The 115,644-nt window shown below is 50.6% G+C and overlaps 1 protein-coding gene across 1 annotated transcript; it reads right to left on the bottom strand.

Annotated features, from left to right (window-relative positions):
• Nucleotides 1-10,277: 10,277 nt before the first annotated feature.
• Nucleotides 10,278-70,224, bottom strand: TRAF3IP1 (TRAF3 interacting protein 1). The gene is made up of 17 exons (XM_068964678.1): nucleotides 70,102-70,224; nucleotides 66,192-66,260; nucleotides 65,654-65,815; nucleotides 63,888-64,031; nucleotides 63,406-63,792; nucleotides 61,066-61,137; nucleotides 59,960-60,035; nucleotides 55,231-55,326; nucleotides 51,324-51,425; nucleotides 48,811-48,831; nucleotides 47,701-47,785; nucleotides 47,213-47,296; nucleotides 45,257-45,380; nucleotides 45,010-45,046; nucleotides 42,506-42,582; nucleotides 12,787-13,010; nucleotides 10,278-12,177 (listed from the first exon to the last, which is right to left on the bottom strand). The coding sequence occupies exons 1-17, from the start codon at nucleotides 70,222-70,224 to the stop codon at nucleotides 12,012-12,014; spliced, it is 2,049 nt and encodes a 682-aa protein (XP_068820779.1). The 3' UTR covers nucleotides 10,278-12,011.
• Between the last annotated feature and the right edge of the window lie 45,420 nt (nucleotides 70,225-115,644).

Below are 115,644 nucleotides of genomic sequence, written 5' to 3'. Positions count from 1 at the left end.
CCCTGGGTTACAGTTAATAAAGGTCATTGTTCCGAGACGTGAACAAAGCCGGCCTTCATTTCTTTATTTGGTGGCCCATTTGGTGAAGCACTTAAGACGTGCCCAGGCCAACATACACATATAATGGTTTTAATTACATCCTGTGAGTTTTTTTTTCCAGAGAGAAATATTTCTCGGGGAAATGTCCATAAAAGCAACGTTCGCAGCAGTGTGATTGTGTGTGTTTCCTAGAGGAAGTCTGTTTAGTTTAAGTCCCACTTTGAGCACAACTTTTTGCAAAGACAGGGGTCCTGAGAAGGCGGCCAGCAGCCCCAGAGATGGCAACGTCATGGGCAAGGATGCTAGGGATGCTGGGGATGCTGGGTGAGCGGTCCACCCCCCATGGAGACGAGGCAAAGTGACGGAGGGCGGTGTGCTTCCCACTGACTCGCCAAGCTTTAGTGAGATGGCAGGGCTATTTCTACCCAGTTCTGCCTGCTGCATCACGGGTTCCTTAAAGGAAATTCTGAAGGACCAGTTTTTAAAAAGGACACTTACAGAAAGGAGGAGATGGTTCCAGAGGGAAGGTCTAAGATGCCAGAAGAAATGATAAGCAGATATTGGTAAATTTGTGAATGAATGTTGACAAACCTTGGTTGCCTAAACAACAACAAAATCCTTAATTTGTAAAACTACAACAAGGTGCCACCTCACACTGGTCAGAATGGCCATCATCAAAAGTCTGTAAATAAATGCTGGAGAGAGTGTGGAGAGAAGGGAACCCTCTTACTCTATTGGTAGGAATGTAAATTGGTGCAGCCAGGATGGAAAACAGTATGGGAGGCTCCTTAAGAAACTAAAAATAGAGCTACCACATGACCCTGCAGCCTCACTCCTGGGCATGTATCCAGAGAAAAATATGGTCTGAAAGGATACATGCATCCTGATGTTCATTGCAGCACTGTTTACAATAGTGAGGACGTGCAGTTAACCTGAATGTCCATCAACAGAATAATGGACAAAGAAGATGGGATACATCTATACAAGCGACTGTCACTCAGCCATAAGAAGGAATGAAATAATGCCATTTGCAACAGAGACGGACCCAGAGATTATCATACTAAGTGAACTCAGTCAGACAAAGACAAATACATGACGTCACATGTGTGGAATCTCAAACATGATAAAATGACCTTATTTACAAAACAGGAACAGGCTCACAGACTTCAAAAGCAAACTTAAGGTTAACAAAGGGGATAGGGAGGGGGAGCAATAAATTAGGGGTTTGAGGGTAACATATGCACTGCTGCTGCTGCTAAGTCGCTTCAGTCGTGTCCGACTCTGTGCGACCCCATAGACGGCAACCCACTAGGCTCCTCTGTCCCTGGGACTCTCCAGGCAAGAAAACTGGAGGGGGTTGCCATTTCCTTCTCCAGTGCATGAAAGTGAAAAGTGAAAGGGAGGTCGCTCAGTCGTGCCCAACTCTTAGCGACCCCATGGACCGCAGCCCACCAGGCTCCCCCGTCCCTGGGAGTCCCCACATGCACAATACCCGGTATAAAGTAGACAGTGAACTCATTGGATAGCACAGGGCACTCTAGCCAATATTCTACAATAACCTACATAGGAAAAGACTTTGAAAAAGATCAGACATAGCTATATATATAACTGAATCACTTCGCCGTGCACCTGGAACAAACACAGCATTGTAAATCGACGCTGCTGCTGCTGCTGCTGCTGCTGCTGAAACTTCAGTCGTGTCTGACTCTGTGCCGCCCCAGAGATGGCAGCCCACCAGGCTCCCCCGTCCCTGGGATTCTCCAGGCAAGAACACCAGTATAAAATAAAAAAACAAATTCAAAAAAAGAAAATCTATAAAATTTTAAAAATTAAAATTAAAAAACTTTAAAAACAATTTGTGAACAAAAAACAACATGATAAAGCTAAAAATCAGATGATACAGTATTTAAGTTGAGGTTGCCCTTGTATTCTTGGAAGAAAGTAAAGATATTGATCAAACTTAGTGGGATTAAAGTAGATTAAATATCAAATTAACAACCATATAGTGCATAACTCCCAAATTAGAGAGCTCTAGGAAAACTGAATATGAAAAAGAGGCTAAACACTTTCCGGTTTCCAAAACAAGGCCAGAAAAACAAAAATCAAAAGAGTAGGAAACGTAAAGTATTCTTAATAAGACAGAATAATAAATCCAAGTAGAGTAAATTATCCAGGTTAAAAACAAAGGCTACGCAGCTTAAATGTTTACAAGAGACACAGATAAAATATAAAAATTAAGAAAGATTTAAAAGCAAAGGATGAAAAAACATATCAAGGAGAAATCAATCATCATAGTGAGTTGTTGTTTAGTCACTAAGTCGTGTCCAGCTTTTTGCGACCCCATGGTTTATAGTCCACCAGGCTCCTCTGTCCATGAAATTTCCCAGGTAAGAACACTGGAGTGGGTTGCCATTCCCTTCTCCAAGGGATCTTCCTGACCTAGGCATCGAATCCGTGTCTCCTGCCTTGCAGACAGATTCTTTACTGTTGAGGCACCAGGAGGCCCCACGAATCGTACAATACCTTTTTATAAACTCCATGTAGGTCCACAGTCGAGGTGCTGCCCTTCATTGCTTCTCGTCGCAGCGGCTTCTCTTGTCGGGGAGCAGAGGCTCTGGACACGCGGGCTTTAGTATCTGCCGTGCATGGGCTCCCTCGCCCCACAGCATGTGGGATCTTCCTGGACCAAGGATCGAACCTGTGTCCCCTGCATTGGCAGGCAGGTTCTTTACCACTGAGCCACCAGGGAAGCCCCTGAACAAATAGTAACTAAGCGGAAAGCTAAAACAGTGAAGGCCGTTAAGAGAAAGCAGAGCAGCAGCTGTGTGAGCAGAGCCCAGGGAACCCCCAGGGCCACCTTCTGGTCCCCGGGACCAGCCACTCAAGCAGGGTCAGCGGAAGGGTGCTAGGCGGTCAGAGACCTGCACCTCCGCCCCCTGCCTTCCCAGGTGCAGGGTGCCACTGGCGGGCCTGGGTCCATGAGGCCAGATCCGCTCTGTCTGCAGTGCTCCCACCCCACCCCGCCCCCAAGTCCTCTGGTTCTTCTCTGATCCTGGAGACCCAGCTGACCCTGGGGAGGACCTCAGTACCTCTGAGCCCACCAAATCCAGGGGCAGGGGCCCACATCCAAAGCCCCTGAGTGTGTGTGTTTGAGAAAGCAGAGCCTGGAGGAGCTGTCAGCTCAAAGGCTGTTTTGTCGGAAGCGGGACAGGTGTGGTCACTTAGAAAGCAATCGGCACACCTCGCCTGCATCCCGTGCCGCTCCAGTGGACTGGCCCTTTACAAGGACCTGGGGACTCGGCAGAAATGCAGCCTGAAGACCCCACTGCGAAAGGTCAGGTCTGGGAGGGGGGACAGACACCCCCACCCTCGCCGTCACTGCTCCTGAGAAGAGTTTGCAGACCTGCCCAGGGCTGGGAGCCCCTGATCTTTCCCGGAGCCCAGACCCCCTGCCTCCCGCAGGGATGAGGCCCAGAACTTTGAGGAGGCCCCGTCAGAACCAGAGGCCACACAGAAGACCTCTCCTCCCCTGACCCGAGGGAGGGGAATGACAAATAGCATCAGTGAGGCCATAGGTAACAATATAGTCTCGAAATGGCAGTGGTGCAAATATGTGTAGCACATAATTTACAAATAATAAAACACACGTTGTTGTTTAGTCACTAAGTCATGTCTGACTCTTTCACGACCCCGTGGACTGTAGCCCGTCAGGCTTCTCAGTCCACAGGATTTCCCGGGCAAGAATACTGGAGTGGGATGCCGTTTCCTTCTCCAGGGGATCTTCCCGACCCAGGGATCAAACCAAGGTCTCCCGCATAGACAGGTGGGTTCTTCACCACTAAGCCACCTGGGAAACCCCATAAAATACACAATACTCTTTATCACAAATGCCATATAGGTCGATAATCAAGTCTCACAGAATGCTTTTGTGGATTTTTGCTGAACACTTGGGTTCACAGTCAACCTATGGTTGCAGTTGCCAAACATAGCCCTGGCCTAAATGTGGGTTAACAGTTCCACTTGTTTTCACAAGTAAGAGGAAAGATATTCAACCAATTTCCGCAGAGGAACCTGCTTGTTCAGCAATGACGTGAGTGATTACTCTGCTGAACGGAATGATCATTTTTGAATACTGAAATGAACTGCCTCAATTTCTTTTATGCTGTTCCGCTTGGAATGGCTGCAGATACAGACACTTTATTATCACGCTCACTGGGTCAGATCTTCCAGTTTCCCTGATGTAAATACTCCAGCCTTAGCCCAAAGTGACAACTGACTTTGGAGCGAGCAAAGTACACATAGTCTATACTCTACACACCCTACAGGTGGCCCCGGAGGTACAGACTAGAGCAGAAAGTGATCAAGTAATTAAGCTAAGCGGCGGTGAATTTTCAGCATCCACTTCCTTCGTTTTCAACACAACACCTCACAGAGTTCCGAAAGGTTTAGCAATCGCTTGTGCGAGCGGCTCCAGCCTACCCTGCACCCCCTGACCTGTGCTCAGGCCCTCACAATACCTGTGTCTGTGGCGGGGAACTTTGGAGGTCCAGAGGGGTCTCTCGGGCAGGGCCCCGCCAGGCTCCTCCTGGAGGGACAGTGAAGGGAACGCTCACCCTGGATACCCACACTGCTCTTTCCTTCTGTCGCTAAGGAGTCTAAGAATCTCACTTTAAAACCACAAATGGTGTTTTGGCAGGTGTCAAAATAGGGGGAACCCTGAGAGGGGCCTGCAGTTTTACAGGCGGTAGGGGACAGTCTTGTGGGGGGTGGAGGCTGGAGGCACACTGGCAGAGGGTCACAGAAGCCACCGCTAAGGGGACAGGCTCCTTCCCCGGTACCACGGGCTGCAAGGACCACGCCCATGCGAGGAGGAGTGATTTTGCCCCCAGCTGAACACACTTAATGCCTGCCTGAAAGCCATGGTTTCAGGGTTTCTATTTGCCAGTTCTATTTTTAAGTGCATCCTGGTGTTTGTGTTGAAACTGCCCCAAAGACGCTTTCCTTCAGAGCCCTAATCCCTGGAAATGGAAAACCCACCGGAAGAACGGGGCTCCGCTCTGCTCTGGGGCACGTCCGGGCTGCGTGGGGGTGAGGTCCCCTCCGCGGTGGGTCCAGCCACATGGGGCTGGGACAGCCTAAGAACCAGAGGCCGGGAGGCCTCAGGCTGCACGAGGGCCCATGGCAGCTGAGTCTCTTGAGGCCCTTCCTCCACACACACACAAAAAAAAAAAATTAAAAATTCTGTTTTACAACCACATTGCTATAAGGGCAGATGTATAACCATTACACACTTAAACATTTACTCCGACTTGAAAGTTAGTTATTATTAAAAAAAAGCACTTCCCTGGGCTGTAGAAGTGCCATGAGCCCTGGCACTGTGCCTAATCGGTCAGTGGATCCAGCCCACAAGCCCAGTGCCTGTGGCCCCCAGGCAGATGGGCCAAGTACCAAGGTCTGGGCTCTGGTGTCTGGTTTGAGGCCGGACAGGGGATGACCTGCGGCCCCTGCGGTTGGTCAGTGCACCATGCGCACACCGGCTGGGGCTGCCCTTGCCGTGGCACCAGCCAGAACACCCAGGGGTTTGTAGGAATCACCCACTCATCCTTTCTTAGCTGTGTGCTCACCCAGACGACAGAATAAGCAAGAGGAACCCACCCTGGGGACCCGGAGGCCACGTGTCCTCAGCCCAAAGGCCAGCAATACCCTCTGAGCTGCCTGCCCCCCTGGGATCTGGAGCCAGCCTCGTGCTCTGACACTCAGCCCGGGCCTGCTTACCCCAGAGGCCACCGGACAACACGCCTGGGACTCAGACCTGGCCAAGGCCTGTGCTCTCACAGCCTCCGTTTTCTCATCTGGAGAATGGGTAGCTAAGGCCTGACTCCCAGCCCCAGAGAGGCTCACAGGAGAAAGTGTGTTGGTTTTGTCTGACTCTTTGCGACCCCATGGACTGCAGGATGCCAGGCCTCCCTGGCCATCATCAGCATCACATGAATACTTTTTTTGTCTGGGGTCTGTGCAGAGGGGAATGCAGCGGGAGACTGTAGGGTGGGCTGCGTTCTGAGAGCCGAGTCCTCCCTTGTGGAGGCCGTGGCTGCCACGGACCCCGCTCACTGGCAGCTTCCTTCTCTTTCCAGAAGGAAAGAGTGCTTTTCAGTGCTTATAGAGAGCTACTACAAGCCAATTATTGATCTTTGTACTTTATAACCAGTCACACACTTATCCTCTGACAACATCCTATGAACCAGTAACCATGTGGATGAACCCAACCAAACACAGGGGAAAGTGAGGCAAAAACGTAGGCCATATGCCCAAAGTCCCCAGCTAACAAATGAGCCCTCCCTGGGCTGAAGGCTGGACACCCTGACCTGCCGGGGTCCCAACTCCGGTCGCCCTCTCCAGCCTGGATTCCCAAACTCTCTGCCCTGTTATTCCTAGAGAATAAGGCCAAGTGTTGGTTTCCAGATTCTTCCACAAATTGCTTATTTATATCTTCCTTCCATCATTCAACTGGGCTACAAGTATTTTTCTTATTAAAGAACATTATGGATATTAACTCTTTGTTAGAGATATTGCAAATATTTCTCCCAATGAGCCATTTTTTACTTCTGCTTGGTTACATAGAAGCTTTTATTTCTTACAGAGCCAAGTATCCATATAATTTTTTTCATTTATGGCTTCTGAAAAAGGAAGTTCTTTTTCACCCTAAAATATGTTTAGCACTTCGTATGCGCTCATCTTTTTTAAATGTCTATATTTATTTATTTGGCTGTGCCAGGTCTTGGTTGCAGCAGGCGGACTCGTTGCTGGGGCCTGTGGGATCTAGTTCCCTGACCAGGGATCCAACCCAGGCCCCTCGCACTGGGACCGTGGAGGCTAAGCCACTGGACCGCCAGCGGTGTCCCTGTGCTCTCCTCCAATGCGTTATTCCCATGTATCACACTGCCTCTCACAAAACAGAATTATCACAAATAAATTTATAAATAGTATAATGCACATATCAGTGTGTTACATAAACAGCTTTACACACGCTATACGTATTCTCCAATTACTCTCTTCTAGTATTCTCATATTTTTGGAACTCTTTAATTTTTTGGAATTTATTTTTGTATGTAATATTCTTTGCCATATGGAGAACCATATGTTCCAACGCCATTAATTTGGACAATGATCTGAATTATTTTTGCTTTGAAGTACCACATTTATTAGAAATTAAAATTCCTAGGATTTATGTACCTGGCTGGGGGTTCCTGTGCCCTTTCATTGATTAATTTATATTTTCCCATACCGGTTCCATTCTGCTCAATTACTATAGTGTTACAGTGTGTTACCAGCTGACATTTCTTCAGTAACATCACGGGGATTTTTGTTTTTACTCTCTAGTTTACAGGCTGGGGAGAAAGGTTGACGTGTGTCCCCGAGGGCTGCACCCGCCGTGGGCTCTGCACCCACCGAGCACGTGGACTCACCTTCTCGGGCACTGCCCTGTGGTGTGTCCTGGCACACCTTCACGGCCCCCTTCTCCACCTCCCGGGCAGAGGTAGCCAAGGGTCCCCGCGGCAGAGCTGGAGTCCAGTCCCGTGCCGGGGAGTCCTTCACTTGCTCAGCCTCCTGTTCTGGGGCACCCTTCCTTGTCTGGCCCCGTCGCTCTGCGCTCCCTGTGGCTAGGACCAGAAGGACAGCTGGGCCCTGGGGAGACCCGTGCCCACCCGGCCCCGTCTGTCTGTCCACCAGGCAGGGTGGTCGGCATCTGCTTGGGGTGCTGGCTGCTCACTGCCCAGGCCAGAGGGCTTGATGCACTTTATGGAGAACCCTCAGCCCCGAAGGGGACCACCTCCCTCCTCGGCACCAGCAGCTAGGAGGCCTGAGTCCCCCACAGTGGCCACAGGCCAAGGCAAAGACGTGTTTGTGGTGTCCAGCCATGTGTGTCCTCGGGCAGAGGCCTGGACAGGGCTTGCTTCAGCGCACACCACAGTTCTGGTCTCCCACAGGAAAACACTCGCGGCCGGCACTCCACACACGGGAGAGGGAGCAGTCTCGGGCTTAACGTGCGTCGGGGGCACATTCGCTCCACGGGGCGGGAAGGAGACACGGGGCCGCCTGCCAAGCTGACGGGGACCAGCTGCCCTGCAGGATGGAGGGGTGGGCAGGAGCCCCGTGTGAGCCAGAACTCTCGAGAAGCCCTTGGTAGAGGGGCTGGTGACCCTGTCCCAGCATCTGAGCTCAGGGGTGAGGTGGGAGGTGTCCAGGCCACACAGACCCAAAGTCCCGAGCTCTCCCCAGACCCCTGGCCTCCTTCCCAAGTTTCCTGCCTTAGTCTGAGGGGTTCAGGGGAAAGAAGAGCCTGTCAGCAGAGGAGACCACCTTGACGAGGGCAGAATTCACCTGGAGAGGTGGGGTCCGGGGAGTGGGACCTGTGCTCCCCCACGTGGCGCTCTCTGGTCCTTCTCTGCCCATCAGCGGGCTGAGGGGAAAGGCCCAGGAGTCACGGAGCGGGGGCACATCCCGGGCATAACCCCAGCGGCCAGTGAGATGCACCCCCGGCCGGCAGGCCACCCCCAGCTTCAACGACTGGCCCATCTGCCCTTTGCTGTCCACGACGAGCCTTGTCCGAGCTTTGAGACGCCAAGGTGCTACCCACGGACACGACAAAGGGCAGTGATGGGAGCAAGTCAGTGTCCAGGCCCAACCTTTGATCTTCAGATCTGTAGGGGGCCTTTCGGTCTATAGTTCAGAGCAAGACCCAGGGCCCTTGGCAGTGAGACCATGGAGTCCTAACCACTGGACCACCAGGCAAGTCTGTGAACCCCATTTTCTTACCAGAAAGACCAACGTCCTCGGTTTAAGAAGCTGATAATCAACCTGGAACTCAGCTCTAAATATGGACTTAAACACTAGTTTTTGTAGCTTCAGATGCCATTTAAATGTCATTTCTCTCAATTAATTTTTTAAAAAGTCCTCTTCAACTTCCCTCCATGGAAACACACATGATCAGAAGGGGGTTCTTTCAGGAGCTTCCTTCTGCCTGCCGGTAAAGCCTGTGTTAAACTGTGCTTGCCAGGACACTTTTTAGAAAAACACCCAGCATTTTTATTAATAAAGAGCATCATGGGACAGAGGGGAGCTCTCTCAGGGAGTGGACATGCTGGGGGCTTCCTCCTGTCCCAGCAGCCCTGGGACTCACACGCCTGCTTTCCTGGCTGGTGGGCTCCCGGCGGGGGTGGGGGCACAGGCGGCCATGAGGAATGAGGTGACCTGTCTCTGCCTCCCTGCGAGTGGGTGGAAGACCCCAGAGCTGGGAGGGGAGTCCAGTCTGTATGGAAACCCTTCAGGGTGGGCTACATGAGCACAGGGTCTTATGGGCAATGTCATTCTTCTTTTTTTAAGGAAAAAGGAGAAACCGAATAATTTTTATTCCTTTTTTGATTGTTTTTATAAACTTTTCAGGGAAGATACATCCAAAGGTAGTCTCATTCTGAACCTAGTTTTTGTGGGAGCTCAAGCTGGTTGGTCACCCTAAGCCTGTGACTGGGGACACCACGCTGTTTATTCAAAAGCCGGGAGAGGTCTGGCCGCCTCTCCTCTCACTCAAGTCCCCCCATGCTGCACACGTCAGTGGAAGACACATCCCGGTCAGGTCAGGGCGGCTTGGAGAAGTCCAGGAATATTTCAGGGGCACCTGTCGACCGGCTGAGGACTCCAGACCCCCCAAGCCCCCAACTCCACTTACACTGTCACTGAACACTACCAACCTCTCTTCCTAGAGTCCAGTTACTAGTTTTCAAGTTGCTTATTGAGAGGAAAAATAAGTATGAACATCAAAGTAGAAAGCGTGAATTTTAGTCTCCAAGTTATTTTTTCAACGGTTGATGTATTTCCTTTAAATATGAATGTGTCAGTCCAATCAGCTCAATTGTCTTTAATTAAAATGTCTAAAGTATGACTCCAGTACCTCCTGAAAACGTACATGCCACAGCAGAGGAAAACATTTAATGATCCTACTTGCATATTTTATCAAAATCATAAATAATAAGATTTATTCATCTGTGTTGAATACAGTCATAACCACATGCAGTGACTTCCTAGGACTTCATGAATGATCATAAAATTCCTGAAAAGTGTTTACCTGCCTTATGTAAGACTCCAATTTAAACAGAAAAGGGGTATTATGAGTGAAAATATAAATTTCCTTGAACTGTCTTCACAGAAAAATAAACTGCATACATGCTGAAGTTTTAAAAATCCATACGCTTTTTTCCAGGTGTGAACTGAACTGCACAACCCCATACACTGATAGAAAAAAACAGGTGATTATTTTTAATGATTTATGTATATAAAGATACAAATAAATTTTATGATACAATTTGAGAGACTATTCCATACAAAATTTGACTCACATACAATGTATGCGATTTTTTTGCAACACAAAAACTCTAGTCTTACATACAAATTCATAAACGGCAGACTTCTTAACCTGATGCAAAACAGGGTCCGTTTGGGGTGGTGGCTGTCACTTGAGTCAGTGGAAAAGAGACTGTGGACATAGGAAGGCCTGGGTAACTGGCACACCTCCCCTCCTCCAATGACGTGTTAATATCTAGTGTCATTTCAGCAAACAGAATTTTATGGTTCACTACAGAAAGGAGAAAAAGACCAGTGTTTCAGAATGGCACATCTTAATTATCCAATCTTGAACTTAGCTTCAAAAATCATAGAACGACCTTTGTAACAGATTTATTTTGGAAATTACACTAAGGAAAAACTTAACTGTGCCCTCTGTGCTAATCTTTTAAAGAAACAAAACTTTCTCAGGAAATTCTAACATTTAAAATGACACCGCTTGGGTTACATCATAAATACGGTATCTAGAATACAAGTGTCAGGACCCAGACTTTAAGACCCGTAAGCATGTCTCCAAACAGTGAAATCCTTTATACACAAATATAAGACGTTAGTATTTACAATATTATGTGTAGTGAAAAACTAAATATAAACCATGTTTAAAAAAAACACTTTCGCTTTAAAAAAACATTTCTAAAAAATGGTAACATCAAAAAATTCTGCAAATCTGTGCATCCTTTAAAGTCTTCCTTCCGTGGGTTTTTCCTAAGCCATCTGTCTCTGAGGTGCCCAGGTGTAAGCACCTGGGCAAAGGGACAGGCCTGGGCCAGTGGCCTGAAGAGCAAGCTTTGCTTCTAGAGAGGATGAGGATGAGGGATCCCGCAGCTGCACTGATGTGCTCATGGGGAAGCCCAGGGGCTCGATATTGAAGAAAGTGAGGATCCGGCCTATGATACTCTCAGGTCAGAAGAAGCCCGCAAAGGCCACAATCAAATCTCCTTTTTAAATATACGAACTTTTAAGGGCTGGAAGAATAAGCAAACTGTAATAGGGAGCAATAAGAAAATTGCGTTAAGGTACACGCAATGACAGAGGGGTTGAAAACTAGAGTTCATGGGCACCTTATAAAGACACGGGCTGAAATGAACCCTTTCCAAGTGGGAGTAAGCTAAAAATTTAAGTCTCTGCTTTTTGGGCCTCACTGCATTTATAAGGCTCCTGTCAAAACGCGCAGCCAGCCTCACTCGGGGCTCGAGCAGTCCTGTCAGCAGGCTTGGAGTCTGCCGTCTCGAACTCCCACGTCCCGGGTGGTCCCAGCACTGCTCGCCCGCTGGACGGACCGGCCCAGAACCGAACAGCTGATGGGAGAGACCAGGCTTGCAGAGAAACATCTCACATCAGTGGCATCCGCAAGAGCCGTTTGTAACTAGCAAGTGTTCCAGCAGAGGAATGCAGGGAAACACGGTCTCTCCTCTGGAATGTGCCTAAGGTAGTAAAGCTCTGAAAACCAGGAGGATGATGCTGTGAGCTGCTCACCGCCGCCTTCAGACTGAAACCTCACACCGGAAGCGAAATGCCAGCCTCCTCCTTACGCGCAGGCTGAGGGGCCCGCTGGAGTCTGCAGCTTTGAGCTCTCACCTCCTGGAACTCAGGTTGATGCTGTACACCATCTTCTGGATCTTCTCCTCGTTCTTCAGGATGTTGGCCTTCACGGCACAGATCTTGTCCTGCTGGTCCCTGACCAGCTGCTCCAGCTCTGCCAGCTCTGCCTTCAGGGGCTCCACGGCGCCGTCCGTGATGCTGCCGGGACACAAGCCGGGCCCGTGAGGACCTCCCTCCTTTTCCATCTGATGCTTTTCTTTTTGGCCACATCGTCGTCATGCGGCACGTGGGGATCTTAGTTCCCCGACTGGGGACTGAACCCAGGGCCCCTGTGTTGGGAGTGCAGCGTCTTAACCAGTGGGTCACCAGGGAAATCCCTACACTGGCTTCTTAATTAAAACAATGGAAGGTAACAAAAGCAAATTACTCATTATATCCAAAGGCAGGGAGGGAAGGATAAAAATATAAATGTGCTTTTTCCAAGTAAAAAATTTAAAATACTTTCAAGTTACAGTCACAGAACTTTGGGGATTTCGATAAGACACATGATAAACATGGTATCCAAACTGCAAAGTTTCCTGCCTTTCGTATGTCTAAATCTCGGGATTCCACACTGAATGTAGATCTTTCCTAGCTGCTACAGAGAAATGCATGTTAGGTTGCGAATGAAGAAGCAGTGTACTTTCCTTGCGGGAGGAGGTAAGAAAGAGGATTGAGAGGGGAGGTCTCCCCCCCTCCAGTCCCCCACCCCCTTACTCACCCTCCCCCACCCCTCCCCCGCCCCCCTCCACCGACCTCCCCCCCAACCTCTGCTCCTGCTGCAGGGCCTCGGCGTGCTGCTGGCTCTCAGCGCGCCACAGCTGCAGCTCATTCTGCATGGCATCCACGTCCTCCTGGATGTAGTCCATGATTTTGCCCAGGGGAAGGGCGCTCCGGCACAGGGTCTGGATGGACACCCGGAGCTTCTCTATCTCCTTGGAGACGATGTCCTTCTCCTTCTTCCAGGCCGACTCAAAGACGAGCAGCTTCTCCTGCGAGGAGTGTGAAGGGAGAGGAGCACCCTCACTCCTGAGGGCGGAGGGGCGCGGGCGCGGGGTCGGCGCGCATGCGGGGTAGGTGCGGGCGCGGGACCCCCTGGACTGCAGACAGGGCTTCACGCCCGTGACCCCAAGGCTCGATCAGCAGCGCCCCGCGAGGGCCTGTACAGTAAGATCTTATCTCCCAGGGGACCGGAGACCTACAGCTGTTCTCGTTACAAGAGCTCAGGCAGGGGCATAGAGGACAGTCCCCAAAGGAAAGGGTACCCGGGGTGCATGTCACTCCCTGAGGGCCCCACCTCCCCACTTCACAGGGCTGCAGCCCCGCCTGCCCGAGCGCCTGCCCGAGCGCAAGATAACCTGCCCAGCAGACGAGGGGAGGGGGGGGAGGACCACCGCAGAGGGAGGAGCCAGAGTGTGTGGACGGAGGGCGTGGCCGGGGCACCATGGGGCAGCAGGGGAGGCTGGGGCCGTGGGGCCTGGGGCCTGGGGCCCTGGAGCAGGGTCAGTGGCGGAGGGACTCACACGGCCACTGCTGAAGGAGGAGAGGAGGGAGGCAACCGGAGACCTTCACTCGGTTTTGGCCAGGGGTTCTTGGGCTCTTTGACACAAGCAATACCTAGAATTCCCTTTGTATGAGACTTTACCACTGACATCTCTGAATCTCAAGAACCAACAGGCATCTTGGCTTGGAGACCTTTCCTGGGGAAATTAACACTCTTCAGGAACCCCCCCTGCCCCGGTGCTCCCACTCCACACAGGCTGACTACATGCCCCTGCTTTTCCCACGGACAGCAGGAGTCAGATGCATTGAGTCATAACTGATCAGCTCCTTTTATTTCTAGACTAGTTTAACGAACCGACACATAATCGCTCGTGTCACTTCTAACCCGGTTTTAGACCAAGACCCCAGAGGGCAGGAACCTGCGTCTGGTCCACATCAGTGCTCCTTAAATACCTGCCACATGAACAAAGTGAGTAAGAGACTCACGTGTCAAGATTTGAGCCCCACTGTGTTCTGGCCTCTAGCAAATGCGTGGAAAGCCGTAACACAATGCCTGGCACACTGAAGCATTAAACAAACAGGACTACAAACAGAAGGCAGAGCTCACAGAACTAGTAAGTGAGCTCTGCAAGGTTGCGGGACACCAGATAAACATACAGAAATGAACTGTTTCCATTTGCTGGCAATGAACACACGGCTACCAAAGTTAAAAATACATCACCATCTATGCTGCTGCTGCTGCTAAGTCATTTCAGTCGTGTTCGACTCTGTGCGACCCCATAGACGGCAGCCCACCAGGCTCCCCCATCCCTGGGATTCTCCAGGCAAGAACACTGAAATGGGTTGCCATTTCCTTCTCCAATGCATGAAAGTGAAAAGCCAAAGTGAAGTCGCTCAGTCGTGTCCGACTCTTAGCGACCCCATGGACTGCAGCCCACCAGGCTCCTCCGTCCATGCGATTTTCCAGGCAAGAGTACTGGAGTGGGGTGCCATTGCCTTCTCCTCTCGCCATCTATAACTGCTCAGAAAAGAGAAGTACTATTCATAAATCTAACAAAATATGTATAGAACTTGTGTACTGAAAACTACACAACGTGGATAAAACAAATCAAAGGAGGTCTAAAAAGTGAGAGCCATACCCTGTCCATCAACGGCAAGATTAACACAGTACAGATGTCAGTTCTCCCCAAATTGATATACAGGTTTAATACAATTCCTATCACAGTCCCAAATGGTTTGTAGATGTGGACAAGATTGTCCTAAAACTTACACAGAAAGGCACAGGTCCTAGAGTGGCTGAAACATTTTGAAAAAGAAGAAATACGTGGGAAGCATCAGGCTCCTGGATCTCAGGACGTAACAGCAACAGCACTCAGGACGGTGTGGCCAGGGCAGGGTGGACACCCAGATCCAGGGGACAGAGCAGAGAACCCAGGTCCTCCTCACAAATACGCCCACCTGACTTCTGACAAAGGTGCTCTGTCCAGAAGGCTTTCACCACGTGGCACCACCGCTACTGGGCACGCAGGTAGAACAGGAGCCTGACTGGAGTCTCACACCTTACACAGCGCCTACACCGGAACAGGCCACGGACCGAGATGCAAAACACAAAACTACACAACCTCTGAGGAAAACCTAGCGGAAAGTCCTCGGGGTGTGGGGCCAGGTAAATAAACGGTTCTGACTTGACCCCAAAACATGATCAGCTGAAGGAAAACTGGTGCATGGGCGCTGTCACCACTGAACATGGTCCATGGGCAACAAGCCTGACAGCGTGGGAGGCATGCTAGACGGTGAGGGCGTGTGCTCAGGTCACAGGCCCAGCAAGGGGCAGGGCCCAGGGCGCACAGACTCCTGGACAGCAGCAGCAAGCAAGCAATCGAGCTGGAAAACGGACGAAAGAACAGACACTTCACCAAAGACGACACACGGATGCCGAAGCGCACGTGCAAAGACACACAAAGCCATTCCCCGCCAAGGAAACGCGGTTCGCAGCACGAGATGGGACCCACACCTATCAGAAACACAGAGACCACGGCAGACGCTGGGAAGGATACAGAGCCTGGACCCCTCATTCCCGGCTGGTGGGAATGCAAAACGCTACAGCTGCTCTGGAAACAGCTTCCCCAGGTCTTTAAAACTAACCGTGCAACCGCCATACAAGCCAGCAACTGTTCTCCTGTGCACTGAGCCCGGAGCAGTGAAGTCATGTGGACGCAAGAGCCTGTGTAGGGTGTTTATGGAAGAGGCTTCACTCAGAGCAGCAAGACACTGGGCACAGCCCAGATGCCCTTCAGGGAGCCAAGAGATAAACCGTGCCACACCCACATCACGGAATACTACTTGGCAAGAAAAAGGGAATGAGTTGCTGATTCACACAACAACCTGGATGGACCCGCTGAGAGCTGTGCTGAGTGAAAAAAAGCCAGTCTCAAAATTTACATGCTGCATGATTCCATCTCCATAACAGTCTCAACAGGATAACACTGTAAAATAGAGACCAGATCAGCAGTCGCCAGGGGTTTGGGACAGGGTGGGGTGGAAGGCAGAGGGTGGGTGTGGTTATAACAGGGCGACAAGCGGGATCCTCGGGATGCTGGAGATGTCCCGTATCCTGACAGCATCGAGGTCTGCACCCCGGGTGCAACACTGCACTCAGCTTCGTTGGATGTCATCCGCGGGGAGGGCTGAGTAAGCGGTCCCCGGGGTCTCTGCTGCCTCTCACAACTACATTTGAATCTACAGTTGTCTCAAAATGACTTCAATTTTTTTAAAAAAGGTAGTGGCTATAAAAGTGCTTTTGAATTAAAATGCTAAGTGACTAAAATGAATCAATACAATGATAAATTACTTCCCAGGAAAAAATGTGCTGTCCTTATTATACTGACTACTTTATTATGAACTATACAAAAAAGATCTTCATGACCCAGATAACCATGATGGTGTCATCACTCACCTAGAGCCAGACACCCTGAAGTCCAAAGTCAAGTGGGCCTTAGGAACCATCACTATGAACAACGTGAGTGGAGGTGATGGAATTCCAGCTGAGCTATTTCAAATCCTAAAAATGATGCTATGAACATGCTGTACTCAATATGCCAGTAAATCTGGGAAACTCAGCAGTGGCCACAGGACCGGAAAAAGTCAGTTTTCATTCCAATCCCAAAGAAAGGCAATGCCAAAGAATGCTCAAACTACCACATAACTGCATTCATCTCACATGCTAGCAAAATAATGCTCAAAATTCTCCAAGCCAGGCTTCAACAGTACATGAACCATGAACTTCCAGATGTTCAAGCTGGATTTAGAAAAGACTCAGAAAACAGAAATCAAACTGCCAACATCTGTTGAATTATCAAAAAAGCAAGAGAGTTCCAGAAAAACATCTACTTCAGCTTCATTGACTACACTAAAGCCTTTGACTGTGTGGATCACAATAAACTGTGGAAAATTCTTCGAGAGATGGGAATACCAGAGCACCTGACCCACCTCTTGAGAAATCTGTATGCAGGTCAGGAAGCAACAGTTAGAACTGGACATGGAACAACAGACTGGTTCCAAATAGGAAAAGGAGTACGTCAAGGCTGTATATTGTCACCCTGCTTATTTAATTTATATGCGGAATACATCACGTGAAGTGCCGGGCTAGATGAAGCACAAGCTGGAATCAAGATTGCCAGGAGAAATATCAATAACCTCAGATATGCAGATGACACCACCCTTATGGCAGAAAGCAAAGAAGAACTAAAGAGCCTCTTGATGAAAGTGAAAGAGGAGAGTGAAGAAGTTGGCTTAAAACTCAACATTCAAAACACCAAGATCATGGCTTCCAGTCCCATCACTTTATGGCAAATAGACGGGGAAACAATGGAAACAGTGGCAGAGTTTATTTTCTTGGTCTCCAAAATCACTGCAGATGGTGACTGCACCCATGAAATTAAAAGACGCTCGCTCCTTGGAAGAAAAGCTATGACCAACTTAGCATATTAAAAAGCAGAGACATTACTTTGTCAACAAAGGTCCATCTAATCAAGGCTATGGTTCTTCCAGTGGTCATGTATGGATGTGAGAGCTGGACCATAAAGAAGCCTGAGTGCCAAAGAACTGACGCATTTAAACTGTGGTGTTGGAGAAGACCCTTGAGAGTCCCTTGGGCTCCGAGAGATCCAACCAGTCCATCCTAAAGGAATTCAGTCCTGAATATTCATTGGAAGGACTGATGCTCCAATCGTTTGGCCACCAGATGCGAAGAGCTGATTCATTTGAAAAGACCCTGATGCTGGGAAAGATTGAAGGCGGGAGGAGAAGGGGACGACAGGATGAGATGGTTGCATGGCATCCCCGTCTCGATGGACATGAGTTTGAGCAAGCTCTGGGAGTTGGTGATGGACAGGGAGGCCTGGTGTGCTGCAGTCCATGGGGTTGCAAAGAGTCGGGCATGACTAAGCAACTGAACGGAACTTTATTATAGGGATGATATTGACGACTGACTTAATTGAGACATTTAAAGTTCTACTTAAAACCACTCATGATGATATGAAGTAATTCCTATGTATCTGGCATCATGCAGGGCAGAGAACTCAGGACGGGGACAAACGCGTACAGCACCTAAGCTCAGTGAGCACCGCCTGGGACAGCGCACCCAGCGGGGGTGCTGCCAGCCTCCGCCAGGATTCTGTGTCGGCACCAACTGCCACCGGGGACGCACATTGTGAAGGTCACAGTCGTACTGTTGAGAGGTTAAGGACTTTTAACACAAGACTGGGTGAGATTATGATAGCTGGGAGAGGCTTTTCCTATTGCTGCAAAATATCAAGATTCTGGCATTTTTCAAGCTCTCCGTAAGGCGGCGGCGGTGGGTAGAGCGGGCAAGTCAAGGCTGACTCTGCTTTTAAAAGCGCCCCCACTGACGACAGGCTCTGAGCTACAGGCAGCTTGTTCTGCTGTATCAGCAACTTTCCAAACAAGCGACCAATATAGACCCCGGTGTTACAGCCTTTTAATATGTACAGTAAAATCTGAGAATCCACCACTGTACTCACCACATAGGAATTAGTCATGTGAAATATGCTTAACTTTTGAAAATGGAAGAGAAAAAAAAACAAGAGAAACTGTATCATTAGCCCAAATAGTGCCTAAAAGCCGCTGGAACGTGGGCGGAATCGGGGGCGGGAGGTGGGCCTGTGAGCGCAGGGGACCCAGCCGGCCTCCCCGCCTCCAAGCTTTACGGCCTCCGCAGCGTGGCCTGACCTCGCCCTGCCTCGGTCTCCTCACAATAAAATGGAAATGCTAACATTTACCCTGCAGGAAAGGATTCGATGGGATAACAAAGCAAGCAGCTCGGTGCCTCGCACACAGTAAACCCTGGACTAATGGTCGCCGCTGTCATAAACGTCTCTGGCACGAAGGACGGGCGCCCGGAGTTGGGGGAGGCTGCAGGTGGTGCTCCTGCAGGCCACACTCGCCTGCTGTGTGGTCAGCGCCAACCCACGCGGCGTCACCTTCCTCCCTGACACGCCGCTTCCTGTCGTCACTTTCTAAAACACACACAGCCCACCCCACGAGCCGCGCTCTGGAAGCTCTTCACGGAAAGGCTGCGGCTCCGGGCTCGGAGCTGAGCTGAGGCCCGCGGGCGGCACCCCGGCCGTGGCGGGGGCGCTGCAGGTGACGTGGGGACACTCGCCCGCCCCCGGCGCCCTCCTGCCTGCTGCCGGGCGGCTCCCTCCTCGCATGGGCTGCAGACTGTTGACTCAGCTGGTGTCAGGCAGGGGGGACCTCTGGCAAAGCGTTTCCTCGTTTGGCTGGCCACTTCACACACACTTTGGAAGAAGTGACTTTCCAGGATCTTTCGGGGGAACAGGTGCCTCTGGGACTGAGTACTAATTGCATTTGCCACACACGTACTTGTCCCCAGAACTGTGGGCATTTAACTGTGTTTATAGTGACTTTTTAAGTTTATAATTATTTATTATAGTAAGTCATACACGTAAAAAGCACTAACCTGAGAGGTTCGTTTCTTTACATTACAACACAAGGCTTCAGGAGAAGGTACTGTCATTAAAATAATGCTGCAAACCCTGACCTGCAGGTCTCGCCAGAATCTCTCAGGAGCGGGGTCAGGCACAGCACTGCCCTCCACTCGGTCGCTGATCTGAGGGTTCCTGGGCCCTCCTGGAAGAGCTCTGCCCCACGTTAAGCAAACCCAATAAACAATGGCCTGATGAATCGAGGAGGGGGCAATAAATCAGAGCGTGTGGGCATCTACTTTAAATAGTATGCTCCCCCATGACCTCAGGAAGTGATTCATATACAGCCTGTCAGAAGTTCCTCTTCTACCTAAACCGAGGAATGCTTGCACCCAACCAACCGAGGAAAGCAGAGACCCCCCAGGAGGACTATTCCGAGGGTCCTGTCCACCCAGAGACACGTTCGTCATTAGACTTCTCTGCAAAGCACATGTTCATGTCTGGTGTGGGTCAAACGGAACACATGGGAAAACGGTCTGGAACCAAACACTTCAACGTTTAACATACAGGAAACCACCAGACAGAACTGCACAGTTTGAGAGAACAACACGGTGCCACCTGCAGCCACCGCCTGCGTCAGGAGTGCAAACCCTGCCAGGGCCCCCAGGGCCCCCAGGGCCCGAGGTGCTGCTGCCGGCTCGAGTCCCGGGTCTGCGTGACCGGCTCTGCTGTTCGCATACCCGCCTGCCTGTTCCACGTGTGCAGGACGGATGGACGGAATCTCACACACACACTCACACACACACACACACACACACACACACTCTCTCTCACGTTTCCGCGTGTCCGCTTCTGTCCCTCGGCATGGCTGAATGGCAACGTGACCGTATGAATACACGACATACCCATCCACTGCTGTGCTGGTGGACACGCGGTGGTTCCTGGCCTGGGGCACAACAGACCACACGGCTCTGAGCCGTCTCACAGGCGGATCCCAGCACACACGCGCACAGGACCTTCCAGCACACAGCGAGAAGCGGCACTGCTGGGTCAGCGGTCTTCAGCCGGGTGACGTCCCGGCACAGAGCTTTACGACGTGGTTGCACCAACGTACATCAAGTATTTTTCACCAGCCAGGACTGTATTTCTGTGCTCTGATGCCAGAGCTGGTACCTATGGGCCCAGATGCCCTGTTTCTTTGGCATGGTGCCCTAGCAAGGTGCTGTGACTATTCTAACTCACCCACATGTGGCACTGAAAAGCTGAAATCTGTAATTAATCTGTCAAGGAATAAAGAGAATAACAGGAAAAACAGCAACAACAACACTGATTCCAACGGTGCTACCACAACCTGACCAGCACCGGCAGCAGAGAGAAAGCCACTGCTCCAAGTCAGGGGCATGCTGTTAAAAAAACCTTCCAGGTGATTAGAAATCTGCTCACAGGGACTTCCCTTGTGGCCTTGTGGTCCAGTGGTTAAGAATCCGCCTGCCAATGCAAGGGACAGGGGTTCAATCCCTGGTATAGAAGATCCCACACACTGCAGAGCGCCTAAGCCCACTCGCCACAGAACTGTGGAGCCCACAAGCTGCAGCTGCTGAAGCCCACATAAACCTGTGGTCGGCAGCAAGAGAACTCACAGCAGTGAGCAGCCCCTGCACCAAACATGAAGAACAGCCCCCGCTCGCCACATCTAGAGAAAGCCCGGTGCGGCAACAAAGCCCCGGGTAGCCAAAAAAAAAAAAATCCTGCTCATTGTGGCCACTACAGATAAATAAAACACAAGCAGGAAGCCTTTAGAATGCACAGGCGGGAAGCTGTATAGCACGAGGCTAACTCCCAGACTGGATACAGGCAGACCCGGGGTGACATCCTCCCTTTGAGACCGTCTATGTAACCTCAGACACGCTAACTTTTGTGCCTGTTTCCAAACAGCAAATGGGGATGACACCTATCTCGTAAGTTCCCGTGAGGATTAAAGGAAGTGACAGATGAAACTCCTTAGGGACAGTAACTGCTGTACTGACGTCAGCTGTTGTTAGAATGATTGTATCGGCTACAGCTGAGAACAACTAATGGGTAAACTTCGACAAAGGAAATGCATATATGGAACCACCCAGCACCTGGTGCAGAGAGAAATCAAAAGATCATTAAACGTCAGCTACTTCCACAGACATTACTGTCCATGGAAAGGAACAAGGAATGCTCTCGGAAGGCTGTGTGAGTTCACTGCACCTGAAGCCCGAGGTTACTGCACAGAATAGAGAAGACGCAACTTCGGGCAGGTCTTTCTGACTGACCCCAAAATGGAAATAATTCACAAATCATCTTGTCACATGGAAAACAGATCAAAACGACACCAACAGAGCAGGCAACAGGGAAACGTGGAGCTCAGACTCCCAGCTAGAGAGATTCCTTCTCTACTTAAAGGAATGAAAATGAAGAATACATTACTGTCCTAAAACTGGTCCTTTCGAGCATTTTTATGAAAGGCTGCTGCTGCTGCTGCTGCTAAGTCGCTTCAGTCGTGTCCAACTCTGTGCGACCCCATAGACGGCAGCCTACCAGGCTCCCCCGTCCCTGGGATTCCCCAGGCAAGAACACTGGAGTGGGTTGCCATTTCCTTCTCCAATGCATGAACGTGAAAAGTGAAAGTGAAGTCGCTCAGTTGTGTCCGACTCTTAGCGACCCCATGGACCGTAGCCTACCAGGCTCCTCCGTCCATGCGACTTTCCAGGCAAGAGTACTGGCGTGGGGTGCCATTGCCTTCTCCTTATGAAAGGCTATGACCATGTATTTATTCTTTTAGATAAAACTTTTTTATTTTGGCTGCACTGTGCAGCAAGTGGGATCTTAGTTCCCCAGTCAGGGATCGAACTTACACCCCCTGCACTGGAAGGCAGAATCTTAACCAATGGACCACCAGGGAAGCTCCTCACAGAAACTTCAGAATACCCTTCGCCAAATTCCAAGACATCCGTTGAACATTTATTGGGACTGCATTACACTCATAAGTTAATTTGAGAGAAGTGCCATCTCTATAATATTGAGTTTCTGTGCAGAACACAACATCTCTCATGACTTCTTCCAAGCCTTTTATATTTCTTAGTAGAATTCTGTGGCTTCTCGACACAGTTACTATAAACTCTTACTAAACGCACCCGTGCTGCGGAAATTTACGTTTTTGCTTCCAGTTCTGGAGGAAGAGCTTGATCCACGTTGTTTCCAGCTGGCTATTGCTGACATATAAGAAAAATACTGACTTTTGTGTATTTATTGTGTCCCTGGCCACCTTACAAACTTTTTAAACATATTTAAAGTTTAAGGGGTTGACTGACTTGGTAGACTGCTGTCATCTTCAAATGATGACGACCCCGTCTCCTTTCCAGAATTCAGCCCCATTTCTCTTTGCAGCGGCTAGCCCTCCAGAGGGCCTCAGCCAGGTCTCACGTCACATCCTTGCTCCTGAATTCCATGGAGACACCCACAGCCCCGTCCTGCTGTGTAGGATGCTGACTGCTCCGTGCAGGACCTCTCCCTCTTGCGGCCAGAGGTACCTTCCTACCCCAGCTCACTGCGAGCTTCCAGTAATAGTGGACGCTGAATTTTACAGTGCCATTTGATCTCTCTCTTCTTTGTTGCTCTGGGTCTTTGTTGCTGCACGAGAGCTTTCTCTAGTTGCTCCCCGTGAGCGATCCCTACGGTGGTGACCATGAGCTTTGAGGGACGGCTAGTGAACTCGAGCAGAAAGCCATCCTGAGTCTGCAAAGGGAGGGACCACACCTTCGGCGTTGGCTCCACTCCTGGGAAGGCAGAGGGAGGCTGTGAGCACCCGGCGTGGAGCTGCAGCACACAGAGCAGGCAGCGAAGCGGAGGAGCTCTGCAAGGGGCGAGCAGGAAGCAGGAGAGAGTGTGTCCAAAGGAGGTGAGCAAGGCTCGGGCCCCCAGCAGTGCTGGTGGAGCATTTATCTCCCAAGTCGGTCAGTAAAGGCTGGAGGGGCTGCTGCTACTTCTGATGTGAGGACAGCAACATAAGACGCAAGGAACGTGAAAAATCAAGGAAATACAGCACCACCAGTGTGCTTCCAGTGTGACTGACTCCACAGACACGGGGACCTGCAAGACAGCCAACAGAGAACCCAAAACAGCTATTTTAAGGGAGTTTGATGAGCTGCATAAAAAGACAATTCAACAAATCAGGAAAACAACACAGGGAAAAATGTTTCCCAAGGAGAAACAGAAACTCCGGAGCTGAAAAACATAGTGACTGAAATGAAAAATGTGACCAGAGCGTCAACAAAAAAACAGCTCAAGTGGAAGAAGAATGTGAGAAGAAGAAGACAGGACCTTCAAAATTATCCAGTCCAGGGGGGGAAAGAGTGAAGAAAGCGTATGCAAGCAATGGAGGGAGAAAGGCAGAAAGCGTCCTTAAAGAGAGAGTGGCTGAGAACTTCCTAAGTCTGGAAGACATGTGGGCATCCAAGCTCACGAAGCTCGCAGGTCATCAGACAAACTTCACTTAAGGAGATCTTGGGCTTCCCAGGTGGCACGCGCGCCAAAGAACCTGCCTACAGGCTCTTTGCAGGAAACATGAGAGATGTGGGTTGGATCCCTGGGTCAGGAAGGTCCCATGGCGGAAGGCATGGCAACCCACTCCAGGATTCTTGCCTGGAGAATCCCCATGGATAGAGGAGCCTGGCGGGCTACAGTTCATAGGATCTCAAAGAGTCACACACGACTGAAGCAACTTATCACACAAGTAAGGAGATCTTCTCTAAGATGTATTGTAACAAAACTGTCAAAAATCAAAAACAAGGAGAGAGACTCTTAAAACAGCTGGTAACTTCCTGCTATAAAGCAATCCGAAGATTTTTCAGGAGAAACTTTACAGGCCAGAAAAGAGTAGGACAAAATATTCAAAGAGATGAAGGGGAAAAAAAGACCCATCGAGAATACTCTATCCAACAAAGCTCTGCTTCAGAAACGAAGGGGAGGTGAGACTTTCCCAGACAAACAAAAGGTGAGGGAGCCCATCACTGCCAGACCTGCTTTAGGAGAAGCCCTGAAAGCAGCGCTTCAGGCTGAAACGAAAGGCTACTAACTAGTAGCAGGAAAACATGCAACATAATGGTGAAGATAAGTATGCAGCGAAATTCAAAATATTCTAATGCTGGAATATGATGGAGGTATGAATCAGTTAACTCTAGCATGAAGGTTTGAGATAAAGTATTAAAAATAACTAAAGTCGCAATAATGTTGCTAATAAAGAATATAAAAAGAGGTAGACCATAACATCAAAAACATATGAAGGGGGGGGGATAAAATCATAGAGTTTTTGTATACAATTGATGTTAAGTTGCTATCAGTGCAAAACAGACTGCTATATCTGCAAGATGTTTTAGGTAAGTTTCAAAATAATCACAGAGCAAAAACCTACAGTAGATACACAAAGGATAAAGAGAAGAGAACCAAGGCATACCACTATGGAAAGACATGCATTCACAGAGGCAGCCAAAAAAGATAAGAAAAAGGAACACAGGAACCACAAAAAGTCACAACAGCAACAGGGCGGCGTAAGTAAGAACTTTGTTGTTGCTCCGTCGCTCAGTCGTGTCCGACTCTTTCAGACCCCATAGACCGCAGCACACCAGGCTTCCCTGTCCTTCACCATCTCCCTGAGCTTGCTCAAGCTCACGTCCATTGAATCCGTGATATCATCCAACCATCTCATCCTCTGTCGCCCCCTTCTCCTCCTGCCTTCAATCTTTCCCAGCAGCAGGGTCTTTTCCAATGAGTCAGCTCTTTGCATCAGGTGGCCAAAGTATTGGAGCTTCAGCATCAGTCCTTCCGAAGAATATCCAGGACTCATCTCCTTTAGGATTGACTGGTTTGATCTCCTTGCAGTCCAACGCACTCTCAGGAGTCTTCTCCAGCACCAAAGTTTGAAAGCATTATTCTTTGGCACTCAGCCTTCTTTATGGCCCAACTCTCACATCCGTACATGACTACTGGAAAAACCACAGCTTTGACTACACACATATTTGTTGGCCAAGTGATGTCTCTGCTTTTTAATATGCTTTCTAGGCTGGTCATAGCTTTTCTTCCAAGGAGCAAGCGTCTTTTAATTTAGTAACCGTGGTCTGCATCCACAGTGATTTTGGAGCCCAAGAAAATAAAGCTTGTCACTGTTTCCCTTGTTTCCCCTTCAACTTGTCATGAAGGGATGGGACCAGATGCCACGATCTTAGTTTTCTGAATTCTGAGTTTTAAGCCAACTTTTTCACTCTCCTCTTAGCTTCATCAAGAGGCTCTTCAGTTCCTCTTCACTTTCTGCCATAAAAGGTGGTGTCATCTGCATATCTGAGGTTATTGATATTTCTCCTGGCAATCTTGATTCCAGCTAGTGCTTCATCCAGCCCAGCATTTGGCATGATGTACTCTGCATATAAGTTAAATAAGCAGGATGATGATATACACCCTTGATGAACTCCTTTCTCAATTTGGAACCAGTCCATTGTTCCATGTCCGGTTCTAACTATTGCCTTCTTGACCTGCATACAGGTTTCTCAGGAGGCAGGTAAGGTGGGCTGCTGGTATTCCCATCTCTTGAAGAATTTTCCACAGTTTGTTGTGATCCACACAAAGGCTTTGGCATAATCAATAGATTCTCTTGCTTTCTGTATGATCCAGTGGATGTTGGTAATTTGATCCCTGGTTCCTGTGTCTTTTCTGAACCCAGCTTGTACATCTGCAAGTTCTCGGTTCATGTTCTGCTGAAGCCTGGCCTGAAGGGTTCTGAGTATTGCCTGGCCAGTACGTAAAATGCGCACAGTTGCGCAGCAATGTGAGCTTCATTTGGCATTGCCCTTCTTTTGGACTGACTTCCCCAGTGGCTCAGATGATAAAGCGTCTGCCTACAATGCAGGAGATCCGGGTTCGACCCCTGGTTCAGGAAGATCCTCTGGAGAAGGAAATGGCAACCCACTCCAGTACTCTTGCCTGGAAAATCCCATGGATGGAGGAGCCTGGTAGGCTACAGTCCATGGGGTCATAAACAGTTGGACACGACTGAGCGACTTCACTTTCTTTCTTTCTTTTCTTTGGGATCGGAATGAAAACTGGTATTTTCCAGTTCTGTGGCCACTGCTGAGTTTTCCAAATTTGCTGGCATATTGAGAGCTGTATTTTAACAGCATCATCTTTTAGGATTTGAAATACCACAATTATTCTACACGTAAATGGATTAAACTCTCCAATCTAAAAGACAAGAGAAAGACAAGCCCTGTATGGTAGGGGGTGAGGGGAGAGGGAACTGGAGGCACCAAATTCCAGCTATTAGGCAAATAAATACTGGGAACGTGCTGTTCAGTGATGACTACAGTGGACAGTGTACATCATATATGACAGCTGTTAGGAGAGTAGACCCTAGGAGTTCTCAACAACAAGGAGAGACTTCCTTCTTTTTTTCTGTCTGTATGAGATGATGGGTGTTAGCTAACCTGTTCTGGCAATTATTTCACCATATATTTAAGTCAAGTCATTATGCTGTATACCTTAAAAGTACACAGTGCTATATGTCAATTATATCTCAGTAAAACTGGGGGGCGGGGAAAGGCAGAGAGTGGGTGGGAGAGATAAAGCAAGACTCAAGTATCTGCTGCCTACAGGAGATTCACTTCATCTGTAAAGACATACAGAGGCTCAAGGTGAAGGGACAGGAAAAGATATTCCACAAAAATAGAAACCAAAGGAGAGCAGGGGTATCCATACTTTTGGCCGACCCAATAGACTTTAAGCCAATAACTGCAACAAGTGACCAAAATGGCCAGTATATAATGACATACTGTATATAAGTGGTCAGTTCATCAAGGGATTACAGCAACCACATACATATGCTCCCAATACTGGAGCACCTAGACAGAGTAAGTGCCGGGAGCCAGCATGAGGAATACCACCCGTGGCAAAGGTCATGAGGAGGGAAGCCTGACGCACGCAAAGGCATGATCTGGCTTCAGGGGTTCCCCCTGGATTTTCCTGAGCATCTACCCCCAAAAACCAGAGTCTGCCTGCTTTACTGTACTGTGCTTTCCACTCTTCTGACATTAACAGGGGCTGTCCCCCACCACCTTTCTCTGGAAAAAGTTAACTTAGAGCTCCAATTAATCTCCTGCTTTTAAAAAGAATATCTCGGCTTAAAACCCTCTGATAGCTTTCTAACTTAACCTGACCGGTCTGTCCGGACTTTTACAACTTGTGATTGTTTACAGCCCCCAACTGCGAGAGGCATGAAGCTTAAAACATCTTAAAGATACAGAGCCTTTTTTAAAGAGCTAAGAATTATATTGGTAGAGGGTTTTCACTGTTGAGTCAATGACTGCTGCCAGGCCTCCATATTCTTTTTTTTTTTTTTTTCATATTCTTTATCTTTTAGGCACCTGAAGGATATTAATCAATGTAATTGGGATATAGAAAAAGGAATATAGAAGTTTTTGATGTCAGCAACACTAGACTTTTGAGTTAATGAACTTTCTCTTTGTTATAAATCACTGTACTCCTCTTTGTTATAAATTGTTGTGTCCTTGCTATGTAGGAATGTAACTTTATTTAGTGCTTTCTGAGAGTGGCACCAGACTTTGGGAAGAACAACACTATTACCCTTATCAGAAAAGGGCTGTAAAATGTTAATTGGCCTTCTGGCCAGAAGATGATGTAAATCACCTAAGACTTGTGTATACATACAGCTAGGTATGCAGAGAGAAAGCCTGGTCTCGGTAAGAGTCAGGGCTGCTGACACTGCATAATTTTGTATTATCAATTGACCTCTATGTACAACCAAAAGTATAAAAAGCCTTTCCGGACAATAAAGGATGGGCCAGTCACTGGAAAGACTGGGTTCCCCCATGTCGAATCTCTCTCTCTCTCTCTCTCTCTCTCTCTTTCTCCCTCTCCCTCCCTCTCCTTTTCAGGCTGAATTTCCGTCTGGAGCGTGGAGGCTCACCACATCTACTTACTTGTCCTGGCTTCTAAGACCCACGCGAGAGGGAGCCCAAGGCGGGGCACCCTCCGCTATTCAAGTGGGCACCGGTGGCCTAACGTAGATGGTGCAAACTTCTTGTCTCGAGGTTTTATTAGTTTTCCGCGTAAAACAAGTTATTCAGCCTCTTTTCTCCACTCATTTTCCTACTATTCTTTCCTAATCTCTCTTATATTTCTAAATAAGTAAGTTTTTCCTCGCCAACTCCGTCTCCCCTTCGAATTACCCTGGATCCACCGGGGCTGGACCCCAGCAAGTAAGAAATCACTAATAGGAGGGGGGAAGGCAAACTCCTGGGCTCCAAGCTGCGTATCTGGCCTAGAAGTTCCGTGGAGACAGAATTCTGGAAAACTGCCAAGCATCCTACTGAGTCCTGCCATCGAGGCAAGAAAACCCGTGGCCCAAAATTTTATAAAGAGGACAGATGACTCCAGGAGTAACCTCAGAAAACCAGACCAGAGGTGCCAGGCGGAGAAAACTGGAATCGAGCACACAGAGGAATTTGAATCTAGAGAAGACATTCCCAGGAGGACTGTGCTTTCCATCCATGACATCTCCACAGCCACAGTGCCCACAGTTAAAGAGGCAACTGATAAATCCTCAAGGACAAAGTTACTAACATCCTTTTACTCCATTTTCATTACATCTCACGTTCCCTTAGCCTCTTTAAATCCTGTATTTGCTATTTAGATTTCTCAGGAGCTCAGAGATTAAAAAGGTATGTGCGGGTATTTCTTATTAAAAAAAAAAACACTGTTAGGATGCTGTCACCTTGGGCAAGCGGGGAGAACCCTGGGGTAAGCGTAGCAGGATAGAGGGACTGGGCTCATGCAAGCCACGGCCCACAGGACACAGCCCTTTCCCCTCCTGCCCCCGCAACACAGCAAGCTGGGCAGACACACCCCCTGCATGTCAACAGGAGGAAGGCGCCGTGCCTGGGACACCCAGCGCAGGCGGGGGGTGCGCACTGTTGGTTAGGATGAAGCTTTTAGGTCTGCCTCAAGTGCATAGCTCCCCAGCTCCCCACCCAAATGAGCCAGGTCCAGGAGGATGGGGGAGAGGACGGGCTCCTTCCTCCCCAAGCATGAAGGCCCCGGGCCTTCTGAGAGTTTAACGTGGCCAGCCCTTGTGTGCCTGTACCAGGAGCACAGGTCAAGCAGCTCCCACCGCACGCCCCCAGGGATGAGTGGCCACCTGAAGCAGAAGCTCAAAGGTATCCTTGTGTTCCTGGCTGTGCCTCTGAATCAGCTGAGAATGTTTCAAATGCATCCACCCCGGCATCCTGCCCAAAGACGGACCCGTGGGTCCAATATCCAACAAACTCTCTCTGGATGGGTCTCATAGACTGCTCTGAGCAGATGTACCTTAAGTGAATTTCAAAGGATGCAAGGTTCTAAAGTTTACTTGCTTTGTTTTACAATTGCCTCCCATGATATAGGCAGTGGCAGCGAATGAACCTAAGTTTTAAAATACACTTTAAAAGTATTTTTCTCTCTCCCCAATCATAGCTGGCAATGCCCATTAGGATTATTAAACTATTTTGCGTTTCCTTTCCATCCCTCTCTTAACTAGCAGAATCTGCCATTTTAAATTCTTCTAAAATATTTATCATTTTTCTATTGAGCCTATTGCTCCAATCTTTCCTTACAAGTTTGGCTCCAGTTTCATTTTTATATATTTGGACTTCTAAATTCAGACCACAGCTCCAAAGATACCAGATAAAACAATCACAGCCAAATTAACCATTAACCCCAAAAGGCTGTTACTGGGCGACGGGAACCCCAGTGGATTTCCTGGTTGGCGTGTGAGCTGGAGAAGAATTAAGACCTGTAACTGGAAGCAGCCAGAATGTCAGAGGTCTCAGCAGTAAACGAACTTCGCAGAATTAGCAATGAACATAAGGAGCGTGCCCAAGGACAGGAAGGGCAAAGACATTCAAATACAGGGAGTGGGGTCCCACAAACCCTTGAGGCAGGAGCGTGGATGCAGACGCCACCGTGAGGCTGGGCTCAAGCTGGGCCTCACCCAAAGATGAGTTAACCCAAAGATACACCCTGGAATTCGACAAATTTCACCCTACAGTTCCTGCATTCTTCATAGCGATTGACATCAGGAAGAGAACAGTCGGGCTGGAGACTGGCAGGCGATGGCCGCATGGAGGACCAGCGTAGCCAGCAGACGGGCAACGCCCCTCTGAAGAGGGGACGTGTGGGCAGGGACCCGATTGGGGGTTTTCTGCTGACAGGTCCTGACATGGCCCACCAGGCCCGAGAGGCCAGGATCGCCTTCAGATACCCGCAGCCAAGGCCACCTGCACAAATCCGGGGAGGAGGAGGCCCGTACAGTGTACTCCAGACAGCCGCCCCTCCCTGCCTCCCATGGACGAAACTGGAGCAAGCACAGAGGGACAGACCTCAGCTCTGGGAGGCCACTGAGACCCCTGGAGCAGCTGCCCCAGAGTCCCTCCTGGGGCCTCCCGGGGAGGGGGCGGTGAGCTGAGCCCCTGGCATGGGAGGAGAAGAGACACTCCGGGTTCATCTCACCAGAACCCAGATACAAACTTCCACTTGAAAATATCAGTGAAGTGAATATAGTTCTGCAGGGGACAAACAATTATCTACGAGCAAGCAAAGACATGACTGAGCAACAAAGCAAAGATCATTTCAGGAATGTAAGAACTGCTCAACATCAGGAGCTCTATTAATATGTGATCATCTCAACAGCTGCCAAAAGATATCTGATAACAGTTAGTATCCGTTTCTGCTGAGACACCTAGAGCAGTGGCCAGGATATGGCACCGGATGAACTAAGCGGCTGATGAATGAATGAACACTGACTTTTAAAACCAGATAACTTATCATCATAAAACAAGTTAACATTAAGGTTAAAAAGAGGCTAAGTAAAAACCCAGTAACCGTGGGAATCAAGGTCAAGGTCAAGAAGCTACAGTTAGAACCAGACATGGAACAACGGACTGATTCCAAATTGGGAAAGGAGTACGTCAAGGCTGTATAGTGTCAGCCTGCTATTTAACTTATATGCAGAGTACATCACGTGAAATGCCAGGCTGGGTGAAGCACAAGCTGGAATCAAGATTGTGGGGAGAAATATCAATAACGTCAGATACACAAATGACACCACTTTTATGGCAGAAAGCAAAGAGGAATTAAAGAGCCTCTTGATGAAGGTGAAAGAGGAGAGTGAAAAAGCTGACTTAAAACTCAACATTCAAAAAACTAAGATCAAGGCATCCAGTTCCATCACTTCATGGCAAAGAGATGGGGAAACAATGGAAACAGGGACAGACTTTATTTTCTTGGGCTCCAAAATCACTGTGTACAGAGACTGCAGTCATGAAATTAAAAGATGTCTGCTCCTTGGAAGAAAAGCAATGTCAAACCTAGACAGTGTATTAAAAAGCAGAGGCATCACTTTGCCTACAAAGGTCTGTATAGACAAAGCTATGGTTTTCCCACTAGTCATGTGTGAATGTGAGAGCTGGACAATAAAAAAAGGCTGAGCAGCAAAGAATTGATCCCTTCAAACTGTGGTGCTGGTGAAGACTCTTGAGAGTCCCTTGGAATGCAAGGAGATCAAACCAGTCAATCCTAAAAGAAATCAACCCTGAATATTCTTTGGAAGGAATACTTTGTCCACCTGATGTGAAGAGCCAACACATTGGAAAAGACCCTGATACTGGGAAAAATTGAAGGCAGGAGGAGAAGGGGACGACAGAGGATGAGATGTTTGGATGACATCACTGACTCGATGGACATGAGTTGAGCAAGCTCCGGGAGTTGGTGATGGACAGGGAGGCCTGGTGTGCTGCAGTCCATGGGGTCACAAAGAGTCAGACACAACTGAGCAACTGAACAACAACAAAAACAAGGGTAACAAGGGTCCACCTTAATTTAAAACAACAACAGAATAAACCCAAAGAACAGAAGGCAGGAAGTAAAACTGGAGAGCTCGGTGAAAAGGAGAACAAAGAAGCAAGCTGGTGTTTTAAGAGACTGACAGACAAGTTTCTGGAGAAACAGAAAAGCACAAGCAAACAGTATTATTAATTTTAAAAAGAGAACAAAACTAAACTACAAATAAAGCAGACATTTAAACGGATTCTACCGAAAGCTTCTTTGCAATAAGCTTGCTAATTTAAAAGAAATTAATAACCAGAACTGACTGTGCCGAGAAAGGCACCCACGCAGGGAGACAGTCTAGTCCAGGAGTGACCGGGAGCTCATCCGCAGGGAAGCGGCCACCCTGGTGCTCCAGTGACGGTCACTGGAGCCCAAGGTGGGTGAAGCCACATAGCCCAGGGGTAACAGCAGCAATGGGAGACGGGTTACATACAAGGGGGATTCATGTAACAGGTTCATCCATGAAGGACAATGAGAGCCACGTTCACATCGTTGGAGAGGGAAATTAAAATACAGAAGGGAAAAACTGGCGCGCACGCACGCACACACACACGAGGAATCAGCCCTGCTGTGTGTGCACACATTAGCACTCACACACACTTCTCATCTGTAGCTCTGACCAACCAGAGGGCCTAAGAGAAGAAACACATGAAAAGCAGTGAGCACCCCTAGGGAACAGACCATGGTTTCTAAACACCATCCTTCACTGAAAGGAACCAGGAGGAAACGGCTCACGCCAGGGCTGGGACGGCACAGGAAAAGCCTAGGGCGTCCTGGTGGGCCAGAGAGCAGGGAAGGGCTCTAGGAACGACACGGGCAGGACAAAGGGGCACAGGAGCCTGTCTGAAGGAGCCCCAAATCAGAGGCAGTTTGAGTGTAAAAATAATGATAGAATAAAGTTGGAAACCGTGGTGAGCCCACAGTGACATAAAGAATCAAACTGAAAATTAGTGAAGGATGGGATACCTACAGGGTTTGGAAGTACTTCCTCACATGCAGCATTAATTACAGAGAGTAACGGGACAGTGGAGAAGAGACCCACAGGCGCAGCAGCAGCCGTAACAGGACAAATGAGAACACGTGCCTCCCAACGGGACGCGGCGAGAAGAGCAGGCCTCCCTTCTGGGCGGTCCCCACCCAGGATGGCCACGATGCTGAGGAGGTGCCCGCCCTCACTTCCTGGGCAGGGTGGGGTGGTCCTGCCTCAGGGATGGAGAACGGCCCTGTTCTGAGAAACTGTTCAGGAACGTATCTGGGGGGGGGTACCTGCAACCTGTTCTCAGTGTACAGAATTTCTTTGTCCCTTACATGTAACTTCTCTCCAAGTGCAAGAGTCCTGTGACACTCACTGTGGCCCCACACAGGCACGTGTTTGGGGCCTGGCACATTAGCAGAAGCCCACCAGCTCTGGGACCTGGTGATCACGGCCACCAGTTCCGGGACGGGCTTCCCAGAAGGCCTTCCTTCCCTGGAACCTGAGCCGGCTTCACTTCTCTGGGGGCTAAAGGTGAAGCCAAAACTCACCAGAGGATGAGTGCGGGGGTGGGGCAGGGGTCCTGAGTGGGAGGACCACGACACACGCTCCTTTCTCACATGACACTCTCCCGTTGGGTCTCTAAAGCATCTGAAAGTTCTCAAAAGCGCCCCTCACAACCTTAAACGGTTGACCTGCTTCTAAATCTGCTTTTCTTCACAAGTAGCTTTTGAAATTATTTAAAAGCATTTGCTTTGCTTTGCTCAGCTGTTACTATTACAATATAATCATCCATCATTTTCCACTGCAAATGACCCTACTTGTAGCACAATCAAGCTTTTTAAAGCTACCGAGAAACCCAACCAGTTCCCAAACTATTAATATGTGGAAATTACTCCTGAGTACCAAAACCTAACAAATAAACCTTTTATAACACGTATGGACTATACTTGAAAGAGTATTAAGGCACAGTGTCTTTTATTTGTAAGCAATTTATAAATAGCAATGTCTAAGATAAACACATTGCTGCTCTAACATCTTTTCTCTCTGTAAGGGATTTAAGAATATTCTCTGAAATTTATAGCTGATGTGGAGTGAAACCCTGACAAAACACAAGCCTCGCACTAAGTGGTCATCCGTCCTGGCCTCTGTAACGACAGGAAGATGGAAAGGCTTTATCGGTCATCAGAGAGTTCCAACTGGTGGGGGGGGTCTTCGGCCAGAAGGAATGCGCTGGAGACTGATCACAGAACCTTGATAGTGCTGCAATATGAAAACCCGTATGCGCACTGCTGCTATGAAGTAAGAAATCGGAACATTTCAATGCCAAGCCTTAGTTTTCCTTGACTGTAAGATATCCCTGTGACAGAGCCCTGCACTTGGGCCATTCTCTATCTCAGTCCCTCCCAGACAGCCATTCCGCCGGATTACATTAAACACTCAAAAGAACCTCACTCGTGCATCCAGGTCTGGTTCCTCCAGCAACAGTGCTTCCCTGGGAGCTGCTTTGTTTTCAAGTCAGAAGGAACGATAAAGAGATGGGACCAGAAAAATAAAAGTGTTTCTCACCTAAAACAGTAAGCACATGTTTTAGGGGGGACAAAAATAACTAAGAATAAGAATAGCTGCCAGGAAATACACCTCTTTGTTTCAAGGGAAGATGAGTAACTGCAGGACCTCGGGATTCAAACGGCTCTGGAGGGAACGAGCAGCTCCGCCTCATGCACGCAGCACGGGCCCTGGCCCTGCAGGGAGGGCGGCTTCTGGCGAACCCGGGACGGGTCCCCAGGCCGCACAAGCTCTGCCGCCTCCGAACCCTCCGCCCAGGACGGGAGGGAGAGCTGGCACCCGGGCCTGGGGCAGGAGACCTCGGCCGAGGACGCAGTCGCCCAGACCCCAAGTCCCTCAGCAGTGTGGACTCCCCGGGCATTTGGGGATGGGTTCAGGGCCCCCGTGCACACCTCAAAGTCTTCAGACGTCTAGCACATCCCCTCATATACCTTAAATCACCTCTAGATTATTTATAATACCAAATTATAAATACAGTATTTATAATACCAAATACAGGCTATTCCCATGGTCCAGGCTTATCCTGTATTATATTATTTACTCCTAAATCCCATTCAGAGGAATAAAGGACTTAAATTTTACTGACCCAGGTCATTTATTTTCTTCAAAAAGCATGTCATGGTTTTGGCAGGAAGAGACATCATATTTCAGATGACCTTAGAAAGAAGGAAAGTGAAGTTGCTCGTTTGTGCCTGACTCTTTGCAACCCCATGGACTGTAGCCCACCAGCCTCCTCCATCCATGGGATTTCCCAGGCAAGACTACTAGAGTGGGTTGCCATTCCCTCCTCCAGGGGATCTTCCCGACCCGGGGATGGAACCCAGGTCTCCCCGATTGCAGGCAGATGCTTTACCGTCTGAGCCACCAGGGAAGCCCGAGAAGGCAGTGTAAATACGACATAAACAGCTGCCAGCACTGCAAATTTAAGTTTCGCTTTTTGGAACTTTCTGGAATCACTTTTCCCTCCAGATATCTTCTGTCTGAGGCTGGTTGGATCCCTGGGCTTGGAACCCACGGGGGCAGAGGGCCCAATGTACATTGTCAGTGGTACTGGGCGGGGCTCTGAGCGCAGTGCCGAGATTACAGGACATGCTGGCGGGACCACGGCTCTCTGCCTCTGTCAGCCCTGGACCCGCAGAGACTCCCGCCCGCAAGGCCGCCCTGTGCTGTGCCGCAGGGCCCAGCGGCCCGGCCAACGGAGGAGGAAAACTCCAGAGGATGGTGCAGGACGGGGAAGCCTGGCGTGCTGCAGCTCACGGGCTCGTAAAGAGTCGGACACGACCTAGCCACTGAACGGCAACAAATCATTTTTGTGGTCTATAATATAACCAGGGCATATATCTGTAAATATTCTGAAGCAATACTGCTGATGATTTTGTGGTGACAATTCAATTTTATATCCAAAACCCACAATCTCCAGCCTGCGTATTAGAAAACATAAAACTATCAGCTTATTTCTAAACAAATAAATACAAAAACCCTATAACTCTTCATGACTAAAACTAATTTCAGTGGTTTCCCAGTTCAGCTATTAAAAGTCTCATCAGCCTAGACATATTGCAGCACGTGTCCCTTTTATTTCCATCACAGCAGTTTAAATGGGGACAATATTCCTAGTATAAGAGCATCCAATAAGACTAGGGCCATAAACTTTCAAACGAAAACCACGTTCATCAGGTGCACGTTTATCAGTTACGCGAGGACGCAGAATAGCATTTTTCAGCGAGGGTGCAGAATAGCATTTTTCTAACAGGGGTCATGGAATTTGTAGTGAAATTGCGCCACCTAGCCACCAAAATAAGAAATAACTATTTCAGATCTATTCAGTTCACCAAAGTAAAAGAGAATATGACCCAAACCCCTGACTTTTGTATAAGAGTTTAGGTAATTTAGCTATATTCTGTTTATTAACGTTAAAATATAACATGTTTGTGATATGGTCATTTTATCCATCAAGAGCCATTTCATGATACAAGAGGTTCTCAAATTCCCAGACAAGGGCTTCTTCAAAGACAGGCACCCACAATCTCTACTGACGTGTGGGTGTTGCACGGGCCCTTATGACTGCTCTCCTTCAGAAGGGCAGCAAAACAGCATCCGGAGGTCCGATTCGGCACACACTCAGGTTCCGGTCTGTGGAGACGGACGGCTTCTAGCAGCCCCCGTACAACACGCAGTTCATGCGACCAAGAAGATGAAGAGAACAAACCCATCAAAACTTTAAATAAATGAAGAGGAGGAAATCTACAAAGAGGAGACTCTGAGCCTATTTCAAAGTAAAGAATTTACATGAAAAGAAAAAGCAGCTCAAGTGTACAGTCACAGAACAGATATAAAACAGAAAAAAATATATATATAGCACCCAAGAGAAGACTGTATAAAAGGAGACTGAGAAATCAGGAGTGAGAAATCTTTAAACAGTGCTTTAAAGTGAGTGAACCGTCTTTGACACCGCTGTTATTACTCCAAAGCATCTTCATTTATAAAGCCTGAAAAGCAAGCATTTTTAAAGCATTAGAAACACTGTAGTAAAACTGCTTTTCTGGTTGTTTTTTCAAAAACTTCATAAATCTGAAGGAAAAAAAATGCTCGGCATGAGCCAATATCTTCCTATTAACAAAGTTTATATTTCCTCTTGAAAAGAGAGCAAGTAAGTCCGGATGAGGAGAAAAATGCTCAAAGCAATCCGACTCACATATTTATTCCATAATGTATTCCTCAAGTCCATTAGCACAATAAGAAAGGGCTTTTCTTCCAACACAACTTCAAAGACAGGCTGGAGAGATGCCCAGATTACAAATATGTATTTCCTTAGCATTGGAAAAAAGTGCTCCCTCCAGAAAAGTACAAAGTACCGAAACTCAGGGCACACTACAAGCTATGTGAGAGCAGAGAAAACACTTCTTGGATTTCTGAATGAGCTAGAGAAGATAAACAATTAATGTTGCGATTAATGCATATAAGCCAAGAGTGACCACAGGTAGAGACGGCCTACAAATAGAGTCTTCCAGTCACTTCTCCGTGAAATCCAGTGTACACTGAAGTGTGGGCCGGCCCCAGAGAGAAAAAGGAGACACACTCAGCAGCCACGAAAGCAACATTCATAATAACTGACCACAAACTAGGCCACAAAGAAAGTCTCCACTCCAAATAATCAATATCACAGAGACCACGTCCTCTGAACATACGATCATACTAGATATTGGGGGGGAAAAAAAACTTAAAAAAACCTTCTATGTTTAAAAGCTAAAAACCAAACTCCCAAATAGCTCATGTGCTAAAGAAGAAATAACAACAACTAGTTCATACTAAAATTCAAGGAGTTTTTAGTTTTTAAAAATTTTAAATTTAAGGATAAAACATGCTTAAAGGGAGATGTATAGTCTTAAATATATTTGTTGAAAATGATGAAGACTAAAAACAAATGAGTTAAGTGTCTTTTACTCAAGAGGCTAGAAAAAGTAAACACCCTAAGAAATTAAGAGGAAGAAGAGAGTAGAAATCAATGAAAGGAAAACAGAAGTCAGTACCTACAGAACCAAAAGCTGATGCTTTGCTACACGGTGCCTCTTTCAATAGTTTTTTCAAAGTCTTATCAAAGGAAAAAAAATACAGAATTTTTGGAAAGAAAGAGAACTATAACTATAGACCTATTTTTTAAATCACAAAGTATCTTGAAGCATCTTTTTGCCATGACTTTGTAAAATGGGCATGAAATAAGCGATTTCCTAGAGAAACACTGTGGAAGGGACGGCTGGCTGGCTCCTGTGCCTGCTCGCCCTTCTTTTCTTTCTTTTTTTTTTTTTTTAGTGGGGTTTTTGGTTTATTTGTTGTTAATTGAGGTAGAGTTGTACTGATCTCTCTTCTTAACAGCAAAGCTTCCTGCCCTGTGAGCAGCCCACATGTGGTAGACGTGCCAGTTCCAAAACCCTCAGCCCTTAGCCAGGCAGGCGGCCTCCACCACTTAATCCAAGTGCCTTGCAAAACCGTCATTTTCTGCCCGTCCCAGGCAGTGAGAAAATCTGGCAAGTTTTGGTCTGTATGACAGAACCTCTGTATAACGGAACCTCTCATTGCTAGCTAAGCACATGGATGCGTGGAAGTAAGATGTCACTTCACAGACCCCTTAGCAACGAAGATCTGACCAATATAATGAAAGCTGAAGTGGTGTGCGTTATTCCATTAAATAGTCTAACGGATTAGTTTGAGAGAACAGAAAAGCCAGCGACTCAGTGGCTCCGAAACCAAGAAAACAGCGAGAAGAGAAGGAACTGGCAATGGAGTGACTGAACCAGCATCAGAGGGTTGCTGTGAGGACCACAGCAAGGAACCCAGTGTGCCCCTGGCACAGAGGAAGCAGCGGGAACGAGAATCCATGTTAATACCAAAGAAGCAAAAAGGTGCAACTGCACATCCCTCTGGTTGGCCAAGAAAAATTGCTAAGTATGACAATGTAACAAACGATGCTGGAACATCTGGTTACCATATGCAAAATAAATACGCTTCAGTCCATACCTTGCATCCTATACAAAAATCAACTCAGAATATAAAGCCTAAACTATAAAATCTCCAGAAAATGTAAGAAGAAACCTCCGTGACCGAGGGTTTGGCAAGACTTCTTGCATACAACACCAACGTTCGACTGCTTTAAAACTTTAAACTTCTGCTGTTTGAAAGACACTTTTAAGGGAAGGAAAAGACAAGCCCTGGACTAGAAGAAAACATTTATGCTCCGTATCTGATAAGAGTCTTATGTCCAGAATATATGAAGGATTCTCAGAACTCAACAGTAAGAATACAACCAGCCTAGCTTTCAAAGGGGCAAAAAAAAAAAATTGTGGACACTTTACCAAAGAAGATATAAGAATGGAAAATAAGCAAAGAAAAGATATTTAATATCGTTAGCAACTAAGAAAATGCAAATCAAAACCACAAGACATTTTAAAAAACTGACCGTATCAAGTGTTGATGAGGACGTGGAGGAACTGGAACTCAACTGCCGGTCGGAAGGTAAGGGGTGCAACCACTCTGGAAAACAGCCTGGCAGTTTTTTTAAAAAGCTGAACATACGACCCAGCAGTCCCCTCCTAAGTGTTTACCCAGATGGACAAAAGTACTTGTCCACACAGACTTGTTCACAGAAGCTTTATCTGGAATTATCCCAAACTAGAAGCAACCCAAATGCTCCCCAGTTGATAAAAGGGTAAACACGCTGCGGTACATCCACACGGCGGTAAAAGAAGTGAACTGTGGACACACACTGCGACGTGGATATGCTGCAAGATAATTATAGCCGGTAAAGAGTATATACCAGATGAGTCCATTCATGTACAACTCTGGGAAATCAAACTAAACTACAGCCACAGAAGGAAGGTGAACGGTTGCTGGGGATGGCGGGGTGCAGGGAGGAAACGGGTGACGGAGGACACAGGCCACCTCTGAGGGCCGTGGGCATGTTCATTATCGGCTCTGGCTGCAGAGGTGTGTGAAAACAGGGACTCTCATCCCGCAGAGAGAAGAAGTCAGCACAGCCTCAACGGAGCCTGGTGAAACTGAAGCCCTGCCCGTGTTCTGGCACCGCCTCGAGAGTGGGAGCAGGGGGCGCAAACCACAGGCCGAGGCCAGGTCCTGCTGTTGTGAGAAAGCTTTATCGGGATGCAGACACACCTTTCCGTACCAGTGTCTACACAACAGCTGCTTGTGGAGGCGTCGGCAGAGCTGAGAAGCTGCGGCAGACACCATGTGGCTCTCAAGCCTCAAGTATTTACTGTCTGGCCTTTTACAGAAAACATCTGCTGATCACTGATGGAGACCGACACTGGCTCTTGTGTGCCAGGACACACGCAAAGGAGCCTACGGAAGCGCCCTGCACAACAGCGAAAGGCTGGAGAACCCGAAGTGCCCATCAGTGAAGGAACCGATTACTAACAAACACTGGAATACCATTCATCAATTAAAATGAATACGCTAGACCTACAGCCATCAAAACGGGCAGGGTCTCGGAGACGCCATGCTGTCTGAAGAGAGCTGCAAACAACAAGATGAGGCTACAAACCCACAGGAAGGAGGCATCACGCCGAGCCCATCTTAGTGGCTGCCCTAGTGAGGACAGGACTGGAGCAAGCCCAGAAAGGACTTCAACTTTTCCTACCCATTTTCGTTTATTTTTATAAAATCTAATCAAGATATTTTAGAAGACCCACAAGTTAGATAAATTTAAATGTGACATCTATAACAGACCAAAGAAGAAAAAGCAGAGAAACTTGCTGGGTTTTCCACTCAACTAGAATACACATCACCCCCAACTTTAAAAACGCTAACTATACTTTTCACAGCAGCGAATGTTCACCGAACAAGGGAATTTTTCCCCTTTTATCTTCTGAAGGCAAGAGATCTACCCATCTGAAATTTACTTTCAGAGGAAACTGAAACACAGGCCTAGTGTGCTTTGCATAAAAACAAAGAGTTATAAAATTTAAACCGACTGAAGCTTCAAAGGTTACCTACAGTAACAGCCTGAGGCACACACACTGGAGGTTTCCGACAGGTCTGCACAAACACTGCCAGGGACAGCGGAGAGCTCTCCAGGCTCACGAGCAGGACGATGACACAGTGAAATTCCACAGCGACAGACCACAGAGGGCAGAGGGCTCTTTCCCTCTGAGAACAGCGGGCGGCCGCGCTCTCCTCCTGCTGCTGGTTGCGAGGGGCTCCCTCTAACGGGGGGTTTCAGCCCTACGGGTCTCCTTGCAGCTGCTTCAGGCCAGATCTTCGTGACAAACCAGGACATATTAAGCAGAATTATCTAAAATAAATAGCCATTAATCCAACTAGAAGGAAAGAGAAGCGGCCGCATGAGTGTCTGCATATAAACTTACTGGATTGTTGGCTCCTGACAAAGCTAAGAAACCCAGAAACTTATCTTAAAAACCAAGAAGTGAAGATTTATTCTTATTTTTTTAAGGCGCTAAGACGGAAAGCTCTTGGTGGCATCTGAGGCGCACCACCTGGTCTGCAGGTATTCACCCCGTGTCACGCGCCCCAGGGCAGGGGCTGGTGGGAGGGAGGTGGCGGTGCTAACAGAGCCAAGCCACACACCTGGAAGGGAGACAGCTGGGAGACCAGCCACAGACGGCACGCGCGCTCAAGTCAGATCTGAAAACTCCCCAGACTTCCACTCTGTCACCAGCTGGGGTCTCGCAGACGGGCAGCCTGCCCGCCCCCACGGCGCAGGGAGAAGGGGCGAGCCGGGCAGGAAGGGGTCGGCACGGGGTCAGCGCAGGCTGAAGGAGGGCTCCACGCCACCCAGGACGGGACGAGACGTGGGTGCAGAGGAGCAACGTCAGGCCCCCAGAGCCCCGCGCCGTCTATCCTGCCAACTGGGGGGCAGTGGGGGGAGGCTTGAAACCACGTCCAGGGACGTCGCTGATAATCACAGGATCTGAAGGCTGTGCCTAGTCTCTGAAAGCAAACGTGTGAAACAGAGGTTAAATGCCAGTGCTTACAGAAGTCATTTCGTTACCTTCTCCCCAGGTCTGGACGACGGCTGCAACTTCTCATAATCTTTCTTAGTCTCCAGAATTTTTTTGACAAGTCCTCCTGTTGGAAATCAGTGGTTTAATGTTAGAGCAGTTCTCTGCCCTAAGGAGCCAGCTTACTCTAAGTGCGGGTGGGGTGAGGAGGAATGCTAAGATTCTTTCTCTTTCTATACTGAAACAGCTTCAAATACCCTTTACAAGATAAAAGAGCAAAGCAACTCTTTCAGCCTGTTGTAGACCAAGTACTAATATTTCTTTATGTTGCAGAAAGAGTCATCAACTCCTTTTTTTATTATTATTTTAAAACAGGATTACTCATGAGATAAATACCATATGAAAAATCATTTGAATATACCTTGTTTGGCACGTTTGACCTTGGAAACATTGACTATTTTACATTAATAAAACTAAATTAAATCAAAAATTTTAAAGCCTAAAGATCGAAAGCAAAAGAAAACTATAAACGCAGCAGTGTCATATCAGCATGCATAACCTAACAGAGAAGAGTTATTTTACCACTGAAAAACAGAGCCATTGGCTGTGCGTCCCTAAGGGAGCGGCTACTAAGGCCCAGAAGGCACTCAGCTCTGCCAGGAGCGCCCTGACGTGCCCTCAGTGGGCACACGGGTGGCAACCACGGCTGCTGTGCTGCTCTTGGTTGCTCAGCCGTGTCCGGCTCTCAACGGCCCCAGGACTCTAGCCCGCCAGGCTCCTCTGTCCATGGGATTCTCCAGGCAAGGACACTGGAGGGGTTGCCATGCCTTCCTCCAGTTCACCACTGGTAGTGCTGTTTTAAGTTGCTGAGTGTGTGAAATGCAGGATAAAGAAACACGGCTGAAAGTGTTGGGAGCCAGAATTGCTGGCACGAGCAGAGATGTCCATGGACAAATCAAAGAACTTGGGGAAAACATAAATCATGAATCTAAAGTAAAAATACCAACATGAGCTCAGGATTTAACTTTCTTATGAAAAAGTTAGAAAACCCCTAGGTACGATGACCAACCCAGAAGTGACGTGCGACCAGGCTCCTTGGAGATACGGGGCGGGAAGAAGTACACAAAGGAGCCTAAAACCTTTGTCCCACCAGAAACCAGGAAGCCACAGAGTCTACTGGGCAAACGTGGGCAGAAGGACATGGAGAAAACTCAGGTGGACCGAGACAGAACACATCAAGCGTGTTAAGGCCGTGACTTCAGAACGACATCAAAACCACCATCACCACCAGCACAGCCCTCATCAGTCACCCCTCAAGGTGCCAGGACACAAATGCCCTGTGAGGAACACCCATCAATAAAGGGGGAGCATAGAGCAGCAAACGCCTGGGGAGGGAAAGCCCGACAACGTGGAGTCGCCAACCAAAATGTGCTGGGGGGCGGGGACGAGAAGGCCACCCCCCACGACCCCCACGGAGTAACAGAGCGCGACCCACGTCCGGGCACAGAGACAGCAGGCGTGACCAGAAGCCAACACCACCACCACCGCCTGCTCTCGTCCAAACAAACCGAATCTGACCAGGTCTCTAGAACCAACTCACAGGAACAGAAGAGCATGACAAAAACCACACGACATCGGTGGGTAAGCAGCAGCACCCAACTGTGAGGAACCCTAGAGGACAAGCAACCAGCCTCTTCAACAAATAAATCACAAGTGGGGTGGGGTGGGAGGGGGATTCTACAGAGAGAATTAAGAGTTAGATCAGTCAGCTGCAAACACAGGGACCTTACCTGGACTCTGACTCAAAAGAACTAGGAAAAAACACAAAACAATCGGGATAAAAAACAAGCACTAGACGATATAAAAAGCAGGGATGACTGCTTTTTATAGGCAATAATGGAAATATGGATATTATTCTTTAAAAATAAAAACCTGTTTACAACAGAAATGATGCTCTCCAGGACCTGAAAAATGTGGGGAGTGGGGGGTCACCTTGGGTGGAGACAGAGGTAAGACAAGACGACCGCTCACTGCAAAAGCTGCATGATAGCCCAGGGTTCGCCAGACTACTCTCTCGGCCTTTACACACGTTTGAACTAAGAGAAGACATTGTGGGGACCTCCCTCGTGGTTCAGGGGCAAAGACACCACATTCCCAACACAGGGAGCAGGGGTTCAATCCCCGATGGGGGCACTAAGATCCCATATGCCTCACGCTGTGGCCGGGAAAAAAAAAAAGACACTTCCTGGAAAGAAAACAGTATTACAGAACTGTCAACCTGGAGGGGACCTCAGGAGTCCTCCAATCCCATGGTCTAACCGTGTGGGTAAGAAGGGACGTCATCTCCACAGATGCCCACCGCTGACCTCCGGGTCCTGCCCCCATCCCCAATGGCTTCCATTGTCCCCAGGATGAACCACACACCGAGGAGGCATCGGTGCCACGGCATCCTCTCTACTGCTACTCAGACCCCTGGGCAAACCATGGCAGACCAAGCTCACTTCACCAGGCCCTTTCAGAGCACAGAGGGCACGCGCACCGGCCCACGACTCACCGTGCTTCTCGTCTTCCTCCAGGTCCACCGCCTGGGCCTGAGCGGGAAAGGAGGCAGAGAAAACAGAGGCTCAGGCTTGCTGAGATCCCAAGCCCACACCTGCATGGATCTCATCAGGGTAGGGACCAGGTTAAAGAGGGCGGAAAACTAACTGGAACTTCAGAGGAAAGCTCTGTGCACACAGATCTCAGAGCGGGAGGACTCAGCCCGGCGTGTGACGACCCAACGCGCGCCGCACTTCACCCACCATTTCGAGCTCCGACATCTCGGGGAGCTGTGGGGTGGCCTCCACCACAAACTGGTCGTCTTCCTCATTGTCAGAGTTCTGCGACTCGGTGATCACGTTGGACACGATTTTACCACTCCCCGTCCTAAACGAAGAGAAACTGGGTTCCATTGGAAAGTTTCCCCTGGCCATGCACCCCCATCAACCCCAGGCGCCTGGAACTGCGTGCTCAGTCCTGCCCAAGTCTCCCCGCCCACCACCCCTTCACCCCGTGCCCTGGGGAGGCCAGGCCTCCCGGAGCCCTCAAGCAGCCGCTGACCCCCTCCCAGGCCTCCACTCTCTAGGTGCAGGGGAGGGCATGGTTTCCCTGTGCTTACAGTAGCTTCTAGACTACGCTCCCTAAAATCTGCCAACTCCAAATTTCGTGTTGTCTGAGCTTCTCTGACAACAGATGAATGCTGTCTGCCATTTGACAGAGAATGAGATGGCTGGATGGCATCACTGATTCGATGGACATGAGTTTGAGCAAGCTCCAGGAGTTGGTGATGGACAGGGAAGCCTAGCGTGCTGCAGTCCATGGGACAGGACTGAGTGACTGAATGGAACTGACTGAGCTTCTCCGAGAACCAGCGCTCTCGCCCTCAACCCCAGCCCTGATCGCCCTCACCGGCCAGCCCCGGGGCCCACGCTGCACCCCCAGTGCTGGAGAGGCCCCACCCAGTCGCTGGGCTCGGGGGCCCCCAAATGCTCCCGCACCCCTCTCTCAGCCACAGGCCTATGGCGGGGCCTGGTCACCGCCACAGACAGCAGACGCTCAGCCCCGAATCTAAGCCCCTGCTCCGTGACCACCCCACCCCACCCGAGAGTTTTCCCATCTCTGGCTGGAGAAAAGTCCAGGTGATGCTGACTGGACCCTTCACCTCGTGCCCTGGGGGCGCCCGTGAGCACACCCTGCCTCTCCACGCTCTGCGGGCCTCTGGGGTGGGCGGCCTGTCCTCTGCAGGAGGTTCAGCAGCACCCTGGCCCCGAGCCAAGCTCTACCCCGGGCGCCTTGTCTCCGCGTCCTCCCCAGTCCCGATGCCACAAAATGTCCCTAGGGGTGGCCCCGAACGAGGACCTCGGCCCTGGTCCAGTCTGGGCACCAGGCCCTCCTCTCTTTCCTCTGAGCCCCAAGCCTCCACCCCCAGACTCACCGTCAGCTCAGGAGAAAGACAAAGAGCCAGGAGCTCACCGCCCAGGACCTCACCGCCCAGGACCTCACCCGCCCACCAGCCCTCTCTCCGTGAGGCCAGTCCCCCAACACGCCCGCTATTTCCCAACAGCCTGCCCCCAACCCACACCACCCGTGCCTCCCGTCTCCCCTCCCGACTGGACCATCCCCACCACCTTAAAAACAGGAACTCTCTAACTTCTCTCAGGCCTTCCCACCACCACCTGCTGCCTCATTCCTTCGATCCCCTGGGCAACAAGGCTTAAAAGACACACCGGCACTGCCTTGGCCCTGCCTCCCTCCCAGCTGAAGCCCGCTCCAACCAGCCCGCTCTCCTCCTCCTGTTCCTCACTCTGACACTTTGCAGCGTGTCCACACTGGATCCTCAGGGAGATCCGTAACATTCATGAAGCCCTGCGTGTGGCCTGTCTATACTGCTCACGACTTTCTGTCTTTTGTCTCTAATCTTTGTGCGATTAAGCCTCTACATTCTTTTATCCCATTTTCCCCGGACTGTCTTTATGCTCAGAAAATCCTCTTATCTAGAGATGGAAGGCATACATTTTCCCCATAGTGGCAAAGATGTGATTGCAGAGCACGGACCCCTGGGTGGAGGCGGTCTGGCCCGTGCTTAGAGGTCGGGGCCGCCCAAGGTGCTGCGCTCCCGCCTCAGCCTGTGCGCCACCCCTGCCAGCCCCACCCGCGCTGTGGAAGCCCCACCCCCGCTCCCAGTGCCCAGACACTGACATGGCTGCCCGGGGCCCCACCTGTCTGTGGTCAGCGCCTCCACACTCTCCTGCCGTCGAACCCGGGGAGGCGCGGGCCGTGCGCTCCCAGGCCGAGGTATCCTCCTGAAAAGAGACACAGGACACTTGTGCGTTTCCCAGTGGACAGAAGAACACCCAGGCTAGTGCTAACTTCCAGGCCACCTCCAACCTGCCAGTTAGGACACGGTCTGCAGAGTATTAGGGACGCCCCACTAACCTGACAAGTTCAAAAGCACCCACCTCTTAATCTCGTTAAGGTAAAAAGAGCGGTAAACATAACGACCAGGAATCAAACCCGTGACAAAATTTAGCCGAGAGGACGAATCTCCCTTAACCTCTGAAACGCTCACAGGAGGCAGGTGCCCCTCAGGTACGAGAAGATTAAGCGGGCTTTGCCTTCTCTGAGCAAACACTTGCTCACAGCTGAGCTCAAGCGGCGCACGAGCTGGGGCAGAAGGAGAGGCGGGAGCGGGGCCGGGCGCACAGACCTGACGGCCGCCGCGGGCTCGCCGGGCGCCCCGGGGCTCTCGGGCGCCTCGCTCTTCTCCTGGCCGGGAGCTCCGACGTCTCCTTCTGGACGGGCGGCCGGTCCACCAGCAAGTTCGAAAAGGAAAAAAAGAACAAAACAAGTAAACATGTGAAGAGACAGCCATCAAAACAATGACAAATATGAATGACAATTTTCTCATCATTTGGATGAAATTAAAACAGACTCTTGGTATCTAAATTCGGGGGAGGTGTGGGGACATGGGCAGACTCAAAGCACAAACTGGGTCCACTTCTCAAGAAAACAGAATTCAACAGGTAGGTCTGTCAGGTCAGCAACTTAACTGAAAGGAAAATACAGCCCAAGGACAGAAGCGGACACACACGTGTAAACACGCGTGTGTCGAGGTGCTCAGCCGCCGCTCACCGCAGGGACAGACACCAGCAAACTCGGGGAGCTGCGGTTTGGCCCCGTGTCACACGCTCGTGTGATATAGTCATCGTGTTAACACACGCGTAATCAACAGCATGCTGTCCTCGGTCGTGTCGGCTCCCTGTGACCCCATGGACGGTCGCCCGCCAGGCTCCTCTGTCCACGGGCTTCTCCAGGCAAGGACAGGGGAGTGGGTAATATATCTAACAATCACATAGCGTAGGTGGGGGTCTAAAAGGACACTCATCCAAGCTATGGGCACGGGATTACCAACGCTTTTCATTTTCTTCATATTTGAAGTTTCTTTATTTTGGCTCTGTGCCATATTGTTTTTATAATCTGAATAAAGTTTTGTTCATTTTGATAAAGACTTAATCAATAAACAATAAACCCAAACTATTAAGACAATTAAATTTACTCTGCTATTTAAACTGAAAGTGCTTTATATGTTAGAAAATAGTAAAACCAGAATTTGATTACTGGAAATATAACTTATACTCAAGAAAAAAATTCCTGAAATGCATTCTTTTAAAACATAAAAAGTTAAATTGGTGGCTATGTTTCCTTAAGCTACTTTCACTAACACAATGTATAAAACTTAAATCTGAGAGTGCATGTTAGTATCTGTACACATGGACACAATTTATACCAAACAGATTTATTTAAGGCCATTACTTACCTGCATCACTAGGACAGTCACCTAAAAAAAAAAAAAGTACATCAAAGAATCAATTTCTGTCAGGAAACTTCAGTACATTTAATGATCAGAACAGGATTTGAGAAAAATATATTAGCAATAACTTTGGATGTCCATTAGGGGAAAAATGGTCATTTCCTCATAGTCTCTTTTCCGGCTTCCTAATGCCACTGTTTTATTTTTAGAGAGAGACAGACAAACAAAACCATGAATCGTAATGTGTCGTTGCTTGAAAACAGGAGATAGGAATGCGGAGAAAGCGCGTCGGCCACAGAGCTGAGCGGCAGGCACAGAGGCAGGGGGTAGCAGAGCCAGGCGCAGGCAGGCGGGCCGTGCCACGCGAGTCAGCCGCGAGGGTCTGCTCGTCGGCTCCCAGGCGGGAGGGCGTCTGCCCTCAGCAGCCCGCCTCGGCACTCGTCACCCCGGACTTTGCCTCCAAGTGCCACGTGATAGGGACAAGCGTGACGGCCGAGGCCACGACCAAGGAGGGAAGCGCCGAGGGGCGGATGGACCCAGGACGGTCTCTGCGCTTGTCTCTTAAAGCACACGAACACGCGCGCACAAGAGCCAAAGTCCCCGGATGCAGGACGAGAACAGACGCCCCCAGGGACAGCCTAGTGACCCGGAGGACACACGCTTAAACGCGGGGAGGGCCAGACTGCAAAAGCGGCCTGTGGACACCAAGGTCAGGGCCACAGACAGGCCACCCAAAAGGGGCCGGCTCTGGGGGCGCAGGGGGCCAGCCTTGGGCCTCAGATACCTGCCTCCTAGAGGTCCAGCAGCGCAGAGGGCAGTCTGGAAGACGGGGCAGCCTGGGAGGACGCGCGGGGTGCGAAGGGACCGGTGCGAGAGCTGCCTTGCCCCCGAGGCCCCGACACCACGGCCCCGGGCCTTCTTCAGAGCCAGGAGGGGCTGTGGGCCATGAGGGGCTCCGAGGGCGGCCAAGTCCTGAGCTGACCCCAGGCGCTGCACACACTCGGCGGCCTGCCCCCAGCCCAGCACGGCACCCCACCTCACAGACGCCCCCGGCCGTGGGCTCTGCCTGCACCACCCAGCCTCCACCCGCAACGCCCGGGCCGAGGCCCTCTCTGCCTTCCTCCCTCGTCCCTGGCCAGCGCCCCACCGCCAGGCTCCCAGCCCCTGTCAAGGCCGCCAGCGGCCCCCCTGCCTTCGGGTGCATCCGCCCTCGGGTGTCCACACGCTTCCAGGCAACCCCACTGCTCCGTCTCTCCCCATCACCCCACAGCCCGGGCCAGTCTGGCCTCTGGACCACGCGCTACGCTTCCCACATGATCTGAGCATCATGAAGCCACTCACCCCTAAAAACAGCATCAGCATCCTGTCTCCAAGCTTGCAATACAGCCACTGGCCCCAACTTCCGCCCCTGCCCTGCCCCGAGGGCCTCCCTGACCCCAGTGTGAAGTCTCCCCGCAGATCACCCCCACACCATCTGCTGCAGTGCCTGCGGCTTCAGCTCACTCAGGCCCTCTCTGCCCGAGGGCTGGGCGCACCGCAGGCCTCCGACAGGCACTTTCTGCTGAACAGGCTGGCAAACACCAGCCCTCACCTGCCCACACCCCTGCAGCCTGGACACCTGTGCCGGGCCTGGCGCTGGGGCACGACATGGGAGCAGCGGTTAGGGCGCCCCTCCACGCCCGGCAGGACCTCCAGGGCCTGAAGAAGCGCACGCTGGTCCAGAAAACGGGGGATGTGTGTGCACGTACGCTGGTTCACTGTGCCGTATAGCAGAAACTAACACACTATTGCAAAGCAACTGTACTCCAATCAAAAGCCTTTTTTTTAAAAAAAGCAAATACTGAATGTATAACTTTACTACAATTATTTTTTTTTTAAATGCTGATGAAAAATATTCATGCTTGAAAGCAGAACCCTGGTGAGGGGGGGCTTGAGACAGAGAATAGTGAATAGTGAAGTCGCTTAGTCCTGTCCGACCCCATGGGCTGTAGCCGACCAGGCCCCTCTGTCCATGGGATTTTCCAGGCAATAGTCCTGGAGTGGCTTTCCATTTCCTTCTACAGGGGATCTTCCCAACCCAGGGATCAAATCCAGGTCTCCCGCATTGTAGACAGGCACTTTCCTGTCTGAGCCACCAGGGAGAACGTCACAGAGAGGTCAGAGTGGAGACGGCCTCTGAGCTGCTGGGAAGGCCTCTTTGGACGGGAAACCTGGGGCTGCGGCCCGGCCTCTGGGAGCCCCAGTAGCAACTGAGGCTTGTCCCTGGGTCACCCCGACACTTCTGGGCTCAGGAGGAACTCGGAACTCGGGAAGGTCTGCTGCCCTTGGCCTGGGACTAGGACGCTCTCCTCTAGTTTATCAAACAGGCAAGAGTGAGTCACCAGCCACGTTTGGTCCTGAGCGTGGACGACAAGGGGCTGGGCCTCGGCGGGGGTCAGAGGCCTGGGAGCCTGTGGCTGAGTCCATGACCCCGGGACACCCCGTGTGGGGGACGTGCGGGTGACCACCCTCCCTCTTACCTTTCTGCTTCGTGGCCAGCTCTGACTCAGCGCTGCGTCTCCACGGACTGGCTGCACTGTCATCTGAAACACTAGCTGAGTTAGTATTGGCTTCTTTCGCTCCTGACGTCAGATAGTTAAGGCGGGTGATTAAGAGGGGGACGTGCAGCGGGGTCACGGGCGGCACCTGACGCCTCTGTGCCTCCCCACCGCCAGTTCCCCAGGGATGACCCAGGGCGGCTTTCTAGAGGATGCACCTGGACCGCTCCCCCCAAGCCTGGCTCTGGGGTCAGGAGTGGGGAAGGGGCGCCCGGGAAGTGGGCAGGCCCCACCCACTCAGTCGAGGCAGAGGCCGGGGGCCTCCCCCACACCGTTTTCCAGGACGGCCTGACACTACCAGTCCCCCCTGGAGGCTGCAGCTTCAGGATGGCAGAGGCAAAGCTCTCCTGCCTCCGCACAGCCCTACACACGCCGGAAGCTCCAGCACACCTGCCTACTGTTTACGGACTGACAGATGTTGACCAAAATAGAAAAAAATATCAAGTACCCGAGAAATAAAATATTTCTATTAAAAACGAAAGCAGGGGGGCTGAGGGGACACACTGAATTGCGGCAAGAACCAGGGAGGAAACCTGATCCATTACCCAAGCACCGCCCCCCACATCTAAGAGGGATCCGGAGACAAGCATGATGCCGGGAAGATGTCCCCTTTCCTGGAGCACAGTCTCATGATCGCTCACAGGTGCTCAGAGAAGGAGCTCATGTCAGAATTACGCTGTCATTGTGAACCAAAGAACCTTTGTTCTTGTCGAATAAAGAGTGGCTTCATTTTATGCAGAACTACATAGGATAGACAGCATACAATTTTCTGAGGAAATTTTTTTTGATCTGTTAAGAATGATGTGGACCTAAACAGCCTGATTCAAGTAGTTAATTATTTATGATATCTCACAGACAGACAGCAACCAAAGAACCAACACGAAGTACTATTAAGCTCTAAAACAAACAAATCTAAAAATCAGGATAAGCTGGGCAGTAGATGACCAATTTTAGAAGAAAACACCCCAATTACTTTAAGTTGTCACATGCTATTCGGAAGCGTCAAATATTTTCTATACTGCGGCAAACGCCACCAACACAGTAAGTGAATTACAGATGCGTTCTGTCCGTAGCTCGAGGAGACCAAGGACACTTTGCACAATTTCATCTCCTCAAAGTTCTTTCTCTATTTTTCAAGAGGCTGACGATGGTTGTTTTAACATTTCTAGAAGTAGTGTTAAAGTGAGGTTTATTAAACCCCAAATTCACAGAAATAGAAAGTACATAAAAAAACAGACTATACCTTCACTGATAATACTACAACCAATCCTTATTCAGAGAGCGGAGGTTAGCCAGCTTGGCAAACAACAGCTTAAGAAAAAAATTAGAAATTAAAATCACTATGAATTGGCACAGAGAAAAACCGCAGCACATGAGCACCACCTGCTGATTGAAGTACTGGTAATTACCGAGTCCTGCAGGTGAGAACGAGGGCCAAACGCCACACCTGGAGGGGGCTCTCACCCCAGTGCGAGCACGCGCGCAAAGCTGGGGCGCCTGGTGGGGCCACCCCAGTTACTCCCCGGAAACACCTCAGCCAGCACTGGCCCGCAGCACAGCACAAGCCCGCGCTCTGCCAGGGCTCTGTGCAGCGTCTAGCCACACAGCGTCTGACCATGTCCCAGTGCAAACGCAAACATCCAGGCTTTACACGGGGGGAGCTGCCTGGCACAGGGATCAGCCCCAGCCTCGCATCCTGGGGTGCAGAGACGCTGAGTGCATCCTGACGGGACGTAGAGCAAAGGGCACAGCGGCACTGCGCAGGGTGAGGGCGAGCAGGCTCTTCGGCCCAAGTCTGACCAGGTCTTTAGATCCAAGGGAGATACGGGAGGTGGGAGGGGGCCGGGGGCTCTAAGCTAAATGACACCACGAGGAACAAGCAGACAGACAGGCTGCACCCGACCAGCAACCGCAGCACTCTGCAAAGTCAACGACCTGGGACAAAAGTCGGGGCGCGGGGATATTCCAGATTCAAAGCGGCTGAAGAGACAAAAAGAACAGGCTCGAGGGAGGAAGGGCCTGTGGGGAGGGGCCCCCAAGCCGAGGTGGCCAGGACCACACCCGGGCACAGCGAGCGCTTGGGACTCGGCGCGTGGCCACCAGGTGGCACCAGGCTCCCCCTCATCTCCACAAAGCACTGGTGGAGGCCCCAGTCAGGGCTCTGTGCTCCTTCAAGGCGCAGCTCCCATTATTTTCACAGCTGCAGATAAAGGTCTACAAAGATCCATACAGTGCGAAACAACTCTCTGACTGGACTTTAAACCCATCACGCCCTCTCCGCACAGCGCTGGCTCACCCCGACTGGGGGCTCTGCCAGCTGTGTAAGTGACCAGCCCTGGAGCCGTCGTGCACGGCACGCCTGCGCCTCGGCAGCCACTGCAGGGCCCCTCCAGGCGGGCCTTCTCACACCCGGCACCCACGAGGAGACGCCGGCTCAGCGAGCACACCCCGCAGCTCGCTCCAGGCCAGCGGGGACGCAGTCTGGCTCTGGAGGCGAGGTGAGTCCACGTGGGCCGCCCAGCTGCCCGTGCGCGGCAACCTCTCACTCCAGCTTCACCCCCGGCCCACTCCCCTTTCCCACGGCTCAGGGACCCCCGAGAGGCTGAGAAAATCTCCCGCAGAAGTGAAACAAATCATCACAAGATGTGGCTGAATGGCACAACCCGTGTGGTCACTGAGAATGGAGTGTCCATCCGTAAGAAAGTGCTCTGCCCCGATGTAGGTCATTCGTCCCCCACACTGCTCAAGACCCAGATAAACCACACAGGGCTGACCTACTTGGAACAGAAAAACCACGGATCGTCACTGCTGAACCGACAATGGAGCAGAAGGCCTGCACATACATCTCTTAGAAACGCAAAAAAAAAAATGAGGAAAGGCAGAATGCAAGCACAGAAAGATGGGCCTGCTGCTGTTCTAGCTACAATTACTGAATGTCTACAAACCAGCTAGATCCGAGGCAAGCTCAGCCCAGAAAAACGGTTACCTTTCCCTGAAGTCAAGATTTACACTATTTTCCCTCTTAAATGTCACTCAAGAATTCCCACACTTCTGAAGAACTGAGCTAAGCATCACAGAAGACGACATGCAGTTGTCATCTTAGATGATCCCACTGAAACTCTGAATCCGCACATCTAGCCTCACTGTACCAGCAGGGCGAGGACGTGTGCACACGTCCTACTGCCAGCCTCAGATGTAAAGGGTGCGCCATGGGGACACTGCCCCCAGGAGCTCCGAGCACCTTAAAATATTTCCTGCGGCAAGGCCATGCTCTCGCTCAGTCGCGTCCGACTCCGCCACCCCACGAGGCTCCTCTGTTCAAGTGGGTTTCCAGGCAACAAGACTGGAGCCAGCCGCCATTTCTGCCTCCGGAGGATCTCCCCAACCCAGGGATGGAACCCGCATTGCAGGCAGATTCTTTACCGCTGAGCATGGGGGAAGCCCACTTATGGTGGAGCGTTTTCTTAATAGAACACAGCAGAGTCGTCTGGAAAAATGAGATAACTCTCTATCTATCCACACCACCTCATAAAATCCTAGCAGCCAAGATAAAAGAAAGCACTTTCACTTAGATTCAGAAATGTCACACATAAAAAGGCAAGAAAAGGTTAACGTCAAGCTCAGTTACTCTTTTTCATTATAAAACTTAGCAGATTAAAGCAAACAGAATATCAAGTTATTTGGGGTCTTCAATACATTGTGAAAAGAATCAGATGAACATTAAAGTGGTGGGACTAAAAAAAAAAAAAGAAAAGAAAACCAAACTGAGATGTAAATATTTCTTATCAAAGCAGTGAGGAATCTAAACTAAAGAATATATTTTTCTCACCTATTTCTGAAGTTGTAGTTTCATGCTCTGGTTCATTATTTAATCTAGGCACTATGGGGTCTAAAATTTTAGCTGAAACAATATTCTCCTTTCTTCCTGACATGAATAGTTAACGACAGATTAAAATATTGCAAAGGCTTTGTATCCGGTTGCTTTGGTTTGTTGGGATTTACAGGGGTTTCTGCCAAGGTCACCAACTAGCTGTCCCGTCTACTCAGCGGCCAGTTCTCCAGTCTCCACGGGACACTGGTAAGACGCCCCCCTTCCTGGCTTCAGGATGCCCCTCTCCAAGCTTGCCTCCACCCTGCTGGCCTGTGTCTCCTCTGCCAGAGCCGCCCCTCCTCTCCGACCCTCGAATCCTGGGCGCCCTGCTCCTCAAGATGAGTCACTGCATGAAGGACCTACGCTACCCTGGGAATTCCCAGCTTCTTTCACATAACGCCGGCTTCTCCAGGTCTCTCCCTGAACCCCAGGCCACACGCCTGCCCGTGGTCCCAACACCTCTACCCGGCTGTCTCACCGGTGCCTTGAACGTAATGCCTCCAAAACAGAAATCCTGGCCCAGCCACCCGATCCACCAACCAGCTTCTCCCAAACCTTTCCCCCTGGCCATAAACGACACCACCCAGGGTCAGGCTCCGGCCCCCAGGACTGACCCTCCCTCCAACTCCTCTCCTCGGGAATAGGTGCCACCCACTGCATCAGCACGCCCGTCACCCCACCCCGAACTTCTCGGCAGGGACCCTTGAGCCCCATGGTCACGGCCTGTCACTTGCACACAGCCTCAGCCCCTGGCGGCTCTCCGCCTCACTCCTGCTCCCTGCAGTTTTAATGGGGGCGCTTCTCAAGCCTGGGCTGGTCTCCGTTCTGCTGGACACCCCCAGGGGCTGCGTTCACACTTAAACAGCCCGCCCGGCAGACACAGCCCCCGATGAACCCAGCCTACCACTCAGGAGCCCGGTCTCCGGTCACTTGGCCTCTCTCTGCTCCAGCCTCTCCACCTGGCTCCCAGGCTCACAAACAGGCAAGGCTGTCTCAGCGATGGGCCTCTGGCCAGTCCTGGACACCCACAGCTCATGCGCTCAGTGATCCGAGCTGACTCTGTGCAGACACCCCGGGCCCGGACCCCCACCTCTCTAGGCGTCCTTTCCCTTCAAAAGGCTCTTCGCTAAACTAATAGGAAAGTGTACACCCGGACCTCTCCTTATTATGCAATAGAGGGTATACACCCTGACCTCTGCTTGTTATCTGATAGAAGGTATACACCCTGACCTCTCCTTATTATCTGATAGAGGGTGTATACCCTGACCTCTCCTTATTATCTCACAGAATGTATACACCCTGAACTCTCCTTATTATAAAATAGAGGATATATACCATGACCTTTCCTTATTATAAAATAGAGGGTATATACCCTCACCTCTCCTTATTATCTAACAGAAGGTATACACCCTGACCTCTTCTTATTATCTCACAGAATGTATATACCCTGACCTCTCCTTATTATCTGATAGAAGGTATACACCCTGACCTCTCCTTATTATCTGATAGAAGGTATACATCCTGACCTCTCCTTATTATCTAATAGAAAGTGTACACCCTGACCTCTCCTTATTATCTAATACAGGGTATACACCCTGACCTCTCCTTATTATCTCACAGAAAAGCTATACTCCCTGACCTCTCCTTCTTGCCTGTCTTCTCCCTCTAGAGCAAACTCTGCATGAGGGCAGGGGCCCCACAGACATCTGCAGAACAATGGGAGCCTCCTGTGGACCACGGGCCAGGGCCTGATCTGTGGCAGGGAACCTTCGCATGGGGGTGGGGCGCCCTGTGGCTCAGACCCCGGGGTCGGCGGCCCCTCTGCCCTGCCCCACCCCGGCTGCCCGAGGACAGTGCTGCAGCGCCAGGGCCCCCTCCCAGAGCCGAGCAGGCGCATCTCCAGGGCAGCAGCTCGGTGGCCAAGCAGAGGATCCGGCAGCTAAAGGTCTCGACTCACCGGCGCGCGCTCTCAGCCTCCCCTGGGGCTCACTCAGTCTTACCGAACTGTTTCACGGCATGCTCCTTCTTAGCTTTACTGGAGGAAGAGTTACACTCTTTTTCAGGGAAGAGACTATTTTCACTGGTTCTAGAGTCCCTTCTTCCTGACGTGAAATTGCACAATAAAAATATGTATTAATTGGTAATGCTGCATATTATTGAACGAATGAAATTAAAATGCATTCCCTAGCTGAAAGTGCTTCACTTTGCTACAATTCACTAGTTAAGAATAAGCAAAAAAAAAAAAAAAACAACTCTCATATTCTTAAGCAGAATGCTTTTTCGATCCTCTAGAGATTCTGGAATGGCTTTCAGATTCTCAGTATGTTCAACCAATGTGATACTCCCCCCACCCCCACCCTTCTAGTAAACTCAAGGCTTCTCTTCTCAGCAGGAACACAGAGCACCTGTGTCTCACACACCTCCTGGACGCCGGACACTTGCCCAAACGCTACCCGTTACAAGAGGGGGCAGTGCCAGCTGTGCCAGTTGAGGACCTGGGGTTATTAGGTCCACGCTCGGCAAGTGGGCAGGGACGAAAAAAGAGTTCACCTATTTGTCAGTAGCTTAGTAGAGCTTAATGTCGTAAGGCCAGCAAATCTCTGATAACCAAATCTCTTAAAGACCATATAAAAGGAACCTTATGGTACAAGCTCACCAGTCAACTCAGATGCAAACAACCTGAGTTATTAGACGAGAAAAGCAGATGACATGACCGTCAGCTTAGAAAATGAAAAGAACCAGTGCAACAACTCTGTGTTAAGATTTGGTCCAGGCTAGACTGAAGACACAGCCACACAAATCAGGAACGCTTCTGCGTATATTCCAACAATGAACACCAAAAAATTAATGGGGCAAAGAAAGATACCATTTCCAGAAACAACTGAGCGATCCCTGACTGGCAGACACACCCAAGCACCGCACACATGTCTCCGGAGAGGGAACCCCCTGTCTAACTTGAAAGCTGCAGGATCCAGGCGTCCCAGGAACAAAGCCTAGGCTTCACCCAAGTGCAGGCACCTCTTGACAAGTCTGTTTCGTGGGAGGTGGGACTCTCTGACTCATGGAACTCAAGTGACTGGAAAATGTCTCTGCAATAATAAGCAAATAAAACGGCTTTGCTTTTTTTTTTTTTTTTTAAAGAAAAATGCCAGGGAACTGACAGTGAAACAGAAGAGAAAAACGGAAACAGAAACAGCAGACCCCAGACTCCAGACCCCAGAAGGCCAGCAGGGAGAGTGCAGAGCAGGCAAGAAGGCACCGCCAGCCAGGGCCGACCCTGGGGCACCCGGAGAGCAACCATGGGGACGCAGGTCTTCATCTCTCAAACCTCTGGGCAGACCACACAAACAGACTGGTGCTGCATAGAAATTCCACACCGAGGCAAGTCAGAAGCCAAACATAATCAGAATTAAAAACCTGGAAAGATACAAGAAACAGATACTTATTTAAAAATTGGCGACTACACAGTCCATGGAATTCTCCAGGCCAGAATACTGGAGTGGGTAGCTTATCCCTTCTCCAGGGGATCTTCCCGACCCAGGAATCAAACCGGGCTCTCCAACACTGCAGGCGGATTCCTTACCAACTGAGCTATCAGGGAAGCCAAAAAACATTGGCAGATGTCCCTAATGTTAAAAGAGTTCACGCAAATTGAGAGCACTCAGACTCTGAGCGCTTTCTGCCTCCGAAAGTTAGCAAAGGCTCAAAACAAATCCTGGAAGAAAGTATAAGGGAGAGGACTGGGCCAGTGCCCACCGCAGATGAAACCTCCAGATGTCCGTACCGGCGTCTGTGCCAGGAATCCCACCTGGGAACCTGTCCCACAGAGATGGCCTGAGAGACAGAAGAAGTTTCTGGCACAAAAACGTTCACTAACTCATTTATCAATGTCAAAGATCGAAATGCGCCATCTATGCTTAATGTCTCAGTGAAGAATCTCAACCTCTACATCCTGGCTACATTTACTTTAAGGTTTACACAATTTAGGGAGAAGATGACTCTCAGGAACAGCTACTGCTCATTCAAAGTTACTCCATGCTTCCACTGAAGCCTCCAGCACTGCTGGGCACCATCTGTCCCTCCCATCCCCGGACAGACTGACACTCTTTCCCTGGTCTGTCATAACAAGGCACCACCCTCAGGGAAACCCAGGCCAGGCTCATCTGCTTCAGCTCCAGCTTTCAGCATGACCCCCAGGGACAATTTCTGCCCTTGTTTTAAACACTGTTTTAGCCCGTAAAATAAACACCACCAGTCTACAGGCAGGAGGCTCTCCATGTCCACCTATTTGTCAGTAGCTTAGTAGAGCTTAGGAAACTAGCCTGCCCATTCAGGAGCATCAGAGACATGGAAGACTAATAAACACCTCCAGAAAAATAACGCTGAATCACATCTCTTAGATCAGAACACAGATCTCCAGCAAAGAGGTGTTCTCTGTCCCTGGTGTCGTGGGCTCACACACGTGTGCAGGTGCACACATGTGCATGTGGGTGTGAAAGCCACATATCTGCATCATTTTTGCACGGGTGTGAAAGCCACATATCTGCATCATTTTTGCACGGTCTCTGGTCACGCCTTCCAAAGGCAAACCTGCTTTCTAGCCACAGGAGCTTCTCCCTAGTGGATGCTGTGGTTGAGGCCAAGAGTCTAACGCTTTCAGGTACATTATGTGATGAACTGTGAGTACCTTCCACTGAATTCTTGGATCGCCGCTTTGACGTCTTTGTTGCCACTGACCTGGATGCTCTGGTGGAAATTTCAGTCTTTAAAAAAAAAAAGAAAAAAAAATTAACTGATGCCCCACATAGCAACATCATGCATCACGAACAGATTTACTATCCAAGTGTAAGGAAAGAGCCAATAGGAAACAGGATAACACCCAGATGCTCCAAGAGGGGAGCTGAAGGCAATCAGGGCAGCAAGGCCTGAGCGTGGGGTCAGAAGGAAGCTGAAACCTCCTTCACCCTCACACAGAATTCCACATTTTTTATACAGCCCTAAGAAAGTCAGCCACCTACTGACCACCCTTGAGAATCACTGTCTTATCAGCTGAGTTTATGAGGACTCGACCTCTGTCGATACAAGCTTGAGTACTTCAGTGCTTGTGAAGTAGGTTTGCTGAGAGTGCAAACCTACTCAATGTTGTCTAAACAGAGCAATAAACCACAGGAGACACCACAGGCCGACCCTCTGGCCTCTCGTGCAGTTCCCCGCCCAACCCCTCTCTCAAGCCACCATGTGGAGCCCTGACCAGCCCCACAGGGTCCACTCCTCACCTGTCCATTTTCCCTGTGGCTGCCCAGATACACTTTTCAAGCTGCAGTTTGGATGATGAAGTAAGGGGGAGTCTAAACACCCCCAGGAGGGCACGGCCTGGACAGTACTCCATCCAGGGGGAGCACGGCGCTGGGTGCCCCCAGGCCAAGCGCAGCAGGATGGGCCCCTCCAGCCAGCCCTCCGTCCCCATCTGCCTGGTGACTTAATCCCCCCACACTAACCCGAAGAGCCACCCCACCTGCTCCCACACCATGACCCGGCCCCTCTACACGCCACCGGTCACAACCGTCAAACAAACGTACAAGGGGTCCCCGGAGTCTGCCCCAGAAACCTGGAGGATGCACACGCCCCATCTACTTCACAGGCAGGAAACCACCAACACCATTCCTCTTACAACTGAACAAACATGGGCTCCCGCGCCTGAGGCCCCAGGCACCGGGAAGGACCACAGCACAGCACGTCCTGTCTCAGCACAGCTATGGGTTTACATCTCTTAAAGTTATTTTCAAATTTTACCTCTGTTTCGGCTTTGGGGTCTTTAAAAGATCCATCGGATAACTTTTTAGACATCTCTCCTGAGCTTGATGACTGTAAAAAAAAAAAATTCAAACTGTAGAATTACTCAAGTCCGTAACATCTAAAAAAGCATCGAGACACTTTCTCTAAGGCTGACGGACAGCAAGACAAACCACTCACACAGGAGCGCCAAGTAGTGCCCCAGCCCCAGCAGTGTCGGGTCAACCAGGACCCCCCCAGCGGCGGCCGGAAGGCCACAGGTGTCAGAGGCAGGGCCCGGGTTGGGGGGTTGGAGGGGTTGAAGGGGTTGGGGGGGCTGGGCGGGGGGCGGGGTGGAAACAACAGGGAGCAGCGTCTCCCCCACGGTCCCTCCGCCAGGCCAAGCTTCCCACAAACACACAGGGACACACAGGGGATCTGGAGCAGAAAGGAGCTCTGACACCCAGGGCAACACTGCCCTGGTCCCAGGTTCCGAGAGGAAACCACTCTCACTTCCCGACGGAGCCAAGGCTTCAGACTATGCGACACGAATGCACTCTCAAGAGAAACATGACGTGCAAACTGTAAGAGGTGAAATCAACACCCTAGGAAGCCTCGTGCTTAAGTCAGCTCTCAGACACGTGTCAACATCGGGAGAAGGGACACAGCTGCTGAGACTTTCCTCCATGAAAAGCGATGGGTGCCTGCTCAATATTTCAACAATTCAGTGTCTTCGCGACTTCATTACGAAGTGGCAGACTGCATCTGAAGCAGTTCCTGTGTGGGCCGGGCTCCGTGCCCAGGTCCCCCGCCCACAGCACTCAGCTGCCCACAGACACACAAAGAGGGAGCACCCCGACGTGGCCACTCTGACCTCACACCCCCACCCCCACACGGGGACACACTCAGGGTTTCACAGGCTAAGAACATCTCACCAGCGTCTCTTCTACGTCAAGAGATCAGATCAGACCACCTGGCAGCACACGGGTGAGAGCCGTCTCCTCCTCCCAGAGCTGCCCTCACAAAAGCCTTGGAGCTCAGGCCTCTGGGGGCTCCCAGGAGAAAGTGCAGCATGCCCCCCAAAACCATGCTCCACAGAGGAGCCCCAGACGGACACAGAGGAGCCGGGCCAGCAGGATCACCACGACAGGTCTGTGCATACCCACTCGGGCCAACCATGACCAGCTGGGAGCAGGATCGGTCCCATCACCCTGTCTCAGATGCTCACTCAGTGCAGCACAGCGCGGGTGTCCACCCATAGCAGCAGGCACACCACCAGGAACCCCAGGACACATCACAGGGGGAACCCTGGGTCTGAAGGCCTGGACAGCAGAGAAGGTGCCCAGGCAGGGCACAGCAAAATGCATGAGAATGTCTGAGAGCCACAAAAAGCCAGGTCAGAGGAAAAGACTTTCCTTAGACCCCATTTAAACAGAGGCAAAAATGGGTGGGGGGGCGCAGAGGGTGTCTCGGTTTTTATGACACATACTGCATGGTGGGCTACCTGACTTCTGGATGCTCCTGGGGGACCCCAAGGTTCCAGGCGGCATGCTAACATTACCAACGGAACCACCAAAAGGACCAGCTTCCAGGCCTGGCGCTGGGCGGGTCCCAGAGGCCCTGCTCACCTCCCAGAGCCACACCCCTGGGATGCCAAGCCACAAAACCAGATGGCCATCGCAACAGGACAGGGGGGCTCAGCCTGGCCCCTTGCCACCTGCCACCCCCTCGCGTGGGCCTTGAACCGGTCCAGACCTCAGCTTCCTCCTTCCAAGTGGCTGGAGAATTTCCAGGGCCTTCCCAGGACACTTTACAGTTATGCCACGTCCCCCAAGAACCAGAGTCCGCACCCCAGCCCTGACAGGAGGCTTACCCTATCTATAGAGACTCCAAAATAACCTGAACATCTGGGGAAACAGCAACAAAAGTAAACACCGCCTGAAACCGAACGAATTTTCTGGAAAATCCTAAATTTACCTGAGAACTTGAATTAAGCAGGATTTAGTAAGCTGGGGTCTCACTGTATTGACCTGGCTAATGCCTCAGAGACTTAGAAAGCGGCCCTCACCCTGAATGCAGGCGGCCAGGCCCACGGCCCAGGGGGAGCTCCCCCCACAGAGGGCGGCCTAGGAACCGCTCACAAGGTGGCGGGGTCCGCCGCTCCCCAGGAAAACCCCCCGACACGCGTGCACGCGGCAGACAGCACCCTGGGGTTCTGCGAGGACTCCGGGCTGGCCGTGATTTTAGGGCGGGTGACATAAATGCTGTCTCCCCGTCACAATGCAGCGAAACGCGGTCTGAATCTTAGCGAGGAGCCCGCGCCCTCTGCGGGCGGGCGGCGGAGCGCCCCGGGGCGCGCACCTTCTTCTCCTGCCGGTCGCGGCTCCGCTCGGGCTCGGGGTCCCTGCAGAGCTCCCCGTTGCGCAGCCGCCGCCGCTCCCGCTCCTTGCCGCGCTCCTTCTCCTTCCCGCCCTCGCTCCGGCGCTCCGCGTCCTTGTCGCGCTCCCGGGGGCCGCGGTCCCGGTCCCTCTCCCTGTCCGGCCGCGCCCGGTTCTTGGCGCGCTCGCGGTCCCCTTCGCGGTGCTTGTCTCGCTCCGGCTCTTTGTGTCTGTCCCGCTCATTCTCCTTGGCCTTGTCCTTGTCCTTGTCCCTTTCCTTCTCTCGGGGTTTGCTTTCTTCCTTTAAGTCCTCTTTCTGTTTCTGATCTCTGCCTGTACTTCTCTCGTTTGGTTCAGAATTTCCTTTATCCTGGAAAATAAAAAGCCAAGTAAGTATCACTTACAAATTATCCACCTGAACCACAAAAGGCCCCGCTATTTTAGACACAGGGAACCTGCATTCACCTCTTTGTCCTTCTGGACCCTGGACTCGTCTTCCTTCACGTTCTTATTATCCAGTTCCTGCGGTCTGGACGTCAGTGAGGGCCGTCCTTTCGTGTCCCCCTTCTCTCCCGCCAACACCCTCTTCACCGCGTCATCACTGGAGAGCTGGTCCCAATGGGAGGAGAGAAAACACAAGGTTGCAATGAAATCAGTACACTTAATACACAAGCGTCAGCAAAGACTGTTCATTAAACGGACTCTTTGTCTCCTAAAGGAAGTGAATTTTATCACAGACAACGTACAGCATCGCCTAGACCTGTCCCTTCCAGCATTTCCAGTCCTTAACACCAGAGTCCACTCAAGCTAAGCGAACCCCACTTCCCTCCACCCAAGCTGCCAAGCGTGGCCGTGTAGGCTAGCTGCCCCGCACCTCTCACAGGGCCACAGAGCCCGGCCTAAGGAACGATCTCACTGGAGCCCCGTCAGATGCTAAAACCCCCTGGGCAGCGTCCCTGACTGCCCCCGGAGTCCCGGACACCTTGGTCAGAAGTCCCCCTTGCCCACACACTTCCTCTTTCCGCAAGCCTGTGCCGAGTGCCCGTCGCACGCGGGCACTAGACCAAGGGCCAAGGCCACGCTGCGCACCAGCAAGACGGCCAAACACAACCACCAAGTCGGTGCAGTGCGCCAGGGGAGCATGAGAGGGACCCCGGGAGGAGCAGCCGACCCCACGGGCTGCAGGGGAGGCAGCTCGGCCCTGAGAAACCCGCAGCGTGAGAGAGGCAGCGGGCAGGGCAGGAGACCTGGAGGCAGGCACCAGGGGGCGCTGAGAGCCAGGGGCGGGGCTTCGCGAGGCGCCCGGGGCGGGGGCAGAGGATTCAGCAGCAATCACTCGTCAGATCCGCTTCTGGAAAGGGAGCATTGAGCAGGATCTGGGGCAGCTGAGTCCCAAGCCTTGGACCCACCGGGCGGGGGTCTCCTGCGGCCCCAGGAGCCAGTCTCACCCCACTCCCCACTCCCTACCTGCCGTGTGGGCTGGAGCCCGCCTCTCCCACCTCAGCAGCTCGGAAGGCGAGGCCCCCAGCCTCCAGCCCATCACTTCCATCAAGGGCTGTATTCCCCACGCTCCTGGCAAAGGTCCAGCTCTGCTCCGCTGGAGGGGAGGAGGACCCAAGGGAAGACCTCCTCCAACGGCCCCAGAGGGACGGCAGGCCAGAGAGGCCCGGATTCCAGCCAGTGGTGAGGACCCAAGGAAATCCGGCCCCCGCACGAGCGCATCAGGGGTGTCTCGGAAGGCAGCAGAGCTCTGCACACACTCCTCCGGGGAGAGGGAGGAGAGGACGGGAAGCGGAAGGGGGACTGGAAAGGCGGGCAGAGAACAGGGACACCCCGTAAACCTCACAGACGGAGAGAAACAGCTCCTCCGGCCACTCCGGCCACCTGAGCTGGAAACACTCACGGGCTCTGAAAGGGGGCCCAGGAGGAGGAGCAGCACAGGGCTGCAGAGGCCGGCGTGCGGCCTTCAGCCATGTGCCCCCCCGCAGGGCGCCCAAGGCACCCCTACTGCACACCAACAGCTCGGGAAACCTGCGCCCGGCACTCGCTCGTCTGTTCACTGCAGAGCTTCAAACCACGGCTGTTAACTCCCAGGCTCCAGGAGAGGGGGGATGGGACTGCAGGGACAGGGCTAAACCCCACTCCTCCAACGCTGCCCACTGCCCGGGGTGGCCCGCCTGGTCACCCTCCCAGGTGTGCACAGCTCCCAGCTCTGGGGCGGGTCGCGCTACCTTGCTGAGACAGCACTTTCCAATTCTCTGCAGCAGCTCGTTGGTCCTCTCCGGCTCGTGCCCTGCCACGATCCTAGCCGGTTTCGCAGACAGTGGCTCTCCGGAGACAATGACTACCACGTCTATGGCCTTCTGCAGGAAGCTAATTTTTGCATCTTTATCCTGAAAGATATTCATTTGAAACACAGATATTAAAATATTTGAAAAAGAGCTTGCACTATCCTCAGGATGTTCAACAGGCTCAGTTTCCTGTTTGGACAAAAAGCTATTTTTAGGTGTGTGTCGGATTTAGAACTCCTGACTCTTAATAACCACTACCACCAAATAAAAGTTCGGTAAAGCTTTTCCTTTCGGGCGATGGGCTGGCACCCACCTCTGAGACACTAGCTGCGTTTCCGAAGGCTGACGTAGCGTGCCATGCAGCTGCTGGAGGAAGCTGAGGTAAGGAGGCTGCTGGGCACTCCCAGAGCCACCAGCCTTGTGCTCCAGCCCCAGAGCACAGCTCCTGAAGTCCCCCGGGAGAGCGCCTCCCACCTACCTTGACGTTGTCGGACTTCATCTCGACATCCGTGTAGAGGCCCTTCATGAAGCCCGTCATCCTGATCACCTTCAAAAGAAAAGGCAAGGCCACGGTCGGCACCCCAGGACAGCCTGGGACTCAGCCGTGCCCACCGCCCCACGCTGAGGGCACCGGGCTCTGTCCACACCCAGACGTCCTCCATCCGCTGACATGACATGCATTCCAGCGTCTGCCATGGGTGGGGGCCTCGTCCCAGGCAGAGTCCGGCTGATCCTCACGGAAGTCACTGTGGCTGCCAGGACAGGTAAGCACGACGGACCTGCAGGGTGCTAAGTGGGGACAGGATCTCCCCTGATCCAAGTGCAGGAGGGCCCAGGGTGTCTGGGAACACTTCCTGGAGCAAAGCCTATCCAAGCTGAGACCAGAGAAGATCTGGGGAAGCACGTCCCAGGCCAGAGAAACAGTCCCACAAGGTCCAGGGCCGAGCGGGTCCGTTCAAGGGGCAGATGGCCTTAGACAGGAGGGGCCTGAGGCCAGGGAGCCAGCACGGGCCTGACCCAGGTGGCCTTCAAAGCCATTAGGAAATACAGACTCAGCCTCAGGACAACAAGGAGGCCCCGAGAGGTCCACAAGCAGAAACAGGCATCTTTTGAGGGTCGCTCAGAGCAGTGGAGAGCAAGGATCTGGGGAAGAGAGGGGACTTGCCGGCCTGGGTTTCTCCGCACCACTCTGTAAATCTCAATTGCCTCCTGGGACCTTGTGGGGGGCCTGGGGGGAGGGGGTGGTCTGTTGCCACATCACTGTTTTTTTGGTCCCCTCACCACTCCCTCTCCCCAGCCAACCTGGACCTCCCAGCTACCCCTCAGTCAGGCTTGGTGGTGCTTTCTGCCCCTCCCCACCCCTGGACACACCAGGGCCCTGGGTCCTCTCAGACCATTGGTTCTCCTGTGGCAGGTCACTATAAAGTCAATGCAATGGGTAGCAGTAAGCCTATTTTTAAAAAATAAAACCGATCAGAAAATATCAGCCTGCACTCGTATGTGGTAAGGATGAATATGCCTATAAGTGTGTGTCCTGGCGGATATAAAGAGTACTTATTACCATAAGACATGCTTTAAAAAAAAAAAAAAAAAGTGCCACACTAACACCAAGTTCCTTCTTTAAGACCAAGCTACAACTAGCTAGCTTATAGTTTCCAAACCGCTCAACAGCTGTGCTGTTATTTCCCCTGATAAGACAGGTAGAACATTAAGAGCTGTTGTTTGGTCATTAAGTTGTACCCGACTCTGCAACCCCACAACTGCAGCACTCCAGGCTTTCCTGTATGAAGCAGAATATTAAGAGCATCTAATATTCCTAGAACTTCTTCATTTTGCTCCTTTTGAGGTTTTTCTAGTGTGCTGACAGTGTGAGCAATCATTTCCAGCAGCAAGAGGCATTAATTTCACAGGATCAACGCTTCAAGTTATAAAAGATATGGAGTTAGCTTAGCAGTAACTAAAACTCTAGAATATGGCGATTTGAACACAATACTCAGGGGTAGTAAAGAATTTTGCTCAGAGAATCGCCATGTATTATTTGAAAACGCTTTCCATATGTCAGTTGTTCTAACATCTTTATCAAATAAGTGACAATTAACATACTTATCTTTATACAGGTAGAGAGATTACTTTTGACCTTCAGTTCAGTTCAGTCGCTCAGTCCTGTCCGACTCTTTGCGGCCCCATGAATTGCAGCACGCCAGGCCTCCCTGTCCATCACCAACTCCTGGAGTTTACTCAAACTCACATCCATCGAGTCGGTGATGCCATCCAGCCATCTCATCCACTGTCATCCCCTTCTCCTCCTGCCCCCAATCCCTCCCAGCATCAGAGTCTTTTCCAATGAGTCAACTCTTCGCATGAGGTGGCCAAAGTATTGGAGTTTCAGCTTTAGCATCATTCCTTCCAAAGAACACCTAGGACTGATCTCCTTTAGAATGGACTGGTTGGATCTCCTTGCAGTCCAAGGGACTCTAAAGAGTTTTCTCCAACACCACAGTTCAAAAGCATCCATTCTTCAGCGCTCAGCTTTCTTTACAGTCCAACTTTTGACCTTAGATTAGCAAAAAGGCAGACCAGTGCATCCCAATGGGGAACACGGAACTCCTTCCCCACAGTCTGGCTACCTGGCAATGGAGTCAATTCCTGCCTGAACTCTCCTCCCCCCTCCAACCTTGCAGGAGGTGGGGACAGCAGCCACCATGATAAGCCCACAGCAGGACCCACAGAAAGATGCAGCCCCCCCCCGCCCGCCCCAAGCCTCTTTCCTGGCTTTCTGGTTTCAGTGAGAAAACAGGACAAACACAGAAAATCAAAGTGTCTGGCTGGGGCAGCAACCGGTGCGGTCAGCCACTTACCTCCTGGCTAAGTGACTGGATCCCTCCTGGGTCAGAGGACACCACCCGCCCATTTCACAGGAAGAGGTGATGCCACTCAAGGCCTGGCTCCCCCTAGAGGCTCCCTACACAGCCCTGTCCCACCAGGCTCTCCACACAGCCTCATCCCCTCCCCAGACACTGTCCAGGGCGGTCTAGGTGCTGCACTAGCTTAGGAGGAGAACAAGGAGGCCAGTCAAGACAGCCCTGGGGATGTGGGTCAGTTTTGAGAGTTTTAAGCACAGCTTATAAGCACAGAGAGGTCCACATCATAAGCTAAGTCAAGAGAGCAAAGACAAGTAAGGCACAGTTTGTGGAAGAGTAAGATGCCGAACCTGTTGGAAGGATTGAGAAGTGAAGTTTAAGGACCAACATGGGCAAGAGTAGGAGGCCAGGACACCTGCAAATTGAACCTGATTCCTGAAGCCCAGAGAGCATGCCTGGGTTCCCAAGGGCAACACCACACTCGGGCGCACCATGGAAATGGGCGCTGACCCTGGAGTCACAGAGCCGTGACTGGCTCCATTCAGCAGTGTTTGCTGTGCGCCTTCTGTGTACCGTGCCCGGGATGTGCCAACAAACAAGTCTCCGTCACTCAGGAACCTGCCAGCCAGCGGGCAAGAGAGTGAGACAACTAATATCAAGGCATGCTCTGCCATCGATCAGCAAATACAGCCCTGCTTTTTATAGTTATTATCCTTCCAGGTCCCCCAACAACCACCTTCAATAAGTCCACCCAAAGGCATTGATTAAACATCTAATATGGGCAAGAGCCGACTCACCGGAAAAGACTCTGATGCTGGGAAAGACTGAAGGTGGGAGGAGAAGGGGACGACAGAGGATAAGATGGTTGGATGGCATCACCGACTCAATGGACATGAGTTTGAGCAAGCTCCGGGAGGTGGTGAAGGACAGGGAGGCCTGGCGTGCTGCATGGAGTCCATGGGGTTGGGAAGAGTCGGACAGGACTTAGCGAGGGAACAACAATGGGGTGACCACAGCAGGAGCAGGTGGTGGGAAACTTGAGTGGGGCACTAACAAGAAAATAATGTCCTTCTCCTGGGATTTGTAAACACTCTCCATCTGCCAGACGCTGCAAGGGAAAAAAAGTCTCAGAAACAGCCCTGCCAGGCTGAGTGGATGATCTGCTCTAAGAAGAGTGGGGCAGGACGGAAAACATAAGAACGCTCCCCAAGAGCCGGGACACTCCCGGGAAAGGTGGGCCAGGGGTCATCCGTCCCGCCGAGGCCGGGCTCCTCGGGCAGGGGCAGCGCTCGGCGACGCGAGGTCCGATCCCGACGCCAGCTTTGGTCCGAACCCCCCAACCCCCGTCCTCCGACTCCTACCCCAACACCGACCGCCGATCCGCATCCCGGTCTCCGGCCCGCACCCCGACATCCCACATGGGCCCCGACCCCCGGACCTGCACCCTAGCCCGCACCCCGGCCCGCACCCGGTCCGCGCACGGGGACCCGGCCCAGACCGCAGTTCCGATCCCGGCCCGGCGCTCACCTCCGTGATGATGTCGTGCAGGTAGCGGAACGGGGGCTTGTTCAGCAGCTTCTCGGTCAGCGGCGGCCGCCGAATCACCTTGCCCAGAGCCTCCTGCGTCCGCTTCACCACCGCCGCGTTCATGGCCGCTCCCCGCCGGCCGCAGAGCCTAAGCCCGGCTCCCGGGCCGCCGCCGGCCCCGCCGCCGCCTCGGCTGCCCGCTCCGGCCTCGACGCGCCGCTCGGGTTCCCATCCCACAGTGCACCGGAGTCCGCCCAGGCGCGTGCGCCGGGCCGCGGCCCTCGGTCGCCAGGGGTGGCGCGGCCTTAGCAACGGACGCGCCGCGGGGCCCCGCCCCCTGCCCGGCTGCGCGCGCACGCGACGCCGCCGACGTGGGTGGGGCTGCGTGCCCGCGGAGTGACAGCGCCCAGGCCCCGCCCCTCTCAGCCGCCGCTCGAAGAAGGTGCTTCCTCCCTCGCCACTGGGGAGACCGCCGGAGGACTGGGCGCGGCCACAGCGCTTCCAGGATTCCTGGTGCCTTTTTCTCAGGTTTAAGGCGAACTGGACTGTGTGCTCTCGAAATACGCATGCCCTTTCCTGTTTGCTACTTAATACGGCTTCCTGAGCGAGTATTAATGTCTCTGCTAGCAGCAGAGACATTACTTTGCCAACAAAGGTCCGTCGACTCAAAGCTATGGTTTTTCCAGTATTCATGTATGGATGTGAGAGTTGGACTCTAAAGAAAGCTGAGCGCGGAAGAATCGATGCTTTTGAACTGTGGTGTTGGAGAAGACTCTTTAAGAGTCCCTTGGACTGCAAGGAGATCAAACCAGTCCATCCTGAAGGAAATCAGTCCTGAATATTCATTGGAAGGACTGATGCTGAAGCTGAAACTCCAATATTTTGGTCACCTGATATGAAGAACTGGCCCATTTGAAAAGATCCTGATGCTGGGAAAGTTTGAAGGCAGGAGGAGAAGGGGATGACAGGGTGAGATGGTTGGATGGCATCACTGACTCAATGGACATGAGTTTGAGTAAGGTCTGGGAGTTGGTGATGGACAGGGAGGCTTGGCGTGCTGCAGTCCATGGGGTCGCAAAGAGTTGGACACAACTGAGCGACTGTAATGAACTGAGTGAGTAACTCCTTTTCTCTGAGTCTCTGTTTCTATAAAGCAGGAGAATCTGTGCCAGCCTACCTAACTCCCAGGGAGGTGAGGACCAAATGATGTGCCAGGGCTCTGTAACCAGCACAAAGCCACGCCCTTGTTCTACCGGATGTTTATGGTTGTGTCCCATCTGTCTTTCGTCCGCCACGCACAGGCTCACAGTAGATCCTTTCCACGCTTTGTGGTCTCTTTTTAGTTCTTCTCATGGATGCCTTTGGGCTTCCCTGGTGGCTCAGATGGTAAAGAACGCCTGCAATGCGGGAGACCTGGGTGCGATCCCTGGGTTTGGAAGATCCCTCGAAGAGGACATGGCAACTCACTCCAGTATTCTGGCCTGGAGCATCCACATGGACAGGGAAGCCTGGCGGGCTGCAGTCCATGAGGTCGCAAAGAGTCCCACACGACTGAGTGATTAAGCATGATGAATACCTTTATAGTTTTTATTTACACTCATTTTTGCCATTTTCAAAGTGCTCCATGCTTTATGTGTTCTTTGCTTATGATGTGGAGTTTTTAACTCAAAATTTATATCTGATTATTATTGGCATTCAGTAAAATTCACTCATGTTAAGTGTAGACCCTGATGCATTTTGGTAATTATATACAGTTATGCTACCACCACCACCACCACAATCAAGATACAGAACATTTCCAGCACCCTAAAACATTTTCTCCTGCTCAGTTGCAGTTCATCCTCCCCCACGAGCCCTAGGCAACTGGAATTGTCATTATAACCATGCCCATCAAAAGATGAATGGATAAAGATGTGGTACATATACACAAAGTAATATTCAGTTCAGTCACTCAGTCGTGTCCGACTCTTTGCGAACCCATGAATCGCAGCACGCCAGGCCTCCCTGTCCATCATCAACTCCCGGAGTTCACTCAGACTCACGTCCATCGAGTCAGTGATGCCATCCAGCCAGCTCATCCTCTGTCGTCCCCTTCTCCTCCTGCCCCCAATCCCTCCCAGCATCAGAGACTTTACTCAGCCATAAAAGGGAACATATTTGAGTCCCTTCTAATGAGGTGGATGAACCTAGAACCTATTAAACAGAGTGAAGTAAGTCAGAAAGAGAAAGATAAATATTATATTCTGGAACTAACACCCCAAAAAGATGTTTTTTTCATTATAGGGGACTGGAATGCAAAATAGGAAGTCAAGAAACACCTGGAGTAACAGGCAGATTTGGCCTTGGAAGCAGGGCAAAGGCTAACAGAGTTTTGTGAAGACAACGCACTGGTCATAGCAAACACCCTCTTCCAACAACACAAGAGAAGACTCTACACATGGACATCACCAGATGGTCAACACCAAAATCAGATTGGTTATATTCTTTGCAGCCAAAGATGGAGAAGTGCTATACAGTCAACAAAAACAAGACCAGGAGCTGACTGTGGCTCAGATCATGAACTCCTTATTGCCAAATTCAGACTTAAATTGAAGAAAGTAAGGAAAACCACTAGACCATTAAGGTATGACCTAAATCAAATCCCTTATGATTATACAGTGGAAGTGAGAAATAGATTTAAGGGACTAGATCTGATAGAGTGCCTGATGAACTATGGAATGAGGTTCGTGACATTGTACTGGAGACAGGGATCAAGACCATCCCCGTGGAAAAGAAATGCAAAAAAGCAAAATGGCTGTCAGGGGAGGCCTTACAAATAGCTGTGAAAACAAGAGACGGGAAAGGCAAAGGAGAAAAGGAAAGATATACCCATGTGAATGCAGAGTTCCAAAGAATAGCAAGAAGAGATAAGAAAGCCTTCCTCAATGATCAGTGCAAAGAAATAGAGGAAAACAATAGAATGGGAAAGACCAGAGATCTCTTCAAGAAAATTAGAGATACCAAGGCAATATTTCATGCAAAGATGGGCTCAATAAAGGACAGAAATTTTATGGACCTAACAGAAGCAGAAGATATTAAGAGGTGGCAAGAATACCCAGAAGAACTGCACAAAAAAGATCTTCACAACCCAGATAATCATGATAGTATGATCACTCACTTAGAGCTAGGCATCCTGGAATGCAAAATCAAGTGGGCCTTAGGAAGGATCACTACAAACAAAGATAGCGGAGGTGATAGAATTCCAGTTGAGCTATTTCAAATCCTAGAAGGTAAGGCTGTGAAAGTGCTGCACTCAATATGCCAGCAAATTTGGAAAACTCAGCAGTGGCCACAGGACTGGAAAAGGTCAGTTTTCATTCCAATCCCAAAGAAAGGCAATGCCAAAGAATGCTCAAACTACTGCACAATTGCACTCATCTCACAGGCTAGTAAAGTAATGCTCAAAATTCCTCAAGCCAGGCTTCAACAGTACGTGAACCATGAACTTCCAGATGTTCAAGCTGGCTTTAGAAAAGGCAGAGGAACCAGAGATCAAATTGCCAACATCCGCTGGATCATGGAAAAAGCAAGAGAGTTCCAAAAAAACATGTATTTCTGCTTTATTGACTATGCCAAAGCCTTTGACAGTGTGGATCACCACAAAGTATGGAAAATTCTTCAAGAGATGAGAATACCAGACCACCTGACCCACCTCTTGAGAAATCTGTATGCAGGTCAGGAAGCAACAGTTAGAACTGGACATGGAACAGCAGACTGGTTCTAATAGGGAAAGGAGTACATCAAGGCTGTATATTGTGACTCTGCTTATTTAACTTATATGCAGAGTACATCATGAGAAACGCTGGGCTGGATGAAGCACAAGTTGGAATCAAGAATGCCAGGAGAAATATCAATAACCTCAGATATGCAGATGACACCACCCTTATGGCAGAAAGTGAAGAAAAACTAAAGAGCCTCTGATGAAAGTGAAAGAGGAGAGTGAAAAAGTTGGTTTAAAGCTCAGCATTCAGAAAACGAAGATCATGGCATCTGGTCCCATTACTTCATGGCAAATAGACAGGGAAACAGTGGCGAAATTTATTTTCTTGGGCTCCAAAATCACTGTAGATGGTGACTGCAGCCATGAAATTAAAAGACCCTTGCTCCTTGGAAGAAAAGCTATGACCACCCTAGACAGCATATTAAAAAGCAGAGACAATACTTTGCCAACAAAGGTCTGTCTAGTCAAGGCTATGATTTTTCCAGTAGTCATGTATGGATGTGAGAGTTGGATTATGAAGAAAGCTGAGTGCCAAAGAATTGATGGTTTTGAACTGTGGTGTTGGAGAAAACTCTTGAATGTCCCTTGGACTGCAACCAGTCCATCCTAAAGGAGATCAGTCCTGAATATTCATTGGAAGGACTGGTGTTGAATTGAAACTCCAATACTTTGGCCACCTGATGAGAAGAAGTGACTCATTTGAAAAGACCCTGATGCTGGAAAAGATTGAAGGTGGGAGAAGGGGACGACAGAGGATGAGATGGTTGGATGGCATCACCAACTCAATGGACATGAGTTTGAGTAAACTCCAAGAGTTGGTGATGGACAGGGTGGTCTGGCATGCAGTGTGTGTGGTCACAAAGAGTCGGACATGACTGAACGACTGAACTCAACTGAATGCATATATGTGGAATCTAGAAAAATGGTACCGAAGAATTTATTTGCAGGGCAGCAATGGAGGAAACAGACACAGAGAACAGACTTTCGGACATAGAGAGAGGGGAGGAGAGGGTGAGATGTATGGAAAGAATAATATGGAAACTTACATTACTGTATGTAAAATAGATAACCAATGGAAATTTGCTGTATGGCTCTGAAAACTCAAACAGGGGCTCTGTATCAACCAAGATGGGTGGGATGGGAAGGGAGATGGGGAGGTTCAAAAGAGAGGGGATATATGTATACCTATGGCTGATTCATGTTGAGGTTTGACAGAAAAAAGAAAAGAAAATTCTGTAAAGCAATTATCCTTCAAGAAAAAATAATTTTTTAAAAAAAAGCCCATGCCTTTTCTAGTGTGCTCAGTCGTCTCTGACTCTGACTACCTGGACTGTAGCCCTCCCACCACCCCACCACCCACCGGCTCTTCTGTCCATGGAGTTTTCCAGGCAAGGATGCAGCAGGTTGCCATTTCCTAGTCCAGGTGATCTTCCCTGCTTATGGATGGAACCCTGGTCTCCTGCATATCCTGAATTGGCAGGCAGATTCTTTACCACTGTGCCACGTGGAAAGCCCTGCTTTTTCTAGAGTTTCATATCCATAGAATCATGCAGTACAGAGTCTTTTGTGTTTAATTCTTTCTCTTATAGTGTTTTGAGATTCATTCGTATGTCATTCCTTTTGGCAGCTGAGTAGAATTCCACAGTACAATTTCGTTATCTGTTCACCAGTTGATGGACATTTGAGTTGCCTGCAGCCTTTTATTTTTGTGAGTAATACTACTAAGACCATTCACATACAAGTCTTCACATAAACATAGTTTTCATTTCTCTTGGATAAATACCTAGGAATAGGACTGCTGGCCTGTATGGGGTGGGAGTGTGCACGTGTGCACGCACATGCACGTGAAGAATATGCCTAACCTTATAAAATCCTACCATACTGTTTTTAAAGGGGCTGCACCAGTTTTCATTCCCGCCAGCAACAGATGGGCTTCCCAAGTAGCGCCAGTGGTCAAGAGTCTGCATGACAGTGCAGGAGACACTAGAGGTGTGGGTTCGATCCCTGGGTCAGGAAGGCTCCCTAGAGTAGGAAATGGCAGCCCACTCCAGTGTCCTGCCTAGAAGATTCCATGGTCAGAGAAGCCTGGCGGGCTCCAGTCCTTGGGGTCACAGGGAGTCTGACACGACTGAGTGTGCACGCACACACTCAGCAGCACATGGGCTTTCAGCTGCCCCTCCCCACTAGCGACACCTGTGCCAGTCTAATTCTAGTGATTCTAGGCTGTATGTAATGGCATCTTATTATGGTTTTAATTTGCATTTATAAGAGTCAGACACAACTGAGCGACTGAACTGAACTGAGTGATTACTGATTCTGAGCACTTTTCATGGACTTATTGGACATTAATGTATATCTGGTGAAGAGAGCCCAGCAAATGTCATTTAGGCACTTATTAAATAACTGCTGTGTGCTGAGTGCTGTCTAGATGCTGGAGATTTTTCAAGTGGGCTGGCTGTTAGAGACTTTCCTGAGAGTCTGAGAGAAGCCTAAGAGTTCACAGCCCACGAGGGAAGGCAAGCAATAACCCTGCCCGTGTAGAACTGCTCCACAGTCCATGGGGAAGAAAGTTCCCGGGGAACCACACTCTCATATTTCCTCCTGGGTGGCCCTCAGTTAACCCTGCTCCCCAACTTCCCGTTCCACCCCTTGGCCAGAACACTTCCATCCTCTGAAACCTGCTTTATCAAATCTCCCTGTCTCCCAGGAAACCCCACTCTCTACCCATGGAGGCTGTTGTCTTCCCTTCCATTCCCTCTCTCCCAGCGGTACATTTCCTGGAGTCTGGGTTCTTCCGGCCAAACTTTAATCCCGAAGCCTCGGCAGAACAGTCCCCTGCGGCGTTCAGCACTTTGGTCCCTCGGGTGATGGTGTTCACTCTGAACTGGGCTTCGTCCAGGGCTCCCAGATTCCAGCTGCTCGGATTGTCCACACACTCGTCTTTATCACACACATATCCTCCTTCCCCAAAACAAACCTTCCTTCTTAAACAGTCCATCAAGCTCTGTATGTTATGCCCATAGTCTGAGTCCCCAAAACTGAGAGAATAAGACATCCACAGCAATGCAAAAGCATGAAGGGGTTTTATTTCTAGCTCGAGCTAGGGCTCCCGCCACATCCAACACAGTGGATTGGAGCAAGGAGCCCCGAGCCCAGATTTGCAGCAGTATTTATAGGTTTTAGAACAGAGAGTTGGCAAGGGCTGACTGGCTGCAGGAGTTTCCTAGTCTTTACTAATTGGCTAATCTTTATTGGCTGCAGGGGTTTCCTGGTATTTATTAATTGGCTGTTGGCTGCAGGGGGATGTCTTTTATGTCCTGATAAACTCAAACCAGTTTACGGGGAGTATGCTGATTAGACAAGTCCTGGCATCCGCGGGGACGACCTCACTGGGCAATGACTCAGCCTTTCCCGTGAGTCCTACCTTAGGCCCTGAAGCCTATCATGGCGTGTGTTGGGTCCCAACATTCCCCCCTATCCTTTGATCATGGAGAGGAATCCTCCTCTTCATTCTGAGACATTGCCTGATATTATTGTCTCAGCATCATCACTCGAACTGTACTGATATGTTCTTTTTACAAAGGTCCAAGGTCGAAGGATAAATCTGGCCACCAAGTATTGGGGGGGTTCCAGTAGTCGAATTAAGTACCTCATGGGTTAGTCCATTATGAAGCATCCAGGTGATCTTAGGTTGATGTGGGTTAGCACCAGCCGTTCCGGAGTGCAGAAGGAGGGCCACCAACAGGAGAGTCAGGGGGATTCGTCTGGGGCCAGCTGGCGGACGAGCTTCATTTTTAAGGGGTTGGTGGGATGCAGCATCGCCTTCCATTCTTTTTGGGCCTTTTCTTGTTCCTCTGGGGTGGCACAATGCACATGGTTGCAGTGCACCCAGGGTCCAATTCGGTCCACCTTTAGGGCAGTGGGGGTGGTAAGGAGAACAACATGGGGGCCCTTCCATCTTGGCTCTAAGGTTCTTGACTGGTGTCTCTTAACCCAGACCCAATCTCCCGGGCCCATATCATGGGACGGGATTGTTCCTTTATTCTGGCCCTCATGAACTCGTATCAGTGACCAGATACGTTTATGCACTTTACTTAGAGCCAGCATCTCTTGTTGGAATGTGTGTAGTGAGAGAGATGGTTTAGTCTTTCCCTCAAACACTGAACAAATGGGGGGTGGACTTCCATATACAATTTCAGAGGGAGTCAAACCTAGTTTGCCCAAAAAAGCACAAAGGGAAGGAGGGTTACCCAGTCCCCGCCTGTCTCTATTGCCAGCTTTGTTAAAGTTTCTTTTAGGGTCCGATTCATTCTTTCTACTTGTCCTGAGCTCTGGGGACTGTACTCGCAATGTAGCTTCCATTTGGTCCCCAGGGCTGAGACCAGTCCTTTAACAATTTTGCTGACAAATGCAGGTCCATTATCAGAGCCAATAGATGCCGGCAGCCCAAAGCTAGGTATTATCTCTTCTAGGAGCTTCTTAGCCACTATTATTGCTGTCTCCTTTTTTGGTGGGGTAAGCTTCTACCCACCCAGAAAATGTATCAACCAAAACTAACAGGTAACGATAGCCATACTTGCCTGGCCTTACCTCTGTAAAATCTATCTCCCAACGCTGTCCCGACCTTTCCCCCGGTATCTTACACCCGTGTGCTGTCCTTCTCCCGGTCTCATCACCTGACAGGCCTTGCAGGTGCGGACATGTCCTGTGTGGTTTTCTTTTGTCAGGGAAACCGCAGCTGCGCTGCTTGTAGAAGCGTCAAAGTCTTTTTCTCTCCCAAATGGGTGGTTTGATGTAAATGGGTACAGAGATGTCTGCCCAGGTCGGCAGGAAGCAACAGGTTGTCATCCTGGTCCCGATACCCTCTGTCCTTGCCCGCAGGGCGGTTGGTGTTATCCTGCATCCAGCTTAAATCGGAGGGGGCGTATATGGGCTTGGGGGGAGAGTCCCCATCCCCGGCGGTGGTAATCCTACAGCCAGCACGTGAGCTTGGCAGTATCCAGCGGCCACCTCGCGGGCTGCTGCATCGGCAGCACGGTTGCCTCGGGCCCTGGCATCTTCTCCTTTCTGGTGTCCTGGGACAGGTACTATGAATACCGCCCGGGGCAAGTGGACCGCTGCCAAGAGTGCATATTTCAGGTAGGTTCTTAATCTCTTTTCCCTCTGCCATCAAGAACCCCCGTTCTTTATATATAGGGTCTTGAATATGCACGGTGCCGAATGCACACCGGCTGTCAGTGTAAATGGTGATCTTTTCTCCTTTCGCCCTCTCTAGTGCTTGTGGCACAGCTATCAATTCTGCTTTTTGGGCGGATGTTCCAGGGGGCAAAGCCTCGTTGAACAACCTCGGCGAGTTTTTAAATCCCTGTGGAAGGCAAGTCCAGGTCAGCTGTCCTACAGTTTGACTGTCTTCGTCAGTCCATTCGAATGCAAAGATCTCTTGGCTTTGGGGGGCCAGAGGCAAACTGAAAAAGGCATCTTTTAAGTCCAAGATTGTACACCAGATGTAGTCTGGTGGCAAGCCACTCAGGAGGGTGTATGGGTTAGGGACAGTGGGATAAATGTCACTCACCCGTTTGCTGACTTCACGAAGATCTTGGACGGGTCTAAAGTCCGTTCCCCCAGGCTTTTTCACAGGCAGCAGGGGAGTATTCCATGGGCACCGGCACTTTTTAAGAATCCCTACCTTCAGGAGGCGCTGTATGTGTGGCGTGATTCCTTGCCGGGCCTCCTGACTCAGGGGGTACTGCTTCACTTTCACAGGGGTAGCATTTGCTTTTAGTTCAACAATGATGGGAGGTCTTTGTTTTGCCGGTCCTACTCCTGCCGTCTCGGCCCAGGCCAGAGGGTATTTTTGGATCCATTGTATCATAGCAGGATCCACAGCTGCAGGGGGTTTTGGTGAATATAGTCTGTATTCATCTCTCAGTGCCAGGGATAAAACATGAATTGGTTGTCCAAGCCTGTCTGTGACTGATATCCCTCCAGAGTCAAAGTGAATTTGCACATTGACTTTGGACAATAGGTCTCTTCCTAATAAAGGGGCCGGACATTCCGGGATCACCAGAAATGAGTGGGACACCCGTTGGGCTCCCAAGTCCACTTTTCATTTAGTAGTCCAGTAATATCTTTTTGTCCCGGTGGCTCCCTGGACCAAGCTAGTCTTCTTGGGCATCGGCCCGAATTTTGATTGAGGACCGAGTATTGGGCTCCCGTATCCACCGTGAAGCCGACCAGTTTCCCCTCCACATTAACAGTTACCCAGGACTTGGGGAGGGGTGCCAGGCCCTGACCCCCTAATCACTATCTCCTCCTGCATATAAAATGTGGGTCCCCGAGGGAGACTCTTCTTTCCTTACAGTCCTTTTTTTCAGGTTTCTCTTGGGGCAGTTATTTTTCCAGGGCCCTTGCTCTTTGCAATAGGCGCATTGGTCTCTTTAGGGTCGGTCTGGCTGGTTTCTCCCTTCCTTTTGGCTGGGTGTCTCGAGTCTTCCGGGAATCAGGTCCCAGTCTCGTCCCTGCAAAGAAAATTTGAGCCAGCTCTCTCTGATTTCTTCGGTTTTCCTTAGCTCTAAAGTCCCTTTCCTCCCATCTAATTCGTTCCTCCCTTTCCTCAGGGGTCTCTCTGTTATTAAACACTTTCTCAGCTGCCCTCACCAGATCCTGTATTGACTGTTCTCCCAGCCTCTCTATCCTCTGGAACTTCCTCCTGATATCCGGAGCTGCCTGATTAACAAAGGCTAGCAAGACTGCTGTGTGTGACTCATCAGCCTGAGGGTCCATGGGCGTATACTGCCTGAAAGCCTCCATTAACCTCTCTAAAAAGGCTGCCGGGCTCTCATTTGGCTCCTGCCTTATCAAATTTACCTTAGACAAATTCGTTGGTTTCCTGGCGGCTGCCCGGAGGCCAGCCATCAGAGTCTGGCGGTACACTCAGAGACGCTCCCTACCTTCAGCGCGTTCAAAATCCCAGTTTGGTCGCATCAAAGGAAACCCCTCCTCGATTAGGTGGGGCTGCGTGGTGGGTCTTCTGTCCACTTCTGGAACATGTTTTTGTGCTTCCGATAGAATTCGCTCCCGTTCCTCCGTGGTGAAGAACACCTGCAACAGCTGCTGACAATCATCCCAAGTAGGATTGTGAGTAAACAAGATAGAATCTAGGAGATCAATTAGACCTTGGGGTTTTTCAGAAAAAGAAGGGGTTTGAGTTTTCCAGTTATATAAATCACTCGTAGAAAATGGCCAGTACTGGTATGTTAGCTCCCCACCAGGATTTGCTGGCCCCACCCGGACAGGGAATGCCCGAACAGTGGATGAAGGAGCCTCCCAGCTTCCGTCCTCAGACAAGTTTCCGCCCCTTCGAGTCCTTCCGCGAGTTCCTTGGGCCGGCCCCTCTTCCCATGGCGGAGCCGAGGGTTCTGGGTCCCTCCTTTGTTCTAAGGACGACACCTGCGGTACCTGCGGGGGCAAGGGTGGCTGCATATATGGGGGAGGTGAGATCTCAGTGTCTAAGTCAATCAGGCTAGGATATAAAGAGGATTCCTGGAGTATTGGCTTCTTCTTCTGACTCTCCCGATCTTCATGGTCAGTCGTTACAGACACAGGGGTGGAAGAGCTTTGACCCATAATGACGGAGCTCACAATGAACACATGGCGCCGGCACACAAAGAAAGGCGACAGACAGAAGACAGACAAATATCGGCCAAAAACACAGAACTAGGTCTATTCCGGGTTACTGCTGTCTTGCTTCCCAATGTCATCTCACCACAGGGCGTCCACTGCCCACCAGATTCAGAGTCGGGAGAGATGTTCCTTCCCAACCCCTCACAGAACCAGCTGCCTTCCAGCATGAATGCTGCGCCCCGGTCTTATGCTGGCTGCCAGTTGCCTTCCAGCGCGCTCACTGGGCCTCGGTCTCACACTGGCTAGGACAACTAATTCACCTCTGATTAGGCCTAACAAGAGCCAGCTGCCTTCCAGTGCATATGCTGGGCCTCGGCCTTACACTGGACTTAACCAGACTTAACACCGGTGTTCAAATATATTTCCTCCTAGTGAGGAAACCCCTTCTACCGGGAGAGTGTTATTCTTCCCAGTTAAAGGGATCCCGGAGGAGCCCCCAAATGTTATGCCCAGAGTCCGAGCCCCAAAACTAAGAGAATAAGACGTCCACAGCAATGCAAAAGCATGAAGGGGTTTTATTTCTAGCTTGGGCTAGGGCTCCTTGCTCCAATCCACAGAGAGTTTTGGAGTATTTTGAGAGTCTTAATTAGCATAGGGCTTTTCTCATTGTTGAGTCAATGATTGTCACCAGGCCTCCATATCCTTAGGCACCTGGGAATATATTAATCAATGTATTTGGAATATAGAAAAGGAAATATAGTAGTTTTTAAGGTTATTAAGGTTTAATACTAGACTTTTTGAGTTAATGAATTTTCTCTTTTGTAATAGATCACTGTACTTTGTTATAAACCACTGTGTCCTTGCTATGTAAAAATATAACTTTATCACTACCTTAAGACTAAATAGATCTTAAGGGGAACATTGGTGAAAGGATTTTCATTTGTTGGGCTGATGTTTGCTACTAAATCTCCATGTTCCCTGCCCTTATAATGAATATAACTAGCATATAGGAGAAATAAGTATTAACCTTTAAGCATATAGGAGAAATAAGCATTAACCTTTAAGATTAATCATTTTAAACTTGGGTTAAATAAATTCCTTTCTTGACTGTAACTCACTACACTCTCACCCTATAGAAATGTAACTTTATTTGGAGGGTGGTGCCTGGTTTAAGAAAAAACACCCTTGGAAGAAACAAGCTTTTTGGTAATCAGAAAGAAAGGATCATAAAATGTCAGCAGATCTCATGGCCAGAAGATGATGTAATATCCCTAAGACCTTTTTTTTAATACATTTATATGAAGCACCTGATTTTGATAAAGGTCAGGACTGCTGACCCCCCGTGTGACTCTGTATTCATCTCTATATGTAACAAAAGGTATATAAGCAAACCCCCAAATAAGGAAATCGGATCAGTTTCCAGAAAGACTGATTCCCCCATGTCGTTTCTTTCTTGCTCCCCATTTTTCTGGCTGAATTCCCATCTGGAGCATGGATGCTATTCCACATAAACCAAGTTATTCAGCCTCTTTTTCTCCACTAATTTTCCTACTACACTATCCATTTCTAATCTCTCTATATATCTGTAATTAAATATGTATTTTTCCAAGGATGCCGACTCCATCCCCACCTTCGAATCATCCTGGATCCACTGGGGCTGGACCCCGGCACCTCTTCATTTCTGAGCATCCTCACCCACAGTGATACTAATAATTCACACGACAGTGAAGAACGGTATTCACCCCCTTCCTTCCCCTTCCCGGCCCACCTCCTGCCCCATCTCGGGGGTCACCCCTGAAAGTCTTATTCAAAGGGAAGCCATTGTGAGACTGCGCTTCTCCTTGGCTGGGCCCTTAGTCCGTGAAGATTGGCCCAGTGCTCTGAGGTGATTAGGTCCTTGGACAGGGATGCACCTGCTCCCTGCCCTCCAGGTGTTAGGGAGAGAGGGAAGGGGCATCCCTGGCACAGGATGGCAGGTGGAGCTCCCCTGGACCACTCTGGAAGCAAAGGGCGCTGTGGGGTCTGAGAGCTGGAGTGTCCCACCCAGGCCTCTCCCGCTGTGTGCTCCCTGTGCCCGAGCTGGGAGCCCCCTCCTCTGAGCTTTGAACCCTGGCTGTGGTTGTCCTGAGCAGGGGGGTGCAAAGGGGGCACTCAGGGAGGCCTCTGACCCCAGGCACCCAGCCTTCTCAACAGACACTCCCCAGCCTCATGCCCAGAAAATCCACGCCAGGCAGAATCCTCCGCTGGGCCCCGAAGCAGGCAGGGCCGCTGTGGCCAGTTACCGACTGAACTGAGGAGTGGGGGGCGGGCGTGGCTGTGGAGAGCCCTCTGGCCCTCAGGGCCCACCAAGGAGCCCAGCCAGTGCCACCCAAGGGGAGTCCTGGCTCCAGTTTCTCCCACAGCCTGGGGACAGCAAGTGGCCTTCCAGGCTGGGGAGGCCTCACGGGGGCCCGAGCTCACAGGTCCTGCTGCTTCCTGTGAGGCCACAAGAGAGGGTGTGAGATCTGAGAAGGTCTGGGACCAGGAAGCAGGCTCGCCTCACTCCACAGAGGGCCTGTCCCGGGGAGCTGGCGGTGGAGTCCCTGTGGGTCGTGACTTTAACGCGGTCCCTAGGCAAGTCCACACCCCCACCCCAAAGGCAGGCCGGCTCTGGGGAAGCAGGGCTAGCGATGCAGCTGAGGACTCCTGAACAAGAGACCTGGAACCAGGGCCTCGGGAACGGGGGAGGGAGCAGGAAGGGGTGGGAGGCCAGCCTGGAGCCCCCAGTTCTGGGAACTGGCTGCAGGGGTGGGAGGGGAGGTGTCTGTAACCTGAATTCCCTCTAAGCTCCTCAGAGTCATGAAAGGATTAGAGAAAAAGGCAGGGAACATTTTTTTTTGAAGTGTCATTCATAACAAAAGATAATTGATTAAATATCAATAACTCGAGAAAATAACAGCTGAGAAAGTGTTTGAAACATAAAAGCCTGGCAGGAGATGCCTCTGAAATCAGCAGCGTCTGAAAGAATGAAGGAGATAGCCGTGGCCATGACTCACCCCGGGAGAGAAAGGCCACAAAGCAAGGTGGCTTCCAGCCCCACCTCCCCTTGCCCGAGAGGCGAACATTCCTAGAGACAAAGGCCCACAGAGGTAGAGAGGCATGACCCCTGAGCTGCACATCTGAGAAGAGCCCGGAATGTAGGCCACCCAGAGGGACAGGCCAGGAGGCAGGTACCAGGACAGAAGTGTCTGTCCAGCCTCCCCAGGCCTGGGGTCCCGACAGGCTCAGACAAGCGGGCATCAGTCTGTATGGCCAGCCAGGCACCTTGCTGTGTACTCCAGCATCGAAACCTCAAGGTAACTGACATCATTCTGTGAAACCCGAGGGGCCTGCCTAGAAGGCGTCGTCCCCTCCTCTCCAAGTGGACCTGGAGACAAAACGTTTTATCTGTTCCTAAACTTGCTAGGATCATTTCTGCCCCGGGACCTTGGTAACTTAGGTCCTTTCAGCTGAATAACACTGATGCCCCAGATCTTCAAATGGCGACATCCTTGCCATTGTCTGGGTCTCAGAGATGGTGAAAGTAAACCCCATCTGGAACTTCCCTGGTGATCCAGTGGTTAAGACTGTGCAATTCCAGTGCAGGAGCATGAGTTCCATCCTTGGTTGGGGAGCTCAGATCCCACAGGCCATGTGGCATGGCCAAAAAAACAAACCAAAAAAGTAAACCACCTGTGAACTCTCCAGCCTGTTATCTTGATTTTCTTCAAAGCATTCATCACTCTCTGGAAGTAATATTTTATTCACATCTGCCTTTTTGTTTTCTGTCTTCTCTCCCACACAATCACCCCCAGAAAGTGAGTTGCTTGATACAGGTCGATTTGCTCAGCCCTAAATCCCTATACTTACTTCCACACTGTCAGACAGACATAATACTCAATGCTCCTGCTAAGTCGCTTCAGTCGTGTCCGACTCTGTGCGACCCCAGGGACGGCAGCCCACCAGGGCCCCCCGTCCCTGGGATTCTCCAGGCAAGAACACTGGAGTGGGTTGCCATTTCCTTCTCCAATGCATGAAAGTGAAAAGTGAAAGTGAAGTCACTCAGTCGTGTCCAACTCCCAGCGACCTCATGGACTGCAGCCCACCAGGCTCCTCCGTCCATGGGATTTGCCAGGCAAGAGTATTTGCCAAATGCTGAATAGATTATGCTGTTAGTAAAACGGCTTTTTCCTAAGGGCTCTTAATAATATGGTTTCATTATACCACAAGTTTAAATGAAAAAACCAAAGTAAGGTGTTACGTAGACAGTATGATCTTAGTTATGTGAAGTGTCTCCTGTGCAAGTGTGTGAATAGGTCCACCAGTTTCAAGGTTTCAGATGTGATCTCGGAGTTGGGGTCGTGGGACATTTCCTCTGCTTCTTTGTACTTCATTGTGATTTAGATGTATTTCTCAATAAATAATAGTTTTTCAATCAAAAAAAAGTTAGAAGTTGTTGGAGGAGGCGCCCTCCTGGGGGAAGCACAGTGTTGATGCCTTGTTGGTAAATGCCCTGTATGGCCACCTCTATCTCATTCATGGGGAACTGCGTCCATCAGGGTCACAATAAGACTGACATTTACCTGGTCCTGGGGTGAGCTCCCCACATCAGCAGTGACCAGCTGTCACTTTACCTGTAACCAGCCCTGTGACTTTCTTCCATTCTGGCTTTAATCCTTGTCTATTTCACCAGGAAAGTGAGGGATTGGAATCAATTAAGCTCAAATACGGGCTTCCCTTGTGGCTCAGCTGGTAAAGAATCTGCCTGCAATGCAGGAGACCTAGTTTCATCCCTGGGTCAGGAAGATCCCCTGGAGAAGGGAAAGGCTACCCGCTCCAGTATTCTGGCCTGGAGAATTCCATGGACTGTTGGTCCATGGGGTCACAAAGAGTCGGACACGACTGAGCAGCTTTCACATTCAAGTTCAAACACATCCAAGTTTCAAACCCTTTTAGAAACACCCCACAGAAGAGTCGAGGCAAAGCCAGGATTCCACCAATATTCCCACAAAGGAGGGTCTCCCAGAACCTGGGGACCTGACGGAGACCTTGAATCCATGAAGACACATACAGAATAACTGGGGCACCTACCTGGAGCGGGGGTTCATAGCTTCCATCTTGTTTGCACAGGGGAGGGCTGGTTCTCAAACAAAGGGCAAGATTCAGCTGCTGTCAGAGTCCCCAGCAAGCCCTTTCCAGAAAAGTCTGGTTAACTAGTGTCCAAAGTCAGCCTCTGTGTGCCCGAAAGCGCGAGGATGGCACACATGTGACTCGCGGCTTCCTGCCAGGGTAGGTGTCACAAGGAGGGCAGGCTGGCGGGTGCCAAGCTCCAGGGGGGCCCCACCTCCTCCCCATGCCCAGCCCTCCACAGAGCTTACCAACCACACCTGCCGGAGGAGTTGAAGCGCACAGCTTCTGTCTGAATGATATAAAGCCTGAGCTTTCTCCCAGAACTATGCCAGCCTACCACTCCCGCATGACCTGTGGTCTTCCACTGGCTTGTGGGTCCCTTCTTGGGGAGCCTCCTCTGATCTGTATTTCACGGTGCCTCGCCAGGGGGCATGCAGATACCCGCCAGCTTCCTCCGGGCGGCATTAAGTGAGAATTGTGTGGCTTGGGTGAGCAGCGTCTCCTCCCCACCACAACACAAGCTCCAGGCAGGCAGGAGTTATTTCCACCGTCTCCTCCACACGCACGGTGAATCTCGGCTGAACTGAGCCAAAGTCCAGAAGCACGGATGTGGATGCTGTGGACGGCCACCCGAAGCCTGCTCTGCAGGACTGTTGGTCCTTGCTGGCTCCTGGCTAAGCTCCTCTCTGGGAAGACTTAACCAAAGGGGCTTACCTCACTCCTTGGGAGGACTCCAGGGAGTCCACGTGTGAGTTGGGGATACAGACCCACTTTCCCAGGGGCCGCCGCCTAATATAGTTGCTGTCAGGAGGGGCCTGAGGAAGTGGTTGGTAACCTGAGAGTTTGAAGCTGAGTCAAACTGGCCAGCTGAGCTGAAATGGTCACAGTTTTCCTAGGAGGGAGAGCCGACCGCCTGATGCCCTGTGAGAAATCACCACAGCGCTGGAGGGATGGGAGTCCAGCAGGGGGTGCTATCTGCAGTACTTGAAAGGCCCCCCGTATCCCTTGGTGGTTGTGGGGTTGCCAGGACAGTGGATAAAGACCATGAAGCCCGGGGCTGAGAGTCAGAGGACCTCCTTGGCAGGCTGTAAAGAAACTAAAACTCTGTCTCTTGAAGCCAAAGGTCAGAAATAGCCGAGGCTCCGGTTCAAAAATCATTTTAAGGGCTCCAGAGAAGGTTTGTTTCTCAACTCCAGGAAATCTGGTGTGCCAAGAGGAACTATCCGATTCGGGATGGAATGGGACTGAGATATTGAAGATGAAGACATCTGGATTGATGTGGTCAAATATCGAAAATCCTGGATCACCCTGGAATCTTCTGGTCTTACAGAAGTGGCCCACTCCTCCCTGCCAAGGGCTAGCATTTTCCCTTTTCTCGAAGACGACACAGAGGTCACTGCATGAAAGACAACACACACCTTTCTCAGGGTCTTCCCCATTAGCCCCCTGCTGGCCCCAGACCACTCACTAGGGTCAAGTCACAACATCTCCGGTCTGGGCCCGCTAAGGGAGGAAGGGGCTAGACCCCACAGGAACTGCAGGACCCAGCAGAGCCTGGAGACTGCACGTGGGACTCATCCCAGCATGCCCTCTGCAGGCGGGGGGATGCAGAGCTGGATGAGGGTGAGCTGGTCAAGACAGGAGGACTTTCCCAACATAGCATTTATGACCCTGGCAAGGGCCCTGGGAGATGGAACTAACCATGTCAGCTCTTTGTATGGTTCTTGAAAGCCTACACAAAGCCGTGGCCTTCACTAAGTGAAGGAAAGCCCCCAGCCCTGCGACAGGAGATGGTGGAGGAAAGGGCTGAAGGGCTCAGAGAAGCAGGCCTGCTAGAGTCGATAGAGCAAGGCCAGCAAACCCACCAGCTGACTTGCTTCCTTGGAAGGTCCTGGCAGAGCTCTTTTTTTTTTTTGTTAATTAACTTGTTTGTTTACTTATGCATTTTGGCTGTACTGGGTCCTAGTTGAGGCATGCGAGATCTCTTAGCTGCAGCGTGCAAACTCTTTGCTGTGCCGTGTGGCCTCTAGTTCCCTGCTGCTGTTCACTTGCTCAGTTGTGTCTGACTCTTTGCAACCCCATGGACTGCAGCACGCCAGGCTTCCCTGCTCTTCACTATCTTCCAGAATTTGGTCAAAATCATGTCCATTGAGCCGGTGATACCACCCAACCATCTCATCCTCTGTCATCCCCTTCTCCTCCTGCCCTCAATCTTTCCCAGCATCAGGGTCTTTTCTAGTGAGTCAGCTCTTCGCAACAGGTGGCCAAAGGATTGGAGCTTCAGCTTTAGCATCAGTCCTTCCAATGAATATTCAGGGCTTATTTCCTTTTAGGGTGGACTGGTTGGAGCTCCCTGTAGTTCAAAGGACTCTCAAAACTCTTCTCTAGCACCACAGTTTTAAAGCATCAATTCCTGGCACTCAGCCTTCTTTATGGCCCAACTCTCACATCTGTACATGACTACTAGAAAAACCGCAGCTTTGACTGGACGTATATTTGTTAGCAAAATGATGTCTCTGCTTTTTAGTATGCTGTTTAGGTTTGCCATAGCTTTGTCTGACCAGGGATCAAACCCGGGTCCCTTGCATTGGGAGCGTGGGGTCTTAGCCACTGGACCAGCAGGGAAGTGCCCAGGATCACTTCTTTTACCGCAGCAATGGCTGGTGAGGCCTGTACTCAGCTGTGGCAGGAGATGCTGTTGTAAGTCTGGGCTCCCTGCTAACAAAGGGGATGCTGGGTTCTCAGAACAATAGACAGCAGGTAGCGATGCTGAAAGATCAGAAACAAGGCAGATACCCTGGGGTGGCAGCCAGGAGGGGCTGACGTGCAGACAGCTATGAAAATGCCTAACAGAGCACAGCGTCCTGGGGGCCAGACGGACGGGCAGTCAGTAAGGTTTAAGCAGCCGAAGAGAGGCAGCCCAGAGGGTTAGAGTATCTACCTCCAACAAAATGCCTCAGTCCCTTGCTTTCCAGACTTGGACCCCACTGACTGATGGAAAGCCCCGATTCCCATCACTGCCACTGTATACGTTGCAGTCCCGAGCGGTCTTTCTCCAGCGGACCTAAGTTCACTCATCCAGGTAATGTGACACTGGGGGAGGATATATATACAGGGCCAGGGACCTGAAGCACCATCTTGACCCCTATTAGAATGAGGGCATTCAGGGTCGGTGATAAACAGAGTCTGGACCAAGGTTTGCTTAGGTTAGGTTTAAGTTTGTTCAGATTTTGTGAGGTCCTCTGAATCTATTGACCCAGCGGGTCATCATTTCCCAAGCTCTTAAATGCACAGTCGAAATGGACATATCACCAGGTGGGATAAGCCCCGTGTTGGCCAGGTCCTTAGACTGTGGAATAAGAGCCACAGCAATGAGGAAGGCTGTGTGGGAGCTCCCGATATGGCCCCTCCCCATACTGAGCCACAAGGGTGAACCCAAAGGATACTGTATGCTGGCGTGAGTGAACGGTTATGTGAATGGGTCCTACCCCAGTCTTAAAATGGATCATCCTCCCCATCACATATCCATTTATCAGTCTAGCTCCTATAAAATTCAGATGGATCCTGGACAATGACAGTGGGCGACTGCAAACCCAAGCAAGCAGTGGCCCCAGCCATGGCGTCTTTGCTAGAGCAGGTCAGCACGTACTCAGATCCACAGTCCACACTTTTCCATCCCTACTAAGAAGGAGGACCAGTTCACATTCATTTAGGAAGGACAAGAGGACACACTGACGGTCTTGCCCTGGGGTTATGTTAACTCTTTTCCCTCTGCTGAACATGGTCTGGACTGTCTGGGCTGGACTACATGGTCTGGACTGTCTGGGCACTCAGCATGACATCATAGTGGTCCAGCATATTGATGATATTATATTAATTGAACTGGATGAGCAAGAGGAAAATACATCAGAGACTTTGGTAAGATCTGCCTTCTGCAGAGGGTGGGGGAGAAATCATGGGATGATTCAGGATATTGAAATGCCAGCATTTAAGAGTCCAGTGCTTTAGAGCGTAGCAAACGTCTGCTCCAAAAGAAAGGAGGAGATACTAATCTTGTACTCTGCACCACTAACAAGGACCCACAATGCCTGGTAGCCTCTTTGGATTCTGCAGCCAGCATGAGCCGCACACAGGAATAATGCCTGAATACGTTTGCCGACAAAGGTCCGTCTAGTCAAAGCTATGGTTTTTCCTGTAGTCATGGATGGAAATGAGACTTGGACCATAAAGAAGACTGATTGCTGAAGATTCGATGCTTTTGAATTGTGGTGCTCGAGAAGAACTCTTCAGAGTCTCCTGACAGCAAGGAGATCAAACTAGTCAATACTAAAGGAAATCAACCCTGAGTATTCATTGGGAGGACTGACGCCAAAACTCCAATACTTTGGCCACCTGATGCAAAGGGCCGACTCATTGAAAAAGACCCTGATGCTGGGAAAGATTGAAGGCAGGAGGAGAAGGGGGCGACAGAGGATGAGATGATTGGAAGGCATCACCAACTTAATGGACATGAACTTGGACAAACTGGGAGTTAGTGAAGGACAGGGGAAGCTACAGTCCTTGGGGTCACAAAGAGCTGGACACGACTAAGCAACCACGACAACAGAAACAGCGTTTACCCAGTGGCTCTGGGAAGTCCCAGCACAGCTCTGAGTGGGTCCCAGAACCGGAAAATTCTACCAGATGCAGGCTGTGGTGCAACCATCCCTACCACTTACGCCATGCAATCTGGAAGGTGCTATGATTATAGAGGTATGCTGGGAAAAGAAGCCGCGTTCCTTTAAAGCACTCAGTTCAGTTCAGTCTCTCAGTTGTGTCCGACTCTTTGCGACCCCATGGACTGCAGCACGCCAGGCTTCCTGGTCCTTCAGCAACTCCTGGAGTTCACTCAAAGCCATGTCCATCGCATTGGTGATGCCATCCAACCATCTCATCCTCTGTCGTCCCCTTCTCCTCCCGCCTTCGATCTTTCCCAGCATCAGGCTCTTTTCCAGTGAGTCAGCTCTTCGCCTCAGGTGGCCAAAGTATTGGAGCTTCAGCTTCAGCATCAGTCCTTCCAATGAATATTCAGGACTGGTTTCCTCTGGGGTGGACTAAGTCTGTGGTAATATTATGACAAGCCCCTGAAGGAGAATCACAGAAGCCTAGGGTCCTGGAGCATGGCCACAGGATACCTGCAGCCAAAACCAATGGCTGCTGGCGTGCCTCTGTGCCCCAGCAGAGATGGAGCACCTTACCTCGAAATGCCAAGCGGTCACCATGCCACCAGACCCTGTGAGTCAGATGGTCAGGCACAGCCAACAGCAACCCCTGGAAGAAGAAAGTGGTACCTCAGGAGAGGGCACAAGCAAGGCCAGAGGACAGAAGTAAACCACATAAAGGACTTCCCTGGCCATCCAGTTGTTAAGAATCTGCCTTGCAATACAGGGACTCGAGTTCAATCCCTGATCAGGGAACAAAGCTGCAGGGCAAGTGAGCTTGTGTGACACAACCACTGAGCCTGCATTCCACAACTGAAAGTCCCTGTGCCCCCAAAATGATCCTCCATGATGCAACTAAGATGTGACATGGATAAACAAACAAAAAATATTTTTTTAAAAGTAAACCACCTAAACCCAGACCCTCACATCACCCACCGCTCTTGTCCCCATTGCCATACCTCAGCTCCGCTTATTGCCGGGTCGGGTTAGGATGGCTCCATCCACAGAGGAGGATGGGAGCTGCGTTTCCCACAGGAGCGGGTTGGCAGAAGGTGCCTGAGAACAGCAGCTGCCACACTCCAGCCTCTCTCAGCTGTCTCTGAAAGGCAGGGGTGAAAGGAAGTCATCCCAGTCTCCCAGGTAGGAGACCCTTGATGCATTTGCTCACTGTTGCTGCCGTGACAAATTTCCACCAACGTTAAAGCAATGTAAGTTTAGCATCATACAATCCTGGAGGTTAGAAATCCCAAACGGGTCTCGCTGGGCTAAAATCCAGGTGCTGTGAGGGCTGTGTTCTTTCTGGAGACTCGGGGAGAATCCACTTCCCTGACTTTTCCAGCTCCTAGAAGCCACCTGGGCTTGTTGGCTAGTGACCCCTTTCCAGGTGCCACGTCATTCAGCCTCTGCTTCCGTCGTTACACCTTCTCTGACTTTGACTCTCCTATCTCCGCATCTAACTTTTAAGGACACTTGTGATTCAGTTGGTGCTTCCCAGGTGGCTTGGTGGTAAAGACTCTGCCTGCCAATGCAGGCGATGCTGCATTGATCCCTGGTTCGATCCCTAGGTCGGGAAGATCCTCTGGAGGAGGGCATGGCAACCCACTCCAATATTCTTGCATGGAGAATCCCATGCAGAGAGGAGCCTGGCGGGCTAGAGACACGAGGAGTTGGACGTGACTGAAGTGATTTAGCGTGCACACACATGATTCAGTTGAGCCTGCCCAGGTAACTCGAGATCTCCTTCTCATCTCAAAATCCTCAACTGATATGTGCCAGCCTGGATGGGAGGGGCATTTTAGGGAGAATGGATACATATATCTGTATGGCTGAGTCCCTTCACTGTTCACCTGAAGCTATCACAACACTGTTAATCAGCTATGCTCCAATATAAAATAAACAGTTTACAATAATGAATAAAATAAAATTCATGCTTGGGAAAAAATCCTCAACTTAAGACATCTGCACAGTCCCTTTGGCCGTGAACATATTCAAAGGTTCTAGGGATTGGGACATGAAAATCTTTAAAGGTCATGATTCTGCTCACCACCCTTGGGGAGCATAATTAGCCATTCATTGTGTGTAGAGAGGGAAGTGACCTGACTTTGTTCAAACCCATGGACACTGACGAAAGGCTTGGCTGCCACTAGTCTGGGCCTGGAAGGATGCAAAGATTGAGGGCAAGGAGTTTCGTGGAGGGGCATGTGTGTCGATCGCCCCTGGTGAGTGTCGTGACGTGAAGATCTTTGTCTCCCACACTGACACCCACCAGGAAACACCCACCAGGAATAGGCAGTGACCAACCAGGCACACAAATGGTTTGACCAGTTGAAGTCAACATGCCCCTGCCATTGGCCATCCAGAAGTCAGCCGCAGTGGCGGGAAATAGGATGGCCTGGGCCCAGTGGCACGAGCTCCTGCCCCTCGAGGCTGGACCAGTCAGCTTCTGCTGAAGCTCAGCTGACAACACCAGGAGCCAGAGCTGGCCCCCACCCTCTCACCATCCCTTGAGGAATCTCACAGGCCACTCGGTGGAAAGTTGGTCACTCCGGACTTTTTGGCCATGTGAATTATGAAACCCAAGCCACCATTCTGCATAGTATACACCACACACATTTGCAGGATAAGAAAAAAAATAAAAACAAACCAAAGCTGCTCAGGGTTGCATCTCCTGAGAGACCTTCAACTCCCACATCTGTTGGTCCCCACAGCCCACTTATCCAACCCCTTTCTCGGGCCACATTCTGGGGTTCCTTTTTTTACGGCTGAGCCCTATGGCATGTGGGATCGTCATTCCTCAACCAGGGATCAAACCCATGCTCCCTGCATTGGAAGCGTGGAATCCTAACCACTGGACCGCCAGGAAGCCCCCCGGGGACCATTTTGATGATCAAACATCAGAGGCCCTGACCCCCTCCCCACCAATCTCAGTCTCTCTCCTTGACTTTGTCCATCACGCTGGTCTCTGATTCCCCCAAACAAGCCTGTTTATCACCTTCTAAACAAGGTTTGATATGCCCTTCGTTCTGACGTGCTCGCCTACAGATCAGATCAACACTGTAAGAACAAAAACAGCCAGAGAAACAGGGAAATAACATTCATATTAATTCCCACAATACTCACTGCATGGCCAAGAAAAAGCCGAGACCGAGATCCAGGGATGAGGTTTTCCTTCAGAAAGGCAGTATACAGCTAACGGTTTAAATGTTAGTCTTGTCCTTTCACTTTGTTCAGTGCAAACGGATGAATTTTATATGTGCCCAACAGCTGCCAGAGATTTAAGACAGGTAAGAGGGGCATAATGCCAGCTGCTGGAAGAAAGTGGGGCTGGTCCGGCTGAGACTCCTGGTGGGTCCACGTGCATGGAATAGTTCAAGAGTTAAAGCAACAGTTTTTATTGTAAGTGCAATGAAATTTTACAAATGGACTAAAACAAATTCCACTTCTGGGACTTAGTAGGCTCTCGGCAAATGCTGAGTGCACTGGGCTTGTCTTTCCTTGAGGCTCTCTGCCATGTGCAAGAGCTGAGCCTGGTGCCTGCGAGGCATCCACCACCACCAAGAATGGGGGCATTCACAGGCCTGAATCACAGGTACCAGCAAGGAGTGATGTTTTCAGGGTATTTCCATTGTGCCCGTCAACTTTATGTCTAAAGAGAGGGCTTACATTATCACTGAGAAAGAGGAAACCAGAGTCTTACCAATTTTCCAGAAAGAAAGGAAGTGAGGTTTACAGGAGAGCCATGGGCAAGCTTCCTTCCCACCTGCTAAGCCCCCAGCACTTCTCTGAAAAACAACTCGGCCTGCTGGAGATGCATTTCAGGTCTCCCACACAAACAGAACAAAGGCTTCATCAGCTGCAAGAAGGTGGTTGTGGAAAATGGGTCAGTCTTTTGATGCTGGTGAGTCTTTTGATGATGGTGAGTCTTTTGATGCTGGTGAAAAACGCTAGTCCCTGGTGATAGGCATACACACACCCGCGCGTGCGTGTGTATAGACACACACACACTAGGCCATGCAGCTAGAGGCCCAGAGCCACCAGGGATGGACATGTTTCTTCCAGGAATCACTTGGCTTAGCCTGAGAACCCTCCGAGGACCTGGAAGGACAATTCCCAGTAACAGGAGCTCCATGTACAAGCCTTCAGGGAGCTCCTTTATTGGCCAGCTAAGGGCGCGTAGAGGAGAGTTCATCTCTGGACTGGTGCAGATGTGGCCTGAAACCTTGGTGACCTGAATATCGAGCGGAGGGAGGGGAATACTGAGGGGAAGATTGGAGACAAAAGAGTTCAACAGAAACAAATCAAGAAGCTTTGGTAGGACGAAGTGGAGCTCATCCTTGGAAAAACAGGGAGTGAGTTTCAAACAGATTTGAGAACAGGGCTTCCCTTGCGGCTCAGCTAGTAAAGAATCTGCCTGCAATGCGGGAGACCTGGGTTCGATTCCTGGGTTGGGAAGATCCCCTGGAGCAGGGGAAGGCTACCCACTCCAGTATTCTGGCCTGGAGAATTCCTTGGACTGTATAGTCCACGGGGTCGCAAAGAGTTGGGCACAACTGAGCGACTTTCACTTCCCTTCACTTAGACCTACAGACCAAGCGGGCGCAAACTTTGTCCCTCAGAATAAAAAAGCTCGCATGGTCCCAGGCAGGGATGTCATCCAGTTTTTCCCGAATGGGGCGGTTGGGCCATAAGTTCTGAGTGTGAGAAGAACCCTGGGTCCTGAGAAGTGAGGATGGAGAGGAGGCCAGGAGAGGAAACTGGGGACAGGTGGTGGGCGAGGGCATAGTGTCCCCGAAAGAGGACAGGCAGAGGTGAGGGCTGGGGATGGTGGAGACTTCCTGCATGAGGCGATGTCCAGGATTCAAGTCAGCACACACCCAGCTCCGACCTTGTCTTTTCTGGGCTTGATGTCCCCACCCAGAGGACACTCAGGGCCGTCTTCACCGATCGAAGAACACGAGCAGACAGCACATGCTCAAATACGGGACCTGTGGGTGTCAGAGGAGAGAGAGGCTGCAGAGCGACCCAGAGGCACGCTGAAGCCTCGGGGGTCTAGCTGTGAGCAGGCGGTTCACGGGGGCAAGGGTGAGAGAGCTCGCCACTGCCCTGACTCTGCTCCAGGAGGAGCCTCTTGCCGGGTCTCTGCCTTCGCTCCCCAAAATCTCACTCATGACAGATGCACGGTCTTTTTTTAACTGAAGTAGAGTTGATTTATCAACTCTATCAATAACCTCAGATATGCAGATGACACCACCGTTATGGCAGAAAGCGAAGAAAAACTAAAGAGCCTCTTGATGAAAGTGAAAGAGGAGAGCGAAAAAGTGGGCCTAAAACTCAACATTCAGGAAAGTAAGATCATGGCATCCGGTCCTATCACTTCATGGCAAAGAGAAGGGGAAACAATGGAAACAGTGACAGACTTTATTTTGCGGGGGGGCTCCAGAATCACTGCAGATGGTGACTGCAGCCATGGAATTAAAAAATGCTTGCTCCTTGGAGGAAAAGCTATGACCAGCCTAGACAATATATTAAAAAGCAGAGACATTGCTTTGCCAACATAGGTCCGTCTAGTCAAAGCTATGGTTTGTCCAGCAGTCATATATTGATGTGAGTCCATATATGGACCATAAACAAAGCTGAGCGCCAAAGAATTGATGCTTTTGAACTGTGGTGCTGGAGAAGACTCTTGAGAGTCCCTTGGACTGCAAGGACACCCAACCAGTCCCTCCTAAGGGAAATCAGTTCTGACTATTCATTGGAAGGATTGATGCTGAAGCTGAAACTCCAGTACTCTGGCCACCTGATGTGAAGAACTGACTCCTTGGAAAAGACCCTGATCTTGGGAAAGATTGAGGGCAGGAGAAGGAGACAACAGAGGATGAGATGGTTGGATGGCATCACTGACTCAATGGACATGAGTTTGAGTAAGGTCTGGGAGTTGGTGATGGACAGGGAGGCCTGGCGTGCTGCAGTTTGTGGGGTCGCAAAGACTTAGACACGACTGAGCGACTGAACTGAGCTGCACTAAGAGTTGATTTCCCATGGCGTGTTAGTTTCAGGGGTACAGTAAAGTGAAGCATATATGTATACATATGCCCATGTATATATATAATTGCATATATATTCTTTTTCAGATTCTTTTCCATTATAGGTTGTTATAAGATATTGAGTAGAGCTCTCTGTGCTATACAGTAGGTCCTGGTCGTTTATCTCTTTTATATATAGTAATGTGTGTATCTGATAATTCCAAACTCCTAATTTATCCCTCCCTCTGTTACCCTTCTGGTAACCATAAGTTTGTTTTCTACATCTGTTTCTGTTCTGTTAATCTGTTCTTTTGTGTCATTTTTTCCGATTCCACATGGAAGTGACGTCATATGACACTGGCCTTTCTCTGTCTGACTTACGTCGTGTAGTGTGATCATCTCTAGGTCCATGTTGCCTCAGATGGTTTTATTCCATTCTCTCTTGTGATTGAGGAGTATTCCATTATATACATACATATATGTCTCACAACTTTATCCATTCATCTGCCTATAGACACTTAAGTTGCTTCCATGTCTTGGCTGTTATGCACGATGGTCTTTAAGCAAACATGCTTAGAAGCTTGGTTTTTATTTTCTCAACCCAGATGAGAAAGACAGTACAGAAATCAGCATCCCCAGTTTGTTTGTACAAGCAAAACAAAAGCTGGGAAGCCGGCGAGGAAGCCACTCTCACTCTATGCACCGGACAGAAATGCGTGCCTTCCGTGCGTTCCCTCCCTGTGCTCCCCACTGGCAGGTATGCGTCGCATGGTCACACATATTCCATATGAGATACCTGCCCCCAGAAGCCCAAATCCTGCTTTGTCTTTTTGCAATATTGCCACACCTACTTTCCTTGGTTTTCCAGAGATAGCCTCGCTCGTCGTTTTGCCTTAGTCTTTTTCCATCCCATGGCATTTGTGTCTGCGCCCGACTCTCGAGAGCCCGCAGGTGTTGGGTGTGCTCGGCCCCCCGAGAGCCCACGGCCCCTGCTCCTGCGTCTGTGTGTTGCACGCGTGGCTGCACCTGATTTATGCCTGTCGGATTGTTTTCTGAGGTTTGTTTATTGTTCTGTCATCTGACTTTGCCTCTGTAGACTATTTATGATTTCTTCAAAGGTTTGGACAAGGTAAACCTGCAGCGGTTGCTCAAAATTGCATGAAGCTCATGCTTGTGTAATTATTGAAGACGAAAACTGGGGAAAGAAGTCAAATAAAAGTAGCAACTTCACAATATGAAGAATTCAGTCTCTTGACTTTTTACTGCTCTGGTCCCAATTCTCTACTGGAGTTACAAAGCAAGCCATTTAAAAGTGACACTATATATATAAATGTAGATCACCTATAATTTATAATTTGTGTATACAAATATATATAACACGAATGAATGCTTACTTTAGCACATATGAGGGACACTGAGAAGTATAAAAAAGAAAACTATTGCCCATATTCCGCAAGCCAGAGAAAAATCACTGTAAAGCCTGGATGTTCCTTTTTGGTGCTCTCCTGTGTACACATTCACACCAACACAGTCACAGGCTGTTAGCTTGTGCAGCTCACCTGGAAGGTAAGTCCATATTCTTTCAATAAAGTTCAAATCTCAGTGTCACAGGCCAATAGTTGTGTGTGTGAATGTGTATATAGGAGAAAACCAAAAAGGAACATCCAGATTTTTCAGTGACTCTTCTCTGGGTTGTGGAATGTGGGCAATACTAGTTTCCTTTTTTAGACTTCTCAGTGTCCTTCATATATCCTGTAATAGGCATCCACTCCACTCCATGACACATATATTTGTATACATAAATGTTAAATTCCAGATAATCAACATTTATACATAAGAAGAATTTTTACAATGAGAACAAAATATAGATCTAACTGAGGAAATAATCTTGTCACAGACACTGAGACTTTCTGGCGACCTCCTCCTGGCCTTTGACCCTGAGGGCTGGAATCCATGTGGGGTGGGAACAGAAAGCTCAGCCCAGACTTCTAGCTCTCCAGGCTCAGCTGTGAGAGGCAAAGGGCAGGGGTCGTTCCCAGGGGGTGAGACAGGGGTGCTGGCAGCCGTCCCTCCTTCACTGGAGCCCTAATGATATGCCCGACCCCCTGGGCCCTCAGTCAGGGACAGACACACGAGCGGCCTCCTCTGCTGACAGTGGAGTTCATGGTTGTGAAGAGCAGGAGTGCCGAGACTGAGGTCTGGCCTGTCCCGGCCCCAAGCAGCATCTCAAGAGCCACGATGTCAAGTCCCTCGTGAACGGACTCAGGACACACTCCTCCTCCAAGAAGCCAGCGGCCTCGACAGCCCTGAGAAGTGTTTTTATGCTGCACACTTTATTGGGATTATTGGACAACAATTGCCTCTCTTTCACAGTCTTTTCAGTGAGCTTTCTGTTTCATCTTGGGGTGTAGCCAATTACCAATGCTGTGATGGTCTCAGAGGGGCAGCAGAGGGACTCGGCTAACACCCACAGGAGTCCGTTCTCCCCAGACCCCCTCCCGCCCCAGCTGCCACACGACATGGAGCAGAGCTCCCTGCGCTCCAACTGTCACTAACCGTCGCCTCTTTTTCAAGTCTTCTAAATAAAGAGTCTGAAAACAAGCCTTTCAGGTGTTAAGCTTTGGAAGACCCATTTCTACCGGCAACCGAGCGAATTCACTCCATTTTCTAAAACACTTCTGCGAGCCATACCAGACGGATCCGCGGTGGGCCTTTTCCCTCCGCGGGTTGGCAGGGTGGGCTTTGCCCCTGTGTTAACAGATCCCTGTTAGCAGCTGGAAATTGGCCACAGTGGGGACATTTGCACCAGGACAAACGTTTCCCTCCAGGGACCTGGTCGTTAACCTTTTACCAGCACACCACTGGAGTCATCCCAAGAAATGATTAGAGCCAGTTCCTGGTGTTCTTGCCAAAACATTAAGTTCTAAACCGCAGAAGGCTGCCCCACGCCAGTGAATTCTTCTCCAGCCACGAACGTAGCCTTGTATTCCTCCCCTTGCAACACTCTGAAGACCCACCGTCACACGTGGCCTTCGGTCCTGTGGGTGGGTGTCAGCCAGGCCTGCTGAATTCTTTCGGCATGTGGGCTGGCTCAGCAGGGCAGGGCATATCTCCCCTGTGCAGCATCAGTGCTGACATCCGAGCCTCCCCAAAGGCCTGGAATCACAGAGCAGGTCTTGAAGAGAACAAGCATCATTTGCAGGGCACCTGCTCCAGGTGAGGCGTCAGTCAAGGGCAGTCTGTTCTCTGCAAGGGGGAAGGGATTGTTTCTGCCAGTGAGGAGGCTCCTGGGGACTTGGGGCTTTGAAATTCATCTCGAGACATCCCTGGTGGTCCGGTGGTTGGGAATCTGCCTTACAATGCAGGGGACATATGTTCAATCCCTGGTCAGGGAACTAAGATCCCACATGCCACAGAGAAATTAAGCCCAAGTACTGCAACTACTGAGCCCACGTGATCCAGAGCCCATCACAGTTAGTCTGTGCGCTGAAACAAAAGACCCCCATGGGGCAACAAAGATTCTGCGTGCCACGGCTAAGAATGGCTCAGCCAAACGCAAGTCAAGTTCAAAAGAGAGAAAGAAATCCCAGCTCATCTACCTAGTTGCGCCCACCCATGACCCAGGATCATACCCTATGTAACTCCTGACCTTGACAGAGGGGACCTGTCCAGGCTGTGACTCATGATCTCCTTTGTAGCTCTGTTCTTGTTATCATTCAATTGCTAAGTCGCGTCTGACTCTTTGCGACCTCATAGACTGCAGCACACCAGGCTTCTCTGTCCTTCACTATCTACTGGAGTTTGCTCAAACTCTTGTCCATTGAGCTGGTGAGGAAATACAACCATCTCATCCTCTGCTATCCCCTTCTCTTCCTGCCCTCAATCTTTCCCAGCATGAGGGTCTTTTCAGATGAGTCAGCTCTTCTCATCAGGTGGCCAAAGTGTTGGAGCTTCATCTCCAGCATCAGTCCTCACAGTGAATATTCAGAGTTGATTTCCTTACTGGTTTGATCTCTTTGCAAGCCAAGGGAGGGAACCTCATAATCAACGTCTAGGCATGATTTCTACCAGTCCGCCCCACGGCTCTGGGAGGCACAAACCTGCTGGACTGCAAAGGAGCCGTTAGCTTCACAGAGCTTGTCAAGTTGGCAGTGAACTTTTTCTTTTTCCAGGGTCTCCAGCACCAACATAATGGGCCTGCCTTCTCCATAATAAATAGGATCACCTTGTCCCCCACTGAGAAAGCACCACCTCTGCCTGATCTCTGAATGCCTTGCTCTCTGCCTACGTCCATTACAACTGACCACAGGTAAACACCTGAGGAATTGCAATGCTCTTGCCTGGTAGGTTTGACCACTTCCAATTTGCCTTGATTCATGGACCTGACATTCCAGGTTCCTATGCAATATTGCTCTTTACAGCATCGGACCTTGCTTCTATCACCAGTCACATCCACAACTGGGTATTGTTTTTGCTTTGGCTCCATCCCTTCATTCTTTCTGGAGTTATTTCTCCACTGATCTCCAGTAGCATATTGGGTACCTAATGACCTGGGGAGTTCCTCTTTCGGTATCCTATCATTTTGCCTTTTCATACTGTTCATGGGGTTCTCAAGGCAAGAAAACTGAAGTGGTTTGCCATTGCCTTCTCCAGTGGACCACATTCTGTCAGACCTCTCCACCATGACCCACCCGTCTTGGGTTGCCCCACAGGCATGGCTTGGTTTCATTGAGTTAGACAAGGCTGTGGTCCTAGTGTGATTAGATTGACTAGTTTTTTGTGAGTATGGTTTTCAGTGTGTCTGCCCTCTGATGCCCTCTTGCAACATCTACCATCTTACAAGAGATGGCAGGGTAAACGTCGACATTCTAGGAATCAGCGAACTAAAATGGACTGGAATGGGTGAATTTAACTCAGTTCAGTTCAGTCGCTCAGTCGTGTCCAACTCTTTGCGACCCCATGAATCGCAGCACACCAGGCCTCCCTGTCCATCACCATCTCCCAGAGTTCACTCAGACTCACGTCCATCGAGTCTGTGATGCCATCCAGCCATCTCATCCTCTGTCGTCTCCTTCTCCTCCTGCCCCCAATCCCTCCCAGCATCAGAGTCTTTTCCAATGAGTCAACTCTTCGCATCAGGTGGCCAAAGTGCTGGATGACCATTATATCTACTACTGCGGGCAGGAATCCCTCAGAAGAAGTGGAGTAGCCATCATGGTCAACAAAAGAGTCCGAAATGCAGTACTTGGATGCAATCTCAGAACGACAGAATGATCTCTGTTCATCTCCAAGGCAAACCATTCAATATCACAGTTATCCAAGTCTATGCCCCAACCAGTAATGCTGAAGAAGCTGAAGTTGAACCGTTTTATGAAGACCTACAAGACCTTCTAAAACTAACACCCAAAAAAGATGTCCTTTTCATTATAGGGGACTGGAATGCAAAAGTAGGAAGTCAAGAAACACCTGGAGTAACAGGCAAATTTGGCTTGGAATACGGAATGAAGCAGGCCAAAGACTAAAGAGTTTTGCCAAGAAAATGCACTGGTCATAGCAAACATCCTCTTCCAACAACACAAGAGAAGACTCTACACATGGACATCACCAGATGGTCAACACTGAAATCAGACTGATTATATTCTTTGCAGCCAGAGATGGAGAAGCTCTATACAGTCAACAAAAACAAGACCAGGAGCTGACTGTGGCTCAGATCATGAACTCCTTATTACCAAATTCAGACTTAAACTGAAGAAAGTAGGGAAAATTGCTAGACCATTCAGGTATGACCTAAATCAAATCCCTTATGATTATACAGTGGAAGTGAGAAATAGATTTAAGGGACGAGATCTGATAGATAGAGTGCCTGATGAACTATGGACTGAGGTTCATGACATTGTACAGGAGACAGGGATCAAGACCATCCCCATGGAAAAGAAATGCAAAAAAGCAAAATGGCTGTCTGGGGAGGCCTTATAAATAGCTGGGAAAAGGAGAGAGGCGAAAAGCAAAGGAGAAAAGGAAAGATATAAGCATCTGAATGCAGAGTTCCAAAGAATAGCAAGAAGAGATAAGAAAGCCTTCTTCAGCGATCAATGCAAAGAAATAGAGGAAAACAACAGAATGGGAAAGACTAGAGATCTCTTCAAGAAAATTAGAGATACCAAGGGAACATTTCATGCAAAGATGGGCTCGATAAAGGACAGAAATTTTATGGACCTAACAGAAGCAGAAGATATTAAGAAGAGGTGGCAAGAATACACGGAAGAACTGTACAAAAAAGATCTTTATGACCCAGATAATCATGATGATGTGATCACTAATCTAGAGCTGGACATCTTGGAATGTGAAGTCAAGTGGGCCTTAGAAAGCATCACTACGAACAAAGCTAGTGGAGGTGATGGAATTCCAGTTGAGCTGTTTCAAATCCTGAAAGATGATGCTGTGAAAGTGCTGCACTCAATATGCCAGCAAATTTGGAAAACTCAGCAGTGGTCACAGGACTGGAAAAGGTCAGTTTTCATTCCAATTCCAAAGCAGGGCAATGCCAAAGAATGCTCAAACTACCGCACAATTGCACTCATCTCACATGCTAGTAAAGTAATGCTCAAAATTCTTCAAGCCAGACTTCAACAATACGTGAACCGTGAATTCCCTGATGTTCAAGCTGGTTTTAGAAAAGGCAGAGGAACCAGAGATCAAATTGCCAACATCTGCTGGATCATGGAAAAAGCAACAGGGTTCGAGAAAAACATCTATTTCTGCTTTATTGACTATGCCAAAGCCTTTGACTGTGTGGATCACAATCAACTGTGGAAAATTCTGAAAGAGATGGGAATACCAGACCACCTGACCTGCCTCTTGAGAAATCTATATGCAGGTCAGGAAGCAACAGTTAGATCTGGACGTGGAACAACAGACTGGTTCCAAATAGGAAAAGGAGTATGTCAAGGCTGTATATTGTCACCCTGCTTATTTAACTTCTATGCAGAGTACATCATGAGATGGAAGAAACACAAGCTGGAATCAAGATTGCCGGGAGAAATATCAATCACCTCAGATATGCAGATGACACCACCCTTATGGCAGAAAGTGAAGTGGAGCTCAAAAGCCTCTTGATGAAAGCGAAAGAGGAGAGTGAAAAAGTTGACTTAAAGCTCAACATTCACAAAACGAAGATCATGGCATCTGGTCCCATCACTTCATGGGAAATAGGTGGGGAAACAGCGGAAACAGTGTCAGACTTTATTTTTTTGGGCTCCAGAATCACTGCAGGTGGTGAGTGCAGCCATGAAATTAAAAGACGCTTACTCCTTGAAAGAAAAGTTATGACCAACCTAGATAGTATATTCAAAAGCAGAGACATTACTTTGCCGACTAAGGTCCACCTAGTCAAGGCTATGGTTTTCCCTGTGGTCATGTATGGATGTGAGAGTTGGACTGTGAAGAAGGCTGAGCGCCGAAGAATTGATGCTTTTGAACTGTGGTGTTGAAGAAGACTCTTGAGAGTCCCTTGGACTGCAAGGAGATCCAACCAGTCCATTCTGAAGGAGATCAGCCCTGGGATTTCTTTGGAAGGAATGATGCTAAAGCTGAAACTCCAGTACTTTGGCCACCTCATGCGAAGAGTTGACTCATTGGAAAAGACTCTGATGCTGGGAGGGATTGGGGGCAGGAGGAGAAGGGGATGACAGAGGATGAGATGGCTGGATGGCATCACGGACTCGATGGACGTGAGTCTGAGTGAACTCCGGGAGATGGTGATGGACAGGGAGGCCTGGCGTGCTGTGATTATGGGGTCGCAAAGAGTTGGACACGACTGAGCGACTGAACTGAACTGCCTGGTAGGTTATTACCAGCCTTCAGCAAACTTCCTGTAAATAGCCAGAGAGTAAATGATCCAGGCTCATGTGATCGCTGTAGCATTGTCTTTGATTTTTTTTTCCCCTCCCTTTTCTCTTTAAAAAATGAAAACCATTCTTAGCTCAAAACTAAAAAACTCATTCTTGGGCATACAGAATGAGCCATGGCTGAACCCTGTTGCAATCCCACTTAACCCCAGGAATAGGGTTTCTGTGACTTGGAGACAGATGGGCAGTCTGACTCAGAATGAAACTCTGAGGGTCTGCTCTCTAGAACCATTATCAGCCTCCGGGGGCTTCGTTTCGAGTCTCTAATGTGTCTCTTCACACATTTAGTGTCAAGAACTAACACATCATCAGGAGGCGCAATCCCAGGGAGTGCGTGTGGAGAAAGAGGGAGGAGAATACAAAGGGAGGCGTTTCCATGGCGACCTCCACTTCCCACTGAGCCACGTGGGACACACCAACTGGTCAGCAGGTTCGTGCGCTCAGCCTGTGAACCCCTCTGGGTGGCTGAGTGAAAAATCACACCTGGGATTTCTGCCCATCGGAGGGTGAGAAGTGAGGAACTGGCGAGCTGGCCCTCTCCTATCCCTTGCCTCCTGCCACCCACTGGACAAGTGCAAGGCCAGCTCAGCAGTCCCACCAGGACAGCAGATACCACGGTGACCTTTCTCGGGCACCATCTGGGAGCCCCGGGCCTGGGATCCCCACTCTTTACAGTGTAGATAACAAGCAGTCCACACTCCCTCCTAAAGGGAGAAGAGGGCCAGGGCCTCGGTCCTCATCTTCTGGTTTGAAGGACTCAGACAGGGTGCAGACAGGCCAGGCTGGGACTAGTCTGGCAGGGTGGACCCTACGGCCACCAGCATTCCCATCAGGAATGGCTTTCCGTGTAGTCGGCACATGGCATGCCAGCCCTTAGCTTCACTCTCGAGGCCTTCAGCAGGGCAAGAAGCTTTGCTGGGTGGGCCACAGAGGTGAGGGTTACAGGCTCAGCTCTTTTGGGGACTTCCTGGCCCCCCGTCTTCCACCCGTCCCCTTTCTCCCAGTCATTGCGTTCATCTCCCTTCACCATTTCCCCACCCCCATCCACACGTTCTCTTTCCAAGAGTCCTTCACTACTCCTGCCACGGGCACCTCCATCATTCTTCTTGATCTACAGCCTTCCACGGGTAGGGCTTAGCCGGCCGTCACTTCCCTACTTAGCACCTTTTGCTCCCAAGCCACAGCCACGTGGTTTGGGAGGTGGCAGGGCCTCACTCTCTCCCCTCCCCTTCCCAATCTCAGGCAGATGTCTGGGATGACTATTCCACCCCGGCACTGCTTCTGGCCTGGAGGACCAATGCCAAGGACATCCGCCCACTTGGAGGCCACATCACATCAAATCACTTGGCATTTTCTGACTCCAGAAGGCATAGTCCGGGGTTCTTTCTGGATTCCACCAAGTCCCTCAGGGAGCCCACAGCCTCGATGGGGTGTCCTAGTTGATCTCGAGGTCTCAGGAGCTCCCTCAGGTGGAGGGGGGCCTGTGCCAGACTTCCTTGAGCTCCTGCTCCAAGACACAGGTGGGAAGGCGTGTCTGTGCAGACCACCGACTCCGGGGCAGGGGTCCTGGATTGGCCCCCTGCCCTCCGCTTTGCTCTGCAGCACCAGTGTTGGTTCTCATCGTGCAGACGAGCCCTTCCAGCTTCCTGAGAATCTGGGGTGTTGCTGACAGCCAGGCCAAGGGGACCCCATCTCTTTCCTGAGCATCCACATAAATTCCCCCAATGCATGGTCTTCACGGGGCCCCAGAAGCCTCAGTAGTGCCATGGGGTGGGTGCCTCCTATTTCCCCTTCCTCCTCCCTTGTAGCCCTTGACCTGTTGAGGAGGAGCTGGGAGATGGGCCCACAGCAGCCCTCTCTCCCTGAGGATCTCTTTCACAATGGGACCCCTGTGTGCCCCAAGGCTGCTGCTGTCCACAGCTAAGACTGCCGGGCTCCTGCCTTGACAACTCAGCCAGGCGGCCCGTCCCCATCGCCAGAAGGGATGTGGCCATCCCGAGAGAGCAGTCCAGCCAGACCCCTTTGTTGCTTCCACAGAGGTTTCGTCTGGGCACTAGTGGAGTGTTTTCCACCCTGAGCACCAAGGAGAAGCTGGTGAGCGAAGACCAACATGGCAGGTAACGCAGGGTGAGTCGTGGCCCCAGTTTAGAGATGAAAAACTTACAGGCAGAGGCTCAGCAGAAGGCAGGGTTCCTGCCATCCAGGAGGGGCACTGTGGATGGCATGGCTGTGTGGACCAGTGGTGGACGGGTGTCCACAGGCGGGACGTGCACTCCAGCCATCTGCACCCCCGACTCCCCCACCACTGCGAGCCTCTCAGTATTTAAAGGGCGGTTAGGAGGGTGTGGAGAACTGACTCATTGGAAAAGACCCTGATGCTGGGAAAGATTGAAGGCGGGAGGAGAAGAGGACAGAGAACGAGATGGTTGGATGGCATCACCGACTCGATGGGCATGAGTTTGAGAAAGCTTCGGGAGTTGGTGATGGACAGGGAGGAATGGTGTGCTGCAGTCCTTGGGGCCACAGAGTCGGACACAACTGAGTGACTGAACTGACCTGAGCTAGGCGGGTTCAGGGGCCTGGCCAGCTGCAGCGTAGAGAGAGATTTGGGGCGGGGAAAACGTCCAGGGGACAAGAGGAACACTGGAGTTCGGACTTTGGCCGCCTGGTTCCCAGGCTCCGCAGGTGCAGGCACAGAGGGGATGGGATCGTTTTGCAAAGGCCGTCTCCTGTCTCTCCTCCGGGACACGAGACACAGCTCTGCGCGATTCCTTAGTGTGTTCTGATGTCGAGGGTGTCTTTGTAAAGGGACCATGTGGCTCTGGACACACGCCCGTCAGAGATGAGAATGAAAGAGGGTGCGCCCGGAGCACTGCACGCAGCGAGCATGTGCTGGGTCACAGCTCGTCCGCGGGGCGGGAGACCTCCTGCGGTCCAGGCCCGCCATGGATGTGGACCCACCTCAGCCTCCTGGAGGACCACACAGGGAGGGCCCTTCTTGGCCCCCAAAGCGCGCAGGGCTCCCATTCCTGGGATAGGCATGTTTGGGATAGGCATGTTTGGGGGGGCGGGGTGCCAGCTTCAACACCAACCCTGGCAATGCTGGCTAAGCCCGCCTTGGGACACACACCTGGCAGAGTGTGTTAAGGCAAGAGACTCTGTCCCAGGGCTCCTGGTCCAGTCCACGGCCCCGAACACCAGCTGGAGGGCATGCCAACCAAGGAGAGATGCTCTGTCCTCCAAAGAAAGGGGCACCTTGGATATGTGAGGGTCACCACAGCCAAGGGGGCCTTGTGGGCAAGCTGTCTTTCTAGGGCCTTTCCAGGAAAGTGAGGGGTACCAGTGGTCCAGAAACTCTGTGAAGGGGCCTCAACCTCCCAGACACCAGAAAACGTGACCCATACATCAGCCCTCAAAGTCTCGAGGCAAAAATCTAACAGGCAAACTCAACCTACCCACTGCCAGCTCCCACACCTCACCTAGAGCACAGCTCTCATCTCAGTTAAACCCTCAGTTACCTTTAACAGCCTCATGACCAGGAAGTTGAAAGTTTTAATCCTTTCTCACATGACACGATAGCAAACAGTTTTTTGGCTTCTGTTAAGAGCATGCCTTTTATTTGTGAAACAGATAGCAAGAGAATTCAGTGAGGTACACGTTTAATTATTGGGTTCCTCTAGCAAAAAGAAGAAACTGACAACATGAAAAGGTGGAGTCTTGGGCACTAATTTTTTTTTTTTATTCATTTAGGTTTTTTGTTTTAAGATACAATAATGAACCAAGCAGGTCTATACAGAGTGCTTTATGGTACAGACAAAGTTATGGTGGTTTAAATTATCTGCAGATCTGCAAAAATAGGTTAATTTGGGGGAGACATTTTTAAGCAATAACAATTGCCATGGGCTGAACGTCATTGTGTCAGTGTATGATTTTAAAACACTCTCAGAGGAAATCCCCTGGTGGCCCATGGTTAAGACTCCAGTCTTCTACTGCTGGGGAATGTGTCCTAGTTGGGGAGCTAAGATCCCTCAAGCTGCGTAGCATGGCCAACAAGGGAAAAGAAAGCTCTCAGCAGACTATTAATATAATAATATTTACTTTAATGTAGAATAGTATTAATCAATAGTAATTTTAGCCATGCCCAACTCTTTGCGACCCTATGGACTGTAGCCCACCAGGCCCCTCTGTCCTTGGGACTCTCCAGGCAAGAACACTGGAGTGGGTAGCCATTCCTTTCCCCAGGAGATCTTCACAACCCAGGGATCAAACCCAGGTCTCCTGCATTACTGGCAGATTCTTTACCGTCTGAGTCACCAGGGAAGCCCAATAATTATATTAATAGTAATAAAATAGAAGGACACTTTCTCTATACAACAAAAGACATCCACAGAGAACTAAACAACTGAGGCTCCCATCATAGTTTATGGAGAAACACTGAGCACTTTTTGTCCACCTGGGAACTGGGCCAGGATGCCCACCATCACCACTTCTATCCGACTTTGTACAGAGGCCCTACCCTGTGCCGTCAGAACTGTGACAGTGAGGATGTCACTTGCAAGGGGACAATGCAGACGCGGAGGCCAGCTCTCCAGGCCAGGCAGCGCTGTGCGGACACGTTCAGTCCTTTTCAGAGTCTCTTCTCAGGGCGAGGTGAAGGAAGACAGAGGCTGCACACTCGTTGCGATAACTCAGTCTACGACTTTCAGGGAGGACTGTGAACACTCACACACACACACACACGTGTGTCATGCACACACAGCATAAACACATGTCCCCAAAGGAAAGAAAACCTTCCCTGCATCTGTATTTAGTTTAAAAACCAAAAGCCCTTCTCAGTAGGTGCCCAGCACAATATAGACACCTTCTCTCCGCTGGCTCCCAGACCATCTTGCAGCCAGAGAGAAGTGCCAGCCCGCTGGTCACTGCTCGGTTCAGGAACCTTCCCAACCACAGGGGCGTGTGGGCCTTGCCTCACTCGTGTCTTTGGACCCTGGACAGAGCTGCCCACGAGCTTGGGTCCCACTTTGGGAGCTGGCTAAGGGTCTCCCAGACAGGAACTGCCTCAGTGCCCAGTGCCTGGCATGAGGGAGGCTGGAGAGGGAGGTTCAGGGTCCGAGTTCTCATCTCCAGGGTCCCTAAACCCAGGAAGGGGCTCTGCGAAGCCAGACAGGCCGACAGGGTCCCCTCCATCTGCCTAGAGAGGACATGAGAGCCACCCTCCCACACACACTCACAGACCTCATCCTTCTCTTCCCAGCTCACCCCTCAGCTCACCGGCTCACAAAGCACGGGATCCAGGACCAGAGAAGCAGTGCCCAGCGCGGTGCTCGGCCACAGTGAACAGCTGGCTGACCGAGTGCAGCAGCGAGTGAGTGAGCCAGCAAGTGTCCTGGTAGGGACATGGAGGCCTGGAGGCCCGGCGCGGAGGGCTCCTCCAGGCAGGGCCCAGGCTGAGTGGGCGGGGGTGCAGGACCGAGCAGCTGGGAGGTAGGGAGAAGGCTGAGACGAGAGGCCATCTCTTCCACATACAGCATTCCTCAGGCAGCTGGGACCCGGGTGCCACCCCCACACCCAGGTTCCTTCTTGCTCGCCTGCCCTCCCCCGGGGCCAAGAGTCCTGTGCGAGAGGTGACAGCTGATCCAAGCACATTTCTGGGTCAGGATAGACTGACCAGGAGAGGATATCTTCTCCCCTCCTCCTCCAACCTGAAAGCACTAATGTGTGCACCTGAATGCACACGCACGCATTCACATGCACACACACATACGCTCACCTATCACCTTGGCTCTGGAAGTTACCACCCCGCAGCTGGCACTGGGGTGGCTGCTTCCACCAGATCTATGCCATTCTCCTGGGACTCACAACCCATCTTATTTGAAATTGTCCCCAGACCTCCCTCATCTCCCCACCTACGTTGCAAACTCCTTATAAGCAGAGGCGCCAATGAGATGCATCTTTGCACACCCACAATACTCAGGTGTCACCAAGTATTAGTGGAGTGAATGAACATTTCCAACAGCAAGAATGAAGACAGGAGCCATGAGACTGAACACAGATTCAGTTCCAAAGAGTTGTCAAGGTCCACAGTGTCTGATAATTCCTAAAAGAATGGATTTCACTTTTCACCAGATTTGTGGCTGGAAACAAAGATCATGGCATCCAGTCCCATCACTTCATGGCAAATAGATGGGGAAACAACGGAAACAGTGACAGACTTTATATTCTTAGGCCCCAAAATCACTGCAGATGGTGACTGACGTGATGAACTTAAAAGACACTTGCTGCTTGGAAGAAAAGCTATAGACAACCTAGACTGCATATTAAAAAAGCAGAGATGTTACTTTGCAGACAAAGGTCAGTCTAGTCAAAGCTAATGGTTTTTCCAGTAGTCATTTGTGAGAGATGGACTATGAAGAAATCTGAGGGCCGAAGAATTGATGCTTTTGAACTGTGGTATTGGAGAAGAATCTTGAGAGTCCCTTGGACTGCAAGGAGATCCAACCAGTCCATCCTAAAGGAAATCAGTTTGAATATTCATTGGAAGGACTGATGCTGAAGCTGAAACTCCAATACTTTGGCCACCTGAAGTGAAGAACTGACTCATTTTTTAAGAGACCCTGATGCTGGGAAAGATTGAAGGCAGGAGAAGAAAGGGACAACAGAGGATGAGATGGTTGGATGGCATCATTGACTCAATGGACATGAGTTTGAGCAAGCTCCAGGAGTTGGTGATGGACAGGGAAGCCTGGTGTGCTGCAGTCCATGGGGTCGCAAAGACTTGGACACGACTGAGGGACTGAACTGATGGGTGGAAATAGAAAAGGCTAAATTTAGATAGGAAATGACATTAGGCTGAAGCCTGGATATGGAGCAAGACACAAGAAAAGTTGAGCAGGAGGAGAATCTCTGTGTAATGTGAATGAGCTATCTGTTTTCTCTCACTTCCAGAACAAAGGAGCTTATCCTTGACGTCAATGTAGGTGAAGAAACAAAAGGCTCTGGGTATGTGCAAGGTGCAGCTGGGCCTGGATTTGCTTGGCATTTGTGTAGGTTTATTCAGGAGGGGGCAGGGAGTCGTAGTTGAGGTGTCAATATCAGACAGAAGCTGGCTGCCTCAGCTGGCCTGCCAGGACTTTTGTGGGAAGGACTGTCCTGATGAACTTGGCGTTGCCCGGCTTTGCATCTGTGTCCGAGGAAGTTGCACACACACTTTGCCGAGGGCAGGGGAAATCCTCAATGTGTGTTTGGCTTCCGGAACTAGCAGCTTAGTCTGCTTCAGGCCACCAGATCATGACTCTTCCTTCCTTCCCATCCTTGATCTACCAGTAGCACCCAGGAAGAAGAATGTACAAGGGGAGGGAGAGTCCACAGGCCCCCTCTGCACTTCCAAGCCCAAACAACCTTGCTTCCCACGTCGGACCACGCAATTTCAGAGCAGGGTGCAGCTGAGCTGCCTTGGAGCCTGCCTGTGTTCCGGATCCCACCAGAAAGCCTTGGCCCTCTACCTTGTCTGAGAGGAAGTTCTGCTCTCCTGACACTTAAAAAATTTTGGGGGGCTATGCCATAAAGCATGTGGGATCTTAGTCCCCGACCAGGCATAGAACTTGAGCCCCATGCATTGGAAGCCGGGAGTCCTAACCACCGGATCACCAGGTAAGTCCCTCTCCTGACAGTTTATAGACAGAAGGCTTATTGAAGAGCAAATGGCCGCAGCCAAGGTGCTCAGAGTACAGAGCTCTCTCCCAGAGCCTGCTATACCGGGCTCATGTCTTTGTGGCTTCCGCCTTCGGAAAATCCTCCTTTTCCAAACGCCACTCTTCAAGCGCTGCCTCCTCCACGGAACCTCTGCGCACAACTCTTGCCCCGGTTAATTTCTGATCCACACCTCCCAGTTTAGTATTTGATTAAGTTCCCTTTTCATGAGATGGTCCTTTCTCCCGAATGATGCGATTTGGGGGCAGGGACAGCATCATTTATTTCTTTTTTGTACATCCCCTTAGTAACAAGGACCCTATTTGCTGAACCAAAACTTGCGACGCATAATCTGAAAAGTAAGAAAAGGCCACCTGGAAGCTACGTATCCTGACAGATCTGGGCTAGTGCTGACCTTGGTTGCCTGGGTGGGCGTGTACCCGAAACTCCAGCAGAGCCGCCCAGTCTGCAGCTAGCTATGAATGGATACGGAGTAAATGAATGAAAGGGAGTGAATGAAGAGGTTTGCTGGGGGGTGGGGGTGGGGGACGTCTCTGGCCATGGTTCAAGGTGACGGTCTCTCGGGGTGGGCTTCACCGAGTATTCGGCTCCCGGGGAGGGCCTGGCAGGGTTGCCCTGGAGCCCCACCCCGACCCGCGCCCAGCCCGCCCCTCGCCCCGCAGTGGTACGCGCCACTCCGAGCTCCCCGGGCCCTCGGATGCCCTTCGTCTTGAATGGAAGGCGCGGAGGCCGGAAGTGGAAGGGACCACTCCAGAGAACGAGGCGGGGGGGGCCACGGGCCCTCCGCGTCTTCATTGAGGAACCGAATGGGGGAACATGGAGTTCCATGTGCGTCTTATGTAAAGAGAGCGACGGACACTGCGGCCAATGGACGCACAGGGCACGCAGGCCCCGCCCCCCAGTATGCAGATGAGGCGGCATCGCGGCCAATGGCGGGCGCCGGGGGCGGGCACGGAGAGCGGTCACGTTTTCCACTATGTGACAGCGGCGAGTCCGCGGCGGCGGCGGCGGCGGCAGCGAACGGCCCTGCGGGATACACGCTGCTTTCGGCGGCGGCGGCGGCGGGGTCGGCGGACAGCGCACGGATCGTCCGGCGGACTGGTTAGGACGCGGCTCCGGTGAGTGCGCGCGGCGCGGCGGGCGTGGCGGGCCGGCCTGGGCGCAGACCGGCGTCTGGCCGCCTGGCTCTCTGGTTACGTAACCGCCGGCGGGACAGCCCTGGCCCCTGCCTCGGGGGGCGGGTGGTGGCCTGGGGTCTCCGCGGGCCGGCTCCGGGCGACGGCAGAGGATTCTCTAGTCCACAGAGATGCAATCGGAGGGTTTGCCGGGCTATTTCACTCACCCTGAAACCGGCCTGGGGGGGGGGGGGGCGGGGTGCGTTATTCCCATTTTGCAGATCAAGAAACTGAGATCCAGAGAGGTCAGGCCCGTGTCTGAAGTCACAGAGCTACTGAGGGGCTGTACAGTGAGCTGTCCTTCTTAGACGATTTTCTTTTAGGAACCCTTCCTCTTCTCCCCCTCTTTCCCCCATCCCCCAAGGAGGGAAGCTGAGGAAGGCCAGGGCGACCAAGGGTCAGTGCCACAGCCTCTGGGAAGATGGAGGGCCCCTTGGGGAGCTGGCTTCCTGCTCTTGAAGACACAGAGCCAAGTCTCCAGATCAGGAAAGGCCACTGGTGGGCACTGGTCTAGGAGCCCTAGCTGGACAGCCCTTGGGTCCCCTCGAGTGGATGAGCAGAAGGACAAGACAGATGCTGGACCTGAGCACAGATGCTCATCCCCTTTGCCCACCCTGGACCCTATGTGTTTATTCCCTCTCCTAGGTCTGGTAGAAGAAGGGGGAGGGTCCTGGTTTGTGATAGCACCATCACATTATCCTTCTGGGCTGGACTTTGGCTGCCAAGTCCTGGACAGGAACCAGTGTGTGGGCGGTGGGGTCGGAGGGGCCTGCTTACCCCTCCAGGAAGGCCAGGGTAAGGGATGACAACTTGGTTTCCAGGGCTTCCATAACCTACACAGAAGAAACCGGTTGGGAAAGCTGATTCATACTCACAGAAAAACAGACCCAGAAGGTACCCTGGAAATCATCCAGGATAACCCCTTAGCTTGACAGATGAGGAAACTGAGGCCCAGCTGTCTGCGGGGCGCAAAGCATGGCAGGGCCAAGCCCAGGCTCAGGGTGCCTGCAGGGCCTTTCCATCATCCTGATGGTCTTCATCCGGGTCAGGATGAACTTCAGAAGTTCTTTGAAGGCCTGGGATGGGGTGTTGCTGAATCTTGAGTGAGCTGGAGTTTGGAGCCGAGGGCCCTCAGGTCCCCCAAACATTAAGAAGCCCAGCTCCATGGCAGAAGCCCCTCCATGCATACCTTTCATCACCCACATCCAATACAGCAGGGCCACTGACCTCCTGTCTTGCTGCAAACGGGAATCACCCAGCCCCTCCCACAGCCAGGGTTTGTGGTCCTGGGCTGGTGTGGCTAAGGAGGGAGCAGAGCTCTACCTGAAGGCTTTCCTTTGAAACTGAGTTTTAAATTCAAGGCTAATCACTTTTTGTCACGAATAAAGTGATTTTTTTTTTTCCTCAGAAAAAGTGGTTAGTGGGTTGGGAAGATCCCTGGAGAACGAAAAAGCAACCCCCTCGTTTTCTTGCCTGGGAAATCCCACAGACAAA

The sequence above is a fragment of the Capricornis sumatraensis genome, chromosome 2 (genome assembly GCF_032405125.1).
Source record: "Capricornis sumatraensis isolate serow.1 chromosome 2, serow.2, whole genome shotgun sequence".
Taxonomy (NCBI): Eukaryota; Metazoa; Chordata; class Mammalia; order Artiodactyla; family Bovidae; genus Capricornis; species Capricornis sumatraensis.
This window is presented reverse-complemented; position numbering and strand designations above follow the sequence as displayed.

Excerpts from the sequence above, each read along its gene's own strand:
- TRAF3IP1 (XM_068964678.1), bottom strand. The coding sequence starts at position 70,224 with ATGAACGCGGCGGTGGTGAAGCGGACGCAGGAGGCTCTGGGCAAGGTG. Across the intron at positions 64,032-65,653 it reads GAAAGTGCTGTCTCAGCAAG|CTCTCCAGTGATGACGCGGT; the intron begins GTAGCGCGACCC and ends CATTGGGACCAG. Across the intron at positions 60,036-61,065 it reads ACCCCAAAGCCGAAACAGAG|ACTGAAATTTCCACCAGAGC; the intron begins GTAAAATTTGAA and ends TTTTTTTTAAAG.